The sequence below is a fragment of the Balaenoptera ricei genome, chromosome 5 (assembly GCF_028023285.1).
Source record: "Balaenoptera ricei isolate mBalRic1 chromosome 5, mBalRic1.hap2, whole genome shotgun sequence".
NCBI classification, from domain to species: domain Eukaryota; kingdom Metazoa; phylum Chordata; class Mammalia; order Artiodactyla; family Balaenopteridae; genus Balaenoptera; species Balaenoptera ricei.
In genome coordinates, this window is record NC_082643.1 from 2079927 (window position 1) to 2193342 (window position 113416).

Genomic DNA, 113416 nt, shown 5'->3' on the forward strand with positions numbered 1-113416 from the left:
ATTTGGTGTCCCCAAGGTGCTCCCCTGATTTCCTTGGGAGGAGGTGGGCGAGGAGGAGGTGACAGAGAGCACAGCACATAACTGCCGTCGGTTTACATGTTGGTACAATAGTCATGGTATATGGTTGCTGTGAGGGCTAGTCAGCCACGCGAGGAGACTCATGAGAGCTCACTGAGATTTGCTCTTCTTTGTCTTCATAAACACACAGATATACACCTGAATCTGGAACACTAGGCGTGATTCCTACCTTTTTTTTTTTTTTTTAATTTAGTGGGAGATTTTTGAATGAAATTGATACAGGCTAACGTCTTTTTTTAAAAAATTATTATTATTATTATTTTTTTTTTGGCTGTGTTGGGTCTTCGTTTCTGTGCGAGGGCTTTCTCCAGTTGCGGCGAGCGGGGGCCACTCTTCATCGCGGTGCGCGGGCCTCTCACCATCGCGGCCTCTCTTGTTGCGGAGCACGGGCTCCAGACGCGCAGGCTCAGTAGTTGTGGCTCACGGGCCCAGTTGCTCCACGGCATGTGGGATCCTTCCAGACCAGGGCTCGAACCCGTGTCCCCTGCATTAGCAGGCAGATTCTCAACCACTGCGCCACCCGGGAAGCCCGACTCCTACCTTTTCATCTTAAAACAGTTCAACTCTGAAATTGTTTTCACTAGAATGGTAGAAAGCAGAGTCGCAAACTTCACAAACTGTTGACCCTGTGGGCAGTTGTGAACAGCTTCTAAACCTAGGCAGAAAAAGACTCCCTTTCTGCTGATTCGTGAGAACATTTAGCTCAAGGCCAGAATCCTCAGGTTTCTCAAAGCTTGGCTTCCATCAGTGAGGAAGGAAATAGCTGACTACCTAAGCTTTTTTTCTATAACTTGGATTTATTTTAGTCTCATCATCCAGGACTGAATAGCTTGGAAGAAGTTTCCTCCCTCTACTGGTTTCCTAGAGCTGCCAAAACAAATGATCACAGAATGGGTAGATTAATGCAACAGAAATGTATTGTCTTGCAGATCTGGAGGCCCTAAGTCTGAGATCAAGTTGTCGGCAGGGTTGGCTCCTTCTGAAGGCTCTGAGGGCACATCTGCTCTGTGCCCTCTCCCAGCTTCTGGTCACAGACGAGCACCCTCAGTTCCTTGGCTTGTAGATGTTTCCTTCCAACCTCTGCTTCCATTCTCATAGCGTTTTCCTATGTATCTGCACCTGTGCCCAATTTTCCATCTTCAAATAAGGACATCAGTCATATTGGATTAAGGTCCCTCATCATGACCTTAACTTGATTAAATCTGCAAAGACTCTATTTTCAAGTAGGATCAAACTCACAGGTGATGGGGAGTCAGATTTCGACAGACATTTTGGGGAGGACACAATCCAACCCACAGCACTGCCCTACTTGTTGAAGAACTTACATGTTAAGAATCACTTAAGCCAAGATTCCACTTAGACCTAATTATCTGGATACGTTACAGAAGTCAGTGATTTGATCATATGACATCGATTATATGTGGAAACTAAAAAAAAAAAGGATACAAATGAACTTATATACAAAACAGAAACAGACTCACAGACATAGAAAACAAACTTATGGTTACCAAAGGGGAAAGGGGGGAGGGATAAATTAGGAGTTTGGGATTAACATATACACACTACTATATATAAAATACATAACCAACAAGGACCTACTGTATAGCACAGGGAACTATTGTAATAGTGTAATGGAAAAGAACCTGAAAAAGAATATATGTATATTCTTTTATATTATATATTTATATATTCTTTTATATATATTCTTTTATATTCATCCCCAGATATATATATATATCTGAAATTAACAGTGCTGTAAATCAACTATACTTCAATAAAAATTAAATTTAATTTAATTTAATTTAAAAATTATTATTAAAGAAAAGAATTTGGTGATTTGGTTTCACTCTGAAGAACATCACCTCAGGCATCAAAGTCCTCACAGAAATCAAGGAAAATGTTCAGTTCAAACACTGGCCATTAAAATATGAAATGTATAATCCTTCCTGTCTCAGTACCACTTATGTATTATTCATCAATCATGTGAAGCTTGTATTCCTTTTTCTCCTGTATTATGTGGTTACCCCCAGGTTCACCTACATCTGATTCAAGAGCCACTTAATCAGAAGCTATGTAATAGCTTCCTATGTGCTCAACACCAGCTAAGAATCATGAGGCTACTGAAATTGCACAGAATGTGAGATGAGAAGGCGTCAACCAGTCCAATCTTTTCATGGTGCTTAGAGGAAAAAACTAAGACCCGGAGAGGTTAGTTGTCTCTTAAGTTAACCCTCTAGCTAGTGACACAGCCAGACATCTCCAGGTATCAATTGTACCTAATCTATTCTTTTTTCTTCCTTTTTTTAAAAGAAATTTTTATTGAAATATAGTTGATTTACAATGTTGTGTTAATTTCAGGTGTACAGCAAAGTGATTCAGCTATACATATACATATACATGTATCCATTCTTTTTCAGATTCTTTTCCCTTATATGTTATTACAAAATATTGGGTAGAGTTCCCTGTGCTATACCTTAGGCTCTTGTTGGTTACCTATTTTATATATAGTAGTGTGTATATGTCAATCCCAGACTCGCAACTTATTCTTCCCACCCCTTTCCCCTTTGGTAACCATAAGTTTGTTTTCTATCTGTGTGAGTCTATTTCTGTTTTGTAAATAAATCCATTTGTATCATATTTTAGATTCCACACATAAGTGATATCATATGGTATTTGTCTTGCTCTGTCTGAGTTACTTCACCTAGTATGATAATCTCCAGGTCCATCCATGTTGCTGCAAATGTCATTATTTCATTCTTTTTTATGGCTGAGTAATATTCCGTTGTATAAATATACTACATCTTCTTTATCCATTCATCTGTCGATGGACATTTAGGTTGCTTCCATGTCTTGGCTATTGTAAATAGTACTGGTTTCAATTCACTACCACCCCGCGATGCCTGTATAACTCACAAGAATACATATGGGGTAGTGTTGTTCCAATTTTTACTCTCCTTTGCTCTCCATCCCTGATTACAGACAGTGTGGAAGAGAGGGCCCCTGATTTTGTCTCCAGGAGAGGAATTCTCCCCTCTGCTTTTCACTCTGAGGACCTAGAGTACATTAAAATATGTCAATATGGCAAACCTTTGCTATTATCACTCTTTATCTAATAAATAAGCTGGTAGGAAAAGCCAAAACCTCATTCAGGTTCTATGCAGCTGCTTAAACCATGTCAAAGTCGGCTTTCTTCCCCAAACTCTCCTGATTCTCAGCATTTCAGTTTGCTCAAAAGAGCACTGAAGGGTTTGCTTGGGCAGCTGCTAATGTCTAGCTCTGGATATAAAAAAGACAGTTACACAAACAACAATCATATTCTTAATCAACAGTGATTTATGCCCTTGAAACCGGGCAATAAAAATTCAGACTGATTATTTGTAAGTTATGCCTTCCTGCCTGCAATTCGCTCATCCATTCTCCAAGTTTCATTTTCTATACAATCCGAAATCTCAAGCACTATTGTGGCTTTGCACTTGCAGAAATGAATTTTAAAAGGAAGCGTGGTTAATTTTGCCTTGATCCCTTTTTTAAAGCCAAAGAGGAAATACGAATTTCAGTGTGCAAGTGTCTTTGCAGCACTAAACATATTCACTGATTAAGTAAGGTAACCACAGTCCAGAAAAAAAAAAAAAAAAAAGAAAAGAAAAGGGAAGGATTGAGAACCTACAGGGGAGGAGGGAAAATTCAGTCAGAATTAAAGGTAATTCAGTTAGTTACTTAGTTATTGGGCCAAATATCCCTTAAAGTTATTGCCAACCATAATTTTGATAAGAAAAACTAGACCAATAAATTTGAACAATATAATCAATCTACAAAATTAGCTTGGAGCCCATTACTTGTATCTTTAACAGAGAAACATGGTAAAGTTTTTTCTGGCAATAGTCAGATAATTTTATTTTCAATCTACATAAATTCCACCAAAAGCAACTTTGTAGAGACACAATATAGCATATCATTTAAATCAAGAGCTCTAAAGTTAGGCTTCCTTGGGTTGAGGCCAGACATTGCAATTTACTAGCCGTATGACCTGGACAAATTAATTAACCTCCATAAGCCTTCCTCAATTTTTTTTTGTCTGTGAAACAGAGGTAATAAATAGTCCCTGCCTCACAGGAATGTTGTATAGACGTAATGGGATAATGTATGTAAAGTACTTGTAGTAAGTTCTCCATAGATAATTCAGTATTATCTGCCTGAAAAAGCTATGTCAAATAAGGCATTTGGAGCATAAAATATGGAAAATGACAAATAATGGGTAAAATGCAACAAGATGTTAACAGTGGTTAACATCAGAGCAGTACAGCTATGACTGATTTTTTCTTTTTCCACTTCCCCCAAAATTTAAATGCAATTATATTATATTTAAAACGGAATATGATTTTATAAAAGTCATTAGGGCAAATACGTTACAATGGAAAAGTTTAAGTTATTCTTAATATTTTTTCTATGGAAACTTTCGGTCTCTAGAAACCGGAATCCTCCTTTCCCCCAAGCCCGGGCAACACACACTTCTAACCCCAAGATGAGGCTTTACCAAAGTCTACACCCCACAGGACACATGCAGAGAAGTCAGCATGGCATCGATCCAGCAGCCCTTCACCACTGAGTTCAGCTTTAAAACATCTCTAGAATTAGAAACTCATGTTCTTCGGAACTCAAGAAAAAGAGAGCTGATTCATTTGTATAAAATACATATTGATGTTATCATATCAAAATTCTGGATTTACATCAACCATTTCCTTGCAATATATTGTCCAAATGTGATTTTACTAAAATGAACTGCTATTGATTGAATATTGCATTAAGGAATTGAGAAAATAAATATTTAATTTGGGGTTAGCTTTTTCAGTGTCAAGATTATTCATGTCAAGCTCAATATTTTGAAGTCTAACTAAAGAATACGTGGTTTTAGGTGGAGAGAAAGGGGGGAAATCCGCTCGTTTATTTTTTAACAATAAGTAATTCAGAAATAACTTATGGCAGCTTGTATAAATACATTTAGTACAGCAACTACGTCCACATAAGAGAAACTTGTTTGGAAAGCCAATTTATAACTTACAGTTAGTGGATTTATGAATAGTTCATTTTAAAAGTATGTAAAAGCCATACACCATTAACATGTCAAAGCTAGTCATTTGATTTCTTATCCTTTATGAATTTTGAAGCAATATTTTGTTAAAAAGGGGGAAAAGTTATACATAAAAGTGGCTAAGAGGCTTTTCATAAAATTTCCTAATACAGTTACAAAAGATGAGAATTTGGCCATGACTGGTGAAATTTAATTTGGGTTTATTTTCTATTTTTTTCTCCTGGTAGCATTCTAAGAAAGGGGCTTATGTGCTCCCCTGGAATTTAAAATCGTAAAATATCAGCCTGTTGTTTGCTTAAGCTTCTCTGGAGATGGGTAAACAGAGAAGACACAGAGGACACGAGCAAGCATTCGGTGTGTCCCCTGGCAACATTCTCTAGAGGTGAAACGAGGCAAAAACAAGCATCCACAATGTCATGAAGTGACAACTAAGACATAAAAGAAATCGAACAACCTGCTGGGACTTTGCCCCAAGCCTCTTCAATCTTTCACAATCTGTGAGAGGAAGGCGTGGCCGTAGACACCTCTTGAAAATGTAAGCTGAGTTTTAAGCATTGGCTGCACACGACGTCTTTTTTTTTTTCACCTACAAACAGGAGCCACCTCCTTATCTATCTTCCTGAAACTCCCAACAGGACCACAGGAGTACCGAGTGTGAGTAACCCTGAAGGCATGTGTACTCGAGAGGTGCATTAAAATGAAGCATGAAAAAATAAAGCGCTCTTCACTTCCTGCAGAGATTGGTGATAGCAAGCAAAAGGAAAAAGCATTCTTGAACTGTTATTGTTTTGGCCATCATTCGGAAATTTTTACGAGATCAAATGCAGATACCTCTGAGTAGGGAAGGTGAGACAGTCAGAGATTTATGCCCATCCAAGAAGCAGATGTATGATTTATGAATATTTTTCATCTCCAAAAATAGTGAACAAGTTTTCCATTAATTTTTTTTAGGGATACTTTCTTTTTTTATTGACGTATAGTTGGTTTACAAAGTTGTGTTAGTTTTAGGTGTACGGCCAAGTGATCCAGTTTTATATGTTTACACACACACATATATATTCTTTTTCAGATTCTTTCCCATTTATAGTTATTACAAGATACTGAATATAATTCCCTGTGCTATACTGTAGGTCCTCGTTGTTTATCTATTTTATACATAGTTGTCTGTATCTGTTAATCCCAAATTCTCAATTTATCCGTCCTCCCCCCTTTCCCCTTTGGTAACCATAAGATTGTTTTCTATGTCTATGAGCCTAAGCCTGTTTTGTAAATAAGTTCATTTGTATCATTTTTTAAGATTCCACATATAAGTGATATCATATGGTATTTAACTGCAAAATATTCTCATTCCCATGAAATCCTTTTTTTTTTTTTTTTTTTAAGGATTTATTTGCAAAATGTTGAGAAACCTGTCTTCTGTTCTTGGCAAATAACTTTGACATTAGCAACTGCAGAAACAGATGCCTGTTCACACTGTTATCCAAAAAGAATAAAGAAGCACGCCAAGGTCAGAGCTATCTGAAAAAATCCAGTAATGACAGATGAAGAAAATTACAGAAAATGAGAGATGTACAAGAACGGCAGGAACCAATGATTCTGCTGCTGGATTACACTGACCTCAGTGGAGAAGGAAAAGCAGCCCACAGTGTTGATTAGGGTTCGTTTTACCATGAGTTCCTCACCTGGAATTGTAAAATTCTAGCAAGCTGATCTCTAATTAGGGCAAAATCATCCCACTTAATTCCAGCTTCGTGAAATGTTGCAGAAGTTTTCCCACTATTCGTTGAGATAAAAATTTTTTTTTAAAATATGAGTAAATCCAAACTCCAATCTGCAAAACAAGACTATTTACCTTGAGTAACAAGCAGCAATAGAAATTCATCCAATATCAAATGGCTGGAATTAAATGAGAGACCTTTGCTGTTACAAAAGATATCCCTGAAAGGAACGGTGACACGTGTTTCCTCTGGCTGCACACATCAAAGGAAATGCCACACAAATGCTGCTTTTTTGCAAGTTTGTTTAGGTATGTCTTCAAAGGACTTGGATTTAGGCAATGGGTTAATCCTTAGCAAAAGAAAAAAATGAACATATGTCAAAGCTATGGAGGATCAAAGCTAAAATCTACCAAGTGATTAATTTGCTCTAATGAAAAGTAATTCTGCAGAAGCATTTGGAAATCCAATGGTCTGTAGAAATGGTAAATAAATGCTTCCCGACCAACTGTTGCATGGGGTTGAACTGTGATTTTAGCACTTTACTAATGATTCCTCATGCTGATCTGATATTGTTCATGTCAGCTTGGCTATGAAGTTCCAGGTTGCAGACCCAGACTCTGTGTTTGGAGATGGGGGAGAGAAAAGCCCACGCGGAGACGAGCGAACGTGGGGATGAGCCACGACAGAAGCGCAACTTGTATTTCCTGCTGGTCAGTTCAGGCAGGCAAATATCCTGACCCAGATTTAAGAGTTCTAAGAGGTGGCTGTCACCTTTGGTCCCCCAGGCAAGGAGAAGTTCTAGTTTGCACAGGTGGTCTTGTCCCTTCACGTCTGCTCCAGGGTGTGGGGATTGAGGCCGCTGTGAGCACAGGCCCAGCAGCCGAGGTGGGAGGGGCTATTGCTTTACTTCTTCATACCCCTACCTCCTCCTCCCTGGACTGAAGGGGAACCTCATTTTCTCCAGTTTGGCTGAGAAATGACTGGAGATATTCCTAAAAACTTAAAGAAAATAAAATATTTAACAAGGAGGCATTTCATAAAGTAAAATTTTGACCCAAATGTAACTAATATTTTGGCTCGCATGTAATACCCAGTCCCTAATTATGTCTATCAGGGAGTCACTTGATATTTTAGCTCTAGTTTTTAGAGAGACCGCCTAGCACTAGATCCTAGACTTCTCAGTGGCAGAGACTTGACTTTATCCATTGCTGTAATCTCTGCAGTGTCAATCCAGAACAGGGCCATAAACAAGGCCCGTTCCTGTCCTCAGCTCTCAGCACCATACTGCGCTGACATTTCCTCACCTCTTATCATATGGAAAGCAGATCCCATAGACTTCAAGTGAGCATAGTCTATTCCAAGGGTCCCTGCTCAGGATTTACTTATTTTCTTTTAGTCCCCACCTCCATCCATCTTCTCCAGCCCAGTTCTTTTCCGGTTATGTTTTTTGTGGTTTTTGTCAATCCTACTGCCATTGAGTGATTAGGTGGGTAACAGAGAAGATGCAGGCATGAAGGGCAGCAATAAATACATGTCTTTGGGTTGATTGAAAGTCATCAGAGGTGGCAGGACAAGAAAAGTCAAGGAAGGTATGGTATATAGAACATAAACCAAAGTGGTGCCTCAGGGATGTTTGACCATCCACTAAACACAGAACAAGAACCCCTAATATGAAACACAAAAATCTAAAACTTACTGTACAGTTTGGTCTTTATTTTTCTGAGAGCCAGAAACCTACCATCATATGAGATATTTACAGGCACTAGTTAGAGAGCAGAGCACAGCCTGAGGCTTTCTGCTGGGAACTTCTCTAAAATATCCCCACCAACATTAAAGGAGCTTTCTCATTAGAGCCCCAGGAGTTTCTGTTTTTAAGGCCAGTAATAAAAAAGAAAATTATTTTTCAAGGTTAACTCTTCTCTTTGCCAAATAAGGATATTCTTTCATAGAATACACTGGAAGATTGGTGTGTTAGGCTCTGAGATTCATGAAATCTTCAGTCAAATTCCAGCTAGGAAGTCTCATTAGGGAAATTGCAAATCAATGTTGTTTATATTTGAGTTGTTAAATATAACTTCACATTAAGAGTCTGTACCATGGTGATAGGTATCATCTGAAAATGTATAACTTACCTAATGGATCATTCCATTAACTACTATAGGAGAAGAATTCAAGGCACTCTTGACTTTCCTATTGGTTTGGTCATACACTGCTCAAACAAGTCCTAATGTATTAGTTATTCTTCCTTGTCACGTATAGATCTTACCCCAGGGCAGGGGTGGCGAGAAAAAGAGGGAAAAAAAATCATGGAGTATTAAAAAATCCAAAAGATAAGGTAAGAAAATTAGATTTTCTAGGTAAATTTCAAAATGAATTTATTATCTTAGACCACGTTTCAGTATATACTTGCCATCTCTAAGTTATCTCCACACAGTTTTTTAAAACCACTCCAATTGGACTTTTACCCCCACTACTCCAGTGACACTTTGCTTGAAGGGCATTAATAAGTGGTCAGTTCTCAGTTCTCAGACACAGTTTCTCATCCTTTTGCGATGTCTTGTTTTTTTATTTTTTTTAATTAAAAAAATTTTTTTTTATTTTCATTTTTTTTAACATCTTTATTAGAGTATAATTGCTTTACAATGATGTGTTAGTTTCTGCTTTCTAACAAAGTGAATCAGCTATACGTATACATATATCCCCATATCTCCTCCCTCTTGCGTCTCCCTCCCACCCTCCCTATCCTACCCCTCTAGGTGGTCACAAAGCACCGAGCTGATCTCCCTGTGCGATGCAGCAGTCTTGATAGAAGGAATTTAGGGAGATTTACTTCTCAACAGTAGCCTCTTGTAAAATGGGTCCTGTACTAACCAGTTCTTTGGGAATGGCTTCTCATTTTTACATATGGTGATGGAACAGATTTGATAGTCTATCAGCTTCATAAGAGAGAACGTGGTATTCTAAAAAAGCACCTCATCTCCCCCCGAAACACTGGACTGAGCCATGAATTTCATATTACTCTGTGCATCACGCGCTCAGATATCCCACTGGCCATGAGCTTTGATGCTGTTTCATGGTCACAGTGACATACGTGGCTGTCTGGAGAGTCCAGGTTCTTAAAAAACTGTTCACGATGATAAAGGGAGAGACGTCTATTTTTACCTCTCAATCTTCCACGATCCTCAATGACTTCATATAAGCCAACCAGATAGATACTGGATTGTTGAGTATATATTGGAGACTTAACACCGTTTTTAAGAGGGTTGTCACTCATACAACTGGCAACAGGAATGCAAAAACAAAAATGTTTCAATCAAAGCAATGGTAACAAAAATTTTACAAAGGATCACTTTTTGGTCATGAAAATAAACTTTTTTATATGACTCTCAGTGAAAGTAAAAATTCTTTCCCAGCACAGAGCTGATTTTATATGAGTTTAAATCTGTTCATTGTTTTTTCAGTCTCTTGCTTTAAAACATACTAACTAATCAGTTGAACAAAGCTCTAACTGGCTATTATATGTACTTGCAAACTAGCAAATTCAATTTTCGACATAACAACACAAAGTAAAATGAAGTGGAATGCCGTGATTTTAAGGGGGCTTAATCCTCCTTTGTTCTGTGAACTTCACCAGCTTTCACACCATAGCGGTCTCACAGCCCTTTGTTCAAACTCACAACATTGAATGTAAAGAATGGCTTTACATTGTGATTTTCTTACCCGAGGAATCCAAATGCATCAAGAAAAATGTTCATCAAGGCTTGGAACAGAAAGAGGTATTTATTTTACATGTGCCCGAGTTCTGTGTAACTCAACATCATGGCAAATAGATTGAGATTGCAATTCTGAGTTGAAATTCTCTTTGTCTCCTATGAATCAGGAAACCCGAACATATGGCCCAAGATGATAACACTTTTAAAGAGTAGGTACCCATCTTGGGGAACACTGACAATGACCATTTCACACACATGAGTAGAACCAGATGTGCGAGGGCTATTGTAAACTTGAGCGGCTGACGCTTTTCTCGATTAGATGGCTCTTAGTCAATGTTTCCACTTAAACACCTGGCCATGGTTTCTGCAATTTATCTCGGTGTGTATAAGAGATACGAATTCTCTCAAGGAAGTGAGTCACTGCGACAGAGTGGAGAGAGCCCTTGGATGAACTTGGGAAGGTTGTGTGACCTGATTGTCTGTCATAAGCACAAGCTCTGAAGTTGGGTGGATTTGGATATGAATACTAGGTTGTCACTTCCTGGTTGTTCTTGGACAAATTATTAACTTCTCCATTCTTTCTTTATGTCATGTGACAGGTATAGTCTAGAGGACTGAAGTATTTACTATTTTTGAAGTGTATCACACCATGCCATCCTCATAGTGTGAACCTGATATGGGTAGCTATCTTTTTTTTTTTTTTAATTTTTATTGTATATTGGAGTATAGTTGATTTACAATATTGTGTTAGTTTCAGGTGTACAGCAAAGTGAATCAGCTATACATATACATATATCCATTCTTTTTCAGATTCTTTTCCATATAGGTTATTACAGAATATTGAGTATAGTTCCCTGTGTTATACAGCAGATTCTTGTTGGTTATCTATTTTATATATAGTAGTGTGTATATGTTAGTCCCAAATTCCTAATTTATCCCCCCCCCCTCATTTTCCCTTTGTAATCATAAGTTTGTTTTCTATGCCTGATGAGTCTGTTTCTGTTTTGTAAATAAGTTTATTTGTATCATTTTTTAGATTCAACATATAAGTGATATCTTATGATATTTATCTTTCTCTGTCTGACTTACTTCACTTAGTATGATAATCTCTAGGTCCATCCATGTTGCCACAGATGGCATTATTTCATTCCTTTTTATGGCTGAGTAATATTCCATTGTATACATGTACCACATCTTCTTTATCCATTCATCTGTCGATGGACACTTAGGTTGCTTCCACATCTTGGCTATTGTAAATAGTACTGCTGTGAACATTAGGGTGCATGTATCTTTTTGAATTATAGTTTTGTCTGGGTATATGCCCAGGTATGGGGTTCCTAGATCATATGGTAGCTCTATTTTTAGTTTTTTAAGGAACCTCCATACTGTTCTCCATAGTGGCTGCACCGATTTACATTCCCACCAACAGTGTAGGAGGGTTCCCTTTTCTCCACACCCTCTCGAGAATTTACTGTTTGTAGACTTTTTAATGATGGCCATGGTGGGTAGCTATTGTAATTAAATTAGGAGATCTACTATACTGTTTCATGCCACAACCCTATAGAACTCACAAGTTATTATTTTCAAAATATAAATGAAAAATTTGTACCAAATGAGCCTACATGATGACCAGATCTCCAACTGTATCATTCTCCCATTATTTGTCTTTTGCTTTATCTCATGCTCCTTTCAGTTGATTTAAATGGTGTCCAGTACTTATTCAAGAAACTTTTAAAGAGCTGAAAGATAAGACAAGCAAACGGTTTGAGGAAGTATTCATAAGGCAAAGCTGATTTATCTGTCATCAGCCCAGGCAGTAGAAACAAAGTTATAAATTTCTTAAGAGCAACAACGTAGGGGGAAAAAGGATAGAGCTTTGAGGGAAGCAGGAGAATAGGACAGAATATCAAAGGCTGTATCTCTCCATCTCAGAGAAAGAGGATAAATCAGCGTTAGTGAAAAAGGGGAAGAACCAATGGAGATTTTACAAAGATGAAATGGCTGTATATGGCAGAAAAGTATTCTGATAGATATTGCATTGAAGAGGATTTTAGACAAAATAAAATAGAAGGTTGCAATTCTGCAATTCACTAAAAACAAAATAGAAAGAGAAGAAGACCGCTGATAGTGGAGAAAGAGATCTGAGATGTTGAAAGGAGTTGAAGGGGATTATGCCGCAACAAAGGGAAGTAGGCTTACGGGACTGGCTTCTTGAACTTCACTGTCTGGTTCCCATTACTCTTCCTCTTCAAAAAAAAAAAAAAGTCATCCATTCCTTTCAGGGCAGAACATTTTGCCAAGTATGCTATTTAAATACTGATTTTAGAACATTTCCTTGATCTGAAAGCACACTACAAAGATTGGCAAAACTCCAAGCTCTTTCTTCCTGGAGTCCTTGTCAGAATTTACAGGAGGAGTTTTTTTCTACCAAAGATAAAATTGAAGAAGAACAGAACGTCAAGTGCACAAAACACAGTTCCTGATAATAAAATGCATTGGCTGGAGCTATCATGAAGGATATTTGAGAAATTATGTAAGAGATTCTGATTCATAAATATATCTGAAAAAATAATATTTCTTTTTTTAGTAGGAACATTTGAAGAACAGAAAGGAAAGGCTTAAAAAACTCTATATAAAATTAGTTTTTCTTATGTATGAAAAAAAATTAGCTAACGCCTCTGATTTCCATTATACCACATATAGACAGATATTAACTTTTACAGTTTCATGATCAAAGGTTTGAAAATGGAAGCTGCTGAAGAAAAATGTGTTCCCTTATTTTCCTCTGCTGGATCCCAGGATCTAAGGCAGTGCCTGACACACAGTTGGCACTCAAGAAATATTTATTACATGGATGAATCAATAAAACTTTAAAGAAGTCAAGGTAAAATAAATTCTGTAGTCACCACTAGTTCAGAGCTAATTGGTCCAGAAAGTCCTGAGATGTGGGTTTAATCTCATGGTTTGGGGCATCCCAACCTGAGTTCAAAGTCTCAATTCTGATAATAGTAAATCACTCAGTTTATAATGAACTGTGAAAAGAAATCAACCTGTTCATTAAGAAACAAAAGAAAGAAAACAATCCAGCTCTTTATCTGGATTTATTGTCCCATGTGTGTGGTGTGGGGTGTGTGTGTGTGTGAGACCATCAATTGCTCTGAATCTTTCTCAGTGATACAAACGCAGGTGACCTTCTCTGGTTGACATAGCTCCCTTTAAAGACTGTGATGACTACAGGTGCAGAAAATGCATCTAAGCCCACAGCAGCCTGTTTTACATACTGTTTCTGGAATATCTTTTCAAGTTATCTCCCATAGTCATGAGTTTTCTCAGAATGGTTAGTCAATACACTTTGAACCTTAAAATCTATAATGACCCACAATTATGTATGAGAAACACTTCAAAATTAGACACATCCTGCCTCACTCCTTGATTCCCTTGTGCCTAAGTAACTTCTAGAGCTTCTAGATCACTTCTCCACGTCCTCCCCATCCTCCTCCCCAACACACTCGCCAGTCTACCCCAGCAGACTCTTTTCTCACACGGTTCTCTTTCTGAAGAACGAGAAAGGGGAGAAAGGCATACAATTATTCTTTGGAAACCACTGAAATGAATAAAGAAGATGGCAAATGAGAAAGAATGATGTCTCTAGTATAAAGCTATAAGATGACCATCACCGAAAGCAGAAAGCAGTGCATTGATTTCTTTGAAAATAAACAATAGGGTTCTAAGAAACCTAAGAAGGAGAAGATGGGATTATACCAGCAAAGACACTGCCATTTTGAAATGAAAGAGACAGAGAAAGCAGGACAGGATGAAGAAATGCTGTCAAACTCACTAACTGCAGATCATGGGATTTCTCAGCCTGCATGATTCTGCAAGACAGGACCATAAATCTCTTCAGTTATGAATGTGCACTACTCCTCAAGAAGACAGAAGGATGATGCTGAGGGTGATTCAGAGATCATCAGGGCTGATACTCTCACCACAGGCCCAAGGGACAGAACTAGTTCCTTCAGCTCTCACTTGGCCAGGATACCCCCACCCACTGCCATCCCAGATGTCACGTGGGCAAGACCTTTCAGAGAGTCACAGGGGCAGAGCTGTGGGGATGACGCTGCCACCGCTATGACCATGAAAGGTGGGACACCGAGCCAGAGAGGATTATTCTCAAGACTTTAGAGCCAATGAGAGTTGCCTTTCTAGGTTTTGGACTTACTTGGGACCTGTCACCCCTCCTTTCCTTCCTATTTTTCCCTTTCTGAATGGGAATGTTTATCCTTGACCTGCCCCATCACAGTATTTTGGAAGCCCACAACTTGTGTGGTTTCCCAGGTTCAGAGCTGGAGAGGAATCTTGTTTCAGGAAGAATCATACCTCAAGTCTCCTGCATATGTGACTTAGATGGTATTTAAATGAGACTTTGAACTTTAGACTTTAGAGATGATGCTGAAACAGTTTAAGACTTTTGGGGCTGTTTGCATGGAATTTATGTATTTTATATGCAAGAAGGATGTGAACTTTGAAGGGCTAGTGCTATAGACTGAATTGTGTCACCCCAAAATTCATATATTGAAGCCCTAACCTCAATGTGATGGTATTTGGAGATGGGGTCTTTGGGAGGTTTAGACAAGGTCGTGAGGGTGGAGCCCTCATGGTGGGATTAGTGCCCTTATAAGAAGACACATCTGAGACCTTGCTCCCTTTCTCTCCACCTGCACACCCCAAAAAGTCCATGTGAAGACACAGTAAGGAGGTGGCTGTCTGGAACCCAAGGAGAGAGCCCTCCCCAGACACTGGCCCTGCTGGCACCTTGATCTTGAACTTCCCATCTCCAGTACTGTAAAAGGTAAATCCCTGTGGTCGAAGCCACCTAGCCTGTGGCGTTTTGTTACGGCAGCCCAACCTGACTAAGACAGAGACCAAAACCCTAACCTAGATGTGCTGCCTGGCAGATGAGGTAGAGGGGGAGAAATCGGGAAACAGCAGCTGCCGCTGAGGACGGCACACGAAAATACACAGAGGCGGCCTGTGCTCTACAACAACACTGGCCAGCAGACCTTCTACAGTGACGGAAATGCACTCCATCTGAGCTGATGTGACAATAGAGTATCCATGAAACACCTGTGACTACAGAGCATTTGAAATATTGCTAGTGTGACGGAGGAAATAAACTTTTAACTTTATTTCCTTTGAATTTAATTTGAATAGTTTCAGAAACTATTTCCTACAGTCCCGAAGGATATTTTTAAAACCCTTTGAAAAACTAGTTCAACTAAAAAGAATGAAAAAATTAAAAATCAATAAAGAGTTAATAAAAGCAGCAAAAGATGAAAGCTGAGCTTTCTAAAAAGGAAATTTGAAGATAAATTCGTTAGTGGAATCAACACTGAGAAGCAGTAAGAAGTAGAATAGATGCCCCTGAAATAAAGTTAGAGATGTAAAGAAAACCCTTGAGAAAATAGTATCTTTTGTGAAGGAAAAAAAGATAGAAAAGTAAGCAAATAAGGAAAATACAATTGATTCGGAGGCAGATTCCATACACACATCATAAATATCTCCTTACCTGAAAACAGAACAAATAGAACTACAAGAATATTCAAATATATATTGTAAAAGTATTTCTGAAATGAGGAAAAATATAAATATGTTGATTTCTTGTTGTGTTCCAGGAAAATTTGATATAGAATGACCAACTTTAAGACATGTCCTGAGAATTTATTAAAATTAAAGACTGAAGAAAGAATTCAGTGTGCATCAAAACTGGAAAAGCAAATCACCTACAAGTTAGACGGAAAAAAAAAATTGCAGGCTGGCTTCTGAAATCTTATCTGTAATGTTCAATGCCAAATGATAGGGTTGCAATGTCTACAGACCTCCAGGGACATTTTGTTTTGAAAAAAAAATATATGAAATCCAAATTTCCTATCACCAGGCTGTTGTTTAAACACATCCATACAACAGAGTGTTATTCACAAATGAGCAGGTCTCTGTGAATATAGAACTCATGAGTAAGTCTGTAAACATCATCTGATGAAGAAACCTGTCAGCAAAGAGATGAAGGAGGAAAAACAAAGACGTCAGGAATGAGGAAGCTGTAACTGATGGTGGGCAGGAAATCCATGCACACAAAGCAGTAAAGCACCTGTGACAGGTGGAAGCCGGAAGGTAAATAGCAAGAAGATCAACAATGTAAGCACAATGATACATATTTCAGAAGTTGGTTTGGGAAGGAAAGAAGTGGGGGAAGAACACGTGAGAACACGGACACCTTCATCTGTCATAGGAAGAAATCACGACGTGCTTTCTAAACTTCGTATTAGAAGAAGACCTAACTGCCTTAGAAACCAATCAGAGATTTCCTGTTGGTTGCAAGTATCAGAAAAACAACCAACCCAGATTAAGTTGAAGCAAAAAGGTGAATTAATAAAGGACACTGAGTCATTTCAAGGAAACCAAGAACTGGAAGGCATCTCCAGGGCAACTAAGGCAACGGCAGCAACAGGACCACAGGCACCGGCCGCCCCTCCTGTCAGCTGTCAGCTCCTCTGCGGGTTCCCTTCCATCTTTCCTCCTTTCTCTGTAATCAGCTTTCTCAAGCTAATGTAAAGTCTGACTAAGATCTCCAGAATATTGCTCATTATCACTTTAGTCCTGGTCTTCCTCCTTTTCAGGTCTAAAATTCTGAGGCACGTTTTCTGATTGACCCAGTCGGTCAGGTGTTCAATTCTGAACCAATCAATGATGATAGCGAACAGAGCTGAATAAAGAGACTGTGTTTGCCCAGTGGAAGTCACACATACATCCCTTAACCTCTCGACTATGGCCTGGGGACCCAGGCAGAGGGGAAGTGAAATGGGTGTGGGAGGGGTCCCCAGAAGAAGAGGGTTATTGAATGGACAATAGTAGACGTAGGTTGTATTTGCCTCAAATATAATCTGAGCCACCACTTGTACCTTTCGCCGTCCACTCATTCACCAGATAGTTCAAGTTTCCCACTTTCCAGACTGCTTTTGTCCAGTGACTTGTAACTGGATATACCCGCCCTTCAGAACTTCCCTTCACTCGGGCACAGCGATGGATACATCCAGCCTGCTCATCTGCTTGGGTCCCAGCGTTTAGGAAACACAAAGCCTTCCTGCCAAGCCGGGATGGGCATTTGTATGAGAAATCGACATTTGTGGTTTCAAGCCACGGAGATTTGATGGCACTTTGTTCCTGCGACATTACTTAGTCTATTTTTATTGATATTCCATCCTTTTCTTGGATTTCCCATGTGATTCTGCTCCGCCCATTGGCTGCTAGCTGCATCCTGGTCCAACAATTCCCTTCTAATGCACTTCATTACTCTTCCTCCCCTCCTGCTGTAAGGACACCCCCCCCCCCCCGCAATATTTGACTTTCTGTCAGGGGGTGGAGGGGTGGTCCCCTGGGCTAAGAGTCCTGATGAGAGCATGCCTTCTTTACAGACCTGTCTTCTTCTCAAAGGATACAGATACTGGCCTCGGGGGCAGAGGAAGGTAAAGCAATTTTACCACCACTCATTCCAAAATGTTTGCGCTGATGTTTAATTTGTCGTGTGCGCCTAGATTTATTCCTCACCTAAAATTTGTATTTCAGAGCCCAAGATGTCTCTTCCTCCTGACTCTCCTGTGGCTTATTTCAAGATCCCTTTCCCCAAACCATCAAACCTCTTGGGGCTCTGACTGATGTCATACAACATGGCAATCCATTCTAATATGAGGAATTTGACTGAGAACATCTTCATGAACTGAACGTAAGAAGACAAAAGAAAATTAAAGGTTTACCTTCTATGGGAGGCCTTTTATCAATGGACTAAAGCAGTGGTTTTGAACCAGGGGATGATTTTGCCTTTCAGGGGATAGCTGACAATATCTGGAGACATTTTTGGTGGTCACGACTTGAAGGCATGTTACTACTGGCAGCTGGTAGGTAGCCTGGGACAAAGTCAAGATTTCATTAGGAACCTATGTCCTCAATCAGGAGGTTCCTGCTCTGGGTGCTGCCACGTCACTCCTCTTTAAACATAGTTCATCTCTACTTGCAACTAACAATAAAGTAAGACTAAGGAAATGCCACAAATGGTACTGCCACAATTGTCACCAAAAGTCTTGGGAAAGTCATATTTTAACTGTCACTTGCTACCTGATGAAGAGAGAGGAAGATTGACTCTCTCCTAGGAGATGCTATAAATTATTTCAAAATTCTCTTATGAAAGACCTGAATCTTGCAAGTTTCATTGTAATGTATTCTCACCAAGTTAGAGCAGATATCTGACTCACAGTTTATTTTTTTAAGTACTAAAAGGTAAAATAATAATGTTGACCTCAATTTGTAATACTCCTGAGGACCTGAAATGAGGATATAGTACAAGATCTCTTGTTCTCCTAAACAGAAGTTGAGCCGATAACATAGAGTACTTTATGAGCCAGATAATGTCTCGTGTCCTGGAGCTAAAGAAAATGTTGGCACGTTTTGCAAAATCACAGCTGTTTCAGGCTCACTTAGTTACTGGCCCGCTCTCTGCAGCCCAGTTTGCCTTTTGAAATATAGCTCAGCTAGCTATTCTGCAGCATGTGATAAAAGCCCCTGACAAGGGAGGGTTTTGTTGTTTGTTTGTTTTGTTTTGTTTTTACCTCTTTGTCTCAAAAGCTTTAGAAATCTTGACAAGTGCTGCTAAGAAATACACATGACTTTTTTTAGAAAGAAGATGCATAGAGATTTCTTAATGTGTGCAAAATTGTGTATATTTTTATCAACAAATTAAATGCACTTTGGAAACATGAGTGTAAAAAGATACCTTTCTAAGGTGAAAAAAAATGTTGAACTAACTTAACCATATGAAACGCTGATGTAAGAAAGGATTTCTGTGATTTCATTCACATACCATGTGAATTTTTAGGCTACAAAACAAAGTCTGCCAGTAACTCGTCTGAGTCAGACCTTTCAAGTAGATGATCAACTAATAATTTTTAATAAATTAAAGGATTAAATGAAAATAAACTTAAGCTGTTGATCAAATGGTAGCATTCAGTTCTTAAAATTATGTGACTCTGTTTTGAAAGTTGTTAAAGTTTCAAAATTTTTAAATCATGACTCTCAAGAAAATACAATTATATGGCTCTGCAGTCAAAAATTTATTGAAGCAAAATTTTCAAAAAGGTAGAACTGCAACTCCTATGCAAATGTAAAATGAACATATGTCAAAGATTTTATTCAAATAATTAACTAACAAGGGAACCAGTAAGATGGTAAAATCATTTCAAAGAGTATTTCAAAGCTAAATATTTACAGGCTATGTTGGGATAAGATTGTTGGACTAGATATAAAAACTGGTTAATGTCTAACAGGGTAATAAACAGTAAAACCATTAGGGTTGTCTCTTCCACCAGACAGAAATTATTTGCATCTCCCTGGGATAAAAATTGACAAGTTAACCTCTGCTTCAGAGCACTGTTAAATAGTCCATTCAATAAAAAATCAAGCCCAGCCTTGCACTGAAAGAACGCTTCTGGCTATTTCCAAGTGTCCGGAAATTTCTCTGACAAGTCGAATCATCTTTCATTCATAAAAGTTCTTAATTCTTGATGACACTATTTAGTTTTTAGAGAAAGGTCTTCATCATCTTTATTTGACCCATGTACGATTCCCATATCGTATTTTCAGACTAGTGCCCTAAATGTGCATTATTTGTTCTGTGCTAAGATAAACATTAGAATTTCATATGACAGTGTGTAGATGAATCTACATCTAGGTTATTTTAGTCATTAGCTGTAATTTAATGTATATTGAAAAGTACAATTGTATAAACAGGCTATTACATAAGTTCAGGGATTATAAATATTTTGAGCATAAGTCTAAAACATTTTATATTTCAATAAGCTCCCCAGGTGCCTAATAAGCTTAATAAATATGAATACTATAAAGAAAACTTTAAACATAATGGTAAGACTCACCCAAAGCAAAGAAAACCCCAAATTAGTGTTTTCTTCTAGTTTATGATATCTGTTAACTAATTTGCATACCACCTAAAACAATGCTAAATGTACACCAAGAGAAGGCATGAAATCACTGTTAATGATATCAAATACATGCATACACAAACACAATCCAGTATAATTTTGACTATTCAATTGTTTCTTTTATCATGGATGAAGGCAGCAAACATTCTCCTAGACTTCACTTCTGAAAAGCAACCCATCTACAAAAAAACAAAAACAAAAACAAAAACAAAACAAAACAACAAAAAAACCACCTACAGAATAAAAAGCACACATCTTTAATTTCTAATATTTTTATTATACATTTTTTAGATATTTATTTTCATAATATCAGCTTAAAAAATAATCACATAAGAATAAGCTTTTGTATGTCTGCCCAGGTAAATTGCTCTATTTTAAATTTGTCAAGTTACAAATAAACCCCATAATGTGCTATGTGAACCAAACCACAGCATAACGAGTATATCTGAAAGGCACAGAGTATTCCCTTAGTTTCAGTAAGAGCAGAGTATTACTTATTAGAATGAAAAGCCTGGCCTTCAGTCATCCATTATTCAAAAATAATGCAGCATGAATTATTCACTGATTCCAAAACAAAATACATTGTTGAAAAGCAAAGTGACTAAAATAAACATGTGTTCCTGGACCTTACAATCAGACCCACTAGTGGGAGGACCAAGCTACCCCGAAATGGTGTAGCTTGAGATGCAAAATTAAAGCCGCTTCTGAGAAGCATGGAATTCCCAGCATCAATTTCACAAATTTGGATAAGATGGTATATTCCATAAAAAGCATTTTAAAATGCAAATATGCCACATGGATAAGACAAGGTATAAGGCAACTTGACAGAGAGTTATTTTAAAGTAGAGTCTGGATCTCCAGACTTCCGTTAGGCCAATTTTTCATTAATGTGCTGATTATTGAGACATAAAGCAATCTTAAAAAGCCCAAATACAGCAGGTAGAAGTGGAGACTCATGAGGGTCCAAGCGTACACTGAACGTGTAGGACCAGGGGAGGCACTCAGGGCTACAGAGGGCACACTGAAGAGAAGATCGTCTGAAGACCAGCTCTCCAAGGGTCAGCCAGCAGGGGAAGGTGCTGAGAATAGGGCTTGAATGAGACCCTAGAAAAGTTATAATTAGATGATTGAATGATCCCTTTTCCCTTGGTCTGTCTTCTCTTGTGTTCAACATGCTATTTTGACATTCTGCCCCCATTCATTGGTGTAAATTATAATCTATAGATATCTTAGCCTTTATCAAAATGTCTTCAATAGTTCTAATCTACAGCGATATTGAGTAACCCTCGATCAGAACACAGAAAATGGGGTGCACTTTAGGAATAACATGCAGACCTGAGAAAACAGAGGATAGAATGCATTATAAACATTCTTAAATTGTATTTTTAAACTGAAAGAAGAAGTCAGTAGAGTAGCTTCTTAATAAGGGATGGGGGAGGGTAATAATGATTTGTTCAGGGTTTGAAATCTCTATGTGACCATCTAGCAAACACCATGATGTGGACCCCTTCAAGGACATGAAGACTCAACACAGGAATACTATGTGTTCACGTCCTTCTACCTCATTAAAAAGTTGGTAGAGTTCGGAGAGAATTATTTGAGCCTAAATAATTTTGGCTGTTTCAGTTCTAGTCATGTGCTTTCATTGAGGAGAATTGATCAGCGTCGGGTTTTAATTGATGTTGTTCATATTTTTCATATTAGAATAAGCCAAACAATATATTTAAACACATTCAGTATCCAGTCCTATGGTCAATATCTGGACAATATCAATTAAATCAGTTTAAATATAATTACACAGAACAAATTAGAAGAAATCCGCTGTTATTAATGAAATATACAGAAATTATAGCATATCCTTGGTAAAGATGACAAAATGTATAAAAAGAGCATCCACTTAACAAAAAGATACCCTATAAGTATAGTTTCACATGTGTAAATACCTTATAACTGTTGAATGTCTAAGCCACTAGACGTAAGTTGGAGCGAAACTGAGACAGCAAAACTACCTAACGTATAAATCTTCGGATATGGATCGTTTCTATACTGGCAACAAATACCTTTCTAAAAAGGAATGGAAAATGCTATTCTTGCGCTCAGGATCACAGAGCTGGCTGATCATTTATAGGTACAATAGAATATACACTGGGGGTTTTACAAATAAACCATCATTTCTCCTAAGAATTACTGTAGGCTCTGAGGTTTCTGCAGATCATACGCCTCCATTTTCCAACACAGAGTTGCCTGTGGGTCGTGTCCAGACTGCTCTATGTTCTAACAATTAGTAACAGAAGGACGTCCAGAACCGGTCCCATTCGAGCAGCAAATTATTAAAGGAGTCACCACCTCTGATTCGCACTGTCCTATTAACCGACACGACAGATATTTTAACACGGCTAGCTGGGATAGTAATTGCAACCATTCTGTGCTCAGATGTTGCAACTTACAGGTCATGGTGTTAAAGGAAAATGTAAACCTTTTTTAGCGGTATAATTGTAAAAGCTTTTAGAGTCTGCTTATAGCGCTCAGACTCGTCATATCTACTTGATTAAATTCATTTATTTTGTGTATTCATCGCTACTGCCTCATCCCTAAAAGGACTTGAGGTTTGTGTACTTGACCCCAAAACAAAGATGCATAAATATATGTAGAACTCTATAGCCACAAGACCTTTGGCTACTCATTCATAGGTAACACTTTGGCCCCATGTGCGTTGATGTAGGTGAGCAGGATTCTGGCTCTCTGTTCAACTACATCGATAAGCTTCTCAATTCCTTGTCTACCTCCCTGACTCTCCCAGTAAACTTTATCAAGAAACAGAGACTGAAGGAGTTTCTGCCGTAAGTGCTGGCTCTTCAAAACAGAAACTGCGGATTCAGGAAACCTAAAAGGAGAAAATGATATTTCATTCTTCGTAATTGCTTGGAAATATTATGCCTTACCCAATGGCTCTGCCCTTCATTAATCTGGCAGAAATCACACTATCAGATAATACCTTGAGAATCAAAACATTTTTTGTCACTGTCAAGCTGACACATCTCTTAATAATTACATACTAGAAGAATAGGTTTCAAGGGAACTGCATTTTCTGTACCATTGAGAACTTGACATAAATACCAATGTTTAACTTAAGGTTATTATATGCAGGCAAAGAGAGGCATGGAATTAGAATGGATTCTGATAACCTGGAAAAATACTTTCCTCAATCTTAAGCTCCACTGCACCCGTAGAAACCACTTTAATCAGTCAAGCAGAATCGTAACCTTATAAGTGCCAACATGGGGTTTTATGCAAGGAAATATGAGAAGAAAAGTGCTGACAATTTCAGTAAAGTACTCTTCTAGAGGAGAAGATGCATGACTGAATTTAATGAGAAATAATCCAAAATGTATGTAGTAAAAAGAAAGAAATCATTCCAAAATGCCCAATCAAATAAAGAACTGCCTTTGGTTCAGATAATACTTCGGGATTTCTAAGAATCTGGGAACATTCTATTAAACCGGAATACTAAATTGTTTTCAAATAAATTTAGCAAAACTCAAGTTTGAGACCCAGGGCATTCCACAATGAAGCATCTCTCTGGAAAACCTGAGGTCAATTTAGAAGGATCCTTGCTGAATTACCTAAAGAGAGTGCATTGAGATTTCCACTCTTCATTTAGAAAGAATAAAGCCAGGGGTCTAGCAGATACATTATCTGAAGGACTTAGTAAAATTTCTGGTTCAAAATTGCCAGCAATGTTTTGCTGAATCTCCAATGTGGCCTCTCTCCAAGCTTTCATTAAAATGCTGATGAAAGCACAGTACAAATAGTGGAGTGTAATAGTAAACTTAGTTGTTCCTTAAAAACTAAAACAGAACATATACTTGTTTCAAGAGTACAGTCTGCCAGGAGTTTCAGGCCTCTCAGCACCTTCTCCAAAGGTCAGTGGAGCAAGCTGGGGATAGCACTGAGGGCGTATGAATACAGCAAATCCACGTGCTGCAGCATTTCTGATGCTGCAGAGAGACCAAAGGCCACAGAGCTGGACGTGCTTAAAAGATGCTAATCAGATTCTCTGAGCTCCCCGAAGACATGTCCTATATAATTTAGTGACCACAGTACTAATTAAGTAAGAATTTTTGCTCTATGAAGTACTAATAATCCATGATTTATCAATTCTATGGCCCTTGAACTAATTTAGCTGTGGCAGAATGTACGAGATGAAACTGCTAAAACCATGGATCTCTTTAGCGACTAATCCTTTTCATAAGGGAAAATCAAAAACATTACCTGACTTTGCATTACACTGATTAATAGAAATATTCTATGCATAAATCTGGGTTAGCAAAGTCTTCATTTTTGCTGTTGAATGGGTAAAGTACATATTCAAAGAAGATTTAACTTTAAACTCTTTACTCCTCATAATGCATTTACGGTTAAATCTTCTTTGAAAGCATAAATAAAGCGTTATTCATATTTTTATGAATGTATAGGATAGATGGATTCTCCAGGCATACACTTAATTCTAAGAGGAAACGCAAGGATTTAAAGAAGACCCCATAATACCAACTCAGTAAGTGATGCCTCTGGTATGTAAATTTTCCTACACGTAAAATTTCCTGAGCTTAGACACTTAGAAGAGAGAATCTAAGAGAATCCATATATTCTACCTTCAATCCACAAAGAGATGTGAGGAATGAGTATTAACAGGGAAAGACACAACAAAAACTCATGAAAGTGGGGCTCCTGAAACCCTCATTGTCTCTAGTGTCAAAAGACCATAAAATCCACATTACCTAATTCATGGAGCTAGGAAGAATTGTTGAAATATGCTTCAGAGTTTTATTAACAAGAGAAATAGGAACAGAAAAATTACTGGGCTTCGACTTGGAAGACCTGGCTTCTACCCTCAATTTTCGGCTCGCTCATGTGTTCCCAGCAGTCACTCAGTTTCACAAAAGGCTGGCTGACTGTTTCACTAAAGCACCCTTCTATCTTCAAGTTCACACACACACCCCAGTTTCTCAGTGACCCCGATTTCTCACTAAGGTACAAGGACTATGAAGTGTGCTTATTGGGGGGAGCACTGAAATGTAGCCTCAACCTCCACGGTTGGGGGCGAATAGCCCAGACTCTGCAGTGAGGTTCCTGCCACTATAGAGTGTCTTAGTTCCCTATATTTCCAAATACTTCTTGAGTGTAAGCTCAAGATACCTTTCCCCATAATCTATGTCTATGGAAGGATTTTCAAATGCTCAGAAACCCTCCTACTTGAATTAAACAGCCATCGTCCTTGGCCACCGTGTCCTACTCAGCCGACGGGCTCTGACTTCCCATGCGCTGATCAAAGTCACTGAGTTTATTCTGCCTTTGGACATACTGCCTTGTCGATATCAGCTCGTCTGTTAGCTCCCCGGTCCTGCGCCCTGGTAATGGAGCGCCTGTCACCTGCTCACCCCTGCTGTGCTGCTTCCTATTCCACAGACCTCCACATGACTCCAACCTCACCCACACGGATTTTCACAGTGAGGGTCAAGCAACATGATGGAGGTGAAAACGCAGCAGGACCTTTGTAGGTTGCACGGGCGGGTCAGTGACGGTAAAACCTGGCGGCACCCTTGTTCTCTTCCCCTTGGGTTTGGTTCCCTTCTCTGGGCTTCCATTCCCAGATTCTCTTTAAGGGCTAAATTGATCAGACACAGGCTGTGAGTCTTCTCCAGACCTTACTACCTGTTCAAGAGAAATGTAATGTCCTGCAGATGTTACTACATCAAGAAACTTACTCTTTGATGCCTTCTAACAGTTTGAAGTTCAAGTTATCTTCACTTCTGTCAAAGAAACCCTGGTTGTCTATAAAGACCAAGTGCCTCGGGTCCTGCTTTCGCTGGACGATGTGGGCTAGAGCCACAGCGTCCTGGTTTTCACACTTCAGCCTCCGTCCACTCTGTACACAGGCGTCTTCCTTCCGAGGTCGGAACCCACAGCAATTTGTATCCAAGCGATTATAAATCTGATAGGGGAAAACAAAAACAAATCCAAGATGCTGAGTAAAAACAAAACTTGGGAAAGTCAGAAGATTTCCAAAGAATGAGCACTTTCTAAATAGCTGACTTGCCAGAATCTAATTGGGGCCAGGCTCATTTAATTAAAGGCAACACTTAAAGTCCAAGGTTCATATCCTTCTGACTCAGCGATGGGTCTAAGCATTGCCAGATCTGCTAACAGCTCCAAAGGCAGATCATCCAAGCTAAGCATCTCCACCCTTAACATTCAGAGTTCCCACTGACATCATACACCGATGCGTGGCCAGAAGAATCTCTGCTCTCATGCCGCTCGGGACAGAAGATAGAAACGATTGTACTTTGACACATCCAGAAAACCGGAGTTACCTCAATGGCTCTAAAAGTTTACTGCATCCCCTAACCTCTCTGGATTTCAGTGTTGCAGTGTGTAACCTGAAATAACAGAGAAGAGATCTACTGAAAAGATGTGCGATCCAGTAATGATAGCCAAGAACACTCTATGTATGGAGCCCACAGTTAGATTTTAAATAAGTAAGCAGAATGAACAGAACAGATGGGCCTATTGCTGTTCATTGTGGGTAATAGGGCTACTACCCTCTAGAAGAGGGCAAACAGATTAACTAGGAAAGGGAGAATTGGGTTACTTCCATTTCTTTTGGGCAAGGGAAGGAATAATATTTATTAATCAGGGTAAAGAAAAGCTTAGGCTCAGGAGTTAGATAAATTTAAACTCAAGTCTCTTCTCTCACACTTTTCAGCTCCGCGACCTTGTATACATCCCTTTACGTTACTGACTCTCAGTTTAATGATCTGCATAATGGGAATGAAACTATTCACCTTGCACATTTAGTGGGAAGATTAATGAAAGTGTCTGGATACACACCAGCCCTGACCCAGGCATCTAGAAGATACTCAAAAAAAAAAGAAACTGTCATTACTATTGTTGAGACACATTGCACACACTATATGAAGTGATTTACCTCACAACAAGCTTCCAAGGCAAAAGGTAATTTCTCCATTTCAGTGAAGGAAAACTGAGCCTCAGAGAGATTAAATAATCTGCTCTGCTACTTAAATATTAGTAAGTAGCAAAGTTAAGATTCAGACACAGTTGTGTTTGTCTTCAAAATGCCACGATTTTCCCCCAATACGTCACGTTGAATAGTTTAAGGCTAGTCGAATATTGTACAGACGCTCAACATTCAAAAGGTGGCTCAACACAGAGTGCCATTTTTATTCTTTTGTCACTAAACTCCCATCCTTTCTCTTCTTTCTGGGTTTTTGCAGATCCTGTGGGGCTGTGGTCACTCTAGGTGGCCACTTGCTAAGGAAGGGATGCAGAAAGAGTAGTACCAAAATTGAGCCTACTTTGAAATAACTCTTCATTCATTCAACAGATGTTTATGTAACATCTTCTACCCCCTAGGGGTGGGCCAGGCACCAAGGCAAATGTCACCCATGGCCAGCACCCCTCCACCAGCACTGCTTCCTGAGGAAAATGAAGTGGTTTAATCTTATCTCACTACCACAGCAAACTTTGAGAACTGGACAAATGACCCTCCTCTCTGTTTTTTGCAGGTAAGTAGACTTGGTATCAAATAGCATACTTTGGGAAGCAGGGATTATGAGAGAAGTTAGCATAAGCCAATTTTCTATGAGGTTTATATAAAAGCAGTTACATGGGATGGGGTGGTCCTTGAGCCACGAGAACTTGGACAGTTCGGAGGGTACAGTGCTGGTCGAGAAACAGTCTACAGATCAGGGAGGGCTCTGGCAGAACTGGCTCCAGGCAGCTGATACATAGGGTCGTGAACCTAACCAGTGGTTTATCCAAAAATGTCACATCGGCTGACTCTGGGGCATCGTGAGTTCCCAGGGCTGGTGCAAAGTTTCCCAAAGGTGGGCAGGAATGCCCACCCACATCACTGCAGGTTAAATGAAAAAAGCGTAAGTTGGAAACTGTTAGAAAAATGTATTGAGCCCTTTCTTCTCAATTTGATTTATTTTACGTAGCACCCTGACTGCCTTTGAATATAAGAGAAACCAAACGATATAGAGAGATTGTATGTGCTCACCAGTTTTTAAGTTACCATCGGGGGATCAGGGAGAATGTAAAAAATAACTCTTCTGGAGGCTGCTTCTCACCCGATGTCCCCCCGTTTTGGGGTGGGGTTTTAAATGTTTGCTTATTGGACTCAAGAGGATTTTTGAGACTGGGCTGACTATTTTTGAGGGCTTGTCTATAAAAATATATTGCCAGTCACTTTCCAATGTCTCTTTTTTATATACATTAGCTAATAATTCTCAAAGAATCCTTTACCCTTTTCCCATCATCTTCATATGTTTTTATCCAATTATAAAGACATTATATACGGGGGGAAAAACTTAATCCTCTTTCATTTGGGCTACAAAATCAAGGTGTGTTGTGTTGGATATGTGTGTTTAGAACTTAAATTTTAACAACAAATCTACCAGCCAGTTCTTAAGTAGTGTTCTGAACCCTAAGCTCTTTCTTCATTTTTGATTTCTAGTAGCGGGAAAGGACCAAGACATATAGCAACATTTCTGTTGTTTCTACAACAAAGACACGAGTATCATATATGCTATTGCTAAATAATAAGCACTTTAGCGTTCAGGCCAAGCTTTTAGTACTTCTGTAAATATTATACTTTTCTATTTTTAAGCTAAAAGAAAGCATTACAAGTTAGAAGTGGGACAGACCGAATTAGGGCATCTTTTTACTATCTTCTAACATCGGACTGTTTCGAACAGTGCACTTTTAAAGTGTTTTGTCTGATCTCATTTTGAATCACTCAACAGTCTGTGATGATTTCACCACTCCCCTGTCAGACCGTTGTGCCCTTCAAGTCTCACAGACCTTGTTATTGAAAGTGGGTGTGTGCGTTCAGCTTAACTTCTCTTCCAAAAATGTTTATCGTTCCCTTTATTCAGATCTATGCATGTACCTGGTGGGTATGTTAACAAATGTTGAGTGTGTGTGGTGTGTGTGTGTGTGTACACCTACAGATAGAGAATCAGATTGTAAGGCTTTAAATACTCTGAGTATTACTTTGTTTTTCTTAGCATCCAACTATAGTAAGTTATGTCTTTGTATTAATAGCCTTGTCTAGCAAGGGCTTAAGCAGCTATTAAATCTTGTTCCTAGCTCTTCCCAGAATTTTGTTTATAGTCTCCTTTTCAAATTGACATTCAATATACCCAAAATAATTTGACCACAAAACCATAATACACTCCCTTAAATTCAACACCATTTTGCTTGGCATTTAATTTAGTTATATACTGAATATATTTCCACTTACACTGAGGAGAGTTTACCCACTTTTTAAGGCCCAATAAAGCACATCCTAGACATCTATATATCCATAAACATGGTTTTAATATATGTACTTGTTTAGTCCACACATTAAAACAATCATTTCATTTAAATGTCACATGATCAAGCACCATAGTTACCATCTACATGTCTATGTTCTTAGATAATAATCCTACAAAGAAGCCTATCTGGGGGTAAATCTTGTCAGTTAAGCAGTTAGGTGTTGATCACCATTATTGCAACTTGTTCAAATTCACATCTTCTTACTCTTTAAAACAAGGAAAATCTTTTGCAAAATTGCTCTTCTGAATCTGAAGATTCCTGCCAATGATGATCTTCTATAAAATTACCCTTTCCTTTTTTAGGAAAATATATCTTTTCAATGTTTACCTAACTAAAATTATACTCAGAAAATTCAGGTGTTCCAGCCAAGTATTTTGTTGATGGGGATATTTTTAGATATCTTGCCTTCTTCTCAAGTTTCTTTTTTTAATCCCATTTTCCTTTTGGTACTGTGAGTTTTGTCTGTAAGAAAAAGTATCATAACAGTGACTCAAGTTATGTGCACAGAGCCCAAACCAGGATGCCTCAGCTGCCCTGACTAGCTCTCTAAGGCCCAGTAGAAATCTGCAGAAATCCAATCACTCTCCGTACTTCTGCACCCCACCCTTTCTACCTGTGTCTTCAAAGAGTGGATCTGCGGGAGTTTCTTCTTATCTCTTTTTCCTTAAAGCAAAGCAATTAGATGATTGATTTTATTGCCTGAACAAAGGCAATAAAAATATTCTAAACATGTTGCTAATATTAATAATGAAAAACGTAATAGCAGTCATTTACTGAGTGTTTGGTATGTGCCAGGAATTGTCCACTTAATTCTTTGCATGGATTATTCGATCTTCATAGCAACCCTAAGAGCTGAGTGCTAACAAGAGTCCCATTTGATGAATAAGGACACTGAGGCACAGAGAGGCTAGGTGACTGACTCAAGGTCCCTCAGCTGACACATGACAAGAGTCAGGCTTCTAACCCAGGTGTCCATCACCCTGTATTTCTCAGGGGCAGCCTCCAACGTGGTGCTGCAGAGAGGTGAGTACACCTGTACAGAATGTTAACTGACCCAACTTGCAATAAGTACTGGTCCCAGGTTTCAGCAGAAACACAAAGAACTTCAGTGCAAGAGTTCAGGGAAAATTCATGAAGGAGAGGATATTACAGTTGGGTTTTAAAAGAAAGGCAGTATTAGCTAAAAAATCGGCAAAGGCATGAAGGTAGGAAATCCAAGGGCATCTTCAGAGAACCTGAGGGTATGTTAGACCAGTGCTTCTCAAATGGTCTACCGTGAAAAACCTGGTGTTTTTGCCTTTTCTCTCCCCGGGCCCCATATTCCATGTGGCCTGTTGCTTTGTTAAAAGATGATAAAATAGAGATTATCGTATTAAGCAAAGTAAGACAGAGAAAAATAAATATCATATGATGCCACTTATATGTGGAATCTAAAAAAAACGATACAAATGAACTTATTTACAAAATAGAAAGAGACTCACAGACACAGAGAACAATCTTATGGTTACCAAAGGGGAAAGGAGGGGAGGGATATATTAGGAGTTTGGGATTAACAGATACACACTACTATATATAAAATAGATAAACAACAAGGACCTACACAGCACAGGGAACTACATTCAAGATGTTGTAATAACCTGCAATGGAAAAGAATCTGAAAAAGAATAGATATCTATATATGTATAACTGAATCACTTTGCTGTACACCTGAACTAGCACAACATTGTAAATTAACTATACTTCAATAAAAAATATAAATAAATAAACACCTTCGTTCATAGTTAGAAATGCTTAGATTAGATTCATCTAATCATCTCAAGAACTCAGGGATCAAGAGCTTCATAAAGACCATATTATGATAAATGCTCTTAAAAAAGTATTCACTATCCTTTTTTTTTTCTTTTTTGGCTGCGCTGTACACGGCATGCAGGATCTTAGTTCCACGACCAGGGATCGAACCCGTGCCCCCTGCAGTGGAAGCGCGGAGTCTTAACCACTGGCCCCCCAGGGAAGTCCCATTATCCTTCTAATGAAACTTTAAAAAAAGATAATACAATAAAGGAAAACAAAATGATCTATTACTAGAGAAATGACATTTTGAAAAATACAAAATACCAACCAAATATTTTGTTAGATTCAATAGACAAAACTCCTCTACCAGATTGACATCAAAGCTTCTAAACGCTTGTCTGCAGTGTTTCCCTTCTCTCTCCATGGGCGGGTCTGGACTGGCTCGGGCAGCACTGTATGAGCCCTCGCCATGCGGGCAAGGGCAGCGTGAGGGCGGGGAGCCAGAGCCAGAGCTGAACAAGGGCCCGGTGCCTGTCTGCAAGCTCCACTACCATCTCCTCCTGCAGGGCTGGAAGAGAGGTGAAAGGCAAGGGAGCAGGGCATCAGGAGGAGATGTCAGAAAAAAAAAAACCTGAAGGGAACCAAGGCAGGACGTGCTCGGAAGCTGAAGAGAGAGTAGAATGAACACGTACTATCTAACAGAGATGAGAAATTCCCTGGATCCAAAAATTTCTCTCATTCAGTTCTTTCAGTTAAATTACATCGGCCCATCTATTTTTCTACCTGTTTTTCTACACCTCTCTAAGGGTCTGAGTGAGCGCACACGTGTGTGTGTGTGTGTGTGTGTGTGTGTGTGTGTGTGTGTGTGCTTCTGGTTTGTTAAGTCAATATCTCAAGCTTCTCACCATCTCTCTTCAAGTGATTTGTTTTAAAACTGCACCTTTTGGGGAGGAGGGATACATTGGGAATTTGGGATTAAAATATACACGCTATTATGTATAAAATAGATAAACAACAAAAACCTACTGTAGAGCACCAGGAACTATACTCAATATTTTGTAATAACCTAAATGGGAAAAGAATCTGAAAAAGAACATATATATATATATATATAACTGAATCACTTTGCTGTACACCTGAGTCATTGCAAATCAACTATACTTCAATTAAAAAATAAAGAAAATGTAAAAACATAAATAAAATTTAAAAAATTAAAACTGCCCCTTTACAAAGAAAACTGCGTTTTAGAAAGAAAGTTTAAATGACACGATAAAACATGTAACGAGTGGAATTGAACAATTCACCATAGTAACTCATCCAACGCTTGGTGCAGAGCAGGCACTTGATATCTGTGTACGATTGACAGAATTCTCCCGATAGCATCCACTCTGCATTTGGCTATCTACAAAGCTCCTCCAAAACACTGTCTTCTTTGGGAAGACTCAAATAAACAACATGATTCTGGCAGAGTAGGACGTGGGTCTTTTTTAGAACAGCATCCAGCGAATGGAGAGGAAAAAGATGGGCAGGGAGCACAGAACAGAGCTGCATGTTCTCCTCATCTGCTCCTGGTTGGCGTCTTTACGTGGTTCAGTTTCACTAACTGTGGACCACGGAGTCTCACACCCCACGGGGAGTCCATGTAACACCCTGCGTGCAAGAGGCATTTGAAAAACAACACGCACATGTGACAGAAATAACACTAGCATTGTAATCTGCAGTTCTCTGGAAGATTCCTTTGAATTCCAGTGATCTCACTTGACACCTCATTTGTTTTTAGAAAATGCACGGAGAGAAAACTTTCAGTACTTACTTTATCTCAAAAAGGCAAAAGAACAGGGAGAATTGTCAGCCCCACCCTAGGAAGAGAAACAGAAGCATTTGGACTTACTTATTTGTCAGCTAATAACTCACACTGGAAAATCATTGTACTTGGATTTGTCTTGATGTCCATCAATGCACTGTTGCCACGTTATCAGTGGAACCAGATTTGGATCCCTGTGGTCTAGTGGGTGTGTGGATCTCTACTAGGTCACAGGGAAGGGAGACCTCAGACAAGCCCCCCGGCCCCTACGGTACTTGTGATCACAGACTTAGGCCCATAACCTTGGGAGCTCAACAAAGCAAAAGCGAAAGCAACCTTCTCACCAGTCTGCACCTGTATCTCTAGGGAGCTCTCACCTCATAAAATAATAGGTTTCATTTTTCTTCTGTGCTACCATGGCAACAGGTAGCCTGTTAAATGAGTATGCATGCAAATGTGACCAGCAGAGTTGCTGGAGAACGATGAGAAAAGTAAAAATCGTTTGCAGTACATATATCTAACTCCGGGCATCAGTTCCCCTGTGCCTCGGCCTCTGTACACAGCAGTCATGGCTCTACACCACCTATACTCCAGAATTCCACACTTAAAAATAACTATCAGTGTACACCAATTCTATGCAGACTCTCCAGCTTCTGTCCCATTACTCAATCATAAGTAAAGACTAACAGTGTTTTTTTTTTCTATATAAGTAAAACTATTTTTAACGCTACAACACATTTGGATCTATTTCTACAGATGCAATATTTGAATTCATGTACCTCTGAATAAATACCAGAAGTCAAACATCATTCTGCCACAGAAAGACTCTGGAAAGAGTCACTTGTCACCAGGCAAGTGACAATCTATTTTTAGAGAAAGAAAATTCACGTTCTGTAATTTGCACAAGCAGAGCTGCGTGAAAATAGCCTGTCAAAGGCACACCCACCTTCCTGTAAAGATTTTCAAAGAGCACTTGCACTAAGAAACACAGTAAATATTTTATGAAATTCTGATTTATAGAATGGATTTATATGAAGCAAATATTTAAAACAGCAATAAAATAACCTTAATATAAGTACACTTTCTTAAAAATACTTTCTTTCGATGAAATGAAACAGCATTTTTAATGATTTAACACTAAACAGGGTTGCCAATAGTTTTAAAATGATGTACATTTACATCTCAGGGAACAGTTCATTCAAAGCTTTTCCCTGGCTTGACTTGATGCGTATTCATTTTTAGCATTCTTATGGAATTTCTATCTGTTTTATTTTCCCCTATTATGCAGTATTTTATTATAAGGATAGTGACAAAAATGAGTAAAGACAAACGAAATGACTATACTAAAACACAGTTCTGATTATGGTGACAAAGGTTCTTTGCTTGACCAAAGTCAGGCTCCTGAACTTTCTCCTAGGCTTTTCACGCACTTCCTTATAAAATCAAGTTTTAGCAAGAACCCTGCAAAGTCAGTTTAACCAGAAGCCCTCACCCTTGCAGCTACCTGGTCACGCTCAACACCTAACCTGGGTCCTCAGCGCCCACCATCCCAAAGGTGATGTCTGAGCACCTGTCTTTAGCAAGAATCTGGTTAGGCCACTTTCCCTGGAACTCCCCTTCCCCCGGATGTCTGCTCTTAGCCATTTTTCACCCCATGACCCCTACTCTGCCCCCCTGGCTATAAGTTCCCACCTGCACTGCTGTATTCTGGGTTCAGCCCCATCCCTCTCCCACTGTAAAATCCCACTGCAGTGGTCCCTACATCTATTGCGATGGTCCTGAACAAAGGCTGATTTACCATCTTTAACAAGCACCATGGAATAGTTTTTCTTTAACAGTGATTAACACAACCTAATGTAACATACCCCAAAGTTACTGAAACTTGTTTTTTATGGAAATCAGCTCTCTTTATAAAAAAGATAGACTGATTATTTTCTGGTTCTTTAAAAATAAATGCTGCTTGAGAGTAGGATGGAGATTGCCAGGGGCTGGGGAGTCGGGAAGATGGAAGATGCTGGTCAAAGAGAACAAACTTTCAGTTAGAAGATGAATAAGTTCTGAGGATCAGACTATATTTAATAATACAGTATTGTACACTTGAAATTTGCTAACAGAGTAGATCTTACACACTCTCACCACACACACACAAGGTAACTTTGTGAGGTGATGGAGGTGTTAATTAGCTTGACTGTAGTAAAGATTTCACAACGTATATGTAAATCAAATCACCCCATCGTACACTTTAAGTATATGCATTATATTTGTCAATTATACCTCAATAAAGCTAGAAGGGAAAAAAAAGAGAAAATAAATAAACAAATTCTGCTTTACTAAATTAGACTTTAAAAAAAAGATTATTTTTACACATATGTATAGAATTTCCTGTTTGAAAATGTATTTGTTTCTATGCTCCCTGGGTTGGCAAATAGCTACAAAGTAAAACCGTTTATGTAGCTTAGATATGAAATCCCAGGATACTGCAAAAGCATTTTATATCATGCAGTTACTAATTATCAAAATAAACCAAAAGGTTAGGTATCACATTACAAATAAAGGAAAGGCTCAGAGAGGCTAAGTAACCTGCCCAAGGAGACACAGCTAGAGAATGATGTGGATTTCTACCAATTTCCGCCTTTTCCACACTGCCTCCCAACGTGGAGAAGACAAGATTCCTGCTATCACAGAGATTCCAATCGAATGCCTCTAAGTATGATTCACTGTGTATCCTTCACGTCAACCAGCACCACGATTTGCACAATGCAAATACTCAATAAATGTCTGTTGGAAAAAATGAAGGAATGAACGCCAGATCCTACTGAAATCTGTCTAATGCAGATAGCTAACTACTAAAAGACCTCTAATCAGGCCAGACCTCCATGTTTTCCTGATCCAGTATCTTGTAAAAAGCTCAGAGCGTTAAAATCAAAATCAAAGAATCTTAGAATTACAGAAACGTCATAACGCTGAAGTTACCAGAGACTATACAGGCAAAAGTGAGTTTATTTCAGAAAAATTACCCTAGAGCCATAGTTCTCAAACTTTTTAATTTCAGAACCTTTTGACACTCTTAAAAGTATTGAAGCCCCCCCAAAATCCTCCTTCATGTGGGTTATTTATCATATAGAAATTAAAACTGAAAAAAATTGAATAGTTACGTATTAACTCATTTAAAAATAACACTGATACACCCATTACATGTTAACATAACATATTTTTACAGGAAATTGCTATATCTCTAAAAAAATAATAAGAGAAATGGAATTGTGCTTGCAAGTTAAAATGGTGTTAAAGGAAAACACAGCAATGAGTTGAGCTCCTGATTCAAACAATTGCATAAGCGGTTTTCCTCAAGACAACCACTGTACTGTGGGAAGCAATAGAAGTGCTTTATATACACTTTCCACTTGCTCACCCAGAATATTAAAAAGATGTACACTTACAGGTAGAGACTTAAGAACATTAACAGTTTTTATTGCTTCATCACGGAGTTTCTTAAGTGCATCAGGCATTCATTCCATGTATCTTTTCACATGAGTCCATTGGCCACGAAAGGAGAACAACTCTTGGTAGAGTCTGGTGCCAGCTTCGATTCATCCCAAGGCACCAACAGATTCAGCCATGATTGCAAATTTCGTAAATATTGTAAAAAAAAAAAAAAAGCAAAAACTTTGAGTTTTGTGACCTCACAGACCCCCCCCCCGAAAGGGCCACAGAAAAGCCATCACCCCAAACAGTCCCATTCAATGTGACCACAATCAGTAACAACTGTGAAAAGTCCCATTTATCTCTTACTTATCTGTGTCCATAAACATTTTGAATATGGTTGGGAAGAGCCTGGCACTAATAGAATCCCTGTGGACCAGCTCTCCCTTAAATCTCTCTGAGTCTACTTCCTTGGGCAAAACAAACCATCAATCTTTTAAAAATAATTACATACAAAAAATATATATATTGAGCCAGATAAATAGTTGCTTGTCCTCTCATTGTTGCTATGGCAATACTGTTGGGTTGCTTTTTCCATGGTTTCCTTATTTACCTCCTGGGAGATTTATCTAGATTCAATGCTCAGACCTCCTGTTTTCCTGGAAAACAGCAGTCAAGGATGGTTTCAAACTGTCTGTTTCCATGGCATAGGATCAGTGGCGAAGTCAATCCCAAAAGCTAGCTCAAACAGTGCATTAAACAATCTTTGAGTCTCAAAAGATTATTTGTGGAATCACACAGGCTTCCTCTAATCCCTGATCTCTCCAGCCCAGCTATGGATACAACAAGATTTAGGATTGAAGTGTACTGACCATGCACTAATCAATTTCAGCACAGCCTAAAAATTCCACGGCAAGGGTTGAAATAAGCAAAAATGACCTGTAATTGAGGAAAACAGACTGTGCTTTGATTAATAATTACATTAGAATTGACCCAGAAATGCTCAGTTGGTTGTCACTTGGCAATATGAGGTTTATGAATATAATGTATTTGACCAGACATTTCTCCTTTGATTCCGACAGATACAAGAGCAAAGACTTATGTCAACCAGCCCGCATTTTACACAAATGAGGCTTTAGCATAATCCATGCCAGAAAGCTCTGAGAATAAATGCTAGACAGTAGGTGGAAAGGATACACAAAATTCTAAAGGCTTTGAAGTTGGAAGCAGACGTCTGAGCAACTCTGTGCTTCTTCACAGGAAGGAGATGCTTTGAGACACAGAGAACCCTTAAGAGGAAGTGGGCCAGGATCCAGCGAAATACCTTCCTGCTGTAGAGGCCAGGTTGCTAGTAAGCTACACCTCTGTCACGGACTCGGGTTGGTGTGGCAGCTCTTTATCTTCAAAGTTGCATCCTTGAAAAATCAAATAAATAGCTTAAATTCTGTGGAGTGAGAGAATGTGGTCTCTAAAAGGTCTCCACCAGAGAAATGATGTCGAAGCCCAAAAGACAGACTGACAAAGGTCAGGGCCTTTGTATTTACTTTCTCCATCCTGTCATGTTCTTGTAGAGAAATTTTAGCAGCAGAAGTACATTCCATGTAAGGGCCATAAAACGTGAAACTATTTGCCTTTTGAAATAGTGCTGGTTTCCTAATCTCCACGAGGTTTTGAGACGGCCTAACTTCTTAGTGGGAGGGATGATCTAACGGGTCAATTTCTGCAGGAGAAGACTTTACCAACTTCCTAGGTGGAACTGGGTGTGGATCAACCAAGGGGCCATCTTTTCTGGGAAAGGATCACACTGAGAAATGAGAGAACAATAGTTCCCAGGCCTGGAGATGACATTGTGTCAGATTCAAGAGCCAAGACACAAAATCTGAAATGATGCCTGAGGCCCACAGATTGGTTGGGAATTATCTGGCTAGAACACAGAAATCCCTCAGTCCAAGTTTGTTGAATTTAATTGAACCTTGTAAGCAGTATCCTGTATGCTTATAATTCCTGGTTTTGTTTATAAAGTAAAATGAAAAGTACTAACATATGCTCATAGGAAAAATAGAATAAATGGTGGTGAAGCAAATTATTTAAATACAGCACCTATGAAGCCAAACAAAGACTTTCATATAATGTGAAAGAGTCCAAAAGCACTAATGTGATATTTGTCCCGTGAAGACTCCACTTCCAATCCTGGGAAAATTTCTTGGCTGCTGCTACCTTGCAGACCTATATCCTCCGGAATAGAAGCCCCTCTAATCTGCACCTCCCACCCCTATTTCCGGCATCTTAAAGCTACAGCCTGTTTGGACCCTGCCTCTCTCTAATTGTTAAAAGTAGGAGCAATTGTTAAAAGATGGCAATGACAAGTCACTGGAAAATGCATGTAGTCAACTGCGTTTACAGAATGTAATGAAAACACACACACACAGATATCCACTTATTATGTGTGTAAAATAATTTTTAAATTGGCTGAAAAGGTGTATACTAATCTCATGACGGTGATCACCTCAGAGAGAAAGTGCAGGAAGGAACATGAAGAGACGGTCGAAGGCAGTTTAACCGACTTTAACGTATTTCTATCTCTAAAGGAAATTCTTAAAGCAAATAGGCACAGGAAGTTGACAGGATAATTCTGGACGTTGGAAACACGATATTTGTTAGGTTCATTGCTGTTCTTTGGTATGCTTTTATATGTCTTGATGAGGAGACCTCAAGGAACAGAATCTGAGAATAAAATCCCAGCTGGCTTCCCAGATTGTGTCAGCTGAGGACCCTGCAGTTAACAAACACAGAAGAAGATATTGTCTGCAATTCCCCCATCTATGCAAAAAATACCCCTCACCCCAACCTGACCGGGATGGTAAGTCCATGGAAACTGCCTTCCACGCCCTCACGGTTTCCTACAGCACCAAAGGCTACCATGAGCAGCTCTACGCTGTAGAAAATTCAAAGACAGACCTACATGATCCCTACCACTAACGGCTTGCAGTATTCAGAGATTCAGGAAATCATAGCTATATATACATATATATACTTACAATAAATTCAGATTCTTATAAACAGGGTGGTTCTAGATAATAACGATGCTGATCTATTGACTACTTGCTCTCCGTCAGTGTCTTAGTCCGTGGAGCGGTTACAACAAATTTATAAACAACAAACATGTATTTCTCACAGTTCGGGAGGCTGAAAGTCTGAGATCAGGGTGCCAGCGTGTTCGGGTTCTGGTGAGGGCCCTCTTCGGGGCTGCACACTGCCGACCCCTCACTGGGTCTCCCGTGACAGAAGGAACTGGGGGGCCCAGTTGGGCTTCTTCCCTAAAATCACCAATTCCGTTCATGGGGCTCTGTCCTCAGGACCTCCTCAACTACCCAAGGCACCACCTCCTAACACTAACACCTTGGGGGTTCGGAATCACACAGAATTTGGAGAGGAACAAACATTCAGCCCTTGACAGCCAGATACCAGGACAAGTACTTCGTGTGCAATAATTCATGGTATTCTCAGAACAAATCTCCAAGGGAAGTAAAATCATTTTCGTTTTCATATAGTAAAGAAATTAAAGCTCTGAGAGATTATAAACTTGTCCAAGCTTACAGAGCTGTCTATTAGAGAAGCTGAGATTCGAACCCAAGTCTGTTTTACATAAATGTCATTTCTCTATGAATTTAGTGAACTGAAAACTTGTAGAATTTTTTTTCATCTTCATTGGAGTATAGTTGCTTTACAATGTTGTGTTAGTTTCTCCTGTACAACAAAGTGAATCAGCTATATGCATGCGTATATCCCCATATGCCCTCCCACTTGAGCCTCCCTCCCACCCTCCCTATCCCACCCCTCTAGGTGGTCACAAAGCACCGAGCTGATCTCCCTGTGCTATGCGGCTGCTTCCCACTAGCTATCTATTTTACATTTGGTAGTGTATATATGTCCATGCCACTCTCTCACTTCATCCCAGCTTCCACTTCACCCCTTGTGTCATGTCCCTTCTCTACCTCTGCGTCTTTATTCCTGTCCTGCCACAAGGTTCATCAGTACCGTTTTTTCAGATTCCATATATATGTGTTAGCATACGGAATTTGTTTTTCTCTTTCTGACTTACTTCACTCTGTAGGACAGACTCTAGGTCCATCCACCTCATTACAAATAACTCAATTTTGCTCCTTTTTATGGCTGACTAATATTCCATTGTATATATGTGCCACATCTTCTTTATCCATTCATCTGTTGATGGACATTTAGGTTGCTTCCATGTCCTGGCTATTGTAAATAGAGCTGCAATGAACATTGTGGTACATGACTCTTTTTGAACTATGGTTTTCTCAGGGTGTATGCCCAGTAGTGGGATTGCTGGGTCATATGGTACTTCTATTTTTAGTTTTTTAAGGAACCTCTATACTGTTCTCCATAGTGGCTGTATCAATTTATATTCCCACCAACAGTACAGCAGGGTTCCCTTTTCTCCACACCCTCTCCAGCATTTATCGTTTCTAGACTTTTTGATGATGGCCATTCTGACCAGTGTGAGGTGATATCTCATTGTGGTTTTGATTTGCATTTCTCTAATGATTAGTAATGTTGAGCAGCTTTTCATGTGTTTCTTGGCCATCTGTATGTCTTCTTTGGAGAAATGACTATTTAATTCTTCTGGCCATATTTTTGGGGAGGGGGTGGTTATTTTTTTTTAATTTAATTTCATTTAATTTTTTTATACAGCAGGTTCTTATTAGTTTTGCATTTTATACATATTAGTGTATATATGTCAATCCCAATCTCCCAATTCATCCCACCACCACCACCCTCCTTTCCCCCATGGTGTCCATATGTTTGTTCTCTACATCTGTGTCTCTAGTTCTGCCTTGCAAACCAGTTCATCTGTACCATTTTTCTAGATTCCACATATATGAGTTAATATATGATATTTGTTTTTCTCTTTCTGACTTACTTCACTCTGTGTGACAGTCTCTAGGTCCATCCACATCTCTACAAGTGACCCAATTTCGTTCCTTTTAATGGCTGAGTAATATTCTATTGTATACTATGTCCTCTTTATCCATTCGTCTGTCGATGGGCATTTATGTTGCTTCCATGACCTGGTTATTGTAATTAGAGCTGCAGTGAACACTGTGGTACATGACTCTTTTTGGATTATGGTTTTCTCTGGCTATTTGCCCAGTAGTGGGATTGCTGGGTCATATGGTAATTCTATTTTTAGTTTTTTAAGGAACCTCCATACTCTTTTCCATAGTGACTGTATCAACTTAAATTCCCACCAACAGTGCAAGAGAGATCCCTCTTCTCCACACTCTCCCCAGCATTTGTTGTTTGTAGGTTTTCTGATGATGCCCATTCTAACCAGTGTGAGGTGATACTTCATTGTAGTTTTTATTTGCATTTCTCTAATAATTAGTGATGTTGAGCAGCTTTTCATGTGTCTCTTGGCCATTTGTATGTCTTCTTTGGAGAAACGTCTATTTAGGTCTGCCCATTTTTTGATTCGGTTGTGTGTTTTTTTAATATTGAGCTAATGCGCTGTTTATATATTTTGGAGATTAATCACTTTTCCATTGATTCGTTTGCAAATATTTTCTCCCATTCTGAGGCTTGTCTTTTTGTCTTGTTTATAGATTCCTTTGCTGTGCAAAAGCTTTTAAGTTTCATTAGGTCCCATTTGTTTATTTTTATTTCCATTACTCTAGGAGGTGGGTCAAAAAAGATCTTGCTGTGATTTATGTCATAGAGTGTACTGCCCCTGTTTTCCTCTAAGAGTTTTATAGTGTTCAGTCTTATATTCAGGCCTTTAATCCATTTTGAGTTTATTTTTGTGTATGGTGTTAGGCAGTGTCCTAGTTTCATTCTTTTACATGTAGCTATCCAGTTTTCCCAGCAGCACTTATTGAAGAGGCTGTCTTTTCTCCATTGTATTTTCTTGCCTCCTTTATCAAAAGTAAGGTGATCATATGTGCGTGGGTTTATCTCTGGGCTTTCTATCCTGTACCATTGCTCTAAATCTCTGTCTTTGTGCCAGTACCATATTGTCTTGATTACTGTAGCTTTGCAGTATAGTCTGAAGTCCGGGAGTCTGATTCTCCCAGCTCCATTTTTTTCCCTCAAGATTACTTTGGCTATTCGGGGTCTTTTGTGTCTTCATACAGATTTTAAGATTTTTTGTTCTAGTTCTGTAAAAAATGCCATTGGTAATTTGCTAGGGATTGCATTGAATCTGTAGATTGCTTTGGGTAGTATAGCCATTTTCACAAGGTTGATTCTTCCAATACAAGAACATGGTATATCTCTCCATCTGTTTGTGTCATCTTTGATTTCTTTCATCAGTGTCTTATAGTTTTCTGAGTACAGGTCTTTTATCTCCTTAGGTAGGTTTATTCCTAGGTATTTTATTCTTTTTGTTGCAGTGGTAAATGGGAGTGTTTCCTTAATTTCTCTTTCTGATTTTTTGCTGTTAGTGTAAAGCAGTGTAAAAGATTTCTGTGCATTAATTTTGTATCCTGCTATTTTACCAAATTCATTGATAAGCTCTAGAAGTTTTCTTGGGGCACCTTTAGGATTTTCTGTGTATAGTGTCATGTCATCTGCAAACAGTGGCAGTTTTACTTCTTCCTTTGTGATTTGGATTCCTTTTATTTCTTTATCTTCTCTGATTGCTGTGTCTAGGACTTCCAAAACTGTGTTGAATAATAGTGGTGAGAGTGGGCACCCTTGACTTGTTCCTGATGTTAGAGGAAATGCTTTCAGTTTTTCACCATTGAGAATGATGTTGGCTGTGGGTTTGTCATATATGGCCTTTATTATGTCGAGGTAGTTTCCCTCTATGCCCACTTTCTGGAGAGTTTTTATCATGAATGGGTGTTGAATTTTCTCAAAAATTTTTTCTGTATCTATTGAGATGATTATATGGTTTTCATCCTTCAATTTGTTAATATGGTGTATCACAATGATTGATTGAGTATATTGAAGAATACTTGCGTCCCTGGGATAAATCCCACTTGATCATGGTGCATGATCCTTTTATTGTGCTTTTGGATTCTGTTTGCTAGTAGTATGTTGAGGATTTTGCATCTATGTTCATCAGTGATTTTGGCCGGTAATTTTCTTTTTTTGTGACATCTTTGTCTGGTTTTGGTATCAGGGTGATGGTGGCCTCATAGAATGAGTTTGGGAGTGTTCCTCCCTCTGCTATATTTTGGAAGAGTTTGACAAGGATAGGAGTTAGCTTTTCTTTAAATGTTTGATAGAATTCGCCTGTGAAGCCATCTGGCCCTGGGCTTTTGTTTGTTGGAAGACTTTTAATCACAGTTTCAATTTCATTGTTTTTGATTGGTCTGTTCATATTTTCTATTTCTTCCTGGTTCAGTCTTGGAAAGTTGTACTTTCCTAAGAGTTTGCCCATTTCTTCCAGGTCGTCCATTTTATTGGCATATAGTTGCTTGTAGTAGTCTCTCATGATCCTTTGTATTTCTGTAGTGTCAGTTGTTACTTCTCCTGTTTCGTTCCTAATTCTGTTGATTTGAGTCTTCTCCCTTTTTTTCCTGATGAGTCTGGTTAATGTTTTATCAATTTTGTTTATATTCTCAAAGAACAAGCGTTTAGTTTTATTAATCTTTGCTGTTGTTTCCTTCATTTTTTTTCATTTATTTCTGATCTGATCTTTATAATTTCTTTCCTTCTGCTAATTTTGGGGTTTTTTGTTCTTCTTCTCTAATTGCTTTAGATTAAGGTTAGGTTTTTTATTTGAGATTTTTCTTGTTTCTTGAGGTAGGATTGTATTGCTATAAACTTCCCTCTTAGAACTGATTTCACTGCATCCCATAGGTTTTGGGTCATCATGTTTTCATTGTCATTTGTCTCCAGGTATTTTTTGATTTCCTCTTTGATTTCTTCAGTGATCTCTTGGTTGTTTAGTATCGTATTGTTTAGCCTCCATGTGTCTGTATTTTTTATAGTTTTTTTCCTGAAATTGATATCTAGTCTCATAGCATTGTGGTCAGAATAGATGCTTAACACGATTTCAATTTTCTTAAATTTACCAAGGCTTGATTTGTGACCCAAGATGTGATCTCTCTTGGAGAATGTTCCATGAGCACTTGAGAAGAAAGTGTATTCTGTTGTTTTTGGATGGAATGTCCTATAAATATCAATATAAAGCTTGTGTTTCCTCATTTATTTTCTGTTTGGATGATCTGTCCATTGGTGTAAGAAGGGTGTTAAAGTCCCCTATTATCGTGTTACTGTTGATTTCCCCTTTTGTGGCTGTTAGCATTTGCCTTATGTATTGAGGTGTTCCTATGTTAGGTTCATAGATATTTACAATTGTTATATCTTCTTCTTGGATTGATCCCTTGATCATTATATAGTGTCCTTGCTTGTCTCTTGTAATAGTATTTATTTTAAAGCCTATTCTATCAAACATTTAGAGAAGAGCTAACACCCATCCTTCTCAAACTCTTCCAAAAAATTGCAGAGGAAGGAACACACCCAAACTCACTCTATGAGGCCACCATCACCCTGATACCAAAACCAGACAAAGATACTACAAAAAAAGAAAATTACAGACCAATATCACTGATGAATATAGATGCAAAATCCTCAACAAAATACTAGCAAACAGAATCCAACAACACATTAAAAGGATCATACACCATGATCAAGTGGGATTTATCCCAGGGATGCAAGGATTCTTCAATATATGCAAATCAATCAATGTGATACACCATATTAACAAATTGAAGAATAAAAACCATATGATCATCTCAATAGAGGCAGAAAAAGCTTTTGACAAAATTCAACACCCATTTATGATAAAAACTCTCCAGAAAGTGGGCATAGAGGGAACCTACCTCAACATAATAAAGGCCATATACGACAAACCCACAGCAAACATCATTCTCAATGGTGAAAAACTGAAAGCATTTCCTCTAAGATCAGGAATAAGACAAGGATGTCCACTCTCACCACCATTATTCAACATAGTTTTGGAAGTCCTAGCCACGGCAATCAGAGAAGAAAAGCAAATAAAAGGAATACAAATTGGAGAAGAAGAAGTAAAACTGTCACTGTTTGCAGATGACATGATACTATACATAGAGAATCCTAAAACTGTCACCAGAAAACTACTAGAGCTAATCAATGAATTTGGTAAAGTTGCAGGATACAAAATTAATGCACAGAAATCTCTTGCATTTCTATACACTAATGATGAAAAATCTGAAAGAGAAATTATGGAAACACTCCCATTTACCACTGTAACAAAAAGAATAAAATACCTAGGAATAAACCTACCTAGGGAGACAAAAGACCTGTATGCAGAAAACTATAAGACACTGATGAAAGAAAGTAAAGATGATACCAACAGATGGAGAGATATACCATGTTCTTGGATTGGAAGAATCAATACTGTGAAAATGACTGTACTACCCAAAGCAATCTACGGATTCAGTGCAATCCCTATCAAATTACCAATGGCATTTTTTATGGAACTAGAACAAATCATCTTAAAATTTGTATGGAGACACAAAAGACCCCGAATAGCCAAAGCAGTCTTGAGGGAAAAAAAACGGAGCTGGAAGAATCAGACTCCCTGACTTCAGACTATACTACAAAGCTACAGTAATCAAGAAAATATGGTACTGGCACAAAAACAGAAACATAGATCAATGGAACAAGATAGAAAGCCCAGAGATAAACCCACACACTATGGTCAATTAATCTATGACAAAAGAGGCAAAGATATACAATGGAGAAAAGACAGTCTCTTCAGTAAGTGGTGCTGGGAAAACTGGACAGCTACATGTAAAAGAATGAAATTAGAATACTCCCTAACACCATACACAAAAATAAACTCAAAATGGATTTGAGACCTAAATGTGAGACCGGACACTATAAAACTCTTAGAGGAAAACATAGGAAGAACACTCTTTGACATAAATCACAGCAAGATCTTTTTTGATCCACCTCCTAGAGTAATGGAAATAAAAACAAAAATAAACAAATGGGACCTAATGAAACTTAAAAGCTTTTGCACAGCAAAGGAAACCATAAATGAGACAAAAGCGCAACCCTCAGAATGGGAGAAAATATTTGCAAATGAATCAACAGACAAAGGACTAATCTCTAAAATATATAAACAGCTCATTCAGCTCAATATTAAAGGAACAAACAACCCAATCCAAAAATGGGCAGAAGACCTAAATAGACATTTCTACAAAGAAGACATACAGATGGCCAAGAGACACATGAAAAGCTGCTCAACATCACTAATTATTAGAGAAATGCAAATCAAGACTACAATGAGGTATCACCTCACGCCAGTAAGAATGGGCATCATCAGAAAATCTACAAACAACAAATGCTGGAGAGGGTGTGGGGAAAAGGGAACACTCTTGCACTGTTGGTGGGAATGTAAATTGATACAGCCACTATGGAGAATAATATGGAGGTTCCTTAAAAAACTAAAAATAGAATTACCATATGATCCAGCAATCCCACTACTGGGCATATACCCAGAGAAAACCATAATTCAAAAAGACACATGCACCCCAATGTTCATTGCAGCACTATTTACAATAGCCAGGTCATGGAAGCAACCTAAATGCCCATCGACAGACGAATGGATAAAGAAGACATGGTACATATATACGATGGAATATTACTCAGCCATAAAAAGGAACGAAATTGAGTCATTTGTTGAGACGTGGATGGATCTAGAGGCTGTCATACAGAGTGAAGTAAGTCAGAAAGAGAAAAACAAATATCGTATATTAACGCATGTATGTGGAACCCAGAAAAATGCTACAGATGAACCAGTTTGCAGGGCAGAAGTTGAGACACAGATGTAGAGAACAAACGTATGGACACCAAGGGGGGAAAACCGCGGTGGGGTGGGGATGGTGGTATGCTGAAATGGGCAATTGGGATTGACATGTATACACTGATGTGTTTAAAATTGATGACTGATTAAAAAAAAACAAAAAACAAAAACCTGCACATGTATGTTTACAACAGCTTTATTCATAATTACAGAAATGTGGAAGCAAGCAAGATGTAAAAAAAAAAAAAAAAAAAAAAATAGCCTAACTCCTTCTTTAATAAAAATCCTTTCTTGGCAGGGTTTAACCATTTCATTTACATCTTTCTCCTGCAAAAATCTCTATATTTTTTGATATCATCAGAAGCAAATCTGTATGATTCTGTTACCTCACTTCTCTATTTCTACACATATAAACATAAAAAGCAATAAAGACACTGTCGGGGCCAATACATACCAAGTTTTCTAGCCAATTTGCTCACCTATTTCAAGCAATACTCAGAATAATGAAACTATAGTGTCACACAATAATTTGGAAAGTCTTCTGAGCCCTCTTCAATAATCACTGTATTGTAGCATCATTAATACCAAAAATAATTTCTCCCCATGACAGTGTGAACACACATATATATAGTAGAAACCATGTTGAAGTCAGACTTTTCAATATCAAAAGGGCAAACTTAGTTTTACACCTTGAAAATTTTATGGTTAACCAGAACATATTTCAGTGCTTAGCACATGCGTGTCTGCCAAGTTAGAAGTCCGTCATTTTTAAAGCCTAGACTGACATCTTCTCCATGTCCTTAACATTGTAAGTGACTCTATGGTCAAGTGAACCACTGTGATTTTTCAACAAACAATAAAAAGCAGGAATGTAGTGTTCTCTAAATCCTCTCATCCTTGGCAATTTTTCCTCCCTAGATCCCAGCCAATTCAGCATGCCAACCAAGATTGCCAAAGCTAATCCCAGACTTTCTTTGCTACTTGAATCTAAGACAGTACCTGACTGCATCATCCCTCATTATTTCCCAGCAAATGAATGAGAAACTATATTATTTGCTTGTTTGGACTTACCAATAAATACAGGGCTAGGGGCCATTTAGATTGTCAGTGTGCTGATTATGCAAAACAACAAAACTGACTCAAATTATGTAATTGAACTGCCAGTGTCTGAGACCCTGGATTGCTGTACCTTCTGCTGTCACAGCACTTACCTGCCTGTGCATGTTTTCCTTCACTGACCTCTAAAAGTTGGAAGCGAGGCCCTTGATCACAGAGTCATAGGGATAAAGGGAGGGAATGCTTGGAAGACAGTCATCATGTACCACGGAGAACACCGTTGGAATCTTTCTTTCCCAGGCATATAGAACATTCCTACAGAAACAATTTCTTTTTAATGAAAAGTGATGTTTCCTCTTGTTTAGAAGATAGTTGGCCAGAATTTTTACTTTACTATCATCACACCATTAAGAGGAAAAAATGACCCACAGAATCGAGAGCGGGGTGGGCAGAATAGGTCAGAGATTAACACCTCTTAATCTAATTTGTTATATTGAGGAACTAAATCATTAGGCAGGTAAAAGTTAGGAGAGACAACGCTAGGTGGCGAGGCTTACCAATTTATACTGTTGCCGCTTATTGAATTCATGACCATAAGTGTTTTACTCACAGACATCTGGGAGAAACCACCTTAATGGGACAGGAAGTTTCCAAAGGACCACTTCTCCCAGTCAGTGAACTTCTCCTCCTATCCGGCCCTTTGTTAGAATCCTTCCCTCTGGAACTCAATTCCTGACTCTTGTGCTCACCTGGTTCCTGCAAGTTCTTCAATTTCTATATTAAGTGTCACATTCTCGGTCCACACTCTTCCCCCTCAAGTTCCACAAGAACTGATAGCATCTTACTTGTTTCTATAGGATGTTAAACTCAATTATTAGACCTGATAAATTCTGCTGTGATTATCTCTCTCCTCTATTGGATGGTGTGACTCTTGCTGGCAGGAAGACGGTCTCAGCCATCTTTTTTATCACCAGCACTATACCTGCCAAGTGTCTAGAACAGAAAAGAGCTCATGTGGGATTAACATATACACACTACTATATATAAAATAGATAATCAACAAGGACCTACTGTATAGCACAGGGAACTCTGCTCAGTATTCTCTAATAACCTGTAATGGAAAGAATCTGAAAAAGAATGGATATATATATATATATATATATATATATATATATATCTGAATCCCTTAGCTCTGTACACCTGAAACTAACACAACACTGTAAATAAACTGTACTCCAATATAAAATAAAAATTAAATTAGGGACTTCCTAGTGGTGCAGTGGTTAAGAATCCGCCTGCCAATGCAGGGGACACGGGTTCGAGCCCTGGTCCGGGAAGATCCCACATGCCGCGGAGCAACTAAGCCCGTGCACCACAGCTACTGAGCCTGCGCTCTAGAGCCTGCGCACCACAACTACTGAGCCCGTGTGCCGCAACTACTGAAGCCCGCGTGCCTAGAGCCCATGCTCCGCAACAAGAGAAACCACTGCAATGAGGGGCCTGCTCACTGCAAGGAAGAGTAGCCCCTGCTCGCCACAACTAGAGAAAGCCCACGTGCAGCAACGAAGACCCAATGCAGCCAAAAATAAATAAATAAAATAAATTAATTTAAAAAATTAAATTAAAAAAGATAAAAATTTAAAAATTAAAAAAAAAAAGAGCATCTGTCAAATCCAAGTGGAAAGAAACATGTGTAACTTATTTTGTTGATGGTGGAAGCAGACAACTCCCCAGTCACCTCTCTGTTGGTCCCTCTCTATGGAAATACCCTTTAATTTCCCATCAAATAAACAAAAAATATAAATACAGGGAGGATTTTATTAAATAGTAAAAATATTAAATATTTTCCATTCATTTGATTTTTCATTTTCTAAACATCTCATTATCTGCCTTTAACAAAACTTTACTTCTTTACTGCAAGTACGTTTTTCTTTCTTTCACTTTTAACACTTTTTTTCCCACATCTGTATTGGAGTGTAATTGCTTTACAATTTTGTGTTAGTTTCTGCCGTATAACAAAGTGAATCAGCTATACATATACATCTATCCCCGTATCCCCTCCCTCTTGCTTCTCCCTCCCACCCTCCCTATCCCACCCCTCTAGGTGGTCACAAAGCACCGAGCTGATCTCCCTGTGCTATGCGGCCGCTTCCCACTAGCCATCCACTTTGCATTTGGCTAATTTGACACTTTGGATTTAATATTTTGATACAACTAGGTAAGTTTTCTTTGATCAAAAAAAAAAACAATGCCCTGAGTAACTGTGACATTTTCAGACACACTGCTGGTAACTGAAAGGTTACAAAGTTGAATAAGGCAGGGACTTGCCCTTGAGAAATTCACAGCTTATTAAAGAAGACAGACTAGTCAAAAATAATTAAACCTTAATAGGCTAAAATCTAATTGTAAGTATGAAAATACTACACGAGAGTAGAAAAAATGAAATGGTTTGGGAATAACTTACAATTTAGTAAGTAAAAATAATGATAAAATATTTTACTTAATTCTTATATCGATATTTACCTCTACTATTATTTCTGGATGATCAATTTCTTAATTAATATGAAATGCTCACTGAACACCTCCTGTGTAACAGGCGTTATCCTAAATCCTTTATGTGTATAAAAGTACTGAATCCTCTCAATAGCCCTCTATAAAAACAATATTATTATTCCTATTTTCAGATGAGGAAACCAAGGCAAAGAGAGGTTAAGTAGCTTCTCAATGTTCAAAAATTAGTTATTGGCAGTTGGAATTCAAACTTAGCAGGCTGGTTCCAGAATCTCAGTTTCTAACTGTTATATAGACTATATCTGAGGTCAAAAAGCAAGTTTTATACATCCTAAATCTTCTTCTGTTATTTTATTTAATCTTTTGAAAGGAATTTGACCAAATCTTGGAAACTCAAATGCTCTCTAGAATACTACCCTTTGTCATCCTAATGGGGGGAGAATTTTTATCCACTCAGTTCAGATACCCACGCTTCAAGAATAAAAGGTTACTTGTGTCTCTATCATATTTAACAGACCCAGTAAAATGCCATAGCCTTTGGGAATGTAGATTTGTTAACTGGGTGAAACAGAAAGAATGTTGTGTACAGAAAATTAACAACTGCGTTCTGTATTCCCTTGCCCTTGCTGTAGCACCAGAGCAAGTGATTTCAGTTTGCTTCAGGCATAACTTTTCTAAGACTGCTCACAAAATCCACCCAATATAATCCAACATATTCCCAAACACCATTTAAATAAGGCATATATTTGACTTTAAAATAAAAATTTCAGTGTAATTGATGAGAAGCATTATTATATAAAAAATAACTATTTAATATTGTACTCATGAAAAATGGCCTAAGCTTGTTCATTTATTTATTTATTTGCTCAGTAAACATTTTCAATAAACATCTCTCTATAAACATTGTATGATGCTAAATATAAGAAGCAAAATATAAATAAATAAAATAAGATCTTACAAAAAATGTAAAATTTCTCTGGAGTAAAATCTATCAGAAAAGTCAAAAGAGGACTTCCCTGGTGGTGCAGTAGTTAAGAATCCACCTGCCAATGCAGGGGACATGGGTTCGAGCCCTGGTCTGGGAAGATCCCACATGCCGCGGAGCAACTAAGCCCATGTGCCACAACTACTGAGCCTGCACTCCAGAGCCCACGAGCCACAACTACTGAGCCCGCATGCCACAACTACTGAAGCCCGTGCGCCTAGAGCCCGTGCTCCGCAACAAGAGAAGCCACTGCAATGAGAATACCACGCACTGCAACGTAGAGTAGCCCCTGCTCGCCGCAACTAGAGAGAAAGCCCGTGCACAGCAATGAAGACCCAACGCGGCCAAAAATAAATAAATTTTTTAAAAAGTCAAAAGAAAAACAACACAGAAAAATTGTTTGAGACATTTAGGGTTGGATAATGGCTAACTTTCATCACATAAAAATGTTTTTATAAATCAATAAGAAAAAAGTCATGGAATGCAATAAAATCATCAATGATTTGAACAAGCAATTCACAGGAAAAAAACACAAATAATCAACGTATGAAAATATGTTATCCTCAACCTCACTTGTAATGAAGGACCTGGAAATATATACAAGATCCCATTATCCTCCATATAATCAGCAAAAACATTTATTAGTTTTCAACTTCCCAAAGTTGGTAAGAGAGTGGGAAGCAGACACTCTCGCACATTACTGGTAGAATTGTGAAACACTGCAACAACTAGAGAAAATTAGCCTTTGTCTGTGACTTTGGGACAAATAAATGCTGGATGAGTCAAAAATGTAAATCCATTCTCACAGATGCCAACCTTGTATATATAGTTTGATCTACTTTTGTAAATAGTGACCAAATGAACTCTTAACAGTCAGACTAACTTCTGACTTTTAGATTCAGTGCTTTAACCAGAGCCAAAACTGAGAACTCCAATCTTGGTGTCTTACCTTGGATGGTTCCAGGTTAAAGTCTTGCAAAGGTCTCATCCTCATGAATTATGAGGGATGAAAAAGACTCCTCCCTCTATTGCACCCTTAAGAGATTATAATATACCATAATATACTGTAAACATAACTTTTATATGCACTGGGAGACCTAAAAATTTGTGTGATTCACTTTATTGTGATATTGGCTTTGTTGTAGTGGTCTGACACCAAACCCAAAGCCTCTCTGAGGTATGCCTGTATTTAGGATGCACTAAGTATCATAGGAACATTGTCAATCCCATGTTCTTTCTCATGGTTTCCCCAACCTCTTTATCATTCCCAGCCTACGATCCCACTCGAACTTTCTCCTTCACTATTTTATGGCAAAAGGTTCTTCTTCTTTTGACTGCATACCAGTAAGAACTTACATTATTTTCAGCCAGCCATCCTTACGTGGATCTATCTTTTTGTTTTATACAGTATAGTTTCCTAACTAAGTAATGTTTTTAAAACCAAACTTGGTGTGCAGCAGTGGGAATAACCATCTCATACTACTTCGCTGCCCCTGCGGTGGTTTTCTATGGTTTAATGCACAGCAGATGTCGCACAAATATATCTTCATTGGTTGAATGATAGTCGGAGCTTCCCTTAACAGAAAGGAGAATGATAAAGACAGATGGTAGGTTGAGATTTAGTTGAAGGTTCCAAAATTAAAACAAATGTCACCAGAGACAACTTCTAACAGGGGTTGCCATCTAATCATTATAGGTTAGCTCTTCTGTTCATCAGCTGCAAACCTCAAGGTCTTTCCCTTCTCGTAGACTTCACCACCAGGTTCATGAATCTCCTCTCCATCCCCCACCCCCTACCGTAGTCATCATCTTCAGGACCTTCAACATCTATGCTGGCCACTCCCCATAGTGAATACCCTTACCTACTTCGCCCTAGCAATCTTCTTCCATTCTCCACTGTATCGCTACTACATGTTATCACACCAACATCTTCCATTAAACTAAGAATAACCTGGTAGTTGTTATGTAATAATAGTTAAAAATATGAAAAATACAGTTAGCCAAACTTGCTAAAATTTCTATTTGGGAACTTACTAGCTAAGTAACACCAAACAAGAGAGGTAACTCTTGAGAAACAGTTCTCCGTGGCATTTCTGCACATCTTATATCAAGTTTTCTTCTGCACTATCTCTTCAAGGATGTCAGGATAGCAAACAGTCTTGGAAGATACAAAGAGTGTCTCCCTCTGGGGTGGAAGACAGATTTGTTTCCTGACCAAGATAATAAAGATAACGTCTCCTTCTGGGGCAAATGTTGGGCAGTTGTGTCAGCAGCCTCTTATAAGACTGGAGGTTTCCTCAGAAGGTACAAGACCCCACTGGGTGTAGCGTTCAGTGGGGCGACTCCACATCGCCCCAGTGGGACTTGAGGGCAGAGGAACGTGAGTGATGAAGTCATTTGTCGCTGACCCGGGAGGCTCTTGTCTTCTGCTAGCATCTATGGCTGGCTAACTTGTTAACTCGCAAGCAGGGTAAGACCTCAGATTCTTCACAGTTCTTGACAGGAACTTCTTTATGCCTTAGTTTCCCTACCTGTACAACGGAGAGAGGGCACTTACCTCAGAGAGATAGTGTGCTAATTCAATGGACTAATGAGGCTATACATATACGGAGCCCAGCCTGAGTCTCACAGCTGCACTTTCCATCAGTATTTGGCGACTCTTTGCCAAACCAAGTGGCCTGCTCTCGGCTCAGTTCTCACCGGTGGCTCTGAGGCACAGACACCAGAGATGTCTCTCCTTCTCGAAGTTCCTAAGCCCTACCCTGTGACCCTGCACTAAACTGGTTTTCTTCCTACGTTTTTGTAGGAAGGCAGTCCTAAATTGCCACAAATATACTAATTAACAATTCAAAAACAGAAAACCAGTTTTTCTAAGGTGGAAGAAGGGGAAGGCAGTAATTGGAATGAGGGGGTAGGGAGAGTCATGAGGTCTTCATCACAAGGAGGTAAGAGTTATTCAAAAACCTATAAAACATCAAGTCACTCAGTTATGTAGATGGCCAATATTTATTATTCTCCAATGTCTAATCTTAATGACATATTTGCAAAGAATTACTGGGAAAAAAAACAGGGGAAATTGTGGCTGTAAGGTATGTGGCCAAGTGACCATTGAAACAGTGTGGAATCATAGAAAAAAGACACTTTTACTGTCAACAGATCCCAGGATTCCAAGCCCCAGATTTTAGTAGTCGTGAGAACTTGGGTGAGTTACTTAACCTCAAAAAACTTTGGTTTACTTACCTCCCAAGTGGGGTAGGACTCTCTACCTTGAAGAGCTGCTGACGGGTTATCTCAGTAAATTGTATCTATGATGGGTATGACTATTCCATGAGTAAAATACTGAAGAATTACTTATTCAGAAATTAATATGAGGGCCAAGGGACATTTCTGAATATTTCCCAAAAGGATACAACATCTCGTGATGTGGTACCAGGCTTGCCAAATACAACCTTATAGAACACCGGGCTTGCCAAATACAGCTTTATAGAACTTACACTCTGGCTTCATAAAAACCCAAGGTACAGAAAACTCCTTAGTGGTAGACGTTTATAACTCTGTGTCAGTCTCAGATAACCACTTACTTGATTGAACTTACCTGTAACAAAAAATCAAAGAGAGCCATCTTGGACCACTCGTGGTGATGTATTTCAGTACAGCCCCATTCAGGTTTGGGTACGCGGCCATTCTGCCAGCACTTCTGTTTCAGCAACTGCTGATAAGTTCCCCAGGTGAGCTTTACAGAAGAGTGGGTCTCATTACTCGTTGGAGATAAAGATGAGTCCCAGAGAATGAAAGGACATGGGCGGCCATCTATAGAATCCAAAAACACAAAAAAACACACTTTTAGAATGTTACTGACTCAGTGTGTACTCTTGGATGTCATTCAGTCTTTCACAGCTTCACACTCTCATCTGTCACACGTGAGAGTTTGATTAGATGGCATTTATGATCACTTTCCCTTCTGAATATTTACTATTTTTATACCTCAGTGATGCTTTCTGATAGGAGTCTTATAAGATGGAAAGTTATTGTTAGACAAGGAAAGAAAAGTTTTTTTAAACAAGATACTTTATAGATGTGGCAGGAACAGGCCACTAACCACCCATAACAACGTCCTCCGGTTAATGTGGTTTAATTCCACATCTAAAAGCAGCCACCATGAAAAAGGAAAGAATCCAGACATTTATAATTATCTATTCAGTGTCTGAGTGGAGTGGCTCTCTATTTGTAATAACAACTGTCTGATTTTCTGAGGCCATATTATGATGTCAGGAAGAAAAAGAATTTTTAGAAGTTGCAAATTTAAAAGTGAAATTGTATGTTTCACACCAGTCACTATAATCTCCAGAGAAAGAAAAAGGAAGCAAGAGGGTTTTTTTGTTTTGTTTTGTTTTTTTCTGATAGAAACAACAGCACTCCTGGTAATGGGTCATTTATTCACATAAAACCTCACAAAGTGTATTTAAGCAAATGTCATTTCTTCAACTTCCTGTGCATAGAATATTTTTCAAAAAAATCTGTCACTCGTATGTTTTTGTCTCATTCTTGACAGTTTAGAAATTTCACTGGTGAACTGTACATTAAATGACACTGTAAGCTTAAAGCCAAAGCATCCCTCTCAAGCTCCCATGTCTGTCAAATAAAGTCACTGAAAGATGATGAAGAGCAGCTTTGCTTGTAACTTATTATCAGAATGATCTCTTGGAAGAAAAAAAAAAAAAACAACGACTAAGTCACAAAGGTCTGAAAAATCCCATTTAACTCATTCTTAACAGGCCTGGGCATTCGAATCCTCTGAAACTATGGTTGGAATGTCAAGACACATCACAGGGATTTTTAAAGCTCTTTCAAATGACCTGAGAGGTTCTCAATCTATAACTGTTTGTTTTTTGTTAAAGACTTTTATTTTCCCACCTTGCTTATTTGCCTTCCTGTAGAGCTCTTATCTCTGGTCTTTAATGCAAGGACAGTCACTCTTCTAACCACTCCTGAATGTGGTGTTACAATGACCTTAATAATATTAATAACATTCACTTAATCATTCTAATCACCTACATTCCAGTTTTGTTCAAAAGAAAAATCTTTCTCCTTTTAGCCTTGCAATTTAGGCCAGGGCCTGTAGCAAGTCCTTTAGATTGTGGAAAATAGGCCACAGTCACTGATGCACAATTAAAAGAAAAATAGAGAAACATGAACCATATATAAAGAACTTAATTGTTATCTCTCTCCTTTTTATTTCCTTTTACTGTACTAAATGATTTGGGGCTGCTGGGACCCAATTATCTTCTTAGGTATTAGATAAATATAATGTTAAATGTATATGCTCCAAATACTATGCCAATTTAAAAAATAATAATAATAAATTCTAGGTAAAAGCAGACCATCATGTAGTGGGAGACACACATAAACCAGTGTAACCAAATACATGTAAGAGACACAACACAGCTTTCAAAGATATGGGCACTTCAGACTCCTAAATATCAACACCAAGAGGCTCTATCACTCAGTGTCTTTGGAACAAACTGATACACAGCTAGCACTCTGCATTCTCAAGGCTGGGAAGTATTCAAAGGGAGCTGAAAAACACTGAAATTCAGCAACACAAATCAATACACAAGACAGACAAAGTGCCAGTTTCCTCAGTAGACAAGGCCCTCAGAGAAATGAGGAAATTATGCACATAAACAATTGAAACAGTCAACTTCTGTGCTGTTTTTCCTTCCCTTTAGAAACATTTGTTTCATATTTTAAAAGTAATTAAGAGTAAATCTACTCATTTTAGGAAATGTGGAAAAACATTAAAATGTATAGCTAAAAGATGACATGATACTATATATAGGAAACACTAAAGTCTCCACCAAAAAAACTATTGGAACTAATAAATGAATTCAGTAAATTTGCAGGATACAAGATTAATATACAGATATCTGTTGCTTTTCTATACACTGAAAATGAACTCTCAGAAAGAGAAATTAAGGAAACAATCACATTTACAATCATATAAAAAAGAATAAAATATCTAGGAATAAACTTAACAGAGGAGGTAAAAGACCTATTTGCTGAAAACTATAAAACATTGACAAAGGAATTTGGAAATTATACAAAGAAATGGAAAGATATCCCATGCTCTTGGATTGGAAGAATTAATATTGTTAAAATGGCCATACTACCCAAAGTCATCTACAGATTTAATGCAATCTCTATCAAAATACCCATGACACTTTTCACAGAACTAGAACAAATAATCCTAAAATTTATATGAAACCACAAAAGACCCCAAATTGCCAAAGCAATCCTGAGAAAAAAAGAAGGGAGCTGAAGGAATCACGCCCCCTGACTTCAGACAATACTGCAAAGCTACAGTGATCAAAACAGCATGGTACTGGCACAAAAACAGACATATATCAATGGAACAGAATAGAGAGCCCAGAAATAAACCCACACACCTTTGGTCAATTAATCTACAGCAAAGGAGGCAAGAAAATACAGTGGGGAAAAGACAGTCTCTTCAATAACTGGTGCTGGGAAAAGTAGACAGCTACATGTAAAAGAATGAGATTAGACATTTCCTTACATCATGTACAAAAATAAACTCAAAATGCATTAAAGACCTAAATGTAAGACCTGAAACCATAAAACTCCTAGAAGAGAACACAGGCAGAACACTCTTTGACATAAATTGTAGCAATATTTTTAAAATCTGTCTTCTAAGGAAAAAGAAATAAAAGCAAAAATAAACAAATGGGACCTAATTAAACTTAAAAGCTTTTACACAGTAAAGGAAACCATAAACTAAATGGAAAGACAACCTACTACATGGGAGAAAATATTTGCCAATTATATGTTTGACAAGGGGTAAATATCCAACATATATAAGTAGCTCACACAACTCAATATCAAAAAAAAAACAGATCCCTTAAAAAATGGGCAGAAGACCTGAATAGACATTTTTCCAAAGAAGACTTACACACAGCCAACAGGTCATGAAATGATGCTCAACCTTGCTAATTTTCAGAGAAATGCAAATCAAACCACAGTGAGATATCAACTCACACCTGTCAGAATGGCCAACATCAAAAAGACTACAAATAACAAATGTTGGTGAGGATGTAGAGAAAAGGGAACCCTCCTCCACTGTTGGTGGGACTGTAATCGGTGCAGCCACTATAAAGAACAGTACGGAGTTTCCTTAAAAAGCTAAAAACAGAGCTACTATATGATCCAGCAACTCCACTGCTGGGTATATTCCAAAGAAAACAAAAACACTAATTCTGAAAGATACATGCACCCCAATGTTCATTGCAGCACTATTTACAATAGCCAAGATACGGAAGCAACCTATGTGTTCATCAACAGATGAATGGATAAAGAAGATGTGGTATATGTACACAATGGAATATTACTCAGCCATAAAAAAGAATGAAATTTTGCCATTTGCAACAACATGGATGGACCTAGAGAGTATGATGCTTCGTGAAATAAGGCAGACAGAGAAAGACAAATATTCTATGTTACATCATGTATATGCGGAATCTAAAAAAATAAAACAAACCAATGTATATAACATAACAGAAAAAGATTCACAGATATAGGTAAAAAAGACTAGTGGTTACCAGTGGGTAGAGGGAAGTGGGGAGGGGTGAGATATAGGCTATAGGATTAAGAGTCACAAACTACTATGTATAAAACAAATAAACAACAAAGATATATAGTACAAGAAAATATATGTGATTTTTAATAACTTTAAATGGAATATAAAACTACAGAAATATTGAATCACTGTGTTGTACCTGAAACTAATAAAATATTGTAATCCACTCTACTTCAATACAAAAAACAAATAAACAAACATAAAAAAAATGTCTAGCCTAGAAAACAGCAATCATCTACAATCTCCTACCCTAGTAACTGGTTCTGTTATTTGTATATTTACATCTGGTATTTTCCCATCCCTTTCTTTCACACCTGAAAAAGTAAATTGTTTTTAGAAATTTAAGGAGTAGAGCTTATGGTTAGCGTTCAAACTCTAGAACCCAACAGACCTTTTGAATTCTGATCCTATTACTTCTTAGCTTTGTAACATTGGACAAGTTATATAACCTTTTCACACCTCACTTTCATCCTCTGTAAAGTGTGGGCAATACCGTACCTTCCAAAACAAACTTTGTTAAACAGGATCATGCATTTAAAGTTCTCAGCCTGGTGCCTAACATATATGCATATCCTGGAAAGGTTTTGCTATGACTATTTTTATATGCATGCATTATACAATCACATAATTTATCAGCCTTCTAGCCCTTATTTGTTTATTGAACATCTACTATGTCTCAAGCACTGTTCTAGGCCTAAAGCATACAGACATACATGCCAAGTTTTCAGTTGTTTGTTGTTTTGTGGGATTTTTTGCTTTCATAGAGTTTACATTTCCAGCAGGGAAAAGAGGCAAAAATTACACAAGGGAAATAAACTATTTGGAATCACCTTATGTATATAGTTTATCATAATTGTTTCACTAAATGTTACATTGCAAACATTTCTCTTACAATTAAATATTCTTAAATAGTGTCACTTTAACTGTGATACAATAATGTAGCCCAGTGGTAGGCAAACTTGGTCAAGAGCAGACCGTGAGTATTTCAGGCTTTGAGGGCCATACAATGTCAACTAGCAAGTACTCAACCGCATTGTGATACGAAAGCAGTCAAAACAATATATAAACAAATGGTGGTGACTGTGTTCCAATAAAACTGTATTACATACCCTGAAATTCACATTTTTTGTAATTTTCAAGTGTCATAGTAGTATCATGGTTATTTGGATATTTTTTTCAACCGTTTAAAATTGTGGAAACCATTGGTAGCTCAGGGACCACACAAAACAGGCTGTGGGCTATCTCTCACCCACAGACTGTAGTGAATCAATCCCTAATCTAGTGTATGGGTTTATTGTGTCTCATTTACCATTTCTCTCCTTTAAATCTTAAAATTTTTTTGAATGATACATTTTCTATTAAATGGTTCTCAAACTGCCACAGGGAGCTTTCAACGGATGGGAATAATTGGTTTTCAGTTAACATCCTCTGTTTTCCTCCACATGCACCTCCCCTCAGCAAAATATTCTGACTGCCACAGAAACACATTCTGTCCTGCCACGCCTGGCATCAGTCACCGCAGGGAAAGGGGCTTCCGGAAAGCAGGGTAAGCGGCAATTCTCAGGCTGAGCCAGGCTGGATGCCCTTCCTTCCAGCCAGCGGGTCTTGCAGAGTATTTGTGCACGTTGCCCAGGCTGGTTCCAGACCTCAGAGCTGTGAGGCGCATTCCACTTTGTATAAAATATGGCTGATAACAGAATTGAATGAACCTTGATAGATCTGAAGGGATGACAGAAAAATACCCTTTGAAAGCAGGAAACAGGTTCAAGCAACTTACCTGAAGTGTTTCAGAGATGAGGAGCATTTACCTCCTCGCATTTGGGTTTGTCAGAATGATGTAGTACTGGGCTCTCTAGAGAAATCTTAACGGTGAAGAGAGAAAATTCTAACTGTCAGAATGGGGAGGAAGTGGGGTTTTAAAAGAAATGTGGGTGTTCATGTGAATTAACGGTTATATAGCTGTCTTTTAAAAAACTGAGACTTGCCAGTAAAACTTATTTTTTCCAAAATCTGAATATGTCCCCTGAATTTTGATGTTCTCCCAAGTCGTTCTTTATTCAAAAGCACAAAGAAGACATTCTTGTGAGAAGATGAACTTGAAAATCCACTAAGAATGAATGCTATACACAACCTCCTCTGCCCTGGTGTATCAGGTGCCCTTCACCTTGAACCAGTGACCAGTTTTGTTGAACTACAGCGGGAGTTATCAGTGAATGTCTGCACCCATCACCGGGCAGAAACAAGTAAAAATATCCTGAGCTCTGAAATCAAAAGCCTATTTTATCACATGGGCCAAGTTCCAAGCTTCTTGTGAACAAGACAAAAAGGAAAGTGACAGTTCAGCTCAGAGCCCTTCATTAAAAATAACTCCAAAACCCTCTAAAGAAAACAAAGACCAGCCAAAACTTGAGGCTCATCTTTGTTATGGAAAACAAATTCTGTCATGTTCCATTGCACCTGTCCGATGCATTGAAGGAAAACTTGAATGTTGCAGGTCTCTCATCTAAAAGCAAGTGTTGATGTGGGCGTACCTCCACGGAGAAGGTAGCAGGTGTCTTGCTGTTAATGATCCCTTAAGTACTATCTGCTCTATTTTTCTACTGTGCCTCTCACAGTAGGGTTCTGGCGATTACAAGTGAAAAAAGCAGGTAAGATCTCTTGGCTTAGGGATGGCGAATGTGGACAAGCCAGTCAATGTGAGGGAGGGTGAAATAGGATTCTGTGACAGTCTTGCCTGGGAGGAAATGTGCAGGATAAGATGCTCAGGCTTTTAAACATTGTTAATTCACTTATTCCCAAAGCACGTATTTACCACTGTCTCCCAGTATCTGGACGCATCTGGTTCCTGTGTGTGGGATACAAAGAATTCAGAGTGAGGCATACCAGAAACAGAGACCCTGCAAGAACCCAGTCCCAGGCAAGGCCTGGGCCACAGCTGGGAGTCTAGTGGAAACAGACAAGCGCGCGTGTAATGACGATCAGGTTGCGTGTCTGCCAGTTGAAGAGTGTTTTAAAGGGACCGAGGGAAGGAAGGACTAAAATAAAGGCTGAGCTCTCAGTGCCAAGCCAAGCAACAAAGAACTGCCAGGCCCCAGCGTAGCGAAATGAGGAGCTCTGGCCATTAACAAGGAGAAGAGCCGTGTCTGGAGAGAAGCTGAGTGCGTAGGGTGGAAAAAGAAGTCACAGGTGTTGATTCTACTCTTGACGGCATCTCTGGTCTCCACGGGACTCAAGCCCACTCCTCCAGCCACCCTGACTGAGGCAACGGGTTCCCCAAGGCGGGAAAAGTGTGAGATCCAGAGACACTGAAAATACAGCACTGTCAGATATTAGAAAGAATCAACCTATATGAGGTTTTAAAAGGGGAAGGGGGTAGAGAAGCAGAATTCCATAGACTTTATACGTGCAGATTCCACACAGCCAACCAAATCCTCACTACAAGGGCTTGTCTTAGGAATCCAATTTCTGGGTGATTTAGAATACCGTTCTTCCAACAACAATATAAATGTATTTAGTTACCTTCCTAACTGTTTCACTAACTGGTTTTCTCGAGGTTGGACTGAGTTAAAATAATCTCCATGTTTCCTCAAGCGTTAGCTAAGCGTGAAGCACTGTGACTTCCTCTGCCACAGACAACTGAAACAATCCAAACCATCGGTTCTACTTTAAAAACGTACTACCCAGCAATCCCTCTACTGGGCTTATGCCCTGAGAAAACCATAATTCAAAAAGAGTCATGTACCACAATGTTCACTGCAGCACTATTTACAATAGCCAGGACATGGAGGCAACCTAAGTGTCCATCAACAGAGGAATGGATAAAGAAGATGTGGTACATATATACAATGGAATATTACTCAGCCATAAAAAGAAACGAAATTGAGTTATTTGTAATGAGGTAAATGGACCTAGAGACTGTCATACAATGTGAAGAAAGTCAGAAAGAGAAAAACAAATACCGTATGCTAACACATATATATGGAATCTAAAAAAAAATGGTTCTGAAGAACCTAGGGGCAGGACAGGAATAAAGACGCAGACGTAGAGAATGGACTTGAGGACACGGGGGGTGGAAAGGTAAGCTGGGACAAAGTGAGAGAGTGGCATGGACATATATACACTACCAAATGTAAAATAGACAGCTAGTGGGAAGCAGCTACATAGCACAGGGAGATCAGCTCGGTGCTTTGTGACCACCTAGAGGGGTGGGATAGGGAGGGTGGGTGGGAGACACAAGAGGGAGGAGAAATGGGGATATATGTATATGTCTAGCTGATTCGCTTTGTTATAAAGCAGAAACTAACACACCATTGTAAAGCAATTATGCTCCAATAAAGATGTTAAATAAATAAATAAATAAATAAAAACAACGTGTCCTTCTTTGTTCTGAACCTTTGACTAATGGACGGGAACTTCTGCTTTCTAGGTCTGCCCTGGACTTCCGCTATAAAAATGGGAACTCCCAGACTCTTCCTGTCTCAATATTCCATTTAGAAAAACAGGAACCGACCTTGACTTCAGAGGGTCATGATGATGGAGTCACTGCCAAGCTCCACAAACGATTGCATTTTGCCAGTAAAGTCTTGGTCGCATCAGAGGGACCCGGTCCTGGGCCATTTAATGTTGGTTAAGGCAGATGAAGAAGCCATGAATTGCTGACTGGAGTGAGCTTCCTACAGTCCAAAGCTCAGCACATCACCCCTCTTCTTCAGACCCCTCAATGATTTCCCATTATCTGCGGGATGAAGTCCATGTCCTTCCATAACATAAACCCACCCACTCTCCACTCTCCACTCACCACCGCCAGCCCTTATTCTCCTTATTCCAGAAAGGTTTGCAGTTTCCAGGCACACGCTGCCTTCACAAGCTTCTCACACATCGGTTCTCTCCACCCTTCTGTACCCACGCACAGTGACTTTGAAGAACCAGTCTGACATTACCGCTTCTAGAACTTTCTGCAGTCCCCCTACCCACCCCCTATACACACACATCCCTCTCTGTGCCTGCAGGCTTCCCTAAACATATCTCGTGGAGGTCTTTATCCTACCCATCTTTTTTTTTTTTAAACATCTTTATTGGAGTATAATTGCTTTACAATGTTGTGTTAGTTTCTGCTTTATAACAAAGTGAATCAGCTATACATATACATATATCCCCATATCCCCTCCCTCTTGCGTCTCCCCCCCACCCTCCATATCCCACCCCTCTAGGTGGTCACAAAGCACCGAGCTGATCACCCTGTGCTACGCAGCTGCTTCCCACTAGCTATCTATTTTACATTTGGTAGTGTATATATGCCCATGCCACTCTCTCACTTCATCCCAGCTTACACTTCACCCCTTGTGTCTTCATGTCCCTTCTCTACATCTGCGTCTTTATTCCTGTCCTTCCCCTAGGTTCTTCAGAACCTTTTTTTTTTTTTTTTAGATTCCATATATGTGTGTTAGCATACGGTATTTGTTTTTCTCTTTCTGACTTACTTCACTCTGTAGGACAGACTCTAGGTCCATCCACCTCACTACAAATAACTCAATTTCGTTCCTTTTTATGGCTGAGTAATATTCCATTGTATATATGTACCACTTCTTCTTTATCCATTCATCTGTTGATGGACACTTAGGTTGCTTCCATGTCCTGGCTATTGTGAATAGAGCTGCAATGAACACTGTGGTACATGTATCTTTTTGAATTATGGTTGTCTCTGGGTATATGCCCAGTAGTGGATTGCTGGGTCATATGGTAGTTCAATTTTAATTTTTTAAGGAACCTCCATACTGTTCTCCATAGTGGCTGTATCAATTTACATTCCCACCAACAGTGCAAGAGGGGTCCCTTTTCTCCACACCCTCTCCAGCATTTATTGTTTGTAGACTTTTTGATGATGGCCATTCTGACCAGTGTGAGGTGATACCTCATTGTAGTTTTGATTTGCATTTCTCTAATGATTAGTGATGTTGAGCATCCTTTCATGTGTTTGTTGGCAATCTGGATATCTTCTTTGGAGAAATGTCTATTTAGGTCTTCTGCCCATTTTTGGATTGGTTTGTTTGTTGTTTTGATATTGAGCTGCATGAGCTGCTTGTATATTTTGGAGGTTAATCCTTTGTCAGTTGCTTCATTTGTAAACATTTTCTCCCATTCTGAGGGTTGTCTTTTCATCTTGTTATGGTTTCCTTTGCTGTGCAAAAGTTTTTAAGTTTCATTAGGTCCCATTTTTTAATTTTTGTTTTTATTTCCATTACTCTAGAAGGTGAGTCAAAAAAGATCTTGCTGTGATTTATGTCATATAGCGTTCTGCTTATGTCTTCCTCTAAGAGTTTTATAGTATCAGGGCTTACATGTAGGTCTTTAATCCATTCTGAGTTTATTTTTGTGTATGGTGTTAGGGAGTGTTCTAATTTCATTCTTTTACACGTAGCTGTCCAGTTTTCCCAGCACCACTTATTGAAGAGGCTGTCTTTTCTCCACTGTATATTCTTGCCTCCTTTATCAAAGATAAAGTGACCATATGTGTGTGGTTTTATCTCTGGGCTTTCTATCCTCTTCCATTGATCTATATTTTTGTTTTTGTGCCAGTACCATACTATCTTGATTACTGTAGCTTTGTAGTATTGTCTGAAGTCAGGGAGCCTGATTCCTCCAGCTCCGTTTTTCTTTCTCAAGATTGCTTTGGCTATTTGGGGTCTTTTGTGTTTCCATACAAATTGTGAAATTTTTTGTTCTAGTTCTGTGAAAAATGCTATTGGTAATTTGATAGGGATTGCATTGAATCTGTAAATTGCTTTGGGTAGTATAGTCATTTTCACAAGGTTGATTCTTCCAATCCAAGAACATGGTATATCTCTCCATCTGTTTGGATCATCTTTAATTTCTTTCATCAGTGTCTTATAGTTTTCTGCATGCAAGTCTTTTGTCTCCTTAGGTAGGTTTATTCTAGGTGTTTTATTCTTTTTGTTGCAATGGTAAATGGGAGTGTGTCCTTAATTTCTCTTTCAGATCCTACCCTTCTTGTAGGACGGGTTTGGTTAGCTGTCTCTTGCCCTCAAGCTGGGAGCCCTGTGAGAGCAGGGACTGGTTCCCAATCATCTTTGGTTCTGCAGCTCCTGCCATAAGTCCCGATAAAAGCAAGCATTCAAAGATGTTGAGGAATGAATGAGTGAATTTTTCAGAATCCCCCAGTTTTCACCTCCAGCCCTTACGTTCTAAGCAATGGTCAATGGGCTCTGAACAGACGTTTGGTTGGTGTGACCTCCTAGTAAGCAGTGATGTCACTGTCCTCACTCTAAGTGGGTTAAGAAGGATTGAGACACTGGAGAGGTAGAGGTGGGGGTGGGGGGTTTCCAGGCCCTCCTTCTGCCATCCACCACCATGTCTCCATAATCCTCTGAGACTCGGGAATGATGAACACAGGGGTGGTGGAGACACCACTGCCTCGCTCCTCTTGATGCCAAATCATCATCAAGAGAAGGGGGACAGTTAAGGCGTCGGGGCTGCCCTCGGGAATCAGACCGAAAGGGCGCGGAGGCGGTGGGTTTGCATGGGGACGCATGGTTACGCCGCCACATGCACCGAGGGTCCAGGTGATGTGAGAGGATAACGATGATGGTGCAGACAGTGATGAGGGGAGGCTGGCGGGCCCTCCCACCCACGTATGCGTCCCAGCCCCACTGCATACGACCTGCACATACGCTAGTCTCTGAGCCTCACTTTCCCCACAGGAAACCTGTCCGAGAACATCTGACTTGCGGGGCTGTTGCGCGGTTTGGGGAGATGCTGAATGTAAAACGATTCGTCCTCCACGAACGGGAGAGACTGGGACCCTCCACCACCCACTCCAGGCGCCTTCTTTACATGACAGTTTGAGGTGCCTGTGTATTTAGTTCACGTGAACATCAATCTAGAGAAACAAACTAAGGGAATCTAAGGTGATAGATCACCAAGCGCTGACTCAGCTTAGAAACTGAATGAAAATAACACACAGCAATCACTGCGTGTTCCTATGCAGGGGGCACTGTTAGAGGTATTTTATCCGTATCGGCTCACTTCATTCCCACAACTCGATGAGGTCAGTACTGCTATCAATACCATTACACTCGAAGAAATAAGGTAGAAAGAGATTAGGGGAATTCACCCAGGTCACACAGTAGAACCAGGATTCCAATTCAGGGAGTCTAGACTGACAGTCATTGTGAAGCTAAACTGTATTCCCCCAAATGTATACATTGAAGCCCCACGCCCAGCACCTCAGAACGTGACTGCATTTGGAGAAAGAGCCTTTGAAGAGGCAATTAAGTTAAAATGAGGCTGTTACAATGGCCCGAATCTAATCTGACTGGTATCCTAATGAGAAGAAGTTTGGACACACTGAGAGACAGGAGGGGGACGGACCACAGAGGAAGGAGCCTGTGAGGACACAGTGAGAAGGCGGCCATCGTCAAGCCAAGGAGAGAGGCCTGGGAAGAAACCAGACCAGCCGACACCTTGACCTTGGACTTCCAGCCTCCAGAACTGTGAGAAATAAATGTCTTCTGTTTAAGCCGCCCACCTGTGGTATTTTGTGACAGCAGCCCTAGTAAGCAGATATGCCAGTCACAATCTGAACCGCAAAGCTATTTGAATTGGAAACTATACAGCTCCGTCCCCATGTTTAGAGTCACAAATAGAAGGTAAATGCTGTCAGTTACAACCAAATTCGACTGAAACGTCAATATTTGCCCATTAACTGAGGTCAGCACCTGTGCTGTCCTTAAACCCACCCAGAGATGGCAACAGATTCAGTCCCAATGGAAAGGTCATGACCTTGGGCTCAGGCTGGTGCTGAGTGAACCTTGAAATCAGTGGCCATAAGAAGAGTCCCTCCAGGCCGCTGAGCTGTCACGTGGTCCAATGGTGTCAGCTCCAAGGGGGACAGGGATTCTTGACTCTTTTGTCCACTGATGCGGCCCCTAATGACTAGAAGAGCGGCTGACACATAGCAGGTGCTCAACAACTATTTCTTAAAAGAAGAAAAGATAAACGTGATGCTGTAGAAGGGAACAGATTGCATGGAGCTAAGGAGCACGCATCTTTCAGGCTGTGAGCACCGTGGCAACTATTGGCCACTGCCCCTTCTACCCCAGCCTCCTGTGAGATCGGGGGACACTTCCAGAGACACAGCAGAGAAGGTCCCCCAGTTGCCCCACTTTGCCGAAGAAGGTATGTAGTGAGCAAACAAGACGACGGTGGAGCCCAGCACTGCTTGAAGCCCACGCTCAGTAAACTTTTGTTCACTTATGGATGTATTTAGTTGATCAGCTCAACTTGATTGCTAAAGATGGTACCCTTAGAGCTTTTCTGATAAAGAACACAATGTGGGCTTCCCTGGTGGCGCAGTGGTTGAGAGTCTGCCTGCCAATGCAGGGGACACGGGTTCGGGCCCTGGTCTGGGAAGATCCCACGTGCCGCGGAGCAACTAAGCCCGTGAGCCACAACTACTGAGGCTGCGCGTCTGGAGCCTGTGCTCCGCAAGAAGAGAGGCCGCGATAGTGAGAGGCCCGCGCACCGCGATGAAGAGTGGCCCCCGCTCGCCACCACTAGAGAAAGCCCTCGCACAGAAACGAAGACCCAACACAGCCAAAAATAAATAAAATAAATAAATAAAAATTTTAAAAAAGAACACAATGTGCTTTCCATCCAGATTTTCAGAAACAAGACATGATTCCTATACTCCTGAGTCAGTATTTTGAGAAAGTTTGCACCCATGTCCCAGACTTCCAGGATTTTGAAGTCAGTGTGTTTCCAAGTTGTGAGGGCATCTGGGTTATTGTCATAACTCCCTGCAAAATGCCTCTGTCCTCACCTGAGAGCCTGGGGCGACATGAATCGTGCAGCTGCCACTCCCCTGCTCTGGCAGCCGCACCACCAGCGTGGAGCTCACAGCACCGCTCGCACGGACTCGAGAGGAGAGAGGAAAGTACCCACCGTGTTCCTCCCGCTCTGTGACGAGACGAGGCAGTACAAGTCGGAGAACAGTGAGCACAGTGGCATCTACACTGAATTTAAACGGAAGTGGGTGAGGTGCCTGCAGTCTGTCACCCAAGCAGCCCCGACACACAGCGTTCCTGGAACGAGGCGACCTAATCCAGTCTGACAGCTCTACGGCCGTAAAGCGGCATCCTAAAAATAAAGCACACATAATGCATCTCCCATGCTGGGCGGGAAAAACAGTACGATGCTTAAGTGCTGCCAAAATGGTAGCCCTTGGGATTCACTTGCATCTCCGCACAGACTGCTGGGTAGCTTGACCCAAGTGCTCCGCGGAAGATCACAGGGGGCTGGGGCTCTTCTGCTCTCTACATGGACATAGTCTGCTTTGTCTTGTCTTAGATACGTATTTTTAAATACCTTGTTTAAAAAAGTATTTAAATATATCAGTATCACATAGTATCTGGTGACCTCTATCATGATTGATGATTTTTGCAAGGACAGTTTGGCAGAAAACATACTAATACATTCAGTCATATTGGCATATACACGATTGTTTACGGTCAAACAAGAAAATCTGGGAAGCGTTGGCTTGTATTTAAACAACAACAACAGCCCTTGTAGCCGTGCTCAGGGTAGTATGGCCATACTTCCTTTGAGTGAAAATATTATCAATGTTAAGTGGTTGAGTTGAAAAAAGAAGTTAAATAGAAAGATTGGCATAATGGTAAATCAGAAATCACCATGTTAAAATTTGAACATTTTTGTCACTATCCCATGATTATATCAAGTTATATTGGAGAGGTAATGTAGGTCAAGAGAAGCAACATGAGGATACTTTAGTATCAGACAGAACTGGGTACAAATGCCACTTCCACTGCTCACTAGCTATGCGTCCTTGAGCAAATTTCACACCTCACTGAGCCTCAGGATTCCCATATATAAAGTATCAATACTATCTGCTATGTGGAATTGTTAAGTAATGCAATAGTCAAATGACACCAAATGCAGTATAGACACTCTGTGAGGCGTAACACTAGATTCTTTATAAGTTTACAACTGAAAAATACATCATTATCGCAAACATGGATTTCTTTACGAGGCCTTTGATGCTATATTTCAATTCACTTTTGCATTTCCCACACAGATACGCATAGGATGAGACTCTGGTCTAGTGGTCATGGCTGGATTTTGTAGGGTGGTACCCTCCTGGCCCTCCCTACCTAATTACAACCTTGTCCTTCCCCAAGTACAACCTTCTCATTTTCTGGGATATCTTTGGAGTGACACCTGTCAGAAAATGGTCCAGTGTACAGTTCAGGGCCAGTAAACCTGCTAATTTCACATATATATTGTTGGATTCAAGGAGAGTCATCTAGAATTCATCAAGTTATACAACCAAGAACCTGTCCCAGACGAACCTGAGCTAGTGGCTCTGGGCTGATAGGATCACCTGTGTCAGTTTTACAAACAAACAAACAAATAAATACCTGAAGATGAGCTTTATCATTGGGACCTTTTGTCTTTGGGCTGGATGAACAGAAAGTTTCATCTGAGAGGCTGGGGCAGGCACATCATTCAGTCACAGCCTCTGATGCTCTTTTACATCTCCCTTTGCATCGTATGTCTCCTTTTTACATCCAGGTAATGTACATGACTTTCGGCAACAGTATTTAATTACACTGGGCCTCTACTTCCACATCCACAAAAGGCCTCTCGTAGAGTACCCACCTTATAAAAAGTTTAGGAGGATTTATTGAGATAATAGGTGCATGGTACTTAAAACAGTGCCAGTAGATGGTAACATTCAATATTACTCTTGCTATGGTCACGGTTGTTGTCTCCTTGAGAAATAAGAGGTTCCCAGAGCCCGTATCTGTGCATCAGTACACAAGTCATCAAGGCCTCATTGTGTTAGATAACCAGGTATACAAATAGGTCGTGGTGATGGAGAAAGAAGACACACCTTAAGGCCCCCCAAAAGGATTTGGTGAGGAAAGCAGATTGATAAAGAGGAAAGTCTTGGAAGTTACAAGACAAGGGCTTGAATTCTTTCTGGACAATTAACTCATTGTATGACCTTGAGCTGCCTTCTTCTTATCTTTCTTTCTTCTCAAAATTGAGGTAAGAAAGTGTCTCCTGCATAGGTTTCTTTGAGAGATTAACTGCGATAAGCCAAATATCTATATTCGACTCACAAGAGACTAGAGACGTTCTTGGTACTAAGCATGAATATATTTTCACAAACATTCATCAAAAGTCAGAGAACAGAAACAACACTTAAGGCAGATTATTTACAGGACTGGCTGACTGTCCACTCTCCCAGATATGAAAAGATCTCCTCCCAGACCAAGCCAGATCATCAGAGAAATGCATACCTAAGCTGAGTTCTATTTATCCTCCTACAGAAAACTCATTATCAAATTACATTACAGTGTGAAGCCACAGACCATATTATATTGATGGTCCTCACAAGAATAAGCTCCCTAAACCTTATTATTTGCATAATACAGAGGCTGCCAAGGATATTTTTCTTTACCTTTTCAATGAGCTATTTATAAGAATCTCGAGGAGAAATCCCAGCCTGGATTTAGGACTAAAATGGTAGCACTTGTCCTGAGTTTTTGAAGCCAGAAGCAAGTACAGATTTACTGTTTGGAGTCAGTGAAACAGACCAGAAATGCATTCTTGCATTCATTCAAAAATATTTATTGAGCAACTACTATGTGCCAGACTCTCCCCTGGGATCGGGACATTCAATGATGAGCACGACAGGAAATGTCTCTGCCTTCACAGATCTAGAGCCTAGTGGGAAAGAAGAGATGATTAAATAAGCAACTATAATTATAAAGCAATGATATAGAATGAGCCAGAAACAGATGCTGGGTAACAAGATAAGATCCATCACCCCCTTAGGTAGCTAGGGAGGTGCAAATAAAGCTAAGCTTGGACAAGAGAAGACTAGGAGGACTCTAGAGGGAAGATCCACACATCTGTGGAAATCAAGGGAAGAAAGACACAAGTCAGGAAAAGACTAGAGGTAGGTGAGTGAAGAGAGATACCAAGAACCTAAGACTGTTAATCCCCTACCGTGACCAGAACTGATCTATTTATGTACTTTACATCAGTACAATGTCTCCATGAGTAGAATTATATTGTGTAGAGTACTCATAACTATAAATCATGTCCTAGCCTCTTGAGGAAACTGGTCTGATTTTATGACTCTCAATAACTACATTCTAGTAGAAAGTATCAAAGAAAGAATAAAGAAAGTTCTGGTATTCCTTGAGATACAGTCTTAGGTATTTAACTCCTCACATTGAGAGTCATGTCAATACAACCTTGTTGGTTTCTTTCCATCATCACTTACTTCTGCAAAGAGAGAGGAACACCAGTCTACATTGGAATTATAGATGCCTCCTTCAAATTTAATGCAACTGCCTTCTTCATTCCCAAAGATGCTGGATATTCAGAGAACAGAATTAAATACCTAAGAGGCATCCTGACACCAAAAAGTTTAACTAAGCCAGCAGGAGACCTACGTTTTAGTCCTAGCCCTGTCACATGAAGAAATGATACGTATCCAGAGAAAACTCTAATTCGAAAAGATACACGCACCCCAGTGTTAACTGCAGCACTATTTACAATAGCCAAGACATGGAAGCAACCTAAATGTCCACTGACAGATGAATGGATAAAGAAGATGTGGTATATACACAGTGGAATATTACTCAGCCAAAAAAAAGAATGAAATAATGCCATTTGCAGCAATATGGATGGACCTAGAGATTATTACACTAAGTGAAGTAAGTCAGACAGAGAAAGACAAATATCATATGATGTCACTTATATGTGGAATCTAAAAAAACAGTAAAAACGAACTTATTTACAAAACAGAAACAGACTCACAGACATAGAGAACAAACTTGGTTACCAAAGGGGAAGGGGAGGAATTAGGAATTTGTGATTAACAGATACACACTACTATATATAAAATAGATAAACAACAAGGACCTCCTGTGTAGCACAGGGAACTATATTCAATACCTTGTAATAAACCATAATGGAAAAGAACCTGTAAAAGAATATATATATGTATAACTGAATCACTTTGCTGTACACCTGAAAGAACACAGCATTGTAAATCAACTAGACTTCAATTAAATAAAAGAAATGATAGGTGAGGCTTGGAGGCTATATGAGTAACTCAGTGAACTTGGAACCTCATGTGCTTCGTGTAGTAACACAAATAGCAGTACTTATTGAAGGTTTACTGTGTGTCCAGCACCAGGTCTACGTGTTTTCCCTGTATTAACTAGCAACAACCTCATGTGGTGGGTACTGTTGTCACTTAGAGCTGAGAACATGGAGGGTCAGAGAGATACTGTGACGTTTGTGGGTCCCACGGTTGGTAAATTCAAACCCAGGGGTCCAGCTCCAGAGCCCAGGCTCCTAACTGCTACTTTCCTCTCTCAACTTCCGTCCAGGAGCTCCCAGGGAAGCTGGAAGGACAGATCAGAGTACCATGCCTCAGGATACATTCAAGCCCGCATCACCTCCTCTCAGGGCCTTTATGACATGAATGAACGAGCCTTCCAGGGGGACCCTCTGCCCTGCTTGGTGCAGGACAGGCTCAGTGTGTGCCTGCTTCTCCGTGCCCACCCGCATCCTCCCTCTCTCCAGGGTGCACCTGTCTGGACAGAAGTGGTAGTGTCACCTAAGCCCAATGGCTAAGAGCTGACGTTTTGAAGTCTGCTGGGCCTGGGCGCAAAACCCAGCTTAACCATTAACATGAGGCCAGTTACTTTGCCTAAATAAGCCTCAGCTTTCTCATCTCCCACGTGGAGATAAGAATCGCACCTACCTCCTAGTACTGCTGTGAGAAACGCAGGAGTCAAGATGTACAGAGACGCTACGTCTCAGTCAGCATAGCGCTTAGCAAGTAGTGAGGACCCTCTAGGAATGAGGTTGTACCACATTTGACAGAACGTCCTAGAGGCTTTCTCATGTCAGCGCCATCCTGGTGGACGACTTTGTGAATCCGGGGCATCGAAACACACCTGTGAATCTGCAGCACTTAGCCACGAACCAGGATGAGTAGGGAATGCCAGGTCTTTCTAAGTAAACCAGTGGTACTTCAAGAAGTACCCATTCTAAGACTAAATTATACCCCTGAAGCCATTGAAAATGCAGTTTGGCTTTTGGCCACTCCCAAGGCTTTAATCCATTCCAGTCCAGACTCCATGGGAACTGGGCTGAAATGCTACGTTTTGTGGTGACAGGCAGTAAGGAAATAGCCTTTGAGCTTATAATCTCTTTGGGGTCCTTTTTAGCCTCTTGGACCAGCCTGGATTCAGAGTGGTAACTTCTGGGATCACTCTGCTTTCAAACGCAGCCAAGGACCCACCCTACTTTGTGCTGGAACGCTGGAAGAGCCTTAGGATTCAGAGAAAACCCTTTCTGTGGCGTGAGCATTGTCACACACCAGCCCTGACGCCTGCAGCTGAATCGGCAGACTGCACACCCCAGAACCTGCCACAGTGTTTGTCACCTGACGGCATCTAGCGGCACTCAGGCTCAATAAACCATAGTCATGGACTCGGAGAAACCACGTGGCTGGTTGGTATGTACACTGAACAAATCACCTCTTTTGGCCTCATTTTCTTTGTAAGCTAAAGCGGTCACGTCCATCGCGAAAGATGAAGGGGTCGAATCTAACATGGTCTGGCTCTGGGCCTCTTAAAACGATTCCATCTGCCGAAGAAAGATAACCCTCTTCGCCTTTATTTTTAAACGCTTCCAGTGCACAGGATTCTACTTACTTCCATACAAACCCATTTACTAATATGCCTGACTGTCAGCAAGTTCTTTGTCTCCGCCCCGGCTCCCTCTCCTCATCACACAAATTGCCCCTGGCTTTAATCGGATGTAATAAGCCGCTGGGAAGCGCGGCGAGGGGAACGGAGAGCACAGATTGCGCCGCGGGGGCTTCAATCGCGTGCCCAGCGCAGCACCGCCCGGGCGCTCTCGTGTCCCCCCGAAGCCGAGAAAATCGAGGACGCCAAGCGCATGGAAAGACGCGCTGCTGCTCTCCAAACGGGAAACGCGGGTGGAGAAGACCATTTAGAAGAAGAGGCTGAGGGAGAAGAGGAAAGCAAGCCCAGTCTCCAACAGCTGCAAACAAGAAGCCCGGGCAACGGTTACCTTGGATGAACTCGGATTTCCTGCTCACACAAGGCAGGGTCCGGTTGAGCCCCAGGATCCTGTCCAGGTGGAAGGCAAACACCTCGCTCATGTCCAGAGGCTGCTTGAGCAGCCCGCAGGGGCTGGGGCCGCAGGCGGGCGCCGCGGGCCGGCCGGTCCCCTCCAGCAGCAGCAGGCGCGCCCTGCCCCCGGGCCAGGCCGGCTGGAGACCCGCCGCCGCGCCGTCGGCCAGCAGGCGCATGCGGCCGATGTCGTCTCCGCTCAGCCACGACGGGGCGCTCTCGCTGTAGATCCTGATGTTGCTTCCCCCGGCCCGGGGCAGCTGCACGTCTGCGTCCCCACCTCGCGCTCCCAGACCCTGCCTCCACCCCCAGGGTCGCTCCCCAGCCTGGGCCAGGTTTCCTCCCCGGACGTGCCCGGGCACTTCAGCCTCAGCTGCCCTTGCAGCTTCCTGAGGCCGAAGGGACGGTCCCACCAAAGCCCCGGGTCCCGGGGCCTGAGAAGCCAGCGCATACTTCTTCCTGCGCTTGGGTTTCACGGTGCCACGGATGCTGGCGGGCTTGCTGCGCTTGGAGCGCAAGGTGATGTACACCACGTTGTTGGGCTGCAGCGTGGTCCCATTGCCCTGGGCCTCGGGAGGGGCCAGCGTGCCGTCCAGGGGTATCTCAGGGAAGGGGGCCCCGGCGGTGGCCCGGGTCCAGTGCGGCCCCTGGCGCGCGCGCCCTCCGTGCGGGGCAGAGGCGCGCCCCACCTGGCTCACCAGGAAGCCCAGGTAGATGGCGCAGGCCGTACCCAGCAGCAGGTTCCTCCTGGTCCTGGGGCGCCGGCTGCTCCAGAGTTTCCGCGCCCTCGGGACGCACAGGGAGGAGAGGAACCAGTTTAGGAGCTGCCCCGGCTGGTCCGGACAGCTCATTTCTGCGTCTCGTCCACATGCCGAGCAGGGTTTAAAGTCTGCCGTCGGCTCCTTCTGGCACGATGCATGGCTTTCTGAACGCAGCTGTCGCCTCCGCGCAGGTGTCTAAGTGGTCGCCAGTGGGCCGAGGAGGAAGTTAAGGGCGGGTGATGGGGCCGGGAAGGCTTCTGACACTGGCCACAGCACACCTTCTGAACCCCGTCGGCCTCCCCGAGGAGAAGTCTGGCTAGTTCCTGGGAATGAATGGACACAGAGTGAACTGAGTCACAGCCTCAGACTCGGTCAGTTCCTCCACAAGAGCGAAGAAAAACACGGAACCTTTCCTTTCATCACTATCACCACGAAATGATTTTTTAAGTGAGGTTTAAAACAAATAGAAACAAGATAGATGTATAGATTTGATGTTCAGTTTCCATTAGTGAAAACCAACCACCAAAATCCAAGACTATTTTATAACTTGCAGCTAGAGTCATTTAATTTGATCCTGAAGGAAAAGCATTAAAATTGGACAAATCCAGGCTTTTTGTTTTGAAATTCAGAAATAATTTAAGAAAAGTAACCAAAGAATTTAGAAATCTGTAGCTATCTTCTATTTATTTTTAAAAGTCCTGCATTAACTAATTGGACAGAAGCACCAAGTATTAACATTCAAATTCAGAAACATATTCTCTTAATCGTATGGTACAGTCTTTTCTTCATAATATATTCCATTATCTGACTTTAAGGGTTATTATAATATAAAGCCATACATGCCCATGTATCTTGGAAGCAATTACATTTATTCAGTCACACATACACACACGCACACACACACACATGAACACAAAACACACATCTAACTGCTTTTTATTCCTTTTCTTTTCACCAAAGTCAGCTGAAAGAAGAAAACCAAAAGCCCTCTAGCTCTACTCTTTCACATTATTAAAAAGAAGAACTGGTAAGCAACCTTACTTACACAGCTGGCCCCGTGCTTGGCTCCAGGAAGAATGTAATCCCTGACGCTAATGCAAAGAACTATTAAAGGCTGAGGCATGTAAGTAGAACATATTTCATGGTCAAGAGTGTTCCACATTTCAAATATTTCAGCTCTGCTTTCAAAGCTCCCTTAAAAACTTCTGATTGCAAAGCAAAACGGGTACTTGTTAACTGGCTGCTGACAACCCACTTTTAAGATGTGTAAGGGTTTTTTTTTTTAAATATTGTAAAAAATAAACTTTAATTTTAAATTCTGGGGGGGAAAAAAGCAAATGCCGTATTTTTCCACTTATTTTTAACTCCTGGGAGCCCTCTAGTGTCCTGTTTGGAAATAGACTCAGAAGTGTCAGCCTTTTTGGTGTTAAAAAGCATTTGAGAGTGTTCGCTTAGCAGCAGTGAAATAAACACCTCACGAGGTGAATGCATTCACCTCTCTGTCCATCCCAGCCACCAACGTTGCCAGGGACTTACCTTTCCATCCTGGCTGTGTCCAGAGTAACATTGGTCTCCCACCGCTTCTGAGACGAGAAGGCCCAGAAGTTCATGAAAAGGCAAGAAAGGGTTAATGCAAATGAGGGAGAAAAAAGAACAGGCAGATAAGAGTACACATCGGTGGGAAGAGACATTTATAGTGTGCCTTTGCTCGGTGCAACAGTTCACAAAAAGAAGTTGTGGATTCTCCCTGATTGGAGGTTTCTTTTAAAAACAGGTTAGTGATTGGTGTAGGTGGCTTGCTTGTCCTGGCACAAAGGCAGGGGTTGATGACCTCTGGGTCTCACTTAGACTTATTGCTTTTGCTTCTACAGCAAATAGAGTCTAGAAGGCACACAGGCAGGCAGGGGACAGGGAATGTTTTCCCCACAGGAAAAGAAGGTTGTTATAGGGGGGTGAGGGCAGGCAGTGGGAGTTAGAGTACGGTGTGTAATTGTAAAAAGACTATATTTAACAATGCGGAAAAGATCAAGGCATTGGAATATGTATAGAAGGAAAGGATAAACTTCCAAGTGATCAAATACCAAAAATTATACTAGAACTGTTCCTGTAGCACTCAAACTCAGACTATTCTTCCTAGAAGCACCCATAGATTCTGGCTAAACTGCATGAGAACTTAAGCATCAAATTGATTTCCTTTGTTATCCAATACTCTTTTTTTTAATTTTATTTTATATTGGAGAATAGTTGATTAACAATGTTGTGTTAGTTTCAGGTGTACAGCAAAGTGATTGTTATATATATACATGTATCTATTCTTTTTCAAATTCTTTTCCCATTTAGGTTATTACAGAATATTGAGTAGAGTTCCCTGGGCTATACAGTAGGTCCTTGTCGGCTGTCTGTTTTATATATCGTAGTGTGTATATGTTAATCCCAAACTCCCAATTTATACCTCCCTACCACCTTCCTCCCTGGTAACCATAAATTCATTCTCTAAGTCCATGAGTCTGTTTTGTAAATAAGTTCATTTGTATCATTTTTTTTTTTTTTTAGATTCCACATATAAGTGATATCATAAGATATTTGTCTTCCTCTTTCTGACTTACTTCACTTAGTGTGATAATCTCTAGTTCCATCCATGTTGCTGCAAATGGCATTATTTCATTCTCTTTTATGGCTGAGTAGTATTCCATTGTATATATGTACCACATCTTCTTTATTCATTCACTGTTGATGGACATTTAGGTTGCTTCCATGTCCTGGCTATTGTAAACAGCACTGCAGTGAACATTGGGGTGCATGCATCCTTTCAAACCATGATTTCCTCCGGATATATGCCCAGGAGTGGGATTGCTGGATCATATGGTAGCAATACTCTTAAAGCACACTTCCATGAGCCCAGAATTATTTTCTAGATAGTAAATATTCACTTTTTGAAAGGAAACTATAACCAAGCTGGTTTGTAAAACTATCTTGTTATTTTCAGTATTCAGAAGAGTAACTGACCTGAACTCTTTAAAAAGTAAAAGTAAGTCTTTGGCAGAGGCCAGGTTCTACTAAGCAGAAGACTCTGCTAGCTGTTTCCAAAGCAGGTTTTTTTAGTGTAGAAATGCTTAGGAAGTAGATAAGAGTTGTCTGACTTAGTAAACTTGGTTGACTCCTCTCGCCCCCAAAATGTTTGTCCCTGACACCTCATTGAACTTCTTGGAGGCCCTTCTCCCAGCCCTGGCATCAGACAGGGAGTCACCATTGCCGAAGGGGAAGGTCTCTGGTAGGATTAGGAACCAGGTCATGGAACCATGGGTGTACCTAATGTATTGATATTACAAATACACTGGATAGACAGGGCTCAGCAGATAGCATCAGAGAACAATTTGAATCATCCTTCCCACTGCCTATTCAAACCCATTCTGTGCACTCGTAGCCCTTCTCAACTCCTTTGGATAAAAATTCAGGCATAATTTCTGTAGTCCGACTTTTTAAAATTTCTCCATCATCTGAGCCGCAGACACACACATACACACACAAAAGTTAGATTCTATGTAGTAGTCGAGATGTTCACATTTCTTTTACGTTTACAGCATTTCCCCTCTCGGGCATTTTGCTGTTCCTCAAAAAAGTATGGCCAAAATCTACTGAACAGGGTGAAAGGAAATCCATTTGGGATTGTTTTTTCTGTCTAGACTACCTGTTCCTCATCCTCCCACCCACCCGCTTGGCTTTGGGTTTGGCTCTGGCTGTTCCAGAGGTGAAGGGTGTTGGGAAGGGAGAGGAAACAGCACAAATGTCCTTGCTGCCCTCTGACGCCGTGAATTGGCGTACCGGCTCTCGGGGCTGGGCAGGTGCATGAAGCTGACCCTCTAGAGGGGAAGGTGCAGTCACTTTGAAGATCGTGGCCTCTCTGGCTGGCTGTCGACGTCTGCTCAGCCCCTTGGAATCTGACAGCCCCCTATTCTGCGGAGATCACCTTGTTTCTTCAGGCCCTTCTCTTGGAAAGCATTTGAGATAACCAGCAGGCTAGCTTTACACTTGGGCCTGTGTGTATCGCCCACAAATGGTCCAACGGACACGGTCACGTCCTCTGCCTCAGCAGCCTCAGGCTCCCCAAGACAGCAGCCGCCTTCCCGGGCACGGCGATCCCACACCGCACTTTGGAATGTGCAACCATTCCCATCTGTTGCTCAAGGTCACGGCTGAAACTGAGCAGAAAGGTATTTTCTCCCTTCAGGTATCATGGGGCTCCAGAGCGAAGTTCCATTCAGTTTTAGAAAAATAAGCCTGAATTCCTTGAGTGAGTCACGGTTTGAAAATTTGTTGTCACGATATAATATTCACATACACCCCATGAGGACATATAGGACACTCAAAATATTTGTTACTGCTCTGAATAGTATTAGCTCAGAGAGACTGATGTGATAACATTACCTCATACCTAAAGTATTCTCTCTCCATTAAAAAATAAGTCTATAAAAAAAAAAAGAAAAAAGAAAAAAGAAATAAATCATGAGCAAAAGAAAGCGGAAAAGTAGACAATAAGACAATGGTGTGGGGCTTCCCTGGTGGCACAGTGGTTGAGAATCTGCCTGCCAATGCAGGGGACACGGGTTCGAGCCCTGGTCTGGGAAGATCCCACATGCCGCGGAGCAACTGGGCCCGTGAGCCACAACTACTGAGCCTGCGCGTCTGGAGCCTGTGCTCCGCAACAAGAGAGGCCGCGATAGTGAGAGGCCCGTGCACCGCAATGAAGAGTGGCCCCCGCTCGCCGCAACTAGAGAAAGCCCTCACACAGAAGAGAAGACCCAACACAGCTAAAAATAAATAAATAAATAAATAAATTTATATTAAAAAAAAAAACCTTATAAAGAAGTTACAGGTTTTGTGTTATGTGTTGTAAAAATACGTGCACTTTTATCTGACACTGATGACTCACTGCTAAGGACATTTCTCTCTTGACCCACGCCACCACACCTAGTCTCAATAGGAGAAGCACTTTCAAAGAAAACCCCATGTCTTCTCAAAGCTAGACTTATCCATCCATGAAGCGATGGTGAGTGTCCTAGGTCCATCTCTCACGTGCGACCAAGAGAGCACCAATAGGCCTATTTCCAGGCGACAAACTGGCTGGCCTTTCACTGCATTGGGTCTCCTCCCCTCTGTCTACTGTTATATCTGGTGAAGAGTAACCCTGCCTTTTCCCGGTCGAGAAATCTCCCACAATAATCCCTTTAGCCTCATCTCCCTAGGTATGTTGATTCCATTTATTTAAAGTTGTGTTTGTGTTAGGAAGATCCCGCCACGTCCCCAGAAACTGAGCAATGTTTCCAGAAACACAGCATAGTATAGGAAACAGGTAAAATATATGACAGTCAAGTTGACACATATTGGAAGCAACAGATATTTGTAGGGTTGTCATTTCACTTCTAGATAAGTAGATGATCTATGCATGTGATAACAATCAGCATTTGTTTTATAATTCTGAAACCCAAGAACACACAGACTCATTGTGGAGCACAGAAAAAGTAGGTAAGTCTGAGGTAAGTTCCTTCTAAAAGGCTGAGACAGTCTAGACAGCTAAGCTTCTCTGTTTCAGCCGTGGATACTGAAGGCCTCAATTCTCTGTTTCTAACCCACACTCCCAGGGAAGCCAGGACAGACAGACAATGCTGGCCCTGGGTCGTTCTTGGCTTAGGACAAAACGCCCCAAGCAGCAGTGGTTTTCAGCCTGTGTGGAGGGATGAAGAGGGAATAAAGCACTCTCGATCCTTAGGCTCCTTGCGGGAAACTAGTGCAGAGGAAGGATCTCTTCCCTCCTCCCCTAAGGCAAGTTGGTGTCAAAGAAATAAGCTGCTGGCGGAGTACAAGGAAGGCCCCCTGGCGATCCTAGATTAAATTGGGCACATTAGAAATGGAGCTATAAATAAACACCTTGAAAGTACAGGAAAAGAAGACAGAGAGAAATCTGGGGTCGTTTCTACACTTGTATCTCGTTTTGAGACTCAGTTGTGTTCCCCACGATGGTTCAGACATGTGTGGCACATCTGATAAATTGGTGGGCTCTGAAAACCACACACGCATGGTTACAAATTGATAAAGAAACTGGATTAGAAAAGACAGAATGTGTTGGTGTCATGTATCCGGCCCGTCCAACCTATGCATTCAAGCCCCAGGAAGGAACTACAGGCAAAGCCTGATGGAGGGATTTTCATGTTTTATTCTGAGACACCGAGGCCCTAGCAGTACACACTGGTTTCCAGGCAGGAAATGGGGCGCAAGGTCAGGGAAGAGCCCATCCTCCCCGTCCCACTTCCAGGCGTTGGCAGTTTGCCAGTTGGCAGTTGGGACTCCCTAGACCAGTGGTTTTCAAACTCTGGCCTTGAACCAGCAGTATTAGCTCCACCTGGGAATTTATTAGAAATGCAACCCTTCAGCCTCACTCCAGATCTGCTAAATTAGAAATTCTGGAGGAGAGGCCTTGTAATCTGTATGATAACGAGCTCTCCAGTTATCTGATGCATGCTTATGCTTGAGACCCGTTGCCCTGGTGGACAAACCCCAAAAAGAATAGGGCAGGCCAGGAAGAAGAGAGGAAAATGCCAAAGGAGGAAGGATAAAGTAAAAAGTTCAGAAGACTCAAAACCACATTACGCGAGGTCGTTCTGTACCTCTTCTCCCTTTACGAATAGTGTTCTGTTTCCTCCTAGACATTGCATCCGTTGGATTAGAACACACAGAGAACAGGTTATATCACATACCCAGCCGCCCACCTTCACCACCCAGCCCTACGATTCGAGCCCCTTGCTCAAAGCAAGGTCATAACCCGTAAATACTGGGAAAAGAAGAAATTTGAGAGAGACTGACATTCGCAATCCATGGAATGAAAACCAGGAGCCCTCGTGGCTGGGTGTGGAGGAAAATCACAGAAAGAAATCAAATCCTCTGCAGGCCAGCACCAGTTCTGCGTCCATAAGGATACCTTTTACAGTAAAATCACAGAGGTTTCCAAAAGGCAGTCCTCAGGTTCCCATGGCCACATGTAATGTGTATCATAGCCAAAAATTATAAGCCAAAGAACTTTGGTAAGAAGCTTGGGATGGGTTCTGCAATTAAAAAGGTGAACAGATACAAAGCACTGTACACGTAGAAGAAAATCAATTATTTTTATAAGAATGAACATGTTGCTTCTCTAAATATAACACACCCCAATTATTTCCCTACAGGAAATAACCAATGCTTTGGTTCAAAAGGCACATTATTTTGCAGGTCTTTGGGGTATGAAGACAACCTTGATTGAGGTCATCACCAGCTCAAAGGCAATGCTCTTTGCTTTATCTTTGCACTAATTACTTAGGATACAGAAACAACCAGACAATAGAGCTGATGACAATAAATCTGCATTTAAATTCAGGGGAGCTTAGGAACTTGTAAACAAAATATTCTTATCTCAGCGAGGTGCTTTTGGCAGGTGCTGTGGACTGAATGTTGTCTCCCCTCAAAATTCACATGTTGAAACTCCAGTGGCCAATGTGATGGTGTTTTGAGATGAGGCCTTCGGGAGGTTGTGAGATCATGAAGGTGACGTGCTTGTGGTGGAATTAGTGCCCTTGTAAGAAGGGACAGAAGAGCATGCCTCCTCTCTCTGCTCTGGGCCGGGTGAGGATCAGCAAGAAGACAGCCTCCTGCCAAGCAGGGTGAGGGCTCTCAACCAGAGCCTGACCACGTTGGCACCCCGATCTCAGCCTTCCAGCCTCCAGAACCGTGAGAAATAAATGTTTGTTGTTTTAACCACCCATTCTATGGTAATTTGTTACAGTAGCCTGGACTAAGACACCAAGAAAGTTCATTTTGCTCAATTTCCTCATCTGAAAAACTGGGGTCATTGTATCTAGTTCAAGTGTTGTTCTAACAATTAAATTATACGTTATAGGTACGTAAAGCACTTAGCACAGTGCTTGATCCACAGAAGTCATGGCTTACTCACCTGCTCTCTTTTTCTTGCAAGGATGACGCGGATGACTGAGCATTCTCTAAGGAGACTATGAGAAAACACCAGTGGGTAAAACATTGATCGACACTTAGTTTCAGGTTCAAGAAACCATCATCAACCTTACTGAATTACTAATCCAGCAAATTATCCAGAATTTGATTCACTATTTCCTTCTATACTTAGCAAAGGACTTAAAAGATAATCAGGTACTTTCTGCTGGCTACTTTGGATTCAGACCTTCAGTGATTTTTGCCTTTATTTAAAATTAGCCTATGGTAACCCCTGGGAGGCTACAGTCAGGGGATCTTTGGCAATGTAATTGACATCACGGGGCATCTGTCATACAAGGTATTACGTGTGGATCACACCGGGAAGGGGATCAGTCCCCGCGGGTGATTTGACATCTTCCAGCTGGCTAGACCTCCAGAACAATATTACCAGAACAATAATGACTGATGACAGTAGAAGTATAATACTTTAATATTCGTTCTACTTTTCTAAATAATAGCACCTCATAGGGCTGGTGTGAGGATTAGATGAATTAATAAATAAAAGCCCTTAGCATACCAAAAAGAAGTTAACTTGGTCATTGCCAGGACACTGTGCTGGGGAAAAGTAGACCTTAGAAATGTTTACTTATCATGGGCAGAAAGAGATTCAGAGTTGACCACCGCCTTTCGCTCACACTCAGGGCGGGGGTCACTGAGTTGTTGGACGGTTTTAGACGGTCCTTCTCCAGGCAGGTATCTCCCTGCTATGCAGACACTTGTAAGGGGTTATCAGAGCCGAGGTGTCTGTTACCATATCTTTAGACCCCTCCATTAGTCTTTTTGCTTTTTTCATTTAAAATATCCTTGCAGCAAGTACTTTGTGACAGGCACTGTCGAGTCCCTTTGGATGTAGCTGTGGAGGAGAGGGTTGACCTTCTTCTTGGATCTCACCGTCAAGGGGAGTTTGGGATCCCATCTTCCAGGCCAGACTCTCCAAGAGCTTTCAGCTCTGTCTGTTCTCCACCCTCTTCCCCAGCCACCACCTTAGGACCTACCCAGACATAATGTCTGGTTTCAGACCCAAATTCTTCCCATCCTGTCTGGTCTCAACACAGTTAAGCAGATCCCTCCTACACCCAGCCTCAAATATGACAATTCTAATCAGGCCAAATTTGCCATCTGCCAAGTGGCAGAACTAGACTGCTTTGATTAGTTTTATAGATTATTCATTTTAGTTTGATGAAGAATTCAACTACCAATCTGTCATAAGTTTCAAACCAAACCGAAGCTTATTTTCACTTATTCACTTATTGGACCTTGGGAAAAGAAGACAGTGTCCTTTTCTTTAAGAAAAAAAAAAATCCTTTAAAAGTAGTTGAATTTTAGCTAACAGGTGAATAACTTTCCCTCTAAAATATATTAATTTTTAAATAAATTTTAAAACATTTAAAAGATGAGTATGGAACTTCAACAGCTGAAGTTTTAACTGTCTGAGAAGCTTAGTGAATCTAAGTTCATCACTAAACATTTTATCACTTTTCTAAGTTTTCCACAGAGAGCACAATTCAAGAATAAATTGTGTAACTTCTGCTTCAGCATTATGTCAGAGGCCATTACTCTCAAAGACCTTTGTACTTTAAACCTAGACTCAGGACAAATAAGGAAAAGCATATAACCACTGTTTGCAAGTTCTCTAAAAAGAAACAATTCTCAAATTTAAATTTTCCACAGGAGAATATCAGTTTATATGAGGTGATTATCAGAAATCACCAATATTCAAAAGAAAAAAAAAAGAGAAATTTTAGAATTAGAATCCAAATATATATTTAGTATATACTATATAAATAATGTTTAAGGGACAGCAAAGTGAGCATGCAATAAGAGGGGATTAAAAATGATTGAGCACATATTTAAAAGAAATTTTAAAGTAACATTTAGAAATGATAATAGAAATTAAAATTCAATGGATACAATTTTGAGCCCTGGGCCCAACAGTGTAGCTTATATTGAATGAAATCTTCTACCAAAAATAACTTTAAAAGTTGTAAACACGGGGCTTCCCTGGTGGCGCAGTGGTTGAGAATCCGCCTCCCAATGCAGGGGACACGGGTTCGAGCCCTGGTCTGGGAAGATCCCACGTGCTGCGGAGCAACTGGGCCCGTGAGCCACAACTACTGAGCCTGCGCGTCTGGAGCGTGTGCTCCGCAACAAGAGAGGCCGCGATGGTGAGAGGCCCGCTCACCACGATGAAGAGTGGCCCCCGCTCGCCGCAACTAGAGAAAGCCCTCGCACAGAAACAAAGACCCAACACAGCCAAAAATAAATAAACAAATAAATAAAAATTTTTTAAAAAAAGTTGTAAACACATATAAGCGACCCTTTGAAGGCCTTGGAGAGCCAGCACAAGTGGTTTGCAGCAGCTGGAATCCCTAGAACGGGACACACACAGGGCACTCGAGTCACCTCAGAAGTCCCCCGTGGGCATCTTCCAACTCGTGGCCAGGGCAACAAGGGCCCGAGAAGAAGGCAGGGGCCTCACGGGCCGAGACACACGCGGGGTCCGCGAAGCCAGAGGCGCTGGGTTTGAGGAGAGAGGATCGTCACCGAGGGTGACCCCCAGTCTGCATTCGCCTTTCCCGCACGTGGCTGGGCACGTGGCTGGGCACGCTTGGGCCGTGAGTGTTTAGAGCAGGCCTGAAGAAGGGCAGGAAGCAGCATCCATCGTCGGGGGCAGAGACAAGGGCCAGCTGCTCCATGGGGTCCACCAGGGGCTGTGAACTGGAGGTCAGGAAAAGTAGGAGCAGCGCTGTTGGCACGCCTCCCCTGCCCACGGCCCAGAAACACCACCAGGCTTCGGAGGGTGACCTCCATCCAGGGGGCCAGGTGCTGACGTGCATCTGGGGCTAGCACATGCGCCCGCCCCCCGCAAAGGGCAGTGTAAGTGAAGGGCGCCTGGGCTCAAGCTCCGTTGGGTCCGTGGCACATCCCCCCAGGCATAGAGCCTGGGTTAGGAGAGGCCCGTTTCTCCAGCAATAGTCGGGAGCTACGCTGACAGAAGGGCTGAATTCTCTCCCTCACAAGAGAGGACCTTTTTGATCTTTCCTGCACTCCTTTCTGCCAGATGAGTCAGATGTCACCTCCTCTCTCTCCCTGATTTATTCTTCCTCTGTACGTCAATCCCTCTGCTTACTTCCAATACTCTACTTATTCCATGGTATTGTAATTTGTCATTGGTGCCATGCTTTTTTTGTTTCCAGGCAGCAAGAAACCTAAAAACCCAATTCAAGCATCCACAAAAAGAAATGGTCTTGGCTGGTGTCACTGGAACAGTCAGGGATAGAACTGGCCTCAGTGTCACTGGGTCATGTCTGGCTATGATTCTCTGTCACTCTCTTGGCTGTGCCCTTGTCAACGGCTGACTTCCTCAGGCTGATTCCCAGGTGGGTGGCTTCCTGAAGCAACAGACTCTACGTGACCCCTCTTTCACCTCTAGGAGGAAAAAAAATTATAAGCATCTCACAACCACCAAACAAGATTTCTGAGCTTTGTGCAGAAGCCAATCCCTTTAGATGAAAGAATGTCATATAGGTTTACACCTTGGTTACCGGCTCACTGCTGAACCAATAACTATAGTAAATGACTTTGAATTATCCCTGGAGCTGCGTGTGATATTAATCCCATACAAATCCCTAACCTCCTGGCTGCTACACGGTGGGAAATGCTTAGAATGGGTAGACATATAAAGCATCGCTATAATCACGGTAGGTTTTTTTCTATTGTCCCCATAAAACCATGAGAGCCTGTAAGAAAGAGAGAGTCCTGACATACCTCTGTGCTTTCAGATCCTACTCGTGGCTGACATACGATCAGGGTTCTACAGATTCAGATTGATTCACCTGAATGAATGGGCAAATAAAGTAATAGTTGATTCTCCGCAAAAATATATTTGTCACCAACCATTCCTGTAATTCTTCTTTTTTTTTAAAAAATCTAGTCTTTTGAATTTATTTTATTTTTGGCTGCATTGGGTCTTCATTGCTGCGTGCGGGCTTTCTCCAGTTGCGGCGAGCGGGGGCTACTCTTCCTTGGGGTGCGCAGGCTTCTCATTGCGGTGGCTTCTCTTTTTGTGGAGCACAGGCTGTAGGCGTGTGGGCTTCAGTAGTTGTGGCTTGCGGGCTCTAGAGCGCAGGCTCAGTAGTTGTGGCACGTGGGCTCAGTAGTTGTGGCACGCAGGCTCAGTAGTTGCGGCTCACGGGCTTAGTTGCTCCGCGGCATGTGGGATCTTCCCAGACCAGGGCTTGAACCCGTGTCTCCTGCATCGGCAGGCGGATTCTTAACCACTGCGCCACCAGGGAAGCCCCCATTCCTGTAATTCTTAAAGCATATTGGAGTTGCAATAATATTTGTACAAGACCTCATTTTTCAACCCCACCCTGCATGGTTGTAAGTTTTACCTATTGCTTTTTTGTGGTTCTTTCACTTGATTTCAACACATTACTGATTATATTTAGAGCTGCTATTAATACAGACTTCAATTGCTGTCCTGTTTTTCCCCTTGAGCAGTGAAGCAGTTGCCATGGAAACAGAATCCAATACCTCTCTCTAGAGCTTCACATCAATGCAATTTGATGAGAGGGACTCACACATCACCTCCTACCTCTATTTCATAAGTCTGAAGATCTATTACCTCCAAAAGGTGCAAGTCATCACAGGGGTGAGGCACCTTTGATGAAGTGTGGGTTTGACAGCTTGTCCAAGAAGATGTATCAGAGCTCTCACCTGGAAATAATTCCCTAATCAGAGTTAGAGAAAGTTATTAATGCTTGAATTGACAAAAAAAAATTCCAAGTCACAAGGTAGATTTTATTTATAGGTGGGAAGAAGGATCATTTTAATTGACAGCACACAATCAGCACAAAGTCACAGAGTCATAACCACATTACCTGGTGATTATGTGGTGGAAGCATCATTCCCCCCAACTCCACCTACGCAAAAAGTGGGATTTGAAATCTGATCTAGGTGGGCTGATGCGGGAGGGGAGAGTAAGGCCCCAAGCCTCTCTGGGAGGGGCAGCTCCTCTCAGCCAAAGGCGAGGGCAATTCTCTGGAGGAAGCTGTAGTAGTTCTAAGCTTGAGCTCCTCTCCTCTGAGCAGCTGGGGGAGGGCACACTGGCTACGGGAACTCTTTGGGGAATGAGCAGCCTCAACTGCCGGTAGAAATGATTGATCACCAAGTCCTAAACCCTCAGCTGGAACAAATTTCCCAAGATCAAGCTTTGACCTTGTCAGCACTCCAGAATCTTTTATTTGGTACCTGGATGTGCTATGATGGAATTTTCTATCCTGTCCTGAGGTGTTTGCACAGAGTCTACCTCTGTGGGTGTATCTCTGAGGGTAACCTGGGTTGACCCAAGGACGTGGTCTGGAGGAAACCAGGATGGGGTGGAGGCAGGGGACAAAGAGGCAGCAGGGGAAAGATTATAACACTAGAGCTTACTGTACCATCAGGGACCTAAAGCAGAGGGATCTAAGCAGAGCAAGTGGCCAGTGGACAAGCCACAGTCAAGTCATCATAGGCGTATTGACTCTTAGACACTGGCAGCCAACAGCAAGCTCATGGATGAGACACAAAGCCTAAAAGGTACATGTACAGACCAGAACAGGATCAACAGACAGAGATCTGTACCAGAAAAGGAGAAAAGGCAGAAGATGAGGCTGGTCTGTAAGAAAACAGACAGGATCCCATCCTGATTCTGTGGTGAAATCCCAGTAGATTTTGTTGCGGGATCTTTTCCTTAGTGCAATGTTTTTATATTTGTTTTCTTTTTGATTATCTGCTTGTTTGGTTTATAATCCCGACCTTATCAAGATGAGACCTTAAAGATGACACAGTATATTTGTTCTTGGTCTATGTTTTCTCTGTCTCAAGGAAAAGGAAGATTATCCATGAGCTGGATCAAGGTTGATTCTCCCAAGTGCCTTGGTTGCCACGGTTTTGGTCTTTGCTGTGTTAACCTTTGCCCTCATCCTAAACCCATCCCAGTATTCCCAAGGAACATTCGGTTCCCATCACTTTTCTAGGAGAGGAGGAGGTCAATATTCTTAGTGGGGCGTATTCTACATACCACCAGATTTGGAAATATTTTTTGTCCAGACGTGCACAGGGTCCCCAGTTCTGATACTGCACAACAAAGCCAGACCGCACTTGGCCCATGTCTCCGCAGGACTCAGGGGCATTCAAGGTTGCCAGGTTCTCTGCAGGTACTAGTTGTGGCTGTTGTCTTGCCTTCTTCATACTAAGCCTATTTCCAAAGGACTGGGTACAGATCATGCTCTTACTTGATCAGCTTTGGACAAAATTCCTGACCTGCTCCTACTCTACCTCTTACTTGTTTGCTCTGTACAACTTAAGCCCCGCCCTTCACGCCTGACCCCACTACTTCACTGTGTCCATCTTCCTTCTCCCCTGTTCTTGTTTTAACAATCCTACTGTACTCCCTGCTGCTTCTCCATTCTAGGATGGCTAAGACAGCCAGACTGGATCGAGTGAGAGGGTATCATGTCCCAGGAGAGTTCAGAGCAAGGCCAAGGCCATTGTAAAGACATTGGCTTTTACCCTAGAGAATTAGAGAGCCGTGGAGGGTTTTCAGTTGAGAAGTGGATGCAGTCTAAAAATGACTGAAAAGCATCACTCTGATTTTTGTTTCAGGAACACCAGGGGGGTGGATCTGCAGGCAATCAAAATAACTCTGATTGAGACGATGGAGCCCTGATACACGTTAGTCACAGGAGAGGCGGTAAGATGAGGTCAGATCCAGATGTATACTTTAAAAGGCAAGGTAAAAGGATATCCTGGAGTTTCGAATCTAGGATATGAGAGAATGAACAGAGCAAGGCTGACTCCACAGGTTTTACTCTGAGCAATTATTTAAACACTCACATACTATTTCAGGGAATCACAACTATGCCAGACATTATTCTAAGCCCTTTGCCAATCACAGCTCATGTAATCCTCGGAACAACCCTATGATATAAATGTTACTAGCATCCCCATTTTATGGACGAGGAACTTGATGTACAGATCGCTTAAATGACATGTGAATGTAATTGCCAATAGCTGAGAGCGATCGTCTAGGAGGTGAACAGCTTGGAGCAATATGAGGAGTTCGCTTTTCTACTTTTCAAGATCTAGAGACCACTAACTACGCGCCTGTCCAGGCTCAGTCCACCTGCACTTTCATGGTGCACACGTCTTACCTGCAAGTGTTAGATTAGGTACTGCAGGTTGGCACCAGGGCTCCCACAGCTTGGTCTAACTCTGGAAATAGTGGTATGATGGGAAATGTTTCCCAGTCCCTTGGAGGGGGGAGTAGGATTTTCTGAGTATTTGCTGATTTCTGTGTAAATATTCAAATTCAATTTCGAACAATGTTATTTTATTGAATATGGAGTTTGAGAGAGATGTACACAGTCTCCCATCAGCTGCACCTTACCACTAACTGGAGCCTTTATGATAATTTTAAAGAGTTAGTGACTATCTATCTATCTATCTATCTATCTATCTACCTATCTACCTAGTATTGGGGGCCCCTAAATGAGGAGGAGAATTTATGGTTGGAGACATGGCCAAGGTAGATGGGAAAAGTAATTTAGACTTGAACTAGAGGTTGAAGTATGGACGATAAAGCAAGAATAGACAGAATAAATCCAAGGATGTGGAATTATGAAGGGACTACATAACTATAGGAGAGCTCAGTGGTTGAAATAGCTGAGTCTTGGCTGATGGCACCAGGGTCCAGAGCAGAGATGACCAGGACGTAAACCTGAGGGGACTCCAAGGCAGGTCGGCCAATCAGGAGTCTCTGGAGTAGGTAAAGGAAGAAACGCAGTCAGTGTAGAGGAGAGGCATGACAGAACCCCGAGAGCAGGCAAGAGCAGACACACTCAAGCTTGGTGTTTGCCAAATGACCACTTCTCCAAACTGTCTGCTTCTGAATCTCCAGGAGTTCATTTCAAAAAATATTTTTGATGCAGTGTATCTGGGTTGAGTCAAGGAACTATGTGCTTCTTAAAAGCTTCCTAAGTCATTTATAGACAATATCAGGTTTGGAAACGTGTTAAGTACCAAAGACAGAAGGAGTCAGGATATCAAGGAATCCCAAGAGCCAGTAAAAGTCACCTAATTATGAGATTAGAGTTTAGGGCCAAGACAGCAATGCCTGAAAGGAATAGGACCAAGATAACAAGATAACACAGTAGCCAAGTAGCAGGATACATAGGCAGGAGCTGATGCTGAGACCTGGACACCAGGACCATGTGAGGCATCCTCAGCAAGGGTTCACAAGGGTCCCAAACGCGTCACCGGGAAGTTTTTAACTTCTTGGCAATGGGTCCAAGAGAAAAATGTATTCAGGGAAGTGACATGATCATTTCACTTTCACAGTAGGGTGGTGGGCAGAGTGCAAAGAAATAAGACTAGAAGTAAGAAAACTAACCAAGGGGGAAATCAAACAAAAGATGATGAAGGCGTGAACAATGGCTATGACCATAGGGATGGAAGAGTGAGGTTGGTTTTAGAGACATTTCAGAGTTAGAACTGACATAGGATATCTGATTGGATATGGAGAGGAGGGATAGGGAGAAATGGAAGAGGATCTCCACACCTCCAACTAGGGCGATCTGGTAAACAGCATGCTGCGGGGAGACAAGCACCTAAGAAGAAAAACAGAGATGAGCTCAGGACTCTTGGTGGCGAACAAGAGAAAATAACTCAACTGGCTCAGACAAAAAATGGTTTTTCTTGTTGCATGGAATCAAAGAAAGGCTTGAACCAGCAACGATGTAGTGAAGTGTGGTAGCTACTGTGCTGTCTTCTCAGGATGTGTTTTCATATCCCTTCTAATAACAGTCTCCAGGTTTCGAGTACAGCTACGTCTGACCTACTCACAGGCACAGGAGCAGTGGACGAGAGAGGACAGGCTAGTCAGAGTGTCCCACACTTTTGGCCAGAGTGACCAACTCAGAGGTGGTCCTAAGACCTGAGCTTGGCCATCAATCTCAATTCATGAGACTTCTCCAGTAAAGCCAGCAGAGACTTTTCTCCTGGAGCTGCTGTCTTCGGGGTAATGTTTAGGAAGGATGAACAATTGGAGCAGCCTGCAACCTAGAAAAGAGTCTAATTGCGTGAAGTTCAGTTGAGACCAACTCAAAAGCTGAGAGAAGAGGAGGTGAAAGATGGACAGTGTGAGTTCCAGGCATAAGTAGAGGCCGGGGTAATGCAGTATTTCTTTGATCATATTAGCTATTTCAATATCCTTCCCGATCATATGAGGAAATAAATTCCTTTTTCTCCCTTTGGCTAGTTAGCAAAGGGTCTCTGGAATCTAAAGCATTAGATTCTCCATGAATACCTGCTGAAAGGCCAGAGCTACAACTGGGCCTCAGGAAAAACTCTATTTGGGGACGGGACGGTCAGCAGAATCTGGTCCCCCTTTCATCTGCACCTCTCTCTGGATGCTGGTGTCATTCTCTCCCACTACAGACTACTTTCATTTACATCATTGGCCATGTGGCCACCACACATCTCCCTAGGCTTACTCTTCATAGGTTCTGTCTCTGTTTTTGAACTTTGTTCTATCTCTGTATTTGAACTTGAACGTGCAGAGAGTAAAAGGCAGGCAGTTTTACTCTCTGCCTTTTACTCTCTTTACTTCCAAGTTCAAAATTTTTAAGGGAGGATTCTGATTGACTTGCCTCGTGTCATGTCATAGATCAAGCAATCGTCACAAGGATATTGCAATCCTATCGCTGGCTTAGGTTGGGCCAGGATGACATCCCTGAACCAATCAAATGAGGCCAGCGGGGCAGACTCGCCTAAGAAGACAGCCACGCTCATGGAAACCACAAAGTTAAAGGAGGGAGAGGAATAATTCCAAGAACAGCAGTACAATTCCCGGAAGAAGGGCAAACGTAGCCGTAGGTGTCCCTTACTCAAAGGATAATGTTTTAAATATGTTGACTCTGAAGCCCCATGGAGGGTGAGAAGGAGGTAAGGATGGTCAACATTATTACTCACGTCTGTAAGAGACAATTTATGCATATAATTGATTCTGATGAAACAGGTCGTCTCAGACTAAACTTCAAATTTAAACTGTAAACTGGGTGTAATTTTACCCCAGGATTACCCAGAACTCTAGTTTTCAAAACAATTTTGCTCACTCTCAAATGGTTATGGGCTTTAGTAGAGTGGACATTGTACAGTAAGAGAGAAGAAAGGGGTGTGAGTCACAAAGAGGCAAGACCTCATGAGCAAAAACTCCTGACCTGTGTTTCTCCCCTCTTGGGCAGGAGACAAGATCATGAGCTAGCAGAGCCTCGGGACCCCAAGATTTTTGGTCTGAGAAATTAGAAAAATGGGGTTGCCATTGACAGAGGAGAGGAAGATTATGAGCAGGTCAGGGCTGGGTAAGTTTGAGTTTTCTCTCAGACGTTTATGTGGAGAGGTCAAGGAAGCTATTAGAAACATAGGACTGGATTTCAGAAGAGCAATCTGGGCAGTCTCATATTTCGGATTGGATTACTGGGTTTTTGTGTGATTTCCTCTGTTTTTAATATTTGACTTTGGGGAGTGGATTTCATGATTTCAACTTATACATTCTATTTAAATTTTGGTGAATGCCCCCTTTTTGTCGTTTTTTTTTTTGAAGTGTAGTTGATTAACAACGTTGTGTTAGTTTCAGGTGTACAGCACAGTGATTCGGTTATATATACATTTATACCTCTTCTTTTCAGACTCTTTTCCCATATAGGTTATTACACAATACTGAGTACAGTTCCCTGTGCTATCCAGTGGGTCTGATATGGAGAGTTCAGGAATAGATGAGGAACCATCCAAGCAGATTGATGAAGCCTTCAGAGTATGCGAGGAAAACCAGGAGGATGTGATGTTCTGGAAGCCATGTCAATGAAAAACATCAGAGAGAAGGGAAAATCACCGTGACAGATGCCGCTGAAGGGTCACGTAAATAACGACAAAGAATTGGCCATTGGACTTAGCAATGTGGCTGACATCGGTGATTTTGACAGTTTCCGTGAAGTGATGGGAGCGCAAGGCGAGAGTTCCGCGGGAGCCATGAACGCCAGCAGGGTAGACAGAGGTTAAGTGGGACACTGTCCTGGAAACACAGGGTTCCTACAACACCGCACCTTCGGGGCCTGACTCTGCCACGTTCATAACGCCTCGTAAGCCACACCCCTCCCCCACGCACAGGGACACCCCCTGAGGGAGATGAGCAGGGCTGGGAGGATACTGATACACTGAACGACGTTTGTGTTGTTTCTATTTCATTGAGAGAATCTGAGTGTTAAATAAAGCGTCTGCTTAAATGAGCAGATCACACTAAGCCTTAAATCAAAGTTCATGTTTTTGCTTCCTACCAGCCGGTGGGGAAAAGGACCAAATCAGCTACAGACAAAACTGAAAGAACTACATGCTATCCTCGTGTTGGATTTGTCACCTGTGTTGATAAGTTTTTGACCCTAATTGGATTAAAGTTTCATTATAATTTTTTTCAGCTTTATGGAGGTATAAATAGAATTGTGCATATTTAAAGCTTGCATTGTGATAAGTTGATGTACATACGTTGTGAAATGATCACCACAATCAAGCTAATTAACACATCCATCACCTTCCATGGTTACCTTTTTGTGTGTGGTGAGAATGAATAAGATCTACTCTTTCAGCAAATTTCAAATATACAATATTACAAAGGATAGTCACAATGCTGTACGTTAGACCCCCAGAACTTACTCATAACTGAAAGTTTGTGCCCTTTGACCAGCATCTCCTCATTCTCCCCACCCATCCCCAGCCCCGGGCAAACACCATTCTACTCTCTGCTTCTATGAGTTTGACTTTTTTAGATTCCACATATAAGTGAGATCAGGCCTTTAATTCTTGCTGTGACTGGCTTATTTAACTTTGCATAATGTCCTCCAGGTTCATCCATGTTATCTCGAATTTCAGGATTTCCTTCTTTTTTATGGATGATAATATTCCATTATAATGTATATATAGTAACATTTCATTAAATATCACATTTTCTTTATCTATTCATCAGTCAATGGACAGTTAGGTTGTCTCCCTATCTTGGTTGTGCCACGATGAACATGGTAGGTCAGGTATCTCTTTGAGATACTGATTTCATTTTCTTTGGATACATACTAGAAATAGGATTGCTAGATCCATTATGAATTTTCATTAATAAACTTCCCATATCAGATCCATAGCTTATTTTGTTAATTTTATTTATTTATTTATTTTTATACATGTACATGTATCTATTCTTTTTGAAATTCTTTTCCCATTTAGGTTATTAGAGAATATTGAGCAGAGTTCCCTGTGCTATACAGTAGGTCCTTGCTGGTTATCCATTTTAAATATAGCAGTGTGTACATGTCAATCCCAAACTCCCAGTCTATCCCTCCCCCAAACCCTTCCCCCTGGTAACCATAAGTTCTTTCTCTAAGTCTGTGAGTCTGTTTCTGTTTTGTAAATAAGGTCATTTGTACCATTTTTTTAAGATTCCACGTATAAGTGATATCATATGATATTTGTCTTTCTCTGTCTAACTTACTTCACTTGGTATGATAATCTCCAGGTCCATCCATGTTGCTGCAAATGGCCTTACTTCATTCTTTTTTTTTTAACTTTTTATTTTATAGTGGAGCATAGCTGATTAACAATGTTGTAATAGTTTCAGGTGCACAGCAAAGGGACTCAGCCATCCATATACATGTATCTATTGTCTCCCAAACTCCCCTCCCATCCAGGCTGCCACCTAACATTGAACAGAGTTCCCTGTACTATACAGTAGGTCCTTGTTGGTTATCCATTTTAAATATAACAGTGTGTACATGTTGAGCCCAAACTCCCTGACTAATCCTTCCCCCCATCCTTCCCCCCTGGAAACCACAAGTTCATTCTCTAAGTCTGTGAGTCTGTTTCTGTTTTGTAATAAATTAATTTGTATTATTTCTTTTCAGATTCCACATATAAGGGATATCGTATGATATTTCTCTTTCTCTGTCTGACTTACTTCACTCAGCATGACAGTCTCTAGGTCCATCCATGTTGCTGCAAATGGCATTATTTTATCCTTTTTAATGGCTGAGTAATATTCCAATGTATATATGTATTACATCTTCTTTATCCATTCATCTGTTGATGGACATTTAGGTTGCTTCCAAGTCCTGGCTATTGTAAATAGTGCTGCAGTGAACACTGGGGTGTGTGTATCTTTTTGAATTATGGTTTTCCCTGGGTATATGACCAGGAGTGGGATTGCTGGAGCGTATGGTAGCTCTAGTTTTAGTTTTTTAAGGAAACTCCATACTGTTCTCCATAGTGGCTCCACCAATTTACATTCCCACCAATAGTGCAGGAGAGTTCCCTTTTCTCCACACCCTCTCCAGTATTTATTGTTTGTAGATTTTTTCTGATGGCCATTCTGACCAGTGTGAGGTGATACCTCAATGTTGCTTTGATTTGCATTTCTCTAATAATTAGTGATGTCAAGCATCTTTTCATGTGCCTCTTGGCCATCTGTATGTATTCTTTGGAGAAATGTCTATTTAGGTCTTCTGCCTACTTTTTGACTGGGTTGCTTGTTTTTATGGTATTGAGCTGCATGAGCTGTTTGTAAATTTTGGATACTAATCCTTTGTCAGTAACATTATTTGCAAAAATTGTCTCCCATTCTGTGTGTTCTTTTCATTTTGTTTATGGTTTCCTTTACTGTGCAAAAGCTTTTGAGTTTAATTAGGTCGCAATTGTTTATTTTTGTTTTTATTTCCATTACTCTGGGAGATGGATTGAAAAACATATTGTTGCGATTTATGTCAGAGAGTGTTCTGCCTATGTTTTTCTCTGAGAGTTTTTAGTATCCAGCCTTACATTTAGGTCTTTAATCCATTTTGAGTTTATTTTTGTGTGTGATGCTAAAGAGTGTTCAAATTTCACGTATTTACATGTAGCTGTACAGTTTTCCCAGCACCATGTATTGAAGAGACTGTCTTTCCATCATTGTATAGTCTCGCTTCCTTTGTCATAGATTAACGGACCATAGGTGTGTGGGTTCATTTCTGGGTTTTCTATCCTGTTCCACTGATCTATATGTCTGTTTTGTGCCAGTACCATATAGTTTTGATGATTGTAGCTTTGTAGTATAGTCTGAAGTCAGTGAGCCTGATTCTTCCAGCTCTGTTTTTCTTTCTCAAGATTGCTTTGGCTATTCGGGGTCTTACATGTCTCCATACAAATTTTAAGATTTTTTTGTTCTAGTTCTGTGAAAAATGCCATTGGTAATTTGATGGGGATTGCATTGAATCTGTAGATTGCTTTGGGTAGTATAGTCATTTTCTCAATATTGATTCTGCCAATCCAAAAACATGGTATATATTTCCATCTGTTTGTGTTGTCTTCAATTCCTTTCATCAGCATCTTATAGTTTTCAGAGTACAGGTCTTTTGCCTCCTTAGGTAGGTTTATTCCTAGGTATTTTATTCTTTTTGTTACAATGGTAAATGGGACAACCTAAAAGTATAAAGATAGTGGGAACAGAGTCAAATTAGAAGGACTCAGAGGTCAGGAACAAAACAAGTAAGGTTGTAGTTGATCAGCAGTGGAGGAAGCAGGCTTAGAGAATTTTTGAACATACATGTCAGGATGTATAGATACATTATAGTTTTTTACCTGCTTCAGATACTTGAATGCGCATTTCAGGTCTCTTCACAGAGGCCAGAATGAGGCATGGATCTCATAATATTTTAGAAAGTATATTAAAAATGAATAACCAAATCACTGAAATCAGAGACATTTTGACTTGAGAACTAGCACTACCACTGATGCGCTATGTGGATCTGAGCAAATCACTCTTTGAACCTTGCTCAGCCTCTTCACCCATCAGATGGAGGTAATAATAGCATGTAACGCACCCAGTTGGTCTAAGAACTGAACAAAATAATACAGAGAAGGGTCTTCATGCAGTCCCTGCCTATGGTAAACACTCCATAATTATTATTTATCACTAGTATAATTATCCTCCATCCAGAAGTCTTCATTTTAGGGCCCTGCTAGTGACCTTCTCTCCTGACTTGTTTCTACCCCCCCCCAAGCCCCTGCCAGCTCTCGTCACAGTACCCATCAGCACCCCCCTGACCTTGCCCCACTGTCCTTCCACCACAGGTGTCGTGTTGCCTCCCTCTTACCCTGTGAATCCATCAACTGGAAACACTGTTGAAGAAAAACCACACATTCACACCAAGAAGCAAGTGGAGAGGCCACGTACGTTCACTGGCGGGCATGGTAAAGATGGTACACGACAGGTATCCCGGCTAAGCCCTGGACTCAAGAGATTTTACATTTTTGTGAGTAAAATCAAGTAAAAACTTTTAATTAAATGGGATACTAGGAGAAGTTTTTGGTCTTCAAAGATGGAGCGTTTAAATTACCTCATTTTTAGAAAATCAACAGATGAGCCCTTTGACTACACACACTTAAGACAAGTCCTTTGTTTGTGACAGAGTTGCAGTGACCTGTAGGCTGAAGTTAGGTGTCGTGGTTTGATCAGTCACCATGTAAGGTAGAATGAACTCGTTCTCTGAGAATATTGACATCCTTTCTTTATTGTTATTATTGGTTGATTTGTTTATGTGATTTTGTTTTGTTTGCTTGCTTGTTTGAAGCATTGAGAATCACGTGCAGGTGATAAAGCCCAGAAGGCAGAAGCTGCTCTGCTGAGAGACCCAGCAGGAGCAGAACACTTAAGGCCCAGAGGACATCACGGTGAGGAGAGACTTCCTCTGAGCTTCTTCTAGAACTAACAGTGCCCTGCACCTCAGGAGCTGCAGCAATGGGAGCACAGGGGTGGTGCCGCATCCAACAAGAGGTCTTCTTCCGACGACTGGTATGCTGGTAGCTGGTAGCCTGGGGAAACTAGAACAGGAAAAGAAGAAGATGAAACTGTCACACGGGCCCCGTGATCACCTGGGAGGCTTCCCCTTGGGGACTGGCAGACGGAATTGTGGGAACTCGGATGCTGAGGTCTTGTAAACATACTGCAGGAGGCACTGTCATTTCAGCACGAAAAATAAAAGAGGTCAAATTTTGTATAAACCGACTGGTGAGGACTTCTTTCAACCTCCTTATATTGTGAATTAAAAACATGATGTACAAACTCCTTACGTGTCTTGACCAAGATTACCCAGGAAGGGAGAATGACGTATGCATCAAGATTTTGAGCTATAGTATGTTATAATAATATAGAGTAAAAAAGTAAAAATTGGTTCGAATTTAGAGAGTAAATATCTTCCTTACCGTTCGCCAATCCAGAATCAGAACTGCAAGTAAAGCCAGGTGAGAATTTATCGGAAAACAGTCATTCTCCCAAATACAAGCTGCAACCATAGAATGCAGTAACAGCCCAGTTCTTGGAGTGACCATGGATTTCATACTGAGAATTCTTATTCTCTGAAATCACGGACTATCAGAAACATTTCTGTTTGAAGTTATTTCGGTAAGATAAAACACCAGAGTCTGGTCTGGAGGAGTTTAATCATTGTGATATTCTGAAGCAGGCTTTATTTGCAGCCCATGTGCAGAGCTTCAGCAAGCAGGTCTTCAACACAGCATTTGACATCTACGCTAACTTTGTTTCCAAGGAAAACATAACTGCGGGTTCACTTCACAGGCCAGAATTGATGGTGACCCCTTTACACACAGCCTGACTTTGCTTGGAGCCCATCGGAACACCACTTCATTTACATTGCACCTAAAGGCCACTCTTGCAAAATCCCATAGTAACTCTTTTTTTTTTTCCTTTCTTTGGTGAAACTCCCCATGGTTCCTTGGATGTGCGGTCCCCCACATGGCAATGAGTCAGTAAAGTTGACTTAGTTGGTGCACAGGTTTGTCTCTGGTGGTCTTAGGCTTATTGAGCTAGGAAAAGACAATTTCTTATATTTTATTTTATTTTATTTATTTTTTAAATTTCTTATATTTTAAATGTCTACTCTTAATTATCTGTATTATATCCTCTTCCATATGCAGAAGTAACGAAATAACCTAATTGCAAACCAGAAGAACGTTTATAGCTTAAACGTTTCCATGCTATAAACATAGAACGTTCTTGAGATCAAAGAGGAAGAAAATCAGTGCTTTTAAAATGAAATACACACAGATTTGGTTTTCTTCTGCTTTCCCAAAACCCAGCCTGTGCCTCTTATAATACAACAGTGATCAATAAAGTGTTTTTTCTCCTTAGTTGTATGACCGAGCAACGCTTAGTGACAACGACCAGCATCGCTTGAAAGATACTGAAAAACTTAAAATACTGAAGAATTTCCACAGCCTCCTTCCCAGTCCTCATTCTTAACGTATGACCTTATTTTCTACTTCACAGAGAATTAGGAAAAAATCAGAAGGGAATGTACACAAGCCTCCAGCGCATCTTCCCAACCTCCTGCAACTGCACCTGTATACTTGTCCCTTGGCATCCAACAAGGATGCCTCCCTCTGCTCTGCACTAGGATCCCATCTGCTTGCACCCACACAAGGACATTGTTCCAGGAATTCTCTCCTTTCTTCTCCCTGGTGGTCCACCTTCAAGACAGCCCTGGATGATCCTCAACGCCTGGTACCTGTGCCGTGGTGCAGTCCCCTCTCACACTGAGTCAGGGATGGACTGTATAACCAGCAGAATTCTGCAGAAGCCCCAGTGTGTGACTTCAGATGCCAGGTCATAAAAGACAATGGCACCTCTGCCTTCTTGGAGTTCTTACTGTGGGGAAGCCACACCATGTCATGAGGACACTCAAGCAGTCCCCGATGAGGCCCATGAAGAGAAACTGAGGTCTCCCCCAAGCAGCGAGGGCCAACGTGCCTGGCCCATAAGCAAGCCTCCTCAGACGTGACACCTCCAGCCCGTCCACATCTTCAGATGCCTGGAGCCATGGCCAGCATCTCCATGCAGTTTTGGGGGAGACTCTGAGTGAGAACCCCACCCAAGATGCTCCCAAATTCCTGACCCACAGAAACTGTGAGAGAGGACAGATGTCCGGTGTCCCCCAAGGCATTGCATTTGGGATAATTTGTTACGCAGCAATAGATAACTAATACATCTCCCGTGATCACAGGACTTGAGCTGCTCCCCATCTTTCCCAAAGGAAAAGCCAGAGTCCCCTGCAGGCCTCACGAGGCCCCTCCCATCCTGTTCACCCCATTCTCACCACCCCAGGTCCACCCACGGTGACTTCCTTCCCTTCCTCAGAGCCCTGAGATGGGCCTCAGAGCCTCTGTTCCCTCTCCCCTCTCCCCCCAGCCATCCCTCAATGTCTCCCTCTCTGGGAGGTCTTCCCTGATGACCCTTCCAGAAACACAGCTGCCCACATACACCCACACCCACATCCACACACATTTGTCTTTCTCCCTCCTTTATTTTTTCCTTAATACATATTACTGTTTAATAGACCACATGTACCGTTTATGATCCGGCTGCCCTCATAGCTGAGAGCTGAGCTGGTGCAGGGATTGTTGTCTGTCCCCAGTGCCTATAACACTGTCCAGTTTACTGTACATCCTCCATAAAGATGTCTCGGATGAATGCATGAATGTTAAGTATGCAAAATTAATAGTACCTTAAAAATGCCTGACACAGGCCTTTGTGATCCGACTCCACTTTATAAACCTGCCTCTAAAATTTACCACTAGTTTATATAGCAAATATACGGGTCCTTAGAATCCACACCTTTTGTTTCATCTTGATTTTCTTCTAAGTTCTCTGTTTTTTAACTTTTATTCCTATTATTATGTCCTCATTCTACACTGCTTCAAAGACTTCATGAAATTAATATAAATAAATGAAAGTAAGTAAGTAAATAGTGTTAGTGTTCTCCTAAACTCAAAATAGGTGATTAAAACTATCACTGGCCCAGTACATTAGAGAATTGTAAACTTTTTAAGGAATAAAGATCTAATTTTTTGTAAACCCTATTTTTAAAAGTTAGCAAAAGGTAATAGTTTATTTTTCATTGAGGTAAACTTTATTGTGAAATAGTTTACATGAAAAATAAACTTTGGATCAGGACAGGGACATTTATTTTTAACATTTTGCCTCAATTCTCAGTATCACAGCGTATTTTTTCTAATGTCAGGTTATTCTTGGAACATATCGTTTGCTTTTGGGATATAATAAAACTCTTCTTGAAAATTATTTTTGATAAATTGATTCTTTCTTTTCCAAAGAATCCAGGAAGAGTTCTTTTAAAGACTACAGTGAATGATTACACTATCTAGTGAATAAACAGGTTTTTTTCTGCCTTCACACAATTCATAATTTCTCGTTATGTATAGAATCCTCAAATTTGGGAGCAGGAGAGCACAGCCAGTAGGATCCTATACGAACATTTAGCAACTACCGGAGGGAGGGAGAGTAGACTAGATTTTGGAAAGCCCTTACAGCCATACTTACCCCAAAGAGTCCTAAAATGATAAACATCTGCTCAGTAATCAAAATGGGAAATAATTGGTTTTGATTCTAAAGGAAAGAATAAAATAGTACTTCTCAGGATATGTTTCACTTCGTCTAAGTACTTCTCTTATTTAGTGAATGGTTGAAAAAGACAATCAAATTAAATATATATATAGGTATATACCTTATCATATTTATGTGATTGATAAATTTACCTGGCTGTGTAATTGTGTAATTGCCATAAAATAATCACAAACTTAACACTTTTGTAGATTTTTTTACATTTACTTTTGTATTGAAGTATAGTTGATTTACGTTTCAGATATACAGAAAAGTAATTCAGTTTTATATATATATATGTATATATATATATATATATATATATATATATATATACACACACACACATATCTGTATATATTCTTTTTCAGATTCTTTTCCATTATAGGGTATTACGAGATACTTAATATATTTCCCTGTGCTATACAGAAGGTCCTTGTCATTTATCTATTATATATATAGTAGTGTGTATCTGTTAATCCCAAACTCCTAATTTATCCCTCCCCCCTCCAACTTTATTTTTTAGAACAGCTCTAGATTTACAGAAAAATTAAGCAGATAGGACAGAGTTCCCATATACCCTGTCTCTCCTCTCTCACAGTTCCCGTTAATAATATCTTGCATTAGTGTGGTACCTTTGATACAATGGATGAACCAATACTGAAACATTTTTTGGAGCTAAAGTCCGTAGTTTAGAGTTCACTCTTTAGGCTAGTTCTATGGGTTCTGACAAATGTATAATGTCAAGTACTCACCATTACATTATCATACAGATAGTTTCACTGTCCTTAATCCCCTGTGCTTCACACCTTCATTTCTCCCCTGCTCCGCTTGAACTTCTCACAACTACCGATCTTTTTACTGTCTCCATAGTTTTGTTTTGTCCAGAATGTCATGTACTTGTAATCATACAGTATGGAGACTTTTCAGATTGGCTTCTTTGACTTAGAAAGATGCATTTAAAGTTCCTTCATGTCTTTTTGTGGTTTGAGTTTTTCTTTTATTGGTAAATAATATTCCACTGTATGGATGTACTACAGTTTGTTTTTCCACTCACCTATTGAGGGACGTCTTGGTTGCTTACAGTTTTTAGCAATTATGAATAAAGCTGCTAGAAACATTTGTGTAGACATAAGTTTCCATTCATTTTTTGTAAATACCTGGAAGGATGATTGCTGGATTATATGGTAAGACTATGTTTATCTTTGTAAGAAACCACCTAACTGTCTTCCAAAGTAACCACACAATTTTGCAATCCCACCTGCAATGAAAGAGAGTTCCTCTTGTTCCAAGGTGTTTCCATAATTTGGAATTGTCAGATTTTTGAACTGGAGCCATTCTAGTAGGTTGTGAAGTGTGATTTAATTTGCAAATGTTTTAACTTGTAATTGCCTAGTTACGTGATGTTGAGACTCCTTTCATATGATTATTTGCCATTTTTAAAACTTTTATAAGCTACCTGTTCAGATCTTGAGTCCACTTTTTAAGCTGTGTAGTTGGTTTTCTTACTGTTGAATTTTAAGAGATCTTTGTATGTTTTTGGATACGAGTCCTTTATCTGATATGTATTTTACAAATGTTTTCTCCCATATCAGGGTTGTCTTTTCATTCTCTTACTGTCTTTCTCAGAGAAGTTTTTAATTTTAGTAAGTTCAATTAATCAATTGTTTCTTTCATTCATTGTGCTTTTAGTGTTGTATATTAAAGCTCATCACCAGATCCAAACTCACTTAGATTTTCTCCTATGCTTTTACAAGTTTTAAAGTTTCATATTTTACATTTAAGTGTATGATATGTGTCAAAATTTTGTGAAAAGTGTAAGGTCTGCATCTAGCTTAGTTTGTTTTGCACATGGATGTCTAGTTATTCCAGCACTATTTGTTAAAATACTGTCCTTTCTCCATTAAATTGCCTTCGTTTCTTTATCAAAAAGCAGTTGACTATATACATGTGGGTCTATTTAGGGGTCTCCATTCTGTTCCATGGATCTATGTGTGTATTCTTTCACCATTACCACATTGTCTTGATTATTGTACTTTCCAGTAAGCCTTCAAGTTGGGTAGTGTTTCTCTTTGTTGTTCTTCAGTATTGTGTTGGTAATTCTGGGTCTTTTGCCTTTTTGTATAAACTTTAGAATCAGTTCATCAATATTCACAAAATAAGTTTCTAGGATTTTGATTGGGATTGCATTCAATCCACAGATCAAGTTGAGGAGAAGTGACATCTTAACCATACTTTCTTCTATCCATGAACCTGGAATGTTTCTCCATTTATTTAGTTCTTTGATTTTGCTCAAAATAATTTTGTAGTTTTCCTCACATAGATCTTATACAAATTTTGTTAGGTTTATACTAAATATTTTACTTTTTTAGTGCTAATGTAAACAGTATTTTGCTTTTAACTTCAAGTTTTATTGTCCTTTGCTGGCATATAAAAACCAATTGACGTATCTATTAACCTTGTATCTTGCAACCTTGCTATAATTGCTTACTAGTTCCAGGAATTCTTTCTGGCAATTCTTTGGGATTTTCTATATATACAGTCATATCATTTGTGAACAAAAACAGTTTTATTATTTCCTTCCCAATCTCTGTAACTTTTACTTCTTTTTCTTGTCTAATTGTTTTAGCTAGGACTTCTAGTACAGTACTGAAAAGCAGCTGTGAGAGGGGCTATCTTTATCTTATTCCTGATCTCGGTGGGAAAGCCTTTAGTCTCTCACCATTAAGTATGATGTTAACTGTGGGTTTTTAATAGATGTTCTTTATCAAACTGAGGAAGTTCCCCTTCCTCAATTTCTAGTTTACTGAGCATTTTTATTCTAAGTGGGTATTGGGTTTTGTCAAATGTGTTTTCTATATCTATTGATATGATCATGTGATTTTTCTTTTTTAGCTTGTTGATATGGTGGATTATATTAATTGACTTTTGAATGTTGAACCAGGCTTGCATACCTGGGATAAATCTCAGTTGGTCATTGGGTGTAATTCTTTTAATATATTGTTGGCCTCTATTTGCTAATATTTTGCTGTGGATTTTTTGCTTGTATATTTGTGAGAGATATTGGTCTGTAGTTTTCTTGTAATGTCTTTATCTGGTTTTATTATTAGGATAGTGCTGGCCTCATAGAATGAGTTAAGAATTGTTTTTTTGTTTCTTTTTTCTGCAAGAGTATAGATTAATTGGTATACATTTCTTCCCTAAATGTTGGTAGAATTCACCTGTGAACTTATCAAGGCCTGGTGCTTTCTGTTTTGAAAGCTTATTAATTATTGATTCAATTTATTTAATATAAGCCTATGCAGACTGTGTGCTCCTCTTTAGATGAGTTTTATTACATTGTGTCTTTTTAGGGATTGGTCCATTTCATCTAGTTTATCAAGTGTGTAAGCATAGAGCTGTTTATAATATTCCTTTATTACCCTTTCAACATCCGTGGGATAAGTAGCGATGGCCTCGCTTTCATTTCTAATAATAGTAATTTGTATCTTTTTTTCTTCAGTTAGCCTAGCTAGAGATTTAGACATTTTATTGATCTGTTCAAATAAACAGCTGTTTCCTTTATTTTCTCTATTGTTTTGCTGTTTTCAATTTCATTGATTTCTACTCTAACTTTTTCTTTCTTCTGCTTACTTTGCATTTAATTTGCTCTTCTGTTTCTAGTCTCCTATAATGGGAAAATAGATTACCGATTTTAGATCTTTCTTTTCTAGTATATGTATTAAGTACTATAAATTTCCTTCTATGCACTGTTTTCACTGCATCCTATAAGCTTGATAAGCAGTATTTTCATTTTCATTTTAGCTTGATATAAATTTTATTTTGAAAACTCTTCTTTGATCCCTTAGTTATTTAGAGGAGTGTCGTGTAATTTCCAATATTTGGGGATTTTCCAGCTATGGAAACAGAAATAACAGAAATCTTTCTGTTATTTATTTCTAGTTTAATTTCATTGTGGTCTGAGCTCATACTTTGTGTGACACATATTCTTTTAAATGTGTTAAGATGTGTTGTACAGCCTAGAATGTAGCCAATTCTGGTTAACGTTTTATTTGAGCTTACTGAGCTTCTATGTGAGGTTAGTGTTTTATGTGTTGTCTCTTGTGATTGGATGAAATACACAACTGTCTTTTAGATCCAGATGATAATGGCGCTATTCAATTCAACTATATCCTCACTGATTTCATGCCTGCTGGATCTGTCCATTACCAATAGAGGGGTGCTGAAACTGCAAGTGTAATAGTGCATTTATGTCTCTTTCTCCTTGCAGTTTTATCTGGTTTTGCCTCATGTACTTTGATGCTCGATTGTGAGGTTCGGACACAGGATTGTCGTGTCTTCTTGGTGAGTTGACCCTTTATCATTATGTATCCCTGAAAATTTCCTTGTTCTGAAGTCTGCTTTGTCTGAAATTAAAATGGCCATTCCAGCTTTCTTCTAATTAGTGTTAGCACTGTGTATCTCTCTCCATTTTTAATCTGTGTCTTTATCATTAAAGGGGGTTTCTTGTAAACAACATGTAATTGGGTCCTATATTTTATTCACTCTGTCAGTCTTTATCTTTTAATTGGTGTATTTAGATAATTCACATCTAAAGTGATTATTGATAGAGGTGGATTAATATGTACCATATACTTTTTTCTATTTGTTGCCCTTCTGCTTTGTTTTCTTTTTTTGTCTTCCCTCCCTTTTTCTGGTTTTAATCAGGGATTTATATGATTCTATTTTCTCTCCTCTCTTAGCCTATTAATTATACTTTTTAAAAGATTTTAAGGGTTGCCCTAGAATATGCAGTAAACATTTATAACTATCCTAAATCCACTTTCAAATAACACTGTACCTCTTCACAGGTAATGCAGGTTCTTTATAATAAACTATTCCCAGTTCCTCCCTCCCGTCCCTTATAACATTGCTGTCATTCATTTCACTTACCCATAAGCTATACTCACCCAACTTATGGTTGCTATTTTTATTTTGAAGTTATCTATTAGATGAATTAAGAATAAAAAATAAGGTCTTATTTTTACTTTCATTTATTCCTTTTCTCATGTTCTTCCTTTCTTCATGTAGATCCAAGTTCCTGACTATATCATTTTTCTTCTCTATGAAGAACTTCTTTTAACATTTCTTCCAAGACAGGTCTACTCATGAAAAATTTCCTCAGGTTTTGTTGTCCAAGAAAGTCTAATTCCTCTCCACTTTCAAAGGATAATTACACTGGATACAGAATTCTACATTGGTGGATTTTTCTTTCAGCACTATAAATACTTCATTCCACTCTTCTTGTTTGCATGGTTTCTGAAGAGAGAAGTCTGATGTAATTCTATTCTTGCTTTACCATAGGTAAGGTATATTTTTTCTTCCAGCTTCTTTCAATATTTTTTTTTTTGTCTGATATTCTGCAACTTGAATATGATACGCCTACATGTAGATATTTTTGTATTTATCCTGTCTGATGTTTTCTGAGCTTCTTGAGTCTCTGGTTTAGTATCTGCCATCAATTCTGGAAAATTCTCAGCCTATTACTTCAAATAATTCTTCTCCTTCCTCTCTTTACTATCTGGTATTCCCATTATTTATATTTTACACTTTTTTGTAATTTTTTCATAGTTCTCGAATATTGTTCCTTTTTCAAAAAAAAAATCTTTTTTCTCTTTACACTTAAATTTGAGAAGTTTCTATTGACATGTCTTCAAGCTCATGGGTTACTTCTCAGCCATGAAAAGCATTCTCCATTTTGCATTGTTTCTGTTTTCCAGCAGCTTCTTCTGATTCTTAGAGTTTTCATCTCTCTGCTTATATTACACATCTGTTCTTGCAAGTTGTAAACTTTCTGGAGTAGAGCTCTTATCATGTTAATTATTTTAAGTACTTTAAATTCCCAGTCTGATCATTCCAAAACCTCTACCATATCAGAGTCTGGTTCTGATGCTTGCTTTATCTCTTCAGACTGTGTTTTTTCTTGCCTTTTAGCAGGCATTCTAATTCTTTACAAGCCATACATGATGTATCAGATAATAGGAACTGAGGTAAGCAGGTCTTTAGTGTGAGGTTTTATGTTAACATGGCCAGGAGTCGGGCTGTGTTTACTGTTTGCTGTGTCAGAGGTTTCACTTTCCTTTAACATCCCTTGTTCTGTCTGCTCTCGTGTCTTTGGGTTTACTTAGAAACTCCTTTCTGAATGGTGTCTGTGTCCTGCAGCTCTCTCAGTTGTAATCCACTGTTACTGTACTGGAGAACTTTTAATACGATTGTAAAGTATTGGGAAGGAGAGGCATTCTATAATCTTATGATTAAATCTCCCTTTTTATCTGGCCGGAATCCCCAGGCTATGACCTTCAGAATAGTTGTTCCGGCTTTTTCTTGTTGGGATGACAGGCATGACAACTTCCAGCACCTTCAAATGTCCAAGTGGGAACCAGCAGTTCTTTTTTCCCTCATGTGAGACAGGCTAGAAGAGGCACAAGTTATCTAATTGTTCTCCCTGGAGGTCAGATGGAGCTCTGATATTGAAGTTTCCCTTGCGGGCTAGCCTTTGTTTCAGGAAAAGGAAGCTTTGGGTATATTTCAGAATGAGTGCTTTTTCCCTCCCCTTGCCAGAGGCAAGAGAGAATTTTTCTCTGATCTTCACAGGAGAGCCTGTGGGGCTCCTGAAAGTAAAACTCCTGAAAGTGTGGGTGCTCCCCTGAGGCTGGGTCCTGCTCCCCCAGAGTTTTCCATTCTCAATTAAGTCCACACTCCGTCTCCAGCTATTCACAGATTACTGCTTAAGTGTCCCCACCCATTACTGGCTCTTGTTCCTAGTCAGCTGGGATTGTCTGCATTTCACCTACTTCTTCAGTTTTCAGGGAGGTGATTTGTCCTGAATTCTCTGGTAGATGTAAGTAGAATTGTTGATTTTCAGTTGGTTCAGTTTTTTTCTTGTTGTGATGGCAGCAGTGACAGTTTCTAAGATCTTCATACGTCAGAGTGGAAACCTGAAGTCCTAATAATAATATTTTATATCCATTATATCTTTTGACGACACGAAAGGGTGCCAATGAAAAATTAGTTGATCCAAGAAAGAAATGGAAAATTTTATTCAAGCCAATTTTGAGGATTATAACTCAGAAAGAGCATCTCAGAAAGCTCTAAGAACTATTGTGCCCATTAGAAGTCAAGGCACAGTTATATAAGTTTCTTGAGACAGAGGGCTGTACATCAAATGACATGTTACTGGCAGTTTACATGATCCAGATCTAATTGGCATCGTGGCGGGTCATGTGATCCCCTACAAGATCAGGAAGGAATGTTGTCTTTTAAGGAGTTGTCTTGTTAATGCTGGGAGAATGTTGCTCGTTGTGGTTGAGCAGGTATTCCTGCAAATGGGGGAGGTCTGGTCGATGCATAAAGCAGATACACAATGCATAGTGCCGGGAGAGAGGGGGCCAAAGGTCAGAGAAGGCTTTTTTATGTTTAAATTTTTCTTGTCTTGCCATTAAATACAAATTTTTATTTCACAAGGTACACAGATCTTATTATTGGCATTTAACCGACAAGAAAACTGAGGCTGAAGGAGATTAAATAACTTTCCCAAAGACAAAGGGCCAGTAGGTGAAGCTAATCCACATCTTCTAGACCCTGCCAAGACTCCTCCAACACAGACGCGTATGTTCAGTCATTAATGCACCTGAAACAGTGTGAAAGGAAAACTTCCGTGTAAGAGAGGATCGTCCACATTTCAGTTGGCTCTGTGGCCTGATTATCAAAAGCCCTGCCCTGGGATATTCCATAATAAATGTCCTCAAGCCTGACTCAGACCCCAGCTCCCATTTAGATTTTAGGGGATTCACAACAGTGGGAGTCTCAGTTTCTCAGTATGAATCTGGAGCAAGAACTAACCACATGATCATTCACTGAGGTCTCTTGCAATCACAAAATGAAGCAGCGCTAGGTTGTATTTAGGTTTCATATTTTTGGAAGAGAGAGTTTGTATATGTGTGTATCTGTGGGTCTGTGGGTATGGATACGTGAAAGAGGAAGTTATGTCTTTACAATTTTTCTGAACTGCTAAATTAAGCCTCTCCCTTAAGTGAAAAGCCTTAGCTTCTTTAATTCTTTAAATGACATGACACTTTACCTTCCCACCTGCTTAAATACACTATAGCTTATGAATGTGAATAATATTTAAAGCAGGACTTCCTTCCAGGATTTCCTTTGCCTTTGGATTGTCCTTATGTTTTGTCGTGGTAACTCCACAACCATTACCAACAGCTGAAATGTCTCTCAGTGTGCAATGTCACTTCCTCAGAGAAGCTTTCCCTGAACTCTTAGACAGGACAGAACCCAGCACTTCCTCTTTCTGAACCTACATGTTCATATCTTTGTCCCTTGCTATTCTGGAATCTTCATGAGGGTGGATTCTGCATAAGTCACAGCTGCACCCCCAGGGCTGACAGTCTAGGATGGTGCTGTCCACTAGACTTTTCTGCAGGATAGAGATGTTCTATCATCTGCAAGTGATTGCTGAGCACTTGAAAAGTACAGGTGAACTACTGAATTTTTAATCCCAACTTAAATTTAAATAGCTGCTAGTGGCCACATATCAGACAGTGGAGGCCTAGAGCAACGTGTCTCAAAATCTAAATCAAGATGTCAGGAGTCTGCTTCTTGATCCATCCTCCAGGTAATTCTTACCAGCAGTAAAATGTCACAGCTGTTGGTCTAGAATGGGATTCTCAATCCTGGCTGCACATTAGACTCGCCTGGAGGAGGTGTTAAAAGAGAACGTGTCCCAGC

General features: G+C 40.3%; 1 protein-coding gene across 3 annotated transcripts; it reads right to left on the minus strand.

The window, feature by feature from the left end:
* Positions 1–20738: 20738 nt before the first annotated feature.
* Positions 20739–78787, minus strand: GASK1B (golgi associated kinase 1B). 3 transcript variants are annotated; one of them, XM_059922336.1, is made up of 5 exons: positions 78616–78787; positions 76257–77402; positions 56034–56248; positions 26407–26633; positions 20739–23525 (listed from the first exon to the last, which is right to left on the minus strand). In XM_059922336.1, the coding sequence occupies exons 2-5, from the start codon at positions 77167–77169 to the stop codon at positions 23318–23320; spliced, it is 1563 nt and encodes a 520-aa protein (XP_059778319.1). In that variant the 5' UTR covers positions 77170–77402; positions 78616–78787; the 3' UTR covers positions 20739–23317. The 3 variants fall into 3 exon arrangements, with proteins under 3 accessions (XP_059778319.1, XP_059778320.1, XP_059778322.1); XM_059922337.1 differs by lacking the exon at positions 78616–78787 and adding an exon at positions 78125–78250; XM_059922339.1 differs by lacking the exon at positions 78616–78787 and having other exon boundaries at positions 76257–77409.
* Between the last annotated feature and the right edge of the window lie 34629 nt (positions 78788–113416).

What these genes read in the sequence shown, in the direction of transcription:
- GASK1B (XM_059922336.1), bottom strand. Translation starts at nt 77,169, where the DNA reads ATGAGCTGTCCGGACCAGCCGGGGCAGCTCCTAAACTGGTTCCTCTCC. An exon ending in GAAATCCGAGTTCATCCAAG is followed by an intron (nt 56,249 to 76,256) that starts GTAACCGTTGCC and finishes TGGATTCTATAG; the next exon opens with ATGGCCGCCCATGTCCTTTC. An exon ending in CTGTTAGAAGGCATCAAAGA is followed by an intron (nt 23,526 to 26,406) that starts GTAAGTTTCTTG and finishes TTCTCCTTTTAG; the next exon opens with GTTTCCTGAATCCGCAGTTT.